The sequence below is a fragment of the Crinia signifera genome, chromosome 7 (assembly GCF_055691185.1).
Source record: "Crinia signifera chromosome 7, ASM5569118v1, whole genome shotgun sequence".
NCBI lineage: Eukaryota > Metazoa > Chordata > Amphibia > Anura > Myobatrachidae > Crinia > Crinia signifera.
In genome coordinates, this window is record NC_139223.1 from 87,555,166 (window position 1) to 87,699,344 (window position 144,179).

Genomic DNA, 144,179 nt, shown 5'->3' on the forward strand with positions numbered 1-144,179 from the left:
CGTCCCCTCGCACCAAGGGCTGTAATGTGGTTCATTACCATGTAGCAAAAGGCAACATATACTACGCATTTCGACAAGCAGATAAATCTGCTCCATTTGTGCATTTATTATTTTTATTGTTTATTCATATGCAGTAAGTCGGTTATTAATTTCAGGATAACTGGTATATAACATGTATGCTACATATAAATAAGGTCATGTGGGTTTTAATTTGACATGGTGAGGGTACCATCAAAGCCAAAAATACTTTATATAAGTATGGTCCACAACCTCAATACTCCTGTTTTACCAATAGGTCGTGTTTGCTAAATTTCTGTCTATGGATTAGCCTCACCTGTGCATGATCACAGAAAGCCCCCGAACATGATCGGTTGGTGATACCTGTGGATTGGAGAAGCAACGCTCTATATAAACCTTTGGTACTAATTCCTAATTGTGTTTGATTATGTTCTTATTTTGATACCAAATCAAAAGAAATCACTAAGCAGTAATTATCAAAAAACAATTTAATATATGTTGTGTAATACTAAACAAATTTAAAATGCATAGTTTTAATCATAGCCACTGTTTTGTGGCATTACCGTTCTAAGAGACTTTTGGTATTATTGCGGCTATTATTATAAAGTAAAAGCCTTCCCAATGACACACATTGAGGAAAATCATGTTACAGAGCACCACCTAGAGGTTTTACAAGATACAACACTACAACAGAGTCCCATGTTTAAATAGGTATGTGAATGTGGGTATGGGTCATAGGGTCGACAAGAACAAGGTCTATAGTCATAAGGTCGACCACTGAATTTCAACATGCATCAATGTCGACATGACTGAAGGTCAAAAAGTAGGAGTCCCTCTAAAAAAATGAAATCAACTCCTATGCATTTTGGGGCAGTACAGGTGGTGTAATGGTTAGCATTACTGCCTCACAGTGCTGAGGTCATGTGTTTGATTACCACCATGGCTCTAACTGTGCGGAGTTTGTATATTCTCCCTGTGCTTGCGTAGGTTTCCTCCGGGTACTCCGGTTTCCTCCCACAATCCAAAAATATACTGGTAGGCTAATTGGCTCCCAACAAAAAATTAACCCTAGAATGTCGGTGTGTGCTTGTACATGTGTTAGGGAATATAGATTGTAAGCTCCACTGGAGCAGGGACTGATGTGAATGTTCAACTATACTCTGTACAGCACTGCGGAATATGTGTGCGCTATATAAGAAACTGTTAATAATAAACATGGGGTTAGGTCGACCGGGACATTAGGTCGAAACAAGCATCATGTTGACATGCACAAGGTCGACAGTCAAAAGGTCAACATGGGTTTTTCCCACTTTTTTGTCCTGAATGCCAACAGGCAACATGGACACTAAAATAGTTCACCACTGCACTCACCATAATTCGGGTCACAGTGACTCGCTACGCACCGCAAAATATTTTCTTCTCCCACCATGCCCTAGTGGATGGTAGGATTTTGTCGGCGCAAACAAAAAAAACCTGTATCAACCTTTTGAGTGTAGACCTTGTACATGTGGACCTAATTCTTGTGTTGACCTAATGACTGTCGACCTTTTTGTCGAGCTAGTGACCGTATTCCGTGAATGTAGCATCTTCCAACAAAAGAATTATAAGCAGTAAAACAACATCACTTTACCTTTCCATAAATAAAAAGTATATCTAAAAGTACATCTGAGTAGTATAACAAGAGTATCAGAAATGTTATACTTCCAAGCCACTGATAAGGGGTCAATCCAGTTAGGTGTGAGTTGGGTCCCGTGAGCTATATATAATGAACGTGCAAAGCAAAGTATATTTGCAATTCGATTAAAAAACTTATGCTACCCATACACTTATACGATAGGATTCAAGGAGACACCGAATCCGATCGCAGCCTATGGTACAAAACTTGCCCCCTGTCAGCACCCGATGTCGCATGCCATCTTGAGATGACACATCGGGTGCTGGAAGAGGGCAGCGGAGTAGCATAGCACTAGAAGTAGCACTAGCGGGCATTGGGGGGGGGGGGTCAGTGGTGGTGGCAGAATTGTTTAAAATTCTGGGCAGCCCTCTGATTGGCTGAGAGCTCGAATGATCGAATGATTGCATGCACTCTCTCACAAGTGTATGGTCAGCATTAAGGCTTAAATGTCAGGACACAGTGCATGATATCTGGTACACTCCTCCTAATATATATTCACGCAACGGGAGGGGTTTAAACAGAATAATTTAGTAAATAAAAAAATTGTCCAGTTCCCACTGATTTTCTCTAAAACTTGATGTACTAACGGGAGAGGATTTTTTGTACATTGCATATGAAAGGTAAAAGTGTATATTCCATCTTTTTACAAACTTGTATAAAAACACTAAACTATTGCTATACAGACCTTCTAGATTAAACATGTTGGAAAGACATTAACTTGACAAAAAACACCTTGCCTACTATCATTTCTGAACTGTTAATAAAAAGTGTAAAAAACATCCATTGGACACCTACTATAGGGTCCTTGCTTTCTCATTAGTTGCTTTTTGGGGTCCAGAATGGTTTCCTCACCTTTTCATACACCTCCCAGATCTTGCCTTTCCCACGTGCGGACAATCAAGCAGTGAATAGTAGCACCATTAAACAGACTCTCTTTCGCAAACTCAATACTAACTGGATTCACCCATAAGACTGAAAAGACAGGTTCACCAACTTTTCCATAAAAGCTGCTGGATGATAAAAAAAAAAAAAAAATGCGGAAATCTCAGGCGTTCTGGATAAAATACTGCTAGTAACAGCTAGTAAACCATGCAAAGGTTTACCACTTGGAAAGAGGTTTGGAGGGAATCAGGAAACATTATACAGTATGTGTCTCTCTGGGGGTTGTGGTGCATGTGATTTACAGTTTGCAAACACATTAGAAGAAGGAATAACATGGAATAATGCAGATAATCCTATCTGAATAGAAAACTGGGCACATTATAAACCGCATAGTAGTATTAATAGAATACCATCTAACTCACAATTACAGATGGCCATGGGTTCTAGTACATGATCCATGTCTACTTATTTCAATTCATTCAAACATATCTGGGTGGTAAGCATTAAAAGGTTTTCAATTTTCAGTATTTGCTGAAGACTCCAAAGGGTGAATTTACCAAGTAAGCTGCTGCTGCTGCTTCTTTGTATGTTAATGGTGGAAACTGAAAAACTTAATACTATTTAAAGCAAACAATAGCGCATTTAACTTTGAATAGCTTTGCTGCTTGAGATTTCCAGCTTGTATGGGCCAAAAAATTAGTGCTTTACAAAAGTGTCCCATGTGACTTATGACAAATTTGTAATGCGGATTTCATCTGCAATTTAATTCCAAACTTACATTGATTTTAAAAGGATAATTGTCAGGATCCAGTGCATAATCTCTGGTACACTTCTCCTAATCATCATAAAATTGGAGGAGTTTAAGCAGAATAATTTTGCAAATAAAGACATGGGCCCAAAAGAAGCAGATTTGGAAACCACCTCTTTACTCCCTTAGTAATGTTAGGTGTGATAGTCTTGTTTCAGTAGGTGTATTATATGTAGGTAGCATTCACATTTCTCTGTGCCTGTAATCACTTTCATGTCGCAGGACATACATAGGTACAGTGATATGCTTTGCAACAGTTTCCCATGTGAAAACACTATAATAAAACAAATATATTGAACTACAATTGAACAGATCAATGGGACAGTTCTATCCCTTTCAGACCAAAACCTTGGGTCTGATCCGGGATTTGGAAAATGGTTTCAAGAAGGGGCAAACCCAGAATAAACCCCATTAACACTGTGGCTTCAACCTGGTTTAGCGCCATTCTCTACCCTGCACATAGGTGCATTGTTAACTTTGAGATGGCAATCTCCGGTGAGCGGACTCTCCACAGGCTTTAAACTGGACTGGGGCTGGATGACCTGGGCTACCTCTTCACACTGCCCCAGTGTTTAAGCTCTGCTCAGTAGGACACAGGATTTTATTTTAGTTTTGTACTGGGACCCTTTCACACCGAGCTGCTCTCCCGGTTAACCAGACAATAACCCACGTTGAATCGGCAATGTGAAAGGGGTATTACTGAAAATTTTAATATTATGGGCAGCAGATTTAAAGGCACATAAATGTAAAAAAAAAAAAAAAAAAAAAACAACCGAATTGTAACATTCATTACTAAGGGTCAGATGTATCAAACTTCAAAAAGTGATACGATGGAGAGTGATAAACAGCCAGTCAATCATGTTACAGGCTGGGTTTGAAAAATGACAGGTAGGATCTGATTGGCTGGTTGTTTATCACTCTCCACTTTATCACTTTTTGAAGCTTGATACATCTGGCCCTAAGTGTAAACCACCTGTGACTTCAGAATTTAAGATATTTGAAATATATGCAATCTATAAAGCTGAATGCAAGCTTTAGTCTTTGGTAATCAGTTCCATGAAGTATTCTTCTATTACTTCCACTTGGTGTACATAGAAGATAAAATCTCTCCCATAATAACAAAGGTTCCCACAATTCTTAATATAAATCTAGAAACATTTACATAGAAGATCTAGAATAATCTTTTTTTTTTTTTTTTGTTAAATACAAGTTTTAATACCAGGCTTGTTTTATAAAGCCAGACTGAGGCACAGGCCAAAGCTGGCATGTTACAGACAAATAATTGAATAGTAAACTTTACCCTGAGAGCAATTTCTCAAAAAGCCACTTGTATTATTTTATATTCAGTTTTCCTTTCTGTAAAAAACATCACACACAACATACATATACATGTAAGTAAAGCATGATCAGTGGCAGGATCCATAAAATGAAGGGACTTGCACTGCTGGGGGAATTTCTAATCCCAGTTATTAAGCCTCCTTTCAGTGTGCAATGCTATGCAGCAGCTAGAGGTCTCTCACTAGATTAAGGTTCTGTATGTAAGGGTCCAATAATCAAACATCCAGCAATGGAAGTAGTTATTTTAAACTAATTAAAGGGCTTTATAAAAAATTATTTTTCGAAAAATAGGTTTCTTTCCCCAATTACCACATAAGTAAAATGAAATTATGCATATTAAAAAGTAATGCTAGCGACATGTATATATGCCTCTACAAGGCACAAAACATTCCAATGTACAATGCAACCATCACTAAATAGCTTGTATTGCGTGGCACCCACCATGAGAACCTGTGTGAAAGTGGACGCAGTCCTGTGCCGCCATAGTACACCACTGTGCAACTAGATCACATCCATTTCTTAAACCATGGACGTACATCGTTGATAGACCTTGGAAGTTGGAAATCAATTCCATACACTGAAGCTGCTGAGCAAACAGCAGCAAAAGGAGTGTGTTGCAGTATCCTGGATTTACAGAAAATTAACGGATTTATGTCGTTAGATGGAGGCAGAATGATCGCTAGATACAATTTCAATTAAAATATCAAATATTAAATATTTGACTTCAGCATCCACTTAAATAAATGTGCAGACTATCTAGCGGTTAAGAAAAGGTATTCCGATTTTGTTTGGTCACACGGAAAAGCAGCTGATAGATAATACAGCTTGAATCAATATAAAACAAGCTGCCTGGCATTCATTAGGTGGACACAAGATGGTCCTTTGCTCACATTCAGCTACAATAAGATGCATGTATTATCAATGTATTGGCACATAGAAAATCCAGAAAAGTGCTAGTGTCAGAACTGAAATGCCTGCCCGACTAAATTAGCATCTTTCCCATGCACTTTACAAACACTGCATTTTGTTTGTCTCATTCGGATTTACCCAATATTGCACCTTTTAACAAATAAGCATAGGCAACCGAGGTCGTAACCATCTGATTATCTTCACTGCATCTAAAGAGGCAGCTATATAACAGTATTCGGATGATTCAAATACTAATTTAGTAGCCTTACGAATGCGAGGAAAAGGTTAACCCATGAAATTAGTTATTAATTATTAAGATATTGAGGGGAGGGCGTCACAGTTTGAAAAGATTAGAATAATTTAGTAGGAATTACTACTAATATGCCTCAAAGTCCAACAAGCCAGTACTAACAATTAGCAAAAAATAGGTGTTAGACTGGGCAATTCTGCACAAAACCGCCTGCAATCTTGTACACTCCAGAACCCCTTTAACCTGTACATTGCATTTCCAGTACCACTTTAACCTTGTATATACTGCACCCTCCAAGTGATTGCACAAGCAACTTCCTGAAGAACTCTGGATCCTGCACACTTATCTAGGTGCCACATAATCTAAGACTGTATTAGGATGTGTCTTGCCAAAGCTGCATGATTTTATAGCTTATTTAGAAAACAGGTAGCACTTTGAATTAGATCATCTTCACGTTGTGTCTGGTAATGCATTCCCTATGTGTCCATCAGAGAAGGCCCATGATCACTGAATGTTCACTTCCAGTGCATCAAAATCTATGAGAAGAAAAGAATTGACAAGTCAGCACCACAAACACAAGAAATGTAGTGTTCTGTAGATTTTATGCATATATAATATAAATCACAGACTATATAAAAGACAGAGCTACAGTTCAAGGAACTCAAAAGGGTACTTGAAACATCAATAGAATTTAAAAGAACAACAAGTTATAAATGTTAATATTGTATTTTAAAAGTCCTTTGCTAAAATGTGATGGAAGCTGGATCCATAGTTGTGGGAAATATAGCAAATTTAAGAAACTTTGCCATAAAATAAAGCATCACAGAAGAAGAAAGAAGGTGGTGGTCCTATAGAAAGTATGGTTTAAGTACCCACTAGAGCATGAGATACATATAACAAATCCAAATCAGCTTGAATCGGTGTCCACACAGCAAAGAGTTGTGGCCATAGGCCGCTGAGGGAGGGTTAATCAATTAGAACGGGATTGGTTCTAAAGCCCGGCGTTCAAAATCCTGACGTTGGAATCCCGACCGCCAAAATCCCAACAGGGGGGGGGGGGGGGGGGGGGGGGGGGGGGCATGTATTGTTTTATCTGGAGTCAGGTATTTTGATTATTTTATGAATATATTTATTTACAGTTTCTTATATAGTGCAGAATATATGCACCTACACACTGTTTCAGAAGATCCAAATTTCAGAATTAGATTTAAAAAAAAAAGGTATTATCGCATTTTTCAATGCTTAACAGACAAATGGATATATAAATTATTATTCTTGTCTGTCCAGTCTTTTTTAGGGAACAGCCTTATCTACTGGTGTTACACACAATATTGTAAGAGACTATTGCTTTAAGGGTGGACTTTAGAAACAGGCATCACAACGGATTATAAAACTAATCTGCACAAAAATGTTTAGGTATCTGAATATCCAAAATGTACATAGATAGGAAATGTGGGTACTCTTTACCTAGAACGGCGCCGCCGATCAAAATCGTGGTCATCGCGGGTAAAAATCGCGGTGATCGCGGGTAAAATTGGATGGTCGCGATGCCCGCGATTACCGCGATTTTCCCATAGGAAACAATGTTAAAAAGCCTGATTGACCGCGATTTGACACTTAAATGCCTCAATGGACCCGATTTTGGCATATAAATCAATGTAAAATGGGCCACACAGCCCAAATAGGGCCAATGAACCGTTAAATGTCCCCCCAAATTTTTAACGCCACCCCACGATCCACGCCAACCCGAAGCGTGGCGAGCGCAGCGAGCCCGCGAGGGGCGGCGGTACGCGTCCTCCGACCTTTTCATGCCCTACTATCCACGTCGGCGTGGTGTGAGAATATAATAGTGTGGCGAGCGCAGCGAGCCACCGAGCCCGAAGCGTGGCGAGCGCAGCGAGCCCCGCGAGGGGACGCGGATACCTTCACAGGTAGACGCGTCCCCTCGCGGGCTTCACAGGTGTCCGGGTCGCCACGGACACCTGTGAAGCCCGCGAGGGGACGCGTCTACCTGTGAAGGTATCCGCGTCCCCTCGCGGGGCTCGCTGCGCTCGCCACGCTTCGGGCTCGGTGGCTCGCTGCGCTCGCCACACTATTATATTCTCACACCACGCCGACGTGGATAGTAGGGCATGAAAAGGTCGGAGGACGCGTACCGCCGCCGCTCGCCACGCTTCGGGTTGGCGTGGATCGTGGGGTGGCGTTAAAAATTTGGGGGGACATTTAAGGGTTAATGGGCTCTGTGGCCCATTTAACATTGATTCCTATGGCCAAATCGGGTTGATTGAGCCATTTAACACTAAAATCGGGTCCATCGCGACTTTTAACATTGTTCCCTATGGGAAATCGTGAGCATCGCGTCGCGGGCATCGCGGGTGCGTTTATGTGCGGCCGCGACCGACACGATTTTTATGTTTTACATTGATTTCAATGGCAAATCGCGGGCATCGCGTCGGTCGCGTCGCGGCCATACATTAATGTACCCGCGATGCCCGCGACGGGCGCCGCACTAAGTAAAGAGTACCGAAATGTGTTAGGGTTACCTAAACTTTCGTCCTTACTAGCACAGTTTTTCACGCTCATTCTCCAGTCCCTTCAAGGTGGGCAGATGTAGATGTGATCACCTCAGCTTGCAATGCACTACCTTCATCCAGACGTGCTCTTTTAGCATCTGGCTCTTTGTGTGTTTCTCGATCAAAGACATTGGATACAGACACCGGAAGGGAGGTGCTGGCCTGAGCTGCAAGCAGCTGCAATGGGTTGGTGAGAGCTGCCAAAAATGATTAAGAAATAAATCACAGACTATAATCACCAGTCAACACAGACTGCACATGCTTATCAATTGATGCTCGATTCCCAATCTTTGAAAATTAAATTAACATAAAATAACAGGCTCAAAAAATTAAATAAAAAAATGATGTAATGGGAAACATAATATTTGGCTATATCGGTGTAATTCTGAACGCCATGGGGATAGACTGAACACCAGCAACCTCTGGGCCTCAAAACTGGCAAATAATCCTCAGGTTAGCTACAGTAACTCTAGGAGATGCACAGTACAAACATTGAAGAGACTGAATTCCCCTTAGAAGTCTATCACAAAGCAGCACTTTATGTGAAATCTGACCATATGCAGATCATTTATCACTCTGCCTAAATATAATAGCTGCTGCCTGATCATCACTATACCCAACTAGACAGCCTCGTTAGGAAAGTGCAATAAGCCAAGTCTTTCTATGAAGAGACCGAATGAACTATGTAATTAATATATTAACACACATCCATGAAAGGTGCTTATTCTAATCTAATTGTATTATAACCGTTGTCATCAACTGGTCAAATGCAATGCTATAAATCACTTTTATGTGAAGTTTCCCGGTTCCATGTTAACTAAAGTCTTTTTCTCTAATCTCTTTCTCCTTTATCCCCCATCGCTATCCTTCTCATCCCTCTTATCTGTCCCCTCACTACCCCGTATCCCTAATCTCTGTCTCACCTTTCACCATCTCCTTTCTTGACTCTATTACACCACCCCCTAAACTCCCTCTATCTCAGCTCTGACCTTGCTTCCCTGTCTCATCTCGGTCCCCTTCACAACCCTCCTAATCCCTGTCCCAAGTCCCATCCTAAGGTATGGAGCGGAGAGTTTGTAGGCTTGATCATGTTAGGACAGGAATGTGCCTTCTTATCCACACCTGTCACCTACTGGTGGAGCCCCATCACCCTGTAGGAGGATATGGGAATGGTGGCAGAACAGTCCTGTTCAAACAGGGGGGAGAGAAGTGGGTCTCTAAATCTGCAAGCCAGTGAGAGCTGAAGGGAAGGAGGAGTGGGTCCTCCCTGCAGATGGGCCCACACTTTTTCTAAAACAAGAAACACTTTGGGAGTATAAAACTAATGCATGTGGGCTACAAACCATAGACATTTCCGGTGAGATTGGCAGTGGTCATGACTTCTTTCCCACTGGGAGTTACTGATGGAGGGTGCGGCGTGAGGCTCATTGTAGCTGCTGGCTGTAAAAGTGTAACTTTTTGTCCATGAAGAGTTTGTGGAACTGCATTTGCTACAGTCTGAATAACTCTGCTGGCAGTGGAAAGTGTAGGAATTGTAGCAAATGTGATAGTATTTACTTCATCTTTGATGCCTGCAAAATGAGAAGGGACACTTTAAAGCTTCTTTTCTTTGGTTTTGCCATACACATAACTATGGGTAAGTATTTCTTACCAAGTTAACATGAGAACTGCTAGCGAAGTAGACTATTTAAACCCTGTTTTAAATTCATTTTTACCAACAGAATCTTAATGTGGTTATACACAGGGCTTAAAGTGGTCATGCAGAGGTGGGGGAACTCATTTCTCTATGCCACCTATTTACCCCCCACCCCCCTTCCCTCCCCCCATGAGACAGGGCCAGTGGTAGGGTTTTTGGCATCCTTCTGCAAACTAGAATGCTTTTCTGTGAAAATTACTGTGCAAGGCCAATGTGGAGGTAAAAATGTTTCACCTTATCATTAGAGGTGGTGTAACTCAGTTCCACCCCGTTCCCCCTCACTTTAACCCCTGGTTATACAGCAGGCTCATGTGATACAGGTGATGTAACCAAATCTGTAAGGCATAATGATAGCCGCTTCCCGAAACAGAACTGGGTACTTGTTTCCTAGCACGGCGCCAGCGAAAAAAATTGTGTCCATCGGGACCCCCTAAAATCGCATAGATCGCATGCAACCAAATCGCATGCGATGAACGCGATTTTTACATTGAAATCAATGTAAAAGTGTCCCTGAGACCCGATTTTACATTGGCCCCAATGTTAAATGGCCCCCAGACCCCAATTTTTATTGTTTTCCAACCCTAATGGGTTAAATGGCCCCCCAGACCCCAATTTTTATTGTTTTCCAACCCTAATGGGTTAAATACCCCCCCCCCCCCATTGTTAATGGGCAGAAGCGAGCCCCGCTAGGGGACGCACATTACTTCAAAGGTATTACGCGTCCCCTCGTGGGGCTCGCTGCGCTCGCCACACTATATAACATCAACTTCACGCCGATGTGGATAGTGGGGGTATGAAAAGGTCGGAGGACGCGTACCACCGCCTCTCGCGGGCTCGTTGTGCTCACCACGCTTCAGGTTGATGTTGATCGTGGGGTGGGGGGGCATTTCTCATGCAAAATACCCATAAGGGTGGGTATACAATGAAAAATCGGGTCCATTGGCCCATTTAACATTGTTCCCTATGGAAAATCGCGTCCATCGCATCGCATGCCTTAACTTAAGGCATGCGATGGATGCAATTTTTTAATTGTCGGTGAAAAGGCTAAAAATAGCCCTGAAATTGCGTCGGTCGCGTCCATCGCATACCTTAACTTAAGGTATGCGATCACCTACGACGGGCGCCGTGCTAGGAAACAAGTACCCAGAACTGTAAACATACCATGTGTTCTCCCTGAAGCAGCCATTTCTCCACCACCACAGCTGGCTTAGGCCCCTCACACCAGACTGGGCTCCGGTATTAGTACCTCCCGGGCTTATATTGTACTGTACAGTTGGAGCCACAGTGTCGTTTGCCGAGAATGAGACACATGAGCGTCTCATACGTAAGCGCATCGCATTCTCGGCGTATAAAGCAGCTCCATCTGTACTGTACATCAATCCAGTGGTGGCGGTGTGTTTTGCATGCATTCTGTATGCGTGCCTCAACGCACCTCACTACGTCTGAGCAGACTACAAATGTAGCGCACCAACCTCTTGACTAGGCGAGCGGACGCAATGTATGAGTGTGGCTCCATCTGTATGAGCCATTTACTACATCTTCTACAGATTATATAGTCCATTTCGATAGTTCATATCGCATCGTGTGTATACCCCTTTACAAGCACACATCAATATTTTTGAACCGGAGACATTGTATAATAAATAAGACAATTGCTCACTTCTGGCAGAAGACACACAATCCAATACTGTTCCACGCAGTTCCTCTCTGGTAGTGGGAGGTCTCTGGCTGGTAAATATGTATCCATTCGCAGAGCTGGTGGGGGTTGTCACTACCTGTACCATAGTGACAGTGGGTGCTTGCTGCACTACATGGATAGCATGACTTGTGGGCTGTGAAGTCATGATGGAAGCAGGCATATATGCCAAAGGCTTTGCCATAAAATTAGTTTGGTGTGCAGGCTTTGCCATGATAACCGGCTGTGCACTGACCGGAGAACCTGTGATAAAAATAAATAAACACATGGATCATACATATTTGCAATTCTCTATATGTCAGACAAGAAAAGATGTGCAAATGTATGTACACATTTTTTAAATCATATCATTGTGGTGAGGGCCTATTACCTAGCACCACTGCATTTTGTAGCATTGAACCGAAGGTTTAGTAACCTACATACACCCAAAACCTCTACCACTAATTTTCGAACATGATGAATCTCACCAAATCAGATGCAGTGACTCATGTTCACCCTCTGGGCAGTATTCAATGTGTAGAATCGCGCTGTGCAGCGAATCCTGTTTAGGATTCGCTGCACAGTCGCCGTGTTCCGGAGGGCTGGAGCCTTCGCTGCCAGCCCTCGCTTACACAGTATTCAATGCCGCAGGGGCTTGCTGCCCCTGACGGCGAATGTTAACCCCTGCGGCGGACGCTGCAGGGAGGGAGATGGAAGTCTCCCTGCCTGCCCCAGAACGTATGTGGGGGGTACACGGTGACACACGGCAAAAATCACATAGAAAGCAATTCGCCATCTTCTCATTGAATACACTCACGGCGAATCACATAGAAAAACCACAGCGAATTGTGGAGAGTATCAGACGGTGAATTGCCCGTCATTCACTGTTCGCAGTACACGTTGAATAGGGTGATTCACTTTCTGACACAAAAAATGACCTTCCAAAGTGAAAATAGCAAAAATTCGCTATGAAATATGGCGAATTGGCCTCATTGAATACTACCCTCTGAGTTTGGTTCCGATCTTCCAGTCCAAAACTTAGAAGCAAAAGGTAACTGATTATATGTATAGCAATGTATAAATAAATGTTAAACCACTCTCAGTTATTCATTACATCTGATCAGGTTTACAGGTCTAATAGTCTGATCTAGAACTTTGCTAAAACTGTAAATTTTCATTTTAAATCAGGCATGTCCAAACTGTAGCCCTCCAGCTGTTGTAAAACTACACATCCCAGCATGCCTTGCCATAGTTTTAGCATTCACTAATAGAAAAACTGTAGCAAGGCATGATGGGGCTTGTAGTTTCACAACAGCTGGAGGGCCATAGTTTGGACGTGCCTGTTCTAAATGGAACGGAAGGTCCATACACACGATTTTGTCCAGCATATATGGATAGTGATGATGGGGAAATTCACTCAGTGCATACGCATTGAGCGATTTTTGCCCTTTTTAGCAATTTTCCCAGGGGTGGACGTCTTTCCATAGCAGGACTCTATGGAAAGCCGTCCACCCCGTCGCTCATCTGATGGTAATACCAGGAGAGTGGTGGCAGCCAGCGATGATGCGGGAGCGCACATCAGCGCTCACCAGTGCCCTGTACACAGGGTGGCTTTTCAGTGGCCCAGTGTGTACGAGCCTAAAGTTTTGCTTCTGCTATGCTGTAAAAAAATTTTTTTAAATAAATTGGTTTCAAACGGTGTCCTCTTATACATGTTCTTCACTTACATGATGCTAATTTTTGTGAAAACACCCTGTCTAACTCTGTAGGTACCGGAATGGCAGTGTGGGTGGAAGGACAGTTTCAGTGAGGACTCTTACAACAATAGTAGATTAACAGGAAGGGGAGAAAGTTATTTCCCAGCTGATACCTGCAGCACAAACCCTTATTGGAATGAGCAGGCTTATCAGTATGGAATGGGTAAAGATACTACGTTCTAGGTGAAAAACAGTTCATAGGGATTAGCAATATTCATAGAAGTATAATTATATATATTATTTGTTATAGAAATATCAACCTGGTGCACTCTGGGAGTATCTGTACTCTGGCACAGAGGCCATCTTAAAACCAAAATCATGTGGAATGGGAGATCCCTCTCGCGACATGCTTTCAGGAGTCTGCAAGCCACTGGAGTTTGAGGTCATCAAATCTGGATATGTTGGAGAAGCAGGCGCACTCCTGTAAGAAGTAGATTGTACATTAAATATATGAAGATAATCCTGACACAGCATCGGGAAAATATTTTACATTCAATTCAAAATCCACAGTGGCCCAAACCGTATACATGGGATTGCATATTTACTACACTTCAGGAATATGACAGCAGCTTGTAGAGCAGGTAATAAACAATTATCAAAAGCAAAGCGAAGAAGTCGCAGTCTATTAAACATATCCAAATTTTTTTTTTTCAAGACAAGTTTCAAGATTAAACAAAGCTTTAAAAAAGTCACAAACTGAATAAAATTATTTCAGAAAATAAATGATCAATAATTATATACTGTGACTATCACCTGGAGGAAAGTGGACCAAAAGGAGTACGAAAGGAGGAGACACCTCTCTGTCTGCGCTTTCGAAATGCCTGTTCTACTAGTTTGGCTTCGGATGTAGGATCTATTCTCCAGAACGACCCTTTTCCGGGCTCCTCTTGGGAACGTGGAACTTTTATAAAGTAGCGGTTCAGTGAAAGGTTGTGACGTATAGAGTTCTGAAAACAAAAGAACCACCAAGGTGTATAATCAAGCGACAGCTACACAAATTGTATGGTCACCTGGTCAGTGAAGGTGGACAAATGAACATGTACATGCAATGATACACTGCTGGAAACCTAAACACAATAGGTCCGATACAGATAAGGGTTCTTATGCATCCACTAATTAGACTGCATGTCTCATGGGCACACGTGGTACATATCTATGTATCTTTCCACAAAGTAATCAGCTATATACACACACAATGCCACATGACCACCACGAATGTTCTAAAAGCTATAAAATCATTACAAACGTAAATTGTTTACAATATATTATTTCCATAAGCCTTAGTTTCTACACTAACAGAAAGACCATATTATGGCCCAAAGTTACTATGGGCGAGATGCAATAGGGCAGTGGTTCCCAAACTTTCTTGAATCACGATGCCCTAGAGCATCAAAATATTTTCAAGGCACCCCTAGGCCAAATGCTGCTTATCGAGAAATTCAGAAAAAAAATATTAAATTAAGTGCATTGTGTTTATAGGTCACAGTTATCTGGTGAGGGACAGGATTTGCTTCGGTTTGTCCACACATATTATGGTTGGAAGCCACAAGCAATGGTTTTGCCTGGTACATTGACCATAACAAATATGAATTGATCTTGGTCCCCCAACCCAAGGCACCCCTGCAAGTGTCCTGAGGCACCCCAGGGTGCCTAGGCACACAGTTTGGGAACCACTGCAATAGGGTGTGATTTTTAGACAGGTTTTAAAAGCGCGCTACAATCACATGCAAAAACAAAAAATTGCACATTTTAAATAAAACATCGCAAATGTAATAGTGCTATTTTTTAGACAAAGTCAGAATTCGCATGTGATTTAGGGCCTTATTTTGGTTCATTCTTTCTGACAAAATCCTTCTTAGATGGGCAAAACCATGTGCACTGCAGGTGGGGCAGATGTAACATGTGCAGAGAGAATTAGATTTGGGTGGGGTTTTACTTCAAAGTGAGATCTATATTGCAGTGTAAAAATAAAGCAGTCAGTATTTTCCCTGCACAGAAACAAAATTACTCACCCAAATCTAATTCTCTCTGCACATGTTACATCTGCCCCCCCTGCAGTGCACATGGTTTTGTCCATCTAAGAAGGATTTTGTCAGAAAGAATGAACCAAAATAAGGCCCATAGTGCGGTTTTTAGTAGGGGAAAAGTGCAATTTTCAGTAGAGAAAATGCATGGAGCCCCCTCCTGAGCATTACCAGACCCGGGCTCATTGAGCCAGACCTGGTTCCATGGAAATGCTTTCAGCCAATCCGTGCTTCTATAGATTTCCCACTGTAATTAATGTGGAGGAAGCCACCTAACCCCACAGTCAGTGCGAGGGGAGACAGCTCACCCCCACGGGATGCAGTTTAAATCCTGGCGGTCGGGATCCCGGCGTTCAGAATCCCGACCGCCGAAATCCCGACACTTTCTCCCTCCGTGGGTGTCCACGACACCCCTGGTGGGAGAATAAATTAGCGTGGCGAGCCCGCAAGGGGGGGGCGATCCACGTCCCCCCCTTGTCGGGATTTTGAACGCCGGGATCCCGACCGCAGGGATTTCATACTGAATCCCACCCCCACAGTCAGTGCTGGTTAGGTGCTATACTATTTTAGGTGTGTGTGTTTTTATTTGAACATTCTGTTTACAGGTGAACTAGTACAGTTACACTAAATGGGAGTGCGTATCGAGATCGAATGAACATCAAATGAGGCTGAAACCCGTTCGATTTTGACTGGGGCGGTACACCTGTCAAACGGCAACGCAGGTGTCCTAAGGCGAGCTCAGGTAGGACAGAAACCTCACGTGGAGCAGAAGGGCAAAAAAAAAAAAAAAATCGAACACAAAAATCTCACCATGTACGCTTTGCGACACAACTATATTTCCTGAAAATAGTATTATTTGCTTATTTCTTCTCGAAAGGCATATAACACAAAGTAACCAAACTAGTGGCCAAAATGCTTTTCATTGTAATGGAAATAAAAGTAAAACCCCAGGTTTCTATGACTTGTCCCATCTTACCTGCCAACCTTTATCAGCAGATCTGTAGTAGGGATAATGCTTAGTGATGTGAGCATAGATGCCACTCAATGTGAGCTGTCGATCTTTTGCATAGGAGATTGCTTGAACAATGAGTTGCGCATATGAATACGGAGGTTTTGATTCATCCTAAAGAAAGAAAGATTATAAATTACAAAAATTTTAAATGTTAATATATTCTGTAAAATATTTATCCATTTTAGCCTATGCTAACAGGTACAATGTTCTATTCCCATTCATTAAGCATTTATTAGCACAATCCCATTAACTGTATTGCCACAAAATGATGCCAGATGCAGTCCCCTTGGTCCTGCACACTCCTTTCTAGTAGTACAATGCTGACAGTATAACATACAGTAGTTTAAGCAATGCAAACTTTCCCAAGACATTGTACATTCTCTATACAGGATATCCCAGTTTTCTCCTTAAGCTGTGTACACACAGTGCGATTTGGTCGCTGAGCGATTTTGGCTTAAAATCTCTCAGCAAAATATTGCTCAGTGTACCGTTTTCATCAGCGACCAGCGATTTTGGCTGAAAATTGCAAGCTATTCTGTCTCATTCTGTCTACCTCATTTTGACTAATATCGCTGGTCGCTGGTGCACAGTGCATTGTGCACCAGCAAGCAGCAATTTTTTGCCATAATCGGAGGAGCATGCTCCTGCGACCATGAATGGCTGGCCGTGGGAGCGCGCGCCCGACAACTTATCTCCCACAGCACATGAAATCACTGGCAATATGGTCGCTCAGCGACCATATTGCCAGCGATATCTGCTGAAATCGCCCCCGTGTCTACACAGCTTTACTCATATTTCTGGTCCCTTGAACAAAAACAAAAAAAAAAAAAAAAACAGCTATACTGTAATTAAAATGTATTTCATGAACAAAAATTAAAGTTAGTACAGTTTTACACAATAGCTTATAGATCACATGTCTTCAACCTGTGGCCCTCCAGATGTTGTGGAACTACATGTCCCAGCATGCCCTGACAGTTTTGGCATGCTCTTATAGGAAAAAATGTGGCAATGCATGTTGGAACATGTAGTTTCACAACATCTGGAGGGCCACAGGTTGAAGACCCATGTTATAGATCAAATAAATGATAGATGATTAAACAGAATCTCTCTCTCGGATATAGTACATGCAACATAGCAATGTTTTATTTGTTGTACGCTAATAGGTAATGTACCAGACAAATATGCACCGTAAATACTGCTAGTTATTGCATGATAATGTACTAGATTAAAAACAGCAATGCAATGTAAAAAATACACCATAGCCCTGTATATTGTATAATTCCAGTGCACAGATGGGGATCAGTTTCTCTTGAGGAGGTGGACCCCACCCCAAGTAGTGAAGCCCTGTACCCCTGTGGACCAGTCCAACGCTGAGCACACAAATTATAGAAAATAGATTCTTTAATATCATGATGCTAAACAGATTATATCACAGTTTGGGATCATGTGCATGCTGTTAAATCAGAATTATTGGGAAGTTTTATTTGAATTTGTTTATTGTGTGGTCAATTTATGCACACATTGGGTAAAAGCCTTAAGAGATTATATAAAGGCTGTCTTTTTTTTTTGTTTTAGCAAGTCATTCCACTTGCTATAGAAAACTGATCAATATGCTGCAGACCAACTTAATATGAACTCTGTTTACTTTAACTGCTCTTTGATGTTGATCTACTATTGTAAAGTGCAACGGAATCTGCTGCGCTATATAAGGAACTGTAAATAAATAAATAAATAAAATTATACTACACTAGTCACCAGCCTGTTTAAATTCCTGTGCTGCTGGGATCCAGGGCTCTGTCACGCTGAGGTGGCGTGGGTGTGTCAGTGTCCAAACTGAGCTCACTCAGGCGCCATCTAGTGGCCATTGGTGCACCATAGAGGTGGTGAAGAGCAGCATTAAGCTTTTATTATATAGGATGTTTTCTATACATTTGTTGTTGGGTGACATTGATAACACATACATTTAGGGGTATTCAATGCTCTTTAAGGTGATCCTTATGTCCTCTGATGGTGAGGATTTCTCCCCAATATTGAATACGGCAAGTGGGTTTGATGGCGAGGATGGCTTTTCCTCACCCCAAAAAAAAACAAAAACATCCTCGCCATAGAAAACCCCGTCGCCGTGGCATTGAATATCTCCCATAGATTTATCCAACATAGGAAGTGTACCTGTATATTGTATACATTTCCTGAGCATACCACCCAACTGTTAAATACAAGTATTGCTGAAGTGATAAATGGTTTCAGGTTTTAGCTACATGAACATTTATACAATGTGGGTCGGGAGTGGCACAGGTATAGACATGAAATAAGTAATAATAATAACGTACGTTTAACGGATATGACCAACGTACATGAACATAGCAGATATGACAGGTTTGTCCCAGTCTTTTAGATACAATTCACATCGCAATTTTATTTTCTAGTCGATATAAAATGTAATTGTCATTAAGGAAAGTATTTAAATTACAAATAGGTTCTTAAAATAAACTGAACATGACAATGTGATGTTCCAAGGTATACCAATATAGTATAGTTACATTGACACTGGGGTGTGTTCAATGCTTTTTGCCAGCTGTGACAGCGAGCAGTGCTGACTGCTCGCTGCAAGCATCGGGCATTTTTAAACACATGTATATCTGTCTCTCTGAAGCTGTATACTAAATGCTACAATGTAGTGGCTGCAGCTATTTTCCATGCCAAGTTCTGTTGTGTTGCATACACAGACTTTCACACAATGGGGTATATTTTTGCGAGTTGTGATGGCGAGCAGTGCTGACTGCTCGCTGTCACAGCTCGCAGGGTCAGTATTCAACTGACCCCCTGCACACGCTGTTTCCCCCTTGCTAGGTTTTTGGAGCAAGGGTGAAAAGGCATGTGCGGCCTCTAAAACAGCGAGGCTCATGGCTAAATGCAGCGGCACGTTGAATAGGGTGAACGAACAGTGTGGGGGTTAAACAGCAAGGATTGTTTTCACCGATCCCTGCCATTTATCCCCCTTGCCGGCCACATTGAATACACCCCATTATATGAGTGTCGCAGATCAAATTAATCAACACAGAATCCTTGAGTGTTCTAGTTGCACAGGACCTGGGGGCTCACTTGCACCAGGCATTTCTTGCGGTGTGGTTTACTGAGCTAGATGTATGTGGACACAACTGTATTTGTCGATTGTCGATTGGCAATTCCACTTTGGGTAGGAAACCGGAGCAGTCAAATAGGTTCCCAATACAGGTGCATGGAAAGCCTGAAATCCAGCACAACTTAGTGTGACAGTCTGTGTTATTGAAGGCATGCCTATGTGAGACTTCCACAATGTACATATCAGCCACACTCTCCAACTTCAGTTACAGTATTCTCACATTTCTGTACATGGCTCAGTACGTGGTGATACTTAAAGTAGCATCAGTGAAGTGCACTGTTACACTGCACTGCTGACACTGAGATAGTAATGGCTCTGGAGGAACATTACAGAGATTTCATATGAGGAAGTGGAATGCTATTACAGATAGTACAGTGTGGACATTTAATACTACTGTATGTATGAGTAAGGAAGCTTACAAGGACTTAGAATAAGGTTATATGTATGGGAGCATTTGATCCCACATGCTGGAAAACAAATAAATTTGTTATATTTGTTAAATAAAAAAAGAATTTAACCAATTTGTTTAAATGACTATTGTTCGATTTCCAGAGTTTGGGAGCAAATGTTCGATTCTCATATGCCCCATACATGACTAGATTTTTGTTCTCTCCAGATGGATTGGACAGATAAATGTTGGTATGTACCCAGCCTTGAGAGCAATGTCTGGGAACCACTGGTTTAGGTGAAGGCTATATTGTCTTAGGAACATTTTGCTTTTCAAATCCGATAGCAGTTAATATCCAACCCTATATTCTACAACCACCAAGAATGGAAATGTGTGAACAGATATTTTACAAAAACAGGTTCCCAGTTAAAGTATATATTGCGCTGCTAGCATACATGGACCACTGGGGCTTGCTGCATTTGTACAACAGAGTCTAAAATCTATTCAAATAGGTCTAAGATACCAGCAGTTATGGGTATTCCTCACAGCTTACTTTGCTGAGCTTCATTTGTGTACATGTGTGTACATGTGCTGCTATACCAATTCCTATGTGTCTGTAGTAAACGGTGAACAGCTTTTTAACCAAGAAAAATACCATACATTGGTCATCAAAAAGCATTTCAATCACACTGGATGTCTCTCCCATCACATAACACAATAAGAGTATGAGAACAAATCTGTATCACTGAAACCAATTGGGTGATGAGATTACAATCCACCCATTAATGGCTCATTTATATCACTGAAATAAATGAAGATTGAAGATCCCTAAAGTTAGGATAAACAAAGACAGTAAATATTTCTATTACTTTATTTTGAACATCTATTGTGGAGAAATCCATTTGAACTCTATTAAGAGTTAAAACATCTTTGAATCCTTAATGATTCATACTAAAAGTATCAAACCCCTGATGAAATCTCATAAAGAGACGAAACGCGTCGGGTAAGTGGTATGATCCCCAATCCCAAGGAAATACCTCTATTTCAAGTGAACCTGTTTTTATATGTATTTATGTTTTATAATAAATGTTTTATATCTAAGAAGTAGTCTTGGTTGATTGTAATTGAGATATATATATATATATATATATATATATATGTACACACACACACACACACACACACACCACATCAACTCTGGCACTCTTAGCTTACAGGTTTAGCAGCGGCTGGTGCCCTCACACAGCGTGTCTTGCATATGCAGAAACACACTGTACATATATTCTGGATAGCAGCACTCAGCAATAAATCAGGCAAGGAAACAGCAGCAGGACACCAACATTTCAAAAGTATTTCACATTTTTTTCCTTGTTGCCTTGACGAAAAAGGTGAAATACATTTGAAACGTTGGTGTCTTGCTGCTGTTTCCTTGCCTGATTTATTGCTGAGTGCCGCTATTATATATATATATATATATATATATATATAGAAAGTGGTTTCTCTAAGGTAGAGACACAGGCACTCGCCACTTTATCCAAAAATAACTCAGATTTTTGGTAAAAATAAAATAAAGTTTATTACTCAGATGAGCCAGCAAGACAAAGTGGTAAAACACATCACCAAACTCCGACGTTTCGGTCCGTCAGTAATGGACCTTTATCAAGGAGCCTAATAGAGCACAAAAAACAATGTAAACAGCAAACAAAAGCTTCCACATGTTTAAGTCCTCATAAGTGATGTAGCATAATACAGAAATGCATAGATGAACTTACGTGATTAGGTGAGGTATAGGGTACAGCAAAGCCATCAAGGGGCTGCATGCAAACCAGCATGGAGCAGCGTTGGTAAACACTATGAAGTGCTGGTTTGGTTTAAATAGCCCCGGAACGGAAATGGGCTGCGCTGGGTCCCGCTAGAGGCTACGGTGACGTCACTTCCTGTGTGACGTTACCAGGAAGAGAGTTAATGCTGGTGAAGCGCAAGCAGCCGGAAGGCGGAAGTAGCGCTTCCGCTAGTTGGAACGCATCGCAAGGTATGCGTTCCACCTTGTGGTGAAGGATGGGCTAAAGTCTGCGATGCCAGTAGCGCATCGCAGGAGAAGCTAAATAATGCTGAATTCTAAATCCAGCACCCGGCGCTGTGGTCAGGGTAGATGGTCTAGCGGATGTGACGTAGCTGCCCTGTTGGAACGCATTACCCGGAAGTATGCGTTCCAGGGCAAAATGACAAGGAGATGAAGCGGAGTAAATATGCCTAATGGGAACGCAACATAATGTGGTGTGCGTTCCGGGGCATGGCGCCTATGGGCGCATGTGGGGTTACCAACAGTGTTGGTCTAAAATAAAGACGTAGATGCCATATTGAAATGCAACTTACTAAGTGTGCATTTCAAGGCATAGCGCAGATGAGCGTGTCAATGGGTATGCAGGGTCAATTGTAGAGGTCAGTGCCTCATAAGGTGTTCAAATGAAGCATATTCCGTTCTCTTTGGGGAAAAAAACAAATAAACCAAAAACCATTTATGAAGAATAAGGTGACTATTAAAAACATAAGTAGTGTGTTGAGTCATGGGAGAATCATTCTAACACCACTGTGCAATTTTAACATTAACACACCGGTGGATAAGTTGTGCCGACTAAGGATAAGGGAGGGTGACATTAAGTTATAGGTGAACCCCAAGATGGGGTATATGAACACCCTCTGATGAAGAGGACACGGAGCAGAGCAAGAGAGAACATACAGAGAACCAAAAAGAAGAAGCAGAGTAAGAACCTAAATATGTGACAATATAAATGATACATTTATTTCAGGAAGATGTTAAGGGGGTTATTTTCATTGAGGCCCCTAGGGGCCAATGTCCCAAGTTCAAATATCCATCGGCTCTCCTTCTTTCTTAATAAAAGTCCACGATCACTGAAGGGTTAAAATTTAGAACCCATTTAGCATATAAGAATTTGCACGTAGTCTGTTCTCATCTTGTTTTCCTTAGCTACATTCCAAGGTTGCTGATATTAAGTTTGTGTGTCTTCTCTGTTTCTACTGAGCTTCTACTCCCAACCCCCCCTCTTGGAATTGCTATGCAGCGTGCACCTGCACAAACTCTTGTATAATCGAAAACCCCCCTTGTTACTCATTTTCTTTGTGTATGATATTTTGTATGCCCCCCCCCTGTTGAATCTGCTCTACAACAGACCAACAGACCAATCAGAATGTAACACATACATATTGTATACTCCCATGTATTATGCTTTTAACTAGCTGCCTTTGTGATATTAAACAGAATGTTTCTTGACTCGCCACCGTGTGTTTGGTGTGTAGGGTTAATTTACATTCTCACTGGTACCTAAGGGGCCACCAGGTCGAGGGGCTACACATTTATCCTTACAATTTGGGGGCCAGTCCGGGGTCCAGACGATCGTCCCCTGATCGGTAAGATAGAGAATTACTTGTCTGTCTTTTTCCGCTAAGGGATTGCGACCATCTACTGGATCTGAACTCACTCCGTGTTCCGGGAACACGTGACAAGGTAATATTTAAGTCCGGGACTTAATATTACGTAATTGTATGTAAGGAAATTTATGACGCCATAAATGTATCAGGGATACAAGGAGGACCAGGGGTCCACGTCATAAAAAAGGACCTGGGGTCCACGTAAAGGTAATTCAAGTCCGGGACTTGAGATTACGAAACAGGTATCCGGGATACCGCAATTGAACCAGGGGTTCACAGAGAAAGCCTCCTCGATCTGATCGCCTAAATATATGTATGTACATGTTTGTCTGTAAATGTTGCAACTGTGTATTTGTTTTAAACACTCAGTGGACGGATGGTAAGTGTACGTACGCTGAAGTGTTCTGTCTGCCTTACTGTATGTTTTGTATTAAGAATACTCAGTGAACGGGTGGTAAGTGTACGGCCACTGAGTGTTATTGCTGTTTAAAGTGATTCTAAGTAGATTTGCAAAGTGATTTGGCTACTGAATGTCATTTTGTTTAAAGTAATTTTAAGTACAATTGCGACTTGACTTGTGACAGATATTATTGTGACCATATTGACTGACATACTGTTATATTATGGGATTATATTAGAGTAAAGAAACAGAATATTCCCCGCTTTTACCAGGAGAGACATGTAAAGAATATGTTGCCCGTGTCTCCCCCACAAATTACTATTTTATTAACTCTTGAGTAGACAATTTAGCGGGATAGATAGGATAATTAAAAATTGTCCCAAAACAATAATAACACCAATAGGATGTATAATATATTTAAAGAAAGCATGCAAAGGACGCAGCTTTACCCAAGGAGATATGAGACTCATTGTTAATGATATAATTGACCATTACAATAAATGAGACTGGAAAAAGTTCCACTTATCAGTGTACCCTCAGTCACACAAACAGCTGTAGGTTACCCACTTAACACACAAGAAGGCATAGATGCTATGTGGGATCAACTTGCTGCACATATGAATGAAGTGTTTAAAGCACGCTCATCTCTCCCCATAGCTGTAAGTTGTAAACAGAGACAGGCTACAAATTTCTGGAACAGATTCAGGAAGTGCTGGACCGAGGAAGCAGGTCTGCCGCTTCTGCATAATGATAATTTACTTGTTTCTACTTTCATTAATAATCTGCTGCCGATATATATATATATCCTCGCTGTGAAGCAGAGTGTTTCAACTTGAACCTCTGATACAGTGAAGGATTTTAAAAAAAAACATTTGTATAAAAAGGAAGCAGCAGATTGTTTTGAAGTTAAAAGAAACACTGTCACACCACCACATACCCCGTTCACACGCTTCCAAAATCAAAACAATCCTAGGAGACAGAATAAATCATTCCGTTCTCCTAGAGACAGGCTACCTCAGAGGGCTCCTGCGGGACCCCCACCCAACAGGCAGACAAGCTGCTATAACTGTGAAAGGGATAGCCATTGGGCTAGAGACTGTCCGTTCCCTTCAAACAAACCCCGACAGGTCAGTAACCCCATGCAGCCCAGCCAACCCAGACCTAGAGACAACCCCAGATTTCAGATTGACTGGCAGGGACTGACCTTAAAGGGCCATGACATAGGAAAACATGAATTTACTGTAATATTTGACTGCCTAATGAATTTGCTAGGCAGAGATCTTCTCTCTGTGCTGGAAATCACAATCAGTCCACCAGAAGCAGGAAAGGGAATCGATGTTTCATCACCACACTTGCTCATGACTGACAGTTCTGACCCAAACACAGAATTAGACACTGTAAATCCTCAGATATGGTCAACAGGACCTCAGAGCAATAAACCAATTAATTGTTCCCATTGCACCCACTGTACCTGATATAAACTCACTCATCTCAGCCATCCCTGTAGATGCCGCCTACTTCTCAGTAACCGATTGGAAAAATATATTTTTTAGCATATCTGTGGACACCCAGACACAACTGTTATTTGCATTTTCTTTTGAGGCCAGCAGTTAACATGATGCAGACTGCCACAGGAGTATATTGACTCCCCTGTTGTGTACAGCATCGTGCTCCAAGCCATATTAACCCCCTGGCACCCCCCCTATGGTTCAGTCCTGCTACAGTATGCAGATGATCTGCTTATCTGTAGTTCAACAAAGGAGGCATGCCGAGAGGATGGTATATCACTGTTAAACTGGCTCTGTGAATGTGGGCACAAAGTGTCAAAAAGCAAAAATGCAATGGTGCAAAAAGAATGTTGATTATTTAGGTTTTGTCTTGACAAAAAGGGAAAGGAAAGTCAGCCCACAACGCATACAGTCTGTACTGGGTCTGGTCCGCCCAAACACTATTATTGCAGACAGTGGATTCCTGACTGTTCCTACTATGATAACATTTTGAGACAAGCCACACTCAATGACAAACCTAAACAGATACAATGGTCACAAGAAATGTTAAATGCATATGAAAGCCTTAAAAATGTATGTTGATGAAAAGTCCGGCATTGACCCTCCCAAACTATGTACAACCATTTCATTTATATGCAAGGGACAAAATGTAAAACCATGGCGGGTGTGTTGACACAAGAATATGGAGGTAAGCTGCGCCCCGTGGCATTCTTTTCCAAAGTGATGCCGGTGTCGGTCCAAGGTATGCCTGCCTGTCTTTGGGCACTGGCGGCCTGTGCAATGGTAGCTGAGATGGCAACCACACTCACCCTAGGCTCACCCACTGTTCTCCATACCACACATAATGTTGTAGCATTACTTAAAGGGCTACACACACAACATGTCAGCCCAGCGTCTTAGTGGAGATGAGGTTCTGTTGCTAGGAAGCCCCTCACTCACCATTAAATATGCAAACGCATCCTCAGGCCCCGCACCCATTCTAAATGCACTTTTAGGACTAAAGGGCTCCCAGGATGACATTCCTGACGATCATGACTGTTCTGCATCAATAGAGTCAGAGACCTCCCCTAGACTTGACATTTCCCCTGTACCAATACCAGGTTCTGACCATGTATTTGTGGATGGTTCTTGTAGTAGACCCAATGACTCGACATATCAGGCAGGCTACGCAGTGGTACGCCTCCCAAATGACATTTTAGAAGCGATACCCATTCCATATCAATCAGCACAAGCTGCAGAACTCATAGCGCTCACAAGAGCTTGCCAAATGTAGAAAGATAAACCTGATCACTGAACTACAAAGCTCAGCATCACAAAAAGACTTGGATGACTGGTTATTTCCAATATTGCAGAAAAATCCTATAACAGGATTGATCTGCAAAGAGGGGAGACCATGCATACCACAATCAAGCGCCCCATTGTTCATTGCTCACTACCATGGGGTAGGACATTATAGCAAAAACACCACAGCTATGCTTTTAAACAAAGATTTTTACATCACAGATGCAAAAACAGTTGCACGCATACTAACACAAGAAATCATCCCTAGATGGGGATGCCCGCTCCAAATAGATAGCAACAAAGGCACTGCCTTTACAGCAAAAAAAAAATCACACAAGCTTTAGTGAAAGCACTTCAAATAGAGAGGAAATTTCACATTCCCTATCATTCTCAAAGTTCAGGGATAGTGGAGAAAATGAATAGGACTTTAAAAGGACAAACTTAGGAAAGCAACAGGAGGAATATTTAATAAATGGAAACAAACCCTCCCCATAGTCCTAGCAGAAATTAGAATGACCCCCCCAACAGACTCTGGGTTATTCACCCTTTGAAATTTTAATAGGAAGACCTTTCCCCCTCATCACCAGACTTAGTGAAATTGAACATGGTGTTATTTGTAAAAATCTTTTTAATCCACAGGAATCAACACATCCTTTCCAGATCGGAGACAAGGTCGTTGTGAAGGTTCTCCCCAGGAATAAAGGTCCAGGAGATTTCACCCATGGTCCAGAAACAGAGATCGTAGCAGTAACGAGGACGGCTGTCCTTACAGAAGAGAGTCCAGTGTGGATACACGCATCCAGAGTAAAGAGAATCCCGAGTAACGTCCCGGATAGAGAACAGATCAAGGCGAGGTACTAATGGGGGCAGACAGCCCTAACCTCCTACATGATGGAGAAGACGACTCACCAGCAGATGAGGTCATTCTAGAATTCTGGACGATGGTGGATAACGTATATTATTCTATTGATTCTTGTTTGCCAGATACCTTTGCACAAAAACTGAAGTGGACATGACTGAAAAGGCAGGCGTATACATTTTCTGGTACAATTTTTTCAGCACCGAGGTAGCCGCCTACCAGATAGACTTTTGCACCATTAACCCCTGTGTCTCCAAACGATGGACATAGGGATGTAATAAAAATGGTCACCCAAATGGTATAGAACAGGCCCTTGTTCAATTAGCAATCTATATATTGATTATTCTTACTATTATCTGTATTGTCGTTTTTTGTATTATACTATGTTGTAGAAAACTCGCTACCAAAGGTATTATGTATGAATCCATTGCCCCTGCACACGCAAATTCCCCTGAAGGTTACAAACAATATCTCGCTAAGCACAGAAATAAGGAATTTGGTAAGAAGAATCATATCATCTAAATTCATGATTCTAAGAGGGGATTGAAGGGTTAAAATTTAGAACCCATTTAGCATATAAGAATTTGCACGTAGTCTGTTCTCATCTTGTTTTCCTTAGCTACATTCCAAGGTTGCTGATATTAAGTTTGTGTGTCTTCTCTGTTTCTACTGAGCTTCTACTCCCAACCCCCCCTCTTGGAATTGCTATGCAGCGTGCACCTGCACAAACTCTTGTATAATCGAAAACCCCCCTTGTTACTCATTTTCTTTGTGTATGATATTTTGTATGCCCCCCCCTGTTGAATCTGCTCTACAACAGACCAACAGACCAATCAGAATGTAACACATACATATTGTATACTCCCATGTATTATGCTTTTAACTAGCTGCCTTTGTGATATTAAACAGAATGTTTCTTGACTCGCCACCGTGTGTTTGGTGTGTAGGGTTAATTTACATTCTCACTGGTACCTAAGGGGCCACCAGGTCGAGGGGCTACACATTTATCCTTACAATCACCTCCCCGCGGAGGAGGAGGGACCCAGTCAATCAGTCGACATCGTAGGCTGGCAACCTGATGTCCTGCAGAGAGAAAATGTCTCGGGATAGGTAAGTCTGTTTTGCCAGTTTCCAACGCTGAACGGATCGAGTTCCTGTGGTTGGCCATACGCTCCCTGAACTTCCGGGTGGTCATACCAATGTATGCCAATCCACAGGGGCATGTGAGTAAATGGATAACGTGGTCTAAAAGACAATGTAGCCGAAATTGAATTTTTATAGCTTTACCCGATAGGGGATGTGGGAAGGATGGACCGGTCAACATTGCATTGCAGGTGGTACAGCCGGTGCATTTATAGCACCCAGGACGTTGAGAGAAGAGCCAGGATGAGTTTTGTTTGGGTTCAGGTTGAATCATAGGTCGCATAAGGAGCTGTTTGAGGTTCGGGCCTTTGCGGTATGCCATCATAGGACTTGCGTGGCGTTGTAGCTTAAGGTGAGGATCAGAAGATATCATCGGCCAGTTTCTTTGGATGCTCCTATTGATGGTAGGGGATGCATGATTGAAAGTGTTCACAAAAGTCATGCGGGGATCTTTTTTGGATTGTTTGTCATGATATCTTCTGATCCTCACCTTAAGCTACAACGCCACGCAAGTCCTATGATGGCATACCGCAAAGGCCCGAACCTCAAACAGCTCCTTATGCGACCTATGATTCAACCTGAACCCAAACAAAACTCATCCTGGCTCTTCTCTCAACGTCCTGGGTGCTATAAATGCACCGGCTGTACCACCTGCAATGCAATGTTGACCGGTCCATCCTTCCCACATCCCCTATCGGGTAAAGCTATAAAAATTCGATTTCGGCTACATTGTCTTTTAGACCACGTTATCTATTTACTCACATGCCCCTGTGGATTGGCATACATTGGTATGACCACCCGGAAGTTCAGGGAGCGTATGGCCAACCACAGGAACTCGATCCGTTCAGCGTTGGAAACTGGCAAAACAGACTTACCTATCCCGAGACATTTTCTCTCTGCAGGACATCAGGTTGCCAGCCTACGATGTCGACTGATTGACTGGGTCCCTCCTCCGCGGGGAGGTGATCGTGGACTTTTATTAAGAAAGAAGGAGAGCTGATGGATATTTGAACTTGGGACATTGGCCCCTAGGGGCCTCAATGAAAATAACCCCCTTAACATCTTCCTGAAATAAATGTATCATTTATATTGTCACATATTTAGGTTCTTACTCTGCTTCTTCTTTTTGGTTCTCTGTATGTTCTCTCTTGCTCTGCTCCGTGTCCTCTTCATCAGAGGGTGTTCATATACCCCATCTTGGGGTTCACCTATAACGTAATGTCACCCTCCCTTATCCTTAGTCGGCACAACTTATCCACCGGTGTGTTAATGTTAAAATTGCACAGTGGTGTTAGAATGATTCTCCCATGACTCAACACACTACTTATGTTTTTAATAGTCACCTTATTCTTCATAAATGGTTTTTGGTTTATTTGTTTTTTTTCCCCAAAGAGAACGGAATATGCTTCATTTGAACACCTTATGAGGCACTGACCTCTACAATTGACCCTGCATACCCATTGACACGCTCATCTGCGCTATGCCTTGAAATGCACACTTAGTAAGTTGCATTTCAATATGGCATCTACGTCTTTATTTTAGACCAACACTGTTGGTAACCCCACATGCGCCCATAGGCGCCATGCCCTGGAACGCACACCACATTATGTTGCGTTCCCATTAGGCATATTTACTCCGCTTCATCTCCTTGTCATTTTGCCCTGGAACGCATACTTCCGGGTAATGCGTTCCAACAGGGCAGCTACGTCACATCCGCTAGACCATCTACCCTGACCACAGCGCCGGGTGCTGGATTTAGAATTCAGCATTATTTAGCTTCTCCTGCGATGCGCTACTGGCATCGCAGACTTTAGCCCATCCTTCACCACAAGGTGGAACGCATACCTTGCGATGCGTTCCAACTAGCGGAAGCGCTACTTCCGCCTTCCGGCTGCTTGCGCTTCACCAGCATTAACTCTCTTCCTGGTAACGTCACACAGGAAGTGACGTCACCGTAGCCTCTAGCGGGACCCAGCGCAGCCCATTTCCGTTCCGGGGCTATTTAAACCAAACCAGCACTTCATAGTGTTTACCAACGCTGCTCCATGCTGGTTTGCATGCAGCCCCTTGATGGCTTTGCTGTACCCTATACCTCACCTAATCACGTAAGTTCATCTATGCATTTCTGTATTATGCTACATCACTTATGAGGACTTAAACATGTGGGAGCTTTTGTTTGCTGTTTACATTGTTTTTTGTGCTCTATTAGGCTCCTTGATAAAGGTCCATTACTGACGGACCGAAACGTCGGAGTTTGGTGATGTGTTTTACCACTTTGTCTTGCTGGCTCATCTGAGTAATAAACTTTATTTTATTTTTACCAAAAATCTGAGTTATTTTTGGATAAAGTGGCGAGTGCCTGTGTCTCTACCTTAGAGAAACCACTTTCTATTAATCGGAGTTCGGAGTAATCTCTGCACCCCATCACAGGACACCCCACTGCTGACATATCTCTTCCACAGTGAGAGTGCGGTCTTCAACCTGACAATATATATATATATATATATATATATATATATATATATATCAATATATATATATCAATATATATATATATATCAATATATATATATCAATATATATATATCAATATATATATATATATATATATATATATCAATATATATATATATATATATATATATATATATATGGATTTAAGAAGCACATACATATTCTGTAGCCTTTTACAAAGAAAATTCAGCTATTCACATCAGTCCCTGCATTCCCAACCACCTGCACACACACTATGCAGTCAGTGATCCCAAATATGCACTATAATGTGTATTTTACCCTATTATGGACCCGGGTTTCAGGAGCAGGTCCCCGGGGATGCAATCTGCTGCTGCTTGTCCTGAGTAGCTGTCAGGCAGCAGGTCCCGGGGACCAGGAAAGAGATGAGCAGTGGCAAGAGGTACAGCGGCCTGCACCACGATCAGTGATGGCCAGGGAGCAGAAGAGCAGTAGCGGCGACAGGTACCGGGGACAAGAGGAGCAGCATCGAATGCCAGAAGCAGCAAGTGTCAGGGACCAGGAGAGCAAGGAGCAGTGGCTAGAGCCAGGACCAGCAGTGGCCAGGGAGCAGAGCAGCATCAACGGCCGTGGCAGGTGCCAGGGAACGGGAGAGCCTGGAGGCCACCTCACTCCCTTTCAGCTCCCCCATCACCTCACCCCCTCTCAGCTTGCCCCACATCACGTCACCCCACCTCCTCTAAGGTCACCCCCCATCACCACACCACCTCTCAGATCACCTGCCATCACCTCACCCCTAGTTCTATGGTTGCTATGGGCAACATCCCATCTTAAATAGAACTCCGATATTAGTAAATAAACCCCTCACCTAGTATCAGGTCAACAGGGAATATTTGATGTGACTGAAACCACAGTGTACATTTATTTCCACACCAGCATATGAGAGGTCTCTTCTATACACAACTATTTATAATCTTACACTAAATTGTACTTTTTTGTACACCACCTTGAACCAGTGACCAAGCTCAGCAATTCCCTGGGAATGCAGCATGTATCACATCACAGGATGATACATGGTTTAAAAATAAGTGTGAAGACAACACTAAGGGGGATATTTTGGTTTACTCTTTCTGACAAATTCCTTCTTAGATGGACAAAACCATGTGCACTGCAGGTGGGGCAGATGTAACTTGTGCAGATTAGGTTTGGGTGGGGTTTTACTTCAAAGTGAGATCTATATTGCAGTGTAAAAATAAAGCAGTCTGTATTTTCCCTGCACAGAAACAACCCAAATCTAATTCTCTCTGCACATTTTACATCTGCCCCCCTGCAGTGCACATGGTTTTGTCCATCTAAGAAGGAATGTCAGAAAGAGTGAACTAAATGTAAATATTCTTAGAATAGAACATTGCTACTAAACGACAATGTAGTTTATAATGATATAATAAACTGTAATATTTGTTTTCTTACTTTATTACTATTGCTGCTTAACCACATCAGTAGTGGGGAAACTGATGGAAACACTCTTAAAACAAAGAGTTGTAGAATATCTCAAAACCAGCAATTTACAGGATCCGAAACCGCATGGGTTTACTGGGGGAAAATCATGTCAAACAAATCTTATTGACTTATTTGACTGGGTGACTTAAGGTGCCCACACACTAGAACGATAATCGGTCGAAAATCGGCCGATGCTCGCTCCCGTGGATCTTTTGCTAAATCTTCTGATCTTACGTGCTGCTCTTGACCATTCCTCTAATCTACCTAGATCATCAATCATTTGTTTTACTACTCCTGGTGTGTCTACTCTGTTGCATACCTTTTGTGTCTTTTGCAAAAAGGCACATTTTACCCTCAATTCCATTTGCAATATCACCAATAAAGATATTAAAAAGCACTGGTCTAAATAGAGATCCCTGGGGTACTCCACTTGTAACCTTTCCCTTCTTTGACTGTACTCCGTTTACTACAACTCTGTTTTCTGTCCTGCAACCAAGATCTTATCCATTCAACTATCTTAAGGTGCCCACACACTAGAACGATTTTTGGGCCGATTTTCGATAAATCGGATATATCGGCTTACCGATAATCGGTCGAAAATCGGCCGATGCTCGCTCCCGTGGATCTTTTGCTAAATCTTCTGATCTTACGTGCTGCACAAAAGATCAGAAGATTTAACAAAAGATCCATAGGAACGCACATCCATATGCGCACATCTTACGATCACAGATCTTTCTAGTGTGTGGGCACCTTAAGGCTTTTCACACTGTCCCACATCGCAGACTGTCAAATAACCTTGAAAGCTTGGGATTGGATTCTAAAGGTGCCCACACACTAGAAAGATCTGCGATCATAAGATGTGCGCATAAATTAGCCTTCAAATCTTTTGTCCGATCTGGACAAAAGATTTCACGCAAGCGCACATCTTTACCAAAGATTTTTCTTAAGATCCCGTGTGCGTTCCTATGGATCTTTTGTTAAATCTTCTGATCTTTTGTGCAGCACGTAAGATCAGAAGATTTAGCAAAAGATCCACGGGAGCGAGCATCGGCCGATTTTCGACCGATTATCGGTAAATATCGGCCGATATATCCGATTTATCGAAAATCGGCCCAAAAATCGTTCTAGTGTGTGGGCACCTTAAGATAGTTGAATGGATAAGATCTTGGTTGCAGGACAGAAAACAGAGTTGTAGTAAACGGAGTACAGTCAAAGAAGGGAAAGGTTACAAGTGGAGTACCCCAGGGATCTGTATTTAGACCAGTGCTTTTTAATATCTTTATTGGTGATATTGCAAATGGAATTGAGGGTAAAATGTGCCTTTTTGCAAAAGACACAAAAGGTATGCAACAGAGTAGACACACCAGGAGTAGTAAAACAAATGATTGATGATCTAGGTAGATTAGAGGAATGGTCAAGAGCATGGCAACTACAGTTTAATGTCAAAAATTGAAAAATCATGCACTTGGGTTTCAAAAATCCAAAGACTGCACATAGTATAAATGGCACTATAATGGAAACTACTGAGGAAGAGAGGGATCTAGGTGTCACTCTTTCAGGGGACTTAAAGGCAGGTAGGCAATGTAACAAAGCAATGAAGAAGGCAAGTCAGCTGCTTGGTTGCATAGGGAGAGGCATCAGCAGTAGAAAGAAAGAAGTAATAATGCCACTGTTTAGGACATTGGTACGACCGCATCTAGAGTACTGTGTTCAGTTCTGGAGGACATATCTCCAGATGGATATAAATACAATGAAGGGCAATTACAATGGTGCATGGCCTACATCACAAAACTTACCTGGAAAGACTTAAAGATCTTAAAAGGGAAAGGGGGGATATTTTAGAAACTTTCAAATATATCAAGGGTTTTAACAAGGTACAGGTGGGAGACATTCGTCACAGGAAGAGGAGCAGCAGAACACGAGGACATGCACTGAAACTAGAGTGAGGAAGATTCAGGGGAAATGTGAGGAAGAATTACTTCACAGAAAGAGTAGTAGATAAGTGGAATAGCCTACCTTTAAAGGTGGTAGAGGAAAATACAGTGGAGCAATTTAAACATGCTTGGGATAGGCATATTGATATACTTACAAAAAAGTAAGGATCAAATATGGTTTGAAGTAACATGTTTAAAAAAGGAGCAGACTAGATGGGCCAAGTGGTTCTTATCTGCCATCAAATTCTATATTTCTATGTTTAATTAGTGGCTGTGTATAGCTCCCTTGCTTTAGATATCTATTGTGAATGTGTTTAACCAATTCTACTGCAGTCTAAGCTGCGGCGCAGATCTGTGTATTCACTCATCTGAATATCATTTGTACTTAAGTATTAGCCTGCTTTTCTGTATTTGCACTACTCTGATGGTTAATGTCCACACACCTACTGTCTACATACAGTATTGCTACGCTGAGATATACCTACAACTACCACCAATTCCAGTGCTCTGAACCTTATTTTAAAGTTGGACCCGCTAATAATGATTTTCATTAGTAATTCTGTGACCCTGCCATTTTGCTGCATTCTAAAGAACTACTACTCCAGCAATACCTAGCAATCTACTGTCAATTTAATCAGCCATTACTGCTTGAGGTTGAAGACATGATGGCATCCTAAGTACAGTACCAGTGTGTAAGTAATACACTAAAGCAGGCATGTCCAAACTGTGGCCCTCCAGCTGTTGTGAAACTACACATCCCAGCATGCCATGCCATAGTTTTAGCATTCCCTAATAGCAAAACTGTGGCAAGGCATGATGGGACTTGTAGTTTCAAAACAGCTGGAGGGTCATAGTTTGGACACTGCACTAAAGGAACAACGGGAGGCTGTTGTAGCAAGTAGATCCTAACTGGTGCTCTAGGGGTCTGATGTAACTTGTTAAATTATTCAACATACCTAAACAATTTATTTATAGAAATCCCTAACTATAATTCTACTCTATTAATTTCAGGATGCAGTCATTTGGTCTACAGCATGATGGTCGACATGGGTCTAGGTCGACATGGGTCTAGGTCGACATAGGAAAAGATCGACATGGCGTTTTTCACTGTTTTTTGAGCCGACATGTGCCGACAGGTGGTATTTAATGCCCTACCATCCATGTGGGAGAATAAAATAGTGTGCCGATCGCAGCGAGGCACCGTGCCCGACGCATTGTGAGTGCAGCGAACAATGCGAGGGGATGCGATGCACTTGAAACTGTGTCCATGTTGACTGTGTTGACATTCAGGTAAAACAACAGTGAAAAACCACGTCGACCTTTTGACTGTCGAACTAATGACCTGTCAAACTAATGACCTTTCGACCTAGAACCATGTAGACCTTTTCCCATGTCGACCTAGTGACTGTCAACCAAATGATCCCAACCCATTAATTTCATATACATGTTAGTTATTGCACACCTTGGGACTGTCTCCTCCAGACGTTTCTGTTTGTTGCTCTGTTGCCGCCTTTGCTGCACACTCAGCTGCTAGCTTGAGTTCCGATGCAATATTATGGATGAAATGTAAACCTGATGATCCAGCCCCTCGAGGACTAGCAGGACAGGAGTTAGGAACACTAGAAATGAAAAGGTTACATTTAGTACATAAGAAACTAGGCAAAGATAAGAAACACAATTAATCTTATCAAAAACTTCATACATTTCAACTTAAAGCTTGACCTGGCCACAATGCTTCTTAAGCCTTCAATAATCCTTTGTTACAAGCAGGTACTGTAGCAGTCACATAGCATATAAGTGTAAATGTAACCAAAACTAAATGTTTACATTACCCTTTCTACGATTTGTACACTGCATCTGATTGCAGCAAAAAAAAAAAAAAAAAAAATCGGATCAAAAAGTGACCACATCCCCATGAAATGTATCAGCAACTTTAGGCCAGAGAAATGCACACACTCAAAGCATTTATGGGAATAGTAGCCTCACGCTCTTCCCGCTCATTCAGCTTTCTTAAAGGCAATGGAAATGGTGTCCATTAAAAAAACGCACAAGGACCAGATGCTGCAATGCCATGCATTAGGCATAGTATTCTCTAATACTGTTTCTTTTTTAACCGAATGGATTAACAATTTCCACATTAAGGCTGTGATTAGATCCAGTAAAATAAAGGTCCTGGCTATAACGAGATGAGAAATAATTTTTTTTACGTGTGAGTTAAAGTGATTTCATTTTGTAAAAGTCTCCTAGATTGAGGATGGAGAAATAGAAGTTACCTTATATTAAAGATCTATCTAATAACATTCACAAGTATAAAAAAGGAAAAAACTACAAGATGAGATATTAAACAATGTACTTACATTTAGTACACAAGTGAACACAGCATTTTTGGATAAACCCATATGACTGCTGTGTTTTTTCAACGCAATAATTAAATTGAATTGAACAATTATTCCTATAAACTGCTGACGCTGGCATTTGTCAATAATGTTATATCCAAATCGGGGGGGGGGGGGGGGGGGTCAAAACAGGAAAATGGTGTTCCCTTGCCTATACTCAACATATCTTCCTTGGGACATTACCTATATTTCTTAACTTGCATATGATCAAAGTACATATCTCCTATGTTAAAGTTTTGCTTTATGCACTTTTAAAGATGTTCCACTGATGCAGTCTCATAAGAGACTCAAGGGGGTATTCAATGATGTCCAGCTTTTTCTGCTAGCTGAAAAATCATGACATACAGATATAGCCATTCTCCCCCTTTTTGCCAGCACGCCAGATTTCAGTATAGTCGATAACTGACACATTTTCGACTAAAGCACATGGATCAGCGAGTTATTCGCCAATACAAAACCTGCACTTGCATTGAATAGGTCGACTGTAAATTAGACCACACCTAGGCCTATCACTTGGGCAGCTATTTCACCATCACGAGTAATATCTGGAGAGCACAGGTGCTGCTATTCAGCCCAACCATGAACACATCAGTTTCCCTGCTGCTGCTCTTAAACCTGGACCGGATCCTCCACATTATCTTCATGTGGAGGTAAGCTGTCCCTGCATCTATAATCAACCTCATTACACGGATAATGTCAAAATCTAACCAAAGCCCCGTGTCCAAGACTGCTTGTAAGACAAGTGAAAGTTGAGACAACAGAAAGTTACTAAAATGACGACCAAAAGTAGTACACCAAGCACTCAAGGATCTCTAAATGCAATGATAATGGCCCAACGTAACTGGATTCCTAGCTCATAACATAATGCAGTGGTAGCCAACTCCAGTCCTCGAGCTACCAACAGTTCACATTTTCCAGCTCACCCTGCAGATACACAGGTGCACTCATTACTCACTCACATTTTAAAAGATCCACAGGTGGAGCTAATTACTTCACTTGTGATTCTGTGAGGAGACCTGCAAAATATTAACTCTTGGTAGCTCTAAAGGACTGGAGTTGGCTACCCCAGGCATAATGGGAATGACAAGGTCTGGAATACCCCTGTGCTTTAAAATGGTGGTCTCAATAGGAACCCCGTCAAATAAAGCGGTTGTACATCCGGGTGTAAGAAGGGACCTTGGATGAAGTAGCAGTGACCACGGTTCATCTGCTAGCAGCAGTGTCAGGTCAGAGAACCAACTGTGTCTTGTACCATTTGAAACCACTAGAGGTACCGTGACTGATTCTCTTTTTATGCATTTTAACACCCTCTTGAGCAAAGGAAGATATGCCACCCCATAGGGGCAAGGAATAATAAGGGTGTCCACCGCTACAACTCTTGCGTCTCTTGTGCACGACACATACAAGGGTAGCTGATAAATCATTCATTGATGCCATTAAATCTACCTAAGGATACTCCCACCTGTACCATGGCCGGAGACACATCTGGGTGTATCGCTTATTCTCGTGGATAATGGCCATGCCGATTTAGAAAGTCTGCCTCCTAATTGATCACCCCAGAAATAAACACTGCCAAGAGAGTAACGTCTTGCCAGCCTAAAAACAAGACAGGTGGTGTCTACTTCAGTTCTGCGCTAGGCCGCCACATAAATTACAAAGAAGGGTATCCAAAAACTCCTTCCACAGAACAAAACAGCTAAACAACAACAGTTTTGCAACTCCAGATGGTGCCAGTGAGTTGAAAATATTATTACAATGGTGGGTTAATACAATAAGGGGAAATGCAAAAAAACATGGAAACTTCCTATTGCACGGTGATCAATATCCCACAAGCGGAGTATCCCTGTCTGGTGGTGCAGTATATGCAAAAGAGAAAGGCTTAAAATGGTGAAGCCAGTTTTTTAATATACATACATAGACATGAACAAGAAATAAACAAATGATCAAACAATGATGAATCCAGCGATAAAAAGTCCAGCAATCAAGCAACACATAGGTGCAATTACCAAAAGAAGTATCAGAACTGGGTGTTAATCAGTTCATGAGCATGGTATGATAGTCACCAGTCTGGTCCCGGGTAGCAGTCCTGGGTGTACAATACCAATGGTAAGATCCTGGTGTCTCCCTGAGCTGGTCCAAAAAGCTGCCACTTCACTCCTGCCAACGCGTTTCGACCCTGCATTCAATGGGTCTTTTTCAAGGCTGCCATCTGTGGTTAGGATAATCCACTCCAGAATCTCCTGTCCACCAACAAATTCTAGGGTTTAAGCCATCAAAGAAGTGTGAGTCGGGTCCGAGAGGATAGGTGTACCAAGATGCGGATGTATAGAGGAGAACCTGAGCAACTAGAAGATCCAGCTGGAATGGTCTGAAGTGGAAACAGCCCAGTTGTAACATCAAAAAAGATGCCACATCTTACCAAACTCCTGGACCAGTCGGCAAATGTGGACTACCTTGTCGTTTGGGAGAAAGACGTCTCATACATGTATACAGAACCAGCCCTAGAAACTGAAGGTTCTGTGTTGGAATAAGAGTGGATTTTGCAAGTCCCAGACTCCTCCCCTATGTAGAAATGTCAATATTGCAAATGCCCGTGAAATTTGTTCGTGCTCCACTGTGCCGATTAGTCTAATTTACATATCTATACTAAGCCTATGTCCTTATGAATGGATGGTTTGGACGTGAGTTAGCCGGCTATAGTGCACACCATGGTATGAAAATAATACCAAAATGTATCACATAGAAAGGATTCAGACTGCACACCAAGACATATAAGAATGGTTGGAAAACTTTATTATACAATTATGACTTGAGCAGGCATAAATACAACTACTATGTACTGTGTAGTGTGATGTGTCGGCTATGCACCCAAGAGCACAAAGTATTTCACTACATCTCTTTATTAATTTGTTTTAGCTATTTTCAAATGTTAAACTAGAGAAAAGTATATTTATAGATACGCACATAAGCAATGTTTACTGTGTGTTTTTTTGTCTTTTCTTCAAATGTTAAACTCAAAAAACTTATTGCATTAAAAAAAACATTAAAAAAAAAAGAGTGCATTTTGCAAAGTTTATTAGCCAACCTTGCTGGATAAGTTGGGTACGTCAGAAATGCATTACCTGTCAGGAGTGGACTTAAAGGCACCGTGATAAGTAGATCATCCAAATGAGAGACAATGGTGACCCCTTGAGCTCTGAGAAGAGCAACCCCCGATAGCACCTTGGTAAAAATTCAGGGAGCCAAAGATAATCCAAATGATAGGGTCCAAACCCGGACATGCTCCCGACGCATTGCAAAGTGCAGGTATGTCTAGTGAGGTTCCCAAATGGGAATGTGGAGGTATGCATCCTTAATGTCCAAAGACACATGTATTCCTCTGATTACAGGGCTCCTATAACCAAATGAATGGATGCAATCTTGAAGTGGTATTTCATTTGTCGATTTAGAGATTTAAGGTTTGAAATCTGAACAGTGATGTTTTGGAACAATGGAAATATTTGAATAAAACCCCTGCCCTCTCTGTTTTACTGGAACTGGGACCACCACCTGAGACCTGGTTGTTTATCAAGAGAGATCTGCAAACCAGTCATGAAAAATCGACAGGGAGGCTGTTTTGCAAATTCGGTCATGTACCCAGGTGACTAATGGATGGATCTGTGATGGAGAGGTCTCAGTTTTGATGGTCCAGCAGGCAGGCATCTACCTGTGGACCTCCCGGGTGGGAGAAATCTGACGGATGTCTTGAGCTGCATCACTTAAAAAGGGAAGCAGAGGTGGGGTGTGGCCACGGCAGCGCGGGAGTGAGGTGAGGAGGCAGGAGAGCTCCCTGGAAAAGCAAATATCCTGGTGTTATGGCTGCCCGCTGATAAAACTCCTAACCCCGGCATGCTAAAGAGAACTTGACCCGGTTACCTGCTGCTGAGAGGAGAGGAGTGGAGTGCGGAGTTGTACCCTTTGTGTTCCTGCGCTTACCTGTATCGCAGCTGGGCTGGACCCCCCTCCGACGTGAGGGCTGTGGAGAGAGCGGGAGGCGAGTGGAGCATTGAAACGAGCCGGCCGTAGTAGACTCCACTGGGAGACGTGAGGCAAGGCACGCAGCACACAGACAGTAGCGGTGACAGGCGCACGGAGGTGACGCGGCTGTGACGAGGCAGGATACGCGAGAAGCTGCAGTCGGGCAGCGGCGGCTGGGTGAGGTCTGGAGGACAGTAGCGTGTGTCTGCACACACGAGTGGTCGGAGGCGCTTGGAGCAAGGCGGCAGAAGTGAGGAGGGTGAGCCCCAAGTGTGGAAGTATCAACGCAGCAAACAAAACCTTAAACGCTGCCACATACCTGGAGCTCAAGAGGGAGCAACACAGCAGTTTGGGAGGCTAAGTTGGAGGAGGAGGCAAGAGAAGGGCAGCAACTGGAAGGAAGGTAAAACCTCATAAACTGAACTAATGTTGTAGGCTGTATTGACTGTCCAGTTATGGTAAGGTAGGCAATAAAATCAATGTGCCTTACCTAATAAGAGTTTAATTGAATCCTCACTACCCTGCAAGCAGTCTTTGATCTATAATTGTGGTGAAGTCGACACGGTTATGGTGTAGACACAGCCATAAAATTGCCTTTCCACCTAATAGTACTCAATCTCTGCTGAATTAGTCACCGGGTTAAAAATCAATTACTGAGACGGCGACATTGGTGGAGCCCCCAGCTATAGCAAGTTAAAATCAGTATTTGCCTGCATAATAGCCCTCCTCCCGCATGATAAATTTGGCCACTGCGAAAATTGCCAGATCCTGAAAAGTGCTGACATTTCCTTAATCTGCCGCCATTCTGAAAAGTATCTAACTATGGTGAAAGTAGATACTGTGGTATAAGCCAATTTCTGGACTATTCTATAAGAGAGCTTCTTACTTACAATAAGCTAACCCAGACCACAGGGTCGACACCATCATAAACTGCCTCCCTCCCTTAAAGTCACTTAACCACTGCTGAAATCGACATTACGTCAAAAAGCTTAATCTTGGGACTGTGTATTGGAGGACATTGAAGACGGCGTACTACAGGCTCAGTGTACCCTGTATAAGTTAGCAGTTGGTTGTATCCAGGATAACTGCGGTGTGAGTGGAAAAATCCACTGGGAACAATATAAAACCCTAGCTCCCTCTCTTTTATCTGAAGGGGCAGATCCCGAGGTGTATCAGAGGGTGGTTTCCGCACCACCGTTTATCCAGTGGCTCAGATCCCGCTCTCTTCCCAATTCCAGTTATTTACCCTATCCGCCGTCAGCACTGCCTGTTCCTCCCGCATTGCTCTAGGGATTCAGCCTTGTTAACCCCTGCCAACAAGAACGTCCCTGTAGCCCCGCTCCATACAAACGTCCTGAGAAGGTGTCTCATAAATGGGGAAGACAGGTACTAGCACCGCGGCCGTGCGGCTCGAAAAATATGCGAGAACACAAGTAACCACAAAGCCGCAGACGCCATCGGCCACCCCAACATCGACCCCCGTGAAGGGAAATAAATCTCAAGACGAGACAGAAAGCCCAGAGGTCACAATGCAACAATTGATGGATGCAATAAAAGGCAGCGAACAAAGGCTTATTGAAATAATCACCGATATTCAGGCAGATGTCGCGAATGTGCGGCAGGACATTAAAAGTGTTAAAGAGCAAATAAAAGAGGCCGAGACAAGAGTCTCAAATCTGGAAGATAGCTCGGAACATCTCATTAAAAAAGTAGGAGCCATTGAGTTACAACTTCAGCGATATGAAGAGCAAAGTCGCTGATATTGAAGGGCGGAATCGTAGGAATAACGTAAGAGTGATCGGCTTACCAGAGCGTGTAGAGGGGCACAACCCTATCAAATTCCTGGAAGACTGGATAATAGGAGAATTTGGCAGTGAATCCTTTTCAAAATTCTTTTCGATTGAAAGGGCCCATAGGGTTCCCGCTAGACCCTTACCCCCAGGAGCTCCTCCGCGAACAATTATAATGAAGTTGCTACACTTCGCAGATAGAGATGCGGTGCTCCGATTGGCTAGAGAAAAGGGGCCGTTGGAATATAACGGATCAAGACTATCTTTCTTCCCTGACTTCGCCACGGAGATTCAAAAAGAAAGGGCCAAATATATCGAAGTAAAGAGAAGACTAAGGGACAAAGGCCTGAAATATTCCATGTTATACCCTGCCAAACTGAGAGTGGAGGCAGAGGGCGAAACCGTCTTCTTCCCTTCGCCGAATGAAGCAGCCAAATGGATTGATAAATGGGTCCCAGGGGCACGTCAGCTTGCAAACACATAATTACTGAAAGTCATAAATAATCCAGGGAGCTCACCGTACGATGGTGGCTAGAAGTTAAAACCCCACCAGACGAGGTGGTAGTGGATGGGTTGGGAAATAGATACGCCAAGGGGGGGATGGTGTATAGGGAGGGGGTGGGGGGAAGGGGGGGTTTGTGTTATGTTGTATGTTAATGTGTACATTTTTTATATCATTTATATGTGTTGTGGCGGCAGAACTGGCAAATGGCGAAAGCCCGCTAAAATTCAGCAAATAGGAAAACAGCGATTAAATAAAAGCTTGAAATGCCTTTCCAACCCGGGGTGACTAAACTGCTCTCTTGGAACGTCAGGGGGGTAAATGATAAAGTTAAAAGGTCCCTGGTCATTAATCAATTGCGGCAGTATAATGTAGATATTATCTGCCTGTTAGAGACCCATTTGGTAGGAGGGAAAGTGATGGCACTGAAAAAACCCTGGGTTGGCAACGCATATCATTCAATTTTTACCTCTTCATCAAGGGGAGTCTCTTTGTTAGTAAAGCGCACTTTAACATTTATCTGCAATAGGATAAAAATTGATAATGCAGGGCGATATGTTTTTATTGACTGTCAAGTTAACAACAAACAGCTAGTGATTCTTGCAATTTATATTCCTCCCCCTTTTTCTTTTGATGTGCTTGTAAAAGCAGGGTCCCCTCTGTCGCCTGTCATCTGTATGGGCGATTTTAACAACATAATGGACCCAATAGTTGACAGGTGGCGGAGTAACCCACAGGGTGTGATTAGGGGAAATAGGGGCTTTGATCAATTCGTGAGGGACCTTGGATGGGTGGATATATGGAGAGAAAAAAACCCAAACAGGGTACAATACTCCTGTTTCTCCTCCTCCCACAGGGCATTCTCACGTATTGACCTAATCCTGGTTTCCCAGAGTTTAATTCCCCAGGTTGTTGGGATTGAATATAAACCTAGAGGGATCTCTGACCATTCCCCGGTAGTAATTGAGCTAGTAAACGGGCAGGACTCAGGACAAGGCTTCTGGAAATTTAAGGCGGGTTGGCTAAAGGGGATGGCCGATGCCGAGACCCTTAAAGACCAGTGGGAGGAATTCTGGAAGCTGAATAGGGGGTCTGCAGCACCTGAAGTAGTTTGGGATACCCTCAAAGCCCATATACGAGGTACTCTTAAAAAAAAAAATCGCCGAGGTAAAGAGGGGGAGTAGAGCCCTGATTGGGGATAGGGAAAAAGAATGTGAACTCCAAGAAGCCCGATATATTAGGGAGGGTACCCCTGAAAAATATGCGGTATGGCAAGAAGCACTGGCTACTTGGCTAGATACCCTGAAAGAAGAAAACATTAAAATTATGTCTTACCGGGTTCAAAACAACTATGTTGGGGCAGATAGAGCAGGGAAATATATGGCCTACCTGGCACAAGCCGAGAAGCCACCAAACTGTATTAGTCATATTAAGGATGATAAAGGTAATCTATTAAATACGAAACAAGAAATGGGTGAAGCCTTTAGAGAATACTTCTGTCAGATTTACTCCTCTAGATTAGGCCATACCCAATTTGAAATTTTGGAGTATATGAGTAAGGTGGACCTACCGTCACTGGGTACTGAAGACACACTGAGCCTTGAATCTCCCGTAAGTTTAGAGGAAGTGAGCCAGGCAATAAAACAGCTACCTCGAGGTAAAGCCTCCGGCTTAGATGGAATACCTGCCGAAATTTACAAAAAGTATAGCGATACTCTGGCTCCCCTGTTCCATGAGACATTAAGTGAATGTTTTGAGGCTGACACACTTCCATCTTCGATGTCAGCTGCAAACATAATTGTTCTCCTGAAGCAGGGGAAAGATCCCGCAGATAGAGATTCATATAGACCCATATCTCTGTTGACTGTAGAATATAAAATACTAGCTAAAATCCTAGTGACCAGACTGAATAAACATATTAATAAAATCATACACCCGGACCAGTCCGGATTTATGCCGGGCAAATCGACGGCCCAAAACTTACGTAAATTGTTTAGTCATTTGCAGTTATCAGAGCGGCGGGCGGGAGATGAGGCAATAATCTCACTTGACGCAATCAAGGCATTTGATGCCATTGAATGGCCGTATCTCTGGACGGTACTAAAAAGGTTCGGACTGGGTCCAAATTATATTAAATGGGTTAAATTGTTATACAAAAATCCGACAGCAAGAATAACAGTAAATGGATGGACATCTCCATCTTTCGCACTTGCTAGGGGCACAAGACAGGGGTGTCCCTTATCCCCCTTGCTATTTGCTATGGCAATCGAGCCCCTGGCTTGTGCCCTTAGACAACACCCGGTCATTAGAGGATTTGAAATCAGAGGCAACAGGGATATCGTGTCGCTCTATGCGGACGACTTGCTAATCTGGCCAACTATTCCCAAGATCTCCCTTTGGTTTTGAACCTCATTGAGGCCTTTGGGGACTACTCTGGGCTTAGAATAAATTGGAGCAAATCCTATATACTACCGATTCAGGGAAGAGATGACCCCCCGCCCCCCTTTGCCCATCCGTTAAAATTGACTACGACCTTCAAGTATCTAGGAGTCTGGGTGTCCTGTGACCCCGAGGATTTTATTCATCAAAACATTCAGCCTTTAATTGTTCTGATGGGGGAAAAATTCAACTCTTGGCGAAAGCTCCCGTTAACAATGACAGGACGGGTTAATCTCATAAAGATGGTTATATTACCGAAATTTTTATATGTTATGCACCAGGCCCCCATAATACTTCCAAAAACACTCTTTCGGAAAATTAATAGTATGATTTCCACATTTATTTGGAATAATAAACGTCCGAAAGTTCGGCTGAGCGTTTTGATGAGTGAAAAAAGGGATGGTGGACTAGGATTGCCCGATTTTAGGAAGTATTATGTGGCCACTCAGCTAGCACAGTTAAAAGGCTGGTTTGGAGGTCAACACGACAGCGATTTAGTGCTAGCTATGGTCAATATAACGAGCCCTATGTCAAAATCATCTAATAAACTTCTGCAATGCCACATAACCCCGACTGATCCACCGTTGGTGACCCAAGCCCTAACTATTTGGAAGGAAGCCAATAAGCTGATTGGGTGTAAATCGCTGGACCCAGAGTACCCCTTGGATGAGATAAAGGGATTAAAAAGCCTGCAAATCAGGACAGTGTGGTCTCCATACTCAGTGACGGCGATCAGTCAGCTATATGGGCAGGCAGGTTTCAAAACGTTCCAGCAATTATCGGCAGAATATAATATCCCGCGGACACATTTCTTCCGCTATTTGCAGTTAAGATCAGCTATACTAACATATATATCCGACCCCCAACCAATCTTTAAAGAATCCCCATTAAAAATAATGTTAAAAATCTCAGCAACCCCAAAGATAGTGTCCAAGTTATATAAAAAAATTAGCTCAGAGGTCAGTAACGACCTAAGCCCCCTTCAAATCAGATGGGAGGAAGATATCGGCCAAATAAGCGACGATGAATGGATCCTAGCAAAGACATCTCCCTCCAGGGCCACTAACTCGCTGCGTAATCAGCAAGTTCAGTTATTTGTCCTTCATAGGTCATACCTTTCAATGACTCGTATGTTAAAAATTGATAAAAATAGGTCGGACATTTGTCCTAAATGTAAAAATGAACCCGGTACTTTTATTCATCTGCTCTGGAGTTGTCGAGTGATGGCTGAATATTGGGAGGGAATTATTCTGATAATATCCGACTCGGGGATTGAAAGGGAAACCCTTACTCCTAAATGTTGTCTATTGGGGATAGAGGATAAAGGGCGTCTAAAACCTGAAGAGAGACAGTATGTAATAAACATGTGCTCACTTGCAAAAGTCATATTGGCCAGAGTGTGGCTATCTAGTAAGGGCCCAGAAATCGAGAGTTGGAAGGCACTTGTAAATTATACAATTAAATGTGAGAAAGCAGTGCACTTAAACCGTAACACAATAGAGAAATATGAAAAAATATGGCACCATTGGATCACCTCCGTATATTGGAGAAATCACGTGCATAGGCATAATAATTAAAAAGATAGACATAGAAAAATATATATATATATATATATATATATATATATATATATATATATATATATATATATATATAAAAAAACAAAAAAAAAATGCACCTGAAGCAAAATAAGTAAACACTACTATATAGGAAAACACAGAATATTTTTTGCGTTCTTTTGACCAAACACTGAGGAGAATAAGCTACCTCAAACACTATGGCACTTTTTTCCCTATAGGTCGCTAATAAAATGGAAAAAAAAAGAGAATCATCCACCTTTAACAATACTGTACCCTTGTATCTAGATAGCTAATGAAATAAGCTCTCTACACCTCGTTTTTTCCCATTCTCCCCCGTCCTTCACTATGGTAGATGAAAAAGATAGACGAAACGATGGGCATAATAAAGCATTATCCTTTAACTGGATGGTAGATTTAACTGAGCAAAATGGATAAGTTAGTATCGGGCTAGTAGTCAGAGGAGGGTGCCGCCACAAATTAAAGCAGCCTTGCGCCTCTGCCACAACAAAAAGAACTCGGTTAATGTAGCAAAGTTGGCAGAACAATATGGTGATAGTTATAATAGAACTGTTTAGGAGATATTGTAACTGTACACAGTATGTATGTTTGTCATAGTTTGTCTATTTTTTCATTGTATGTATGTATGTTCTTTTTCTAATGCAAAATCAAAAAATAAAAAAAATAAAAAAATAAAAAGGGGACTTCCGGCGCGCGGCGTATCCAAGATGGCCGCATCTTAGTGGAGCTCCGCTCATCAGGGAGCAATCCGGCCCCATCCGAGCCTCCACGCTGCACTGCGGGGCACCTACCATCTGCCCAGAGGCTACTGGAACTCGGGGAACCGATTGATCCAGACCCTGAGGCGCGGAGGGGCCTGGAAGACTCCCACCCAGCGCCGGAGTCCTGCCTGCGATCAGGCCGCCTCGTGACAGGGAGACCGGCCTGCCGAGACCTAACCACCCACCCGCCCGGCCCGACATCCAGTGAGGGAGAAGCATCTAGCCGGCGGCGGGCAAGAATCGGAGAGTCACGATTGACGCCCACGGACCGCGCCGTGCAGACGGGTGACGCGGCCCTCGGAAGAGATCACCGGGGAGCCCGCACATACAAGCCGGAGACTCGGGGACGCAACAAGTGACCGGACTGGCAGACCAGGGGCTGTGCTGGCACACCCCCTGACAGGTAACATCCCTGCCTCTGCCCCACCATTGCCGGAGCGACACTTGACTCCCGCAACGCCCCACTAAATAAATAAAAAAAAAACGCTGTCCAAGCAAGGCCTGCAAGGACCCCCCCGGCACCCCATCCTAAATAGATTTACCCTGCATTGCCACGGTGGGGGGAAGGACTATACCCCTGACCCCCTCTGGTAACCCCTCCAACAAAGGAGTGTCGGATACACCAATTTCCCTGGGTTTGGATACAGCACCACACCTGCAGCCCACACTTGGGCCCTCATACCGCTATCTGACCCCCTCCTCTTGCTCCTACATGGGTGAGCAGTGAACTCTGCACTGGACACGGGCAACCCTCAATACCCCCTGTGCTTTATCCCTCCGAGACTTACTTCCAGTATTGGGTAATCAACAGGAGGCGGAGAGTGTTATTTATGAGCTATACTTTATCTGTTGCACCAAACCCTGTCCCTCAGCTCGGATCAGCTCCTTGCTCCCCACCATACCCAATATCTACCCTAGGAAATCTCATCAAGGACCCCCCCTACTTGGAACTTGGTTGCAGCGACGTACCCCTGAAGAGGATACGCTATCAGTGGCCCCACTCTTGGTTATTGGAAAGATCTACAGAAACTATTAGCTTTAAAGGTTCTTGTTATATCCTGAAGTCTATATTTTGCAGACTCCTGTGGTTAATCATATATAAGTGTGGTGCACGCTGTCAGCATAGGACACATTAAGCTGATACCTGGTATTTCACAGCCTGGGCCACGCTTGTTGGAGAGATAGGCGACATTGTTCTGCACTGTTTTGTATGGTTTCTAAGAAATTCCTAGGTTACATGCTTGGTATATAAGGTACACACCGCCATCTTGTGGCATATGATGGTACTATTCTAAACTCAATAATTTGCTTCATATATCCTGTAGAAAAGGTTGTAATATTGATAATTGTTATACCTAACAGATTGAAGTACCTTATCATAATTCTTTTACATAGGATGTGATATGTAAGAAATACCTAATTCTAGGCAGGAGAAAGCGCTCATGGACCCTATTCTGAATATGTGAGATATACACTCTGCACTTAAATTCCTGTTCACCTCTTCTACTTGCACGGGCAAACCATACATACCTATTCTAGCAACTCAAAAATCTAGCTATTGTTACTTTAGAATTGTCTACACTCGTCATAGATAGTAAGGAGCGAAATTCGGAGCATTAAGATTATTATAGTGATAACTGACACAGATTGTTACACTCAGTCCTGAATCTTGCACGACCTCTTACGCCTTTTACCCCTTCTCTAATAGATTTGGTTAATGGACAGATTTCTGTCCCCATCATATCCACGCTCAACCATATCGCTTGGCGAGGAGACAATGGGACGTAACAAAACCACAAAACAGACGCCTTTGACGCCCCGCTTGTCACAATCCTCCTCAACCACGACCCCCCCCCAGACAGGGATACTCTCTCAGATAGTCAGTCAGGCTCCTCCTCCACAGCTCAGGAAATCTTAGCGGTCCTGATGCCACACATTGACAAAAAAATGGAGGAATTCAAGGCCTCTTTTCAGTCAACGATTAGAGAGGTTGCCTCTAATACATCCCGTATAGCGGACCTCGAGCAGAGGGTAAGCGACGCAGAGGATACTGTCAACAATATACAATCCTCCTCTGATAATACTTCCATGATGATCCAAGAACTCCAGGACAAAGTTGAGGACCTGGAAAATAGAAACCGGAGGAATAACCTCCGGTTTATAGGCATACCTGAAAATATCAAACCTAATATGCTATCTGACTATCTATCCTCCAAGCTACTGCTGGCCTTAGATTTGCTGGATTCTGTAGACTTGCCCTATATTGAGAGAGTACACAGAATAGGTCAAGAAAAAACAGACCCTAACTCACGCCCCAGACCAGTAATAGCACGTTACCTTGATTTTAGAACAAAAGAGGCGATATTAAGGGCATACAAAAAAATGGAGCAACTCACAATAGATGGCGTAAGCATACTAATCTTTCAAGACTTTTCCGTGGCAGTAGCTCAGAAACGGAAAGCATTCTCCACTGTGTGCAAATTTTTGGTAGACTCCCATAGGAGATTTGCCTTACTGTATCCAGCTAAGTTGCGGGTGACGGATAATGGACGCACCCTGTTGTTCGATGATCCTGAAGCTGCGAAAGCACACTTCATGCCATCTGGTGGTTCCTCGAACACACTAGCGAATACCTAGATAAATGGTCCTTCTAACTTTCTTTGTTATACTGTAATAGAATATTCTTTCTCTAGGCTGGAATATTACAAATGTTAAAAATGTTAAACTTCATTTTACTTTTCAACATTATGTCACTGTTACTTTATACCTATCTGGTCAGCTCTGACGACCTGGTCAGGGCTCACCAACATGTTTTGGTTGGAAAAAATTGGAAAATGTTGTCAAAGCTTTCTCTAACTCATGTTTGTTATAACTGTATTACCGTTGCTGTTCAGAATTCATGGTCGTTTCTACAGATGATCATACGATGGCCCCTCACTCGCTGGGATGAGGGCCCATTGAATACACTTTGTCCCTTGTATGTGTGCATCGCCAGGGTTGAAATAGGATGACTACACAGGCCCAAATGACTCTACCGTATTCACCCCCACCCCATTCTATTAATGTATTGTCTTGGAATGTTTGCGGCTTGAACTCCCCGATTAAAAGAAGAAGAATTTTAACCCACATAAAAAGTTATAGTCCTGACATAATTTTATTACAGGAAACTCACTGGAAAGCCGGTGAGGACTCAACGCTCAGAGCAACATGGATCGCGGAATGTATTTCCGCCCCATATGTTACCAAATCTAGAGGGGTGGCTATCTTGTTCTCGAAAAAACTGATATATTCTATTACTAACTCTATACTTGACCCTGAGGGCAGATTCCTACTCCTGGACGTACAGATAGGCGACTCAACATTAACAATCCTAAATGTGTACGCTCCAAACACACAGACCTCAAGCTTTCTTTCACATATTTCTCAATTATTAGCAGAACGGGCAAATAATCCTTTGATTATTGGAGGAGACTTTAATACCGTAAAAGACCCAGCTCTCGACAAACTACCCCCCCCCCACGAGCCAGTACCTCCAATACGTGGACAGCCTTTAGTACTTTTCTCACACAGACGCACACAACGGACGTATGGAGACTGTTTCACCCTAGTGACAAAACATACACCTTTCACTCAGGAGTTTACCACTCATTTTCACGTATTGATTATATTCTGGTAGCAGATACACTGGTATCTTCGGTCACATCGGCCAATATAGGAGATATACTGATATCAGACAATGCCCCAATAACTATATCCTTTAACGCCCCTGCTACAAACCCGTTACATAGGACATGGAGATTCCCCTCCTACCTCTTCCACTCAGAGAATTTTCACCAATACCTGAAACACCACTGGCTGGATTATGTTGACAATAATATTGGCCATTGGGACTCACCAGTTTTGTTTTGGGAAACTGCAAAAGCAGTAATGAGGGGACATATTATAGCATATGTGGCAAAAAGGAACAAATCTTCCAGACTGCAATATAACTCCCTCCATTCCAACATGACTTCTTGCCTCAACCTCTTTATCTCTGACCCTTCAGATGCCAATCATACTGCTTACAAGCAGGCAAAGCACCTCCTTGAAGATTTTTTGCTATCGCAAGCCCAAAAGCATCTCGATTTTACCAAAAACAGATACTATAGGTGGGGCAACCGCACTGGACGCCTCTTGGCTAATCTGACTAAGCCTTTTTATCGAAGGAGCCATGTCACATCCATACAACAATCAGCTAATTCCCCACTGTTAACTAAGACAGAAGATATTATGGAAGCGTTCCATTCTTTCTACACTAACCTATACAAAAGCACCCCCCCAGATTACCCACGAATAGACCAATTGCTCAAAGATTCCAATCTACCGACTCTCTCTCAAACACAATTAGAAATGCTGGATACAGATATCACAGCGGAGGAAATTACCCAAGCTATCTCATCTCTTAATTCGAACAAATCCCCGGGGCCTGATGGCTTTTCTGGGGAATTCTATAAAATGTTACAGTCAGAGATCACCCCCACACTACTGGAGCTCTTTCGGAGCATACATCAGACCCACCCTCCATACCCCACGTTTAATGCTGCCTTCACAACTTTAATCCCCAAACCTGGACGGGACCCAACAAAAATAGATTCATATCACCCCATTACCCTCCTCAACGTGGACTGTAAACTCTTGTCAAAAATAATGGCGAATAGAATACAGTCTTTTTTCTCAGAAATTATATTGCATGCTCAAACGGGATTTGTGGCTGGACGACAGTCAGTAAAGGGTATTCGAACGGCCATAGCCTCAGTAATCGCCTCTAATCTTAACCCTACTGCCCCACACATGCTCCTAAGTTTAGATGCCCACAAAGCATTTGACACAGTCTCCTGGCCTTTCCTGTTCTCGACCTTATCGGCTTACTCTTTTGGTCCCCGATTTATAGATTTGATCAAATTCCTCTACAATACTCCAGATACCTCTCTATTACTTAATGGCTCTAAGAGTGCTCCCATACAAATGCATCGAGGGACTCGCCAAGGCTGCCCACTTTCCCCAATATTATTTAATTTGTCGTTGGATCCCATTCTCAGACTAATTGAGTCCTGGCCTACGCTCAGGGGAATACGGGTGGGCGCCGGGGAGGTCAGATCAACTGCTTTTGCAGACGATGTTTTAATTTACATATCAAACCCCAAGACCTCCCTGCGCCCATTGTTGGACCTCCTTGGTGCTGCTGGGGGCCTATCTGGATTTCAAATTAACTGGGACAAATCAGAAATTCTCTACTTAAAACAAGGCTACACTCGACCTAAATGGGCATCCCAGTTGCCTATGAGATGGGCTAAGGGCAAATTGACTTACTTGGGCATACTCCTACCTAAAAACATACAAAACCTATACTCCTACAACTTGACTAGAACCATCAAGAATCTCACTAGAGACCTAAACAAGATGAAGCATTTACAACTATCTTACCTAGGCAGAGCTAACCTACTGCGTATGGTTTATTTTCCCAAAATATTATACCAGCTCCAGGTCTTGCCCTTCCTATTAACTAATACTGACACCCTTAATATCACAAAACTATTCCGCAATTTCATTTGGAATGGAGGGAGAGCTAGGATTGGGATGGTCAAGCTGATGCAACCGAAATGGAACGGAGGTATCAATTTCCCAAATATTAAGATATACAATCAAGCAGCAGTCTTCAGATATTTGAAAGACTGGTTACTTACGAATTCCACATACGCAAATACCACCCTAGAACAAAACTTCTTACCCCATATCTCCCTGACGGCCTTTCTACATTTAGAGGACAAAGATATACCCCCAGACGTATATACTAACCCTCTCTTAATGTCAACTAGGAAATTGTGGCTAGTCCTACGACATTCCTATCAGCTAAACCCAAACCATTCAATACACCTTCCTTTCCTGCGTAATCCCCACTTCCAAAATGGGAGTGCTTCAAATGTATTCTCGACTTGGAAGGATGCGGGGTTGTATAGGGTAGGACAGCTAATAAACAAAGAAACTCAAAAGCCACTCACCTTCCTTGAAGCTTCTAGAGACTATCCAGTCATAACCACACTCAACCTGAACTTTATTCAGGCCCAATCATACATCGACAAAATATGTAAACTCATTCCTGACAACAACTGGGATAATGATTTAGACAATGTCCTCCTGGCCCCCCCCTTACCTAAGAAGGCAATCTCCACTTACTATAAATTTCTTCATACACCATTTGACTACTCCACACACCGTACAGGACTACATCAGTGGCTGGACCACTTTCCCTCCCTCAGCACGGACACTTTAATAAAAACCTTACAAAATTCGATAACCACCTTCCCGATGGCCAGATTTACAGAAATGTACTTAAATATTTTTCATAGGTCGTATATTTCCCCCTCACGGGGATACCAAATGAAAATACTAAATACCCCAGAATGCTCAAAATGTGGAAACCCACGAGCAGATCTTTACCACTGTTTCTGGGGTTGCCCAGTGATACTGGGGTTCTGGACTGATGTCCGGGACTTCGCCACTGGGCACCTTGTGAATTATGCACCACTTACCCCGGAATGGGCAATTTTTGGTATCCTCCCAGAGGAGTGTAGAATACCCAGACCGGTCAGAAAATTACTGCTGGCGGTCTCATCGGCTGCTCGTAAAACAATCCTTCAGGTGTGGATTCAGCCCTCCCCTCCAACCTTGGCGATGTTTAAAGATAAGCTGTTCTTTATATTCCACATGGACTGGTTGGAGGCTTCTCTCCAAAAAGAGACGCGCACTCAACGCTTCTTTAATACCTGGATCAGTTATATGGAATCATTACCGTCATCAACCAGACAAACTATCTACCAATGCTTTAAAAATACGCGATGGTACGAGGAACAATTGCTGCTTAGAGACCCTCCGTTAACTCTAGAATAATATGCTTCTCCTATCCCAGTCTGGTTATCATATGACAGCAATGTATTAAGATGATACCTAATGTGATTTATGATCTTCATAGAATTGAATTACCATGTACTGTTCGAATGTACAATTGTATTAACAGCAATGTTTTGATTTCATATGATGCTTTGACACAATAAAAAGTTGTTAAAAAATAAATAAAAAGGGAAGCAGATTATTTTATATGTTCAGCCATTGGGAGTCAGAGACCGGCTCTCAGGTTTCTTGTATCCTTATTGGCCACCAACTGCTCCGCCCATTTACCAAAAGCCTTGTTAACCCAAGCCATAACAAGAGTAGGATGCAGCTGCTCTCGGGCCACAGTATAGACTTGATAATCGATTCAAGCATACGGTCGCAGGATCTTTGAGCGACGAAGCCCCTGGTACAGGCTGAGTATTTTTTTATTTTTTTTTACAATTGAGACACAAATGCATCAACTGGCAGAGTCTCCCACCTGGCTGTCATAGATGACTGAAAAGGACAGTGTGAGACAAACCAAAGAGGAACCTTAAAATTACTATTTGGATGCTTCCACGGTTTGTTTGGTTGTTTCCAAAATAAGTTAAACTCCTGTGACTCCTGAAGTTTTTCTTACTGCAAATTCAGAACCTGATGAACCATCAGATTCAGGACATTTTACCCCTAATGTACCAGTTTCCGTTTTTAGAAGGGGTTCATCCGCAAGCCCAATAGCACCCCCCTGCACTGGCCAGCACCTATTCCGCCAAGGCCAACAGAAAAAGTGGAACAGGCACAGACACAGTGCACCAAGCTACTGGGAATCCAACAAGCTGACAGCCCCTGACTCAGGGCGAGCGGGCAATCATGCGCCCACCATCCCCAAATCAGGAGCACATGATGTGGGGATGGTGAAGAAAGAGGGAGAGAGGAAGATCATGAGAATAAGGAAAGGAGAGACACACGAACACACAGAAGTGTATTTACTTACAGTTCATCTGTCCAAATTGTGGGTATGACAGCCCCAAAGTCAGGGCAGATACTTAAAAAAAAAAAAAAACCAAGGCCTGACCGACAGTCAAGAGCGCTTGACACCCAAACCCCTACTCTTTACATAAGTGCGGATGGGAACTATTAAAATAAAAACATCGAATTATACTCACCGATAATTCCTTTTCTTCCTAGAGATCCCATGGCAGCCATACTTAGGGATATTTCCCCTGTCCTCAGCTTAGACAGGGTGATTTTTTACCACATAGGCTCCGCCCACCTCAGGTACATAAGTCTACTCCTCCCCTTCCTCCATGTCTTTTGAATGTCTCCTAACTCTTGGAAACAAATCATCCAGTACATAGGGAAGGATCTTTTTTGTGGCTGCCATGGGATCTCTAGGAAGAAAAGGAATTATCGGTGAGTATAATTCGATGTTTTCTTCTACAATCCCCATGGCAGCCATACTTAGGGACATACCAAAGCAAAAAAGGGAGGGAGACCATATTAATGCAATATTATTTATTTAAGGCACTTTTCAGCACATTTTCCCCAAAGTGGGCGGAAGGAATATGTAAGGCATAATGCCTAGTAAAAGTATGCACAGGTGACCAGGTCGCAGCTTGACAGATGTCGGAGAGGGAAGCTTGAGCCTTCCTAGCCCATGAGACAGCCATAGCTCTTGTCGAGTGTGCTCTTATAATCTGTGGAACAGTTTTTCCTTGTTCGTAAGCAAAGATAAGACTTCGGATCCACCTTGCTAAGGTTTGTTTAGAAGGTACAAACCCCTTGTTTATTCCTTCTGTAATGATAAACAAATGTTTTGTTTTCCTAATTTCTTCAACTCTTAGCAGATAAAGAGAAATTGCTCATACTAAATCTAGAGAGTGTAATTCCTCTTCCTCAGGATTAGTAGGATCATCATAGAATGTTGGTAATATAATTTCCTGATTCAGATGAAATTTGGATACAACTTTAGGAAGGAAATCTGGGTGTGTTCTTAACACCACTTTGTTCGGAAACATACTCAGGTAGGGTTCCTCTGCCCATAAGGCTTGGATTTCACTAATCCTTCTGGCTGATGTTATCGCTACTAGGAATACGACTTTCCAGGATAAATATTTAAGCTCTGCTTGTGACAAGGGTTCAAAGGGAGCTTGCATTAGAGCATTTAGTACAATGTTAAGATCCCAAGGTACTACCATAGATTTTCTGGGAGGCCGCATTTTCTTTATGGCCTTACAGAATCTGATCACTATCTCTTCTTTTGCCAACTTGCGATCTAGCAACACGCTCAAGGGTGATATCTGACATTTTAATGTGGATACTGCTAGGCCCATCTGGAATCCTTCATAGAGAAACTGAAGAATCCGAGCTGTAGAAGTCTGTGAAATAAGAGTAGAGTCATTCTTCCATAGCAGGAATCTACGTCACACTCTATAATATGCCAGGGAAGAAACTTCTTTCCTAGCCTTCAGTAGAACAATCAGCAACTTGATCAGACATCCCATTCTGCTTCAGGAATTGCCTCTCAGCTTCCAAGCCCTGAGACAGAATATCCCTGGATTGGGATGATGTAAAGGTCCCTGGTTCAAGAGATCTGGTGATATTGGGAGAATCATAGATTCCTGTATCGCTAGTTTGAGTATTGCAGGAAACCAAGGTCTTCTCGGCCAAAATGGTAATATTGTTATTACCGATACTCCGTCTTCCTGCACCTTCTTCAATACTCGACCTATCATCTGGACAGGTGGGAATACATAGCCTAGTTGACAATCCCATTTGACTGAGAATGCATCTGTTGCCGTCGCTGTTGGAAAATAGAACCTTGAATAGAATCTCTCTACCTTGTGATTCATGTGAGAGGCCATGAGGTCTATGTCTGGCTTCCCAAACCTCTTCACAACCTTCTGGAAGACTGATGTCTTCAGCGCCCATTCTCCGGGTAGAACCTCCTTTCTGCTTAGATAGTCTGCTACTATGTTCTCCTTCCCTGGTACATACAGTGCTGAAAGAGATATTCTTCCCAAGGTACTATCTTCTGCATAATGTTCATCAAGTCTCTGCTTCTCGTACCCCCTTGATGATTGAGGTGTGCTACCACCGATATATTGTCCGAGAAGACATTGAGATACTTGCCTTCTATCAGAGTTTTGAAATGGCAAATAGCTCGCCATACTGCTAGGGCTTCTCTCACGTTTGATGTAAGTTCTGACTCTTCTTGGGACCATCTTCCTTGAATGTTGTGTTCTGCAATATGCGCTCCCCAACCTACAAGACTTGCATCTGTTGTAAGATTGATGAACCGAGGTAGATGAAGATCTGTTGACTTGAGTTCTAGACCTTGTGACCACCACTTTAGAGAGTCTTTTACCTCTTTCCCCAGGAGAATTCTTTCTTGATTGTTCTTTGACAGCCTTACAGAAGGCAGAAGTTTCCACTGAAGAGGACGCATGTTACATTGTGCCCAAGGCACTATCCCTATCGCCGAGGTCATCATTCCTAACAGTTGGAGACCTAGGCCCAGATTGATAAATTTCTTGTGCTGAAGTTTGTATCTTTACACACCTTTCCTTGGACAGTGAAATTTGAAATTGAACGGTATCTATTAATACTCCCACGAACTGTATCTTCTGTGATGGCTGCAGTTGGCTCTTCTTGATGTTTATAACCCAGCCGTGTTTCTCCAAATAGTGTATGACAATTGATAGATTTTGTCTCACTTGGTTGGCTGAGCTTCCTGCAATCAAAAGGTCATCCAGATAGGGCCATATCTGTATACCTTTTAGTCTCAGTTGTGCCACTAGAACAATCAGCATCTTTGTGAACACTCTGGGTGACGAGGTGAGGCCAAAAGGGAGACATCTGAACTGAAAATGGTGACCCAATAGGTAAAATCTGAGAAACCTTTGGTCTGAATGACATATGGGTACATGGTAGTAAGCATCCGAGACTAAGAAATCGTTCTTCTTGATCCCTGCCAATATGGATGTTAGGGTTTCCATCTTGAATCTTGTCTTCTTCAGATACATATTTAGTTTTCTTAGATCTAGGATAGATCTGAAATCGCCTGAATGCTTTTTTACTAGAAAGAGATTTGAGTAAAACCCTTTCTTCCAATGTGCCTTTGGTACAATTTCTATCGCTCTTGATTGTATTAATTGATCCAATATCTTCGTTAACGCCACTCTCTCCTTCCTGTTTTCTGGAGGACGAGACTTCATAAACTTGTTTGCTGGTTGATAACGTTGGAATTCTAGATGATAACCTTGTTTCACAACTGTGATTACCCACTTGTCTTGGATAGATTTTTCCCATATGCTTGCGAAGTCTAGGAGTCTCGCCCCTACCTGAACCGTTTCGCGATAGTCATGGTCTTGGATTTCCTCTGTTTGCACCACGAAAGGAACTACGTGACAAAGCACCTCCTCTTCTGTTATACTGACGCCCCGGTCGGTAACTTCTGGCCTCTCTGAATTGTTGCCTGGATGAAGTAGGGATAGGAAATTTATTCTTCTTATCTTGGGGCAGTCAAACAGATTTTCCTCCAGTTATTCTTTGGATCATAGCATCCAATTTTGCCCCGAATAAAAAGTTTCCCTCAAAAGGTAGTGATGCTAGTCGATTCTTTGAATTTGCATCCGCACTCCAATTCTTCAACCAGAGAGCTCTTCTCGCCACTACTCCTGCCCCTACAGCTTTAGCAAAAAAAAGATACTATGTCTAAAGAAGCTTCACATATACATTGTATAGTCTTTTGCATAATCTCAAGATTTTTTAATAAGTACTGTCTTGATATTTTATCCTCTATATCCTTGTGCATCTCAGTACTCCATAACCTGAGGGCTCTAGCTGATGAAGCCACTGCTATGCCTGCTTTCATAGAAATGGATGATGCCATATGTGTTTTCTTCAATGAATTCTCAATTCTTTTCTCCATAGTATCTTTAAAGGAAGCGCCATCCTCTAATGGAATAGTGGTCTTAGAGGTAACTTCCGCCACCGCAGCATCTACCTTAGGAACTTCGCACCAGCTTAACAATTGCTCATCTTTAAAACATCTTTTCTATTCTGGGTATCTTACCCAATCTTCTATCCACTGACAACCATTCTTTAGAAATCAGCTCCTTCATAATACGATGAAATGGAAAGAATCTGCCAGACTTAACACGATCCTCAAACAGAATATCCTGACTATCAACAGGCTTGTCAGGTTCTTTATAGTCAATAGCTTTATGTATATATTTCAACACGCTTTGAACTAATTCCAAATTATAAGAGCTTTCCTCTTTAATTTCCCCAGATTCTTCACCTGAAGAAACATAAACATCATCTTGTTTGTCCTCAGACCTATTATCATAGTCTAGACTTGTTTGAGACCTCGATCTCTTAGTAGATTGTAATTGAGTAAGCTCCTCCTTAGTCACAAAGGATTTTTTCATCCATTCCATCAGCCGAGATAACATTTATGACTGATTGTCTTGTGTTAGAGATTTTGCACATTCTCTAAATTTGTTGCCCTTATAGGAGCCAGGTAACACTTTATCACAGGTGACACAATTGATTGTAGTATGCTTCTTCTTAGAAGTACATTTCTTGCTTGGAGAAGGCACACTGCAATATATATATATTTGCATATTGGCATCAAATATTTAATTAAGGAGCACTTCACTTGTGAAACCTCGCATGTTGTCTACCAAATTATTTGCCCATGTGGTCTTGCCTACATTGGCAAGACCATTTGTAAATTTAAGGAGAGAATGACGGCCCACAGGTCTGCCATTAGGGCAGCCATCTCTAATGGTACTAGTGAACAGCCTGTGGCGTGTCATTTTCTGGAAGCTAGGCATAATTTACATTCTATATGCTACAGAATCATTGATTGGATAGCCCCTTCCCTGAGAGGGGGGGACAGAGGGGCAGCATTGCTCCGACGTGAGGCGATCTGGATTCAGCGGCTGAAAGTAATTGCACCTTTGGGCTTGAATGAAAATATTACTCTGTCGTGCTTTCACTAATCTCTTATTCTCCCATGATGCTGATAGTCTAATTATTTGTTCTTTACCAGCACCAATATAATAATACTAATAAGTTATATTAGTTCCTTTATAATATCTTTGTATAGAATTTTTTGGAACAACTGCATACCATTGACCTGCCGACGTAATTGGTACTCTGCATAACTGTTATATCTACTATTCATTTTTTTGGTCTTTATTTACTATGAGGTGATTCACTCTGTTTTTATACTTCTAGATGCCGCGTCCATGGTTCCCATGGTTACCCGCCGGCGATGTGATGAGCCGGAGACGCGTCAGACGCAGCCAGCGTCCTTCACCATGGTAATTTGTCAGATGAGGATGATGTGCGACGGCGGCGCTGCCGGTGACGTCACACGCAACACAACGGGACCGTGCGCCTGGGGGCTGGCGTCCACTCGGGGCGTGTGGGTTCTTTGAGATATAAGGTCAGCATGTTTTATTTATTTGTTATCCTGATGAAAATTGTGAAATACAATTGAAACGTTGAAACGCACCTGTGTGTCCAAGTATCTTCTTTATGGAAGTTGTCCTGAGTGCCGCATGATACACGTACATACATACATATATATATATATATTTTTTTTTTATTATTTATTTATATTACTAACTAGAAATCAAATTTTCTAATTTTGCTCAGAAAAAAACAATCTAAAGGCTCACCTCGCTAGAGCAGTATCAGGCTTATGGGGGGAAGGATCCATTGATGCGCAGTAACAGCAGACAACTCCACCAGTACACACTGAGACCACAAACAACTGAATGAACACGCATGGTTTTGCCTGATTTTTATCTACGGCTGCTTCTCTGCCCCGGAAGTACTCCACAGGTCATCTAGACCTGTTAATTTGCCCCTCATTGAGCCGCCCTCTGGGCGCAATATCCGGGACCTCACTTCCGGTACATGCGCTCCGGCATGTCTCCCTGTGAAACCCAGTCAGCAGGAGACGCGCCGGTAGCTTTATAGAGCTGGACGCTGGAACGGGGATGTGACTCGCCACCCTGCAAACCCAGACCTTACCCTGACAGACGGGGAGAGACATCGCCGCTGACAGGTGACTTCCTTATGCGCCGCTTCCATGGAGCATCTCCATAAGTGCAGGGTAAAGCTGAAACAGGTCACCCTGCATCTTCTTCTTCCCCCCTGCTTAGGTGAGCCATAAAATAACACCCTGCCCTGTCTAAACTAATAGGAGACAGGAAAAAAGACATGGAGGAAGGGGAGGAGTAGACTTATGTACCTGAGGTGGGCGGAGCCTATGTGGAAAAAAATCACCCTGTCTAAGCTGAGGAAAGGGGAAATATCCCTAAGTATGGCTGCCATGGGGATCGTAGAAGAAATAATTAGATTTACTGGAAAGATGGAGCCAGGTCCAGCATGACCAGCTCCTTAATTGGGGGCTTGTAGTAAAGGAGGAGGAGCCTTACACTTCTAAATTTAGCAATTTAACAATATCCTTATCGTGCAGATTGTTAGAAATTAGCTTATAATGTGTACCCATCTTAAACGTAATTTTGCACAGTGTACATGAATTATGTTTTCTTTTCTGAAGAAAAAATGTCTTCAATGTCCAATAAAATAGTAACCCAACCACTGTTGCTCAGCACTTATTTTATCATAAATAGGTAAGTGGAAATTCTGCATAAAGTAATTAGACACTAGGGACACCAATCCGTTATCCAAAATTCTTCTGGTCCTGAGCATTTTGGATAAGTCTAAAATTCAGACATGAATATTTGCTCTATGACATAGGTGGTTTTCCTGTGTGAAAGGGTCAACCCGGACCTTAAACTCCGGGTCTCTGACCCAGGTCATTTGCAGTGTCGGAGACCCGGAGTTTAAGATCCAAACTGACCCTTTCACACAGAAAAAGGACATGGATTTCATGAAATTTCCGTGTGGAACAGCTTCACCCCTGCATTTCATGTGAAAGGGGTATTATCAATACATATCAAAGTAGTGTTCACTTTTTTGGGGGCAGGGTGCCGACCGAGCAGGGATCCCCCTCACCATATACCAGCCTTATAGGGTAGCCAGCATCCGCACTCCCTCTCTATTCCAGAAGGTTCTCCTGTCATGCCAGCACCCTTTGCCCTTTAATATGCCCACCAGCCTCCCCACCCACTTACCTATTTAAGCAGCATCTCCCCTCATGCCAGACTTATATGCTCATTTTATGACAAACAGCCTCCTTACACACTCCCTCATTCCAGCAGCATATCGCCTCATGCAAGCATCCTGTGTCCCTTATATGCCAGCCAGCACCCCCACCCTCTCTATTCCAGAAGGTTCTCCCATCCTGCCAGCATCCTATGCCCTTTAATATGCCAGCCAGTCTCTTCACCCACTACCCCACTCCATCAGCATCTCCCCTCATACTAGCCTTATATGCCAGCCAGTCTCCTCACCCTACCCTATTCCAGCTACATTTATCCTCGTGCCAGCTGTCAATGCCCTCTAATCTATTCAAGTGGGTTTTGGATGACACTGCTTGCGCACTATTTGAACTCTCCCACCCTGCTGCCCTCTGCTGACCAAAATTTAAGAGCAACACTGACTCTTATGTAATGCAGCAAAAAAGGATCCTTTTTTTAATGCCCTCTAATCTGCCAATTAGCCTCCCCACCCACGGCCCTCTCAATTCCAGCAGCATCTCCCCTCATACCAGCCTTCTATGCCCCTTATACGCCAGCCAGCCTCATCACATACTCCCAGGATCATGCCAGCCTCTGAGTTACCCACTCCTCTCAGCAGCAGGCTCCTCTGGCTCTGGCCTGCGAGTCATCTCCCCTCTCTCCAGGCTCCTGTCCCTGCACTTCTGGCTTGGCTCCTCACCACCATCTCTTCTCTGGCTCCACGGACAATATGATGTCTGGGTCCGGTCTCTCAGCTGCAGCGTTGGGCTCCCTGGGTGTCTCCCTCTCCGAGGGTCACAGAGTTTCAGCGCAATGGTGCAGCTGGAGGAGCGGACATGCCACTGAACTCAGCGGCTTGTCAGCATGGAAGGGGGCAGCAGAAGGGCTGGGGAGCATTTTGAAATTTAAAAAAAACGGGCAGGGCGCGGCTCCTTGCAAAATAATCTTAGCTGGAACACTATCAAAATATACAACATTTAAACAGTTTTAAATGTATTATATGCTGTCATACAGTAGCAAGAACAGAAGGAAACAGTGAATAGGTATAACTTACATTGAGTAACACAATTCACAATGCAGCATACATGTAGCATAATCCTTACCTTATGGTTCCAGTTGGTGAAGGTAAGGGACTGATAAAGCTTCGCATATCTGGTTCAGGGATGTGGATCTTCAATGGTGAAATGTGACGATACATAGGAGAGGGTGGCAAGGAAGGTTTCACTTCCTTTTCGTGATAAAGTGAACAAAACTTTATTTTTATGACTGTGCTGGGGAACCTGAGCGTGCACCTGTAAGAAACAAAACAAGGCACGTTTAATAAAAGAATATTGGGCCTGATTCAGAGTTACAGGTTACATTTGCCCCACCTGCTGTGCAACATGGTTTTGCCCATTTGACAAAGATTTAGCATTTGCGATCAACTCTTAATCAGACACATTGGAACAAGATTCATTCTAGAACACATACTATGACACAATTTGAATACTAAACGATGTACACAAACATTTAGCATATATAAAACAAGTGCCCTGTTCCTTCAATATAATTATATTTTCATCAGCAAAGTGATATGTAATGTATAGAAATGATTACAATTGGTACATCTATTGTGGCACATACATACAGCAATGCTTTTAACAATCATCAGGATTATAAATTCAAGAACACCAGGGTGGGGTTGAATGTAATTAGTCCTAAAATAATTTTGGGCACAAAAATGGGAATACTTTTTTTTTTAAATCTTCTCATCAAATTAATCCCATTTTTTTCAGCAATAACATTTTCCTTTTTCTCGCGAACACACATAAGGGGAGAAACTATTTCTTTGGACTTCTATTTTCCCTGTCTAAATAGGATGCCCAAACAACAGTCAGTATGAAATTATTTTTGTTTGCCCATGCAACCCAAAGCAGATAGGGTTTAGACATGTAATATGTCTAATCCCACCAAAAGTTCTGCTTTGGGCGTCCAAACTCCTGTAAGTGCTGGCCTAAAGCATATTTCTTCTCACAACTCATGAGGCTGCGAAATGAAGTGGAACCCCTGCAGCTAACAGGCATCTAAACGGGATCAGTATTAAATCCCGGCGGTCGAAATACCGACACCAGAATCCCGACCACCGCAATGCTGACAAGGGGGGGCATGGATCCCCCCCCCCCCCTTGCGGGCTCGCTAAGCTCGGCACACTATTTTATTATCCCTCTATGGGTGTCGTGGACACCCATAGATGGACAAAGTGCCGGCATTGCGGTGGTCGGGATTCCGACCGTCGGAATTCTGACTGACGGGATTTTGACAGTCGGAATTCTGACCACCGGGATTTTGACCGCAACCCATCTAAACAGAGCAACAACTAAATTGCTCCATGTTGCACCCCCTAGAGACCACAGTGGGGAAAAAGAATTGAATCGCCCCCATAGCATCCACAAAAGAAGTAAAATCCACAGGGGACACTGCAGTTATCTACCTTGGGGATAGTGATGTGGTCTGGAGGAGTCGGCACTTTAAGAAATTTGAGTGTGGCAGGATCCTACCCATACATCCCCTTTCTTCGAAAAAACTAATGTCCAAGAGGAAAGGAGACCATGGTACCTCCACAAAAGGAGGAGCAAGAGAAAATAGAAAGTAAAAACCACAACCAAAGAAAACACCTCACGCATCATGCATACAGCCTACAGCTTTGGCAAATAAAAGAGAAGCGCTGCAAGGGCATGCAGTGTCCCCTGTGGATTTGGAGTAACGGAATTAACAGTGAGTACCAAATTCCTCTTTTCCCCTACATACAGCAGGGGGCACTGTAGCAATCTACCTTGGGGACATCCCAAAGCTACCCCCATGGGCGGGAGAGCGCTAAATGTCCTGTAACACTGCCTGACCAAATCTGGATGCAGACCTAGTGAAAGTGTAAAATTTGTAGAATTTAACAAAAGCATTAACTCCTGACCAGGTAGCTGCCTGGCACACCTGGGATAGAGAGACACCTCTAGCAGCTGCCCAAAAAGCCTCCACCGAACGAGTGGAATAGGCACAACCGCTGGAATGCTCTGCGAAGACTGATAAGCCTCCCGAATAGTTAAACAAATCCAGCACGCTATGGTCGCCTTAGATGCTTGCCACTCTTTTTTGACAGCATCATACAGAACAAATAATGAATCAGACTTACCGATGGAAGAGGTACGATTGACATATAAGCGTAACCCATGAATGAATGAAATCCAAAGAGGACAAGTCCCTGGACAGAATGGGAACCACTATAGGCTGATTTATATGAAAAGCCGATACAACTTTAGGAAGGTAGTCCGCTCAAGTAACGTAATTCAGCTCTGTCTGCATGAAAAATTAAGAAAGGAGAACGGCAGGACAGAGCACTAAGATCAGAAATTCGATGCGCTGATGCCAGTGCCAATAACATAACGGTTTTCCATCGTAGATTTGCAGACTCTATAGGTTCAAAAGGTATCTGACTGAAAAAAAGCTAAAACCAAAAACAGGTCCCATGGCACCGTGGGAGCAATAAAAGGAGGCTGCAAATGAAGAACTCCATTCAAGAATGTTTGAACATCTGGAACGAGCGAGGTAGTAGAGGGAACGGAGGGAAAATGTACACAAGACTGTACTGCTACGAAAAAGGCATCTACCGCCAGTGCCGCCGGGTCCTGAGAATGAGCCATAAGAGGGGAAGCTTGCTGTTTCGCAGACGCCATGAGATCTACCTGTGGAATGCCCCACCTGAGAGTCAGTTGGTGGAAAATCTCTGGACTCAGAGCCCACTCTCCTGGGGTGCTAGAAGCTGCGCTCCCACTTAGGAATCTCCCAAGTGGTCCAGGAGCGTCAAAAGGTTTTGGCTCTTGATGATGAGCGGTAGAGGTTGCAGAGGCGGCTGCGACTGCCCTTCATCCATGCCGGTCCGAAAGGCAGAAAAGGAACCTCTGGATTTCCCTCTGAGCCCCAAAAAGGACAGCCCCACATAAGGTATTTTAGGGACCAGTGCTGAAGAAGGCAGAAAAGTTGATTTACCTCCTGTAGCCTGGGAAATCAACTTATCTAGTTTAGGCCCATACAATATGTACCCTGTAAAAGAAAGGGCCTTGACAGCTTTTTTGATCTCAGCCTCCGCCTGCCACTAATGCAGTCACAAGGAGTGTCTGGCTTAAACTGCTGAGGCTGAAATTCGAGCCCAGAGAGAAGCTGTATCTGTGGCAGCCTCCACCAAATATCCTGCAGCGTCCTGAATGTACTGTCAGCCCTTGGTCTGTTCTCAGATATCCTGGAGGCCAGCTCACCAGCCCATTTTTCAACCGCTTTACTGACCCAAGCACCAGCTAAAGCCAGAGTAACAATAAACCTGAGGTGGAATAGATTGATTTAAGCGTGGCCTCCAACCTGCGATCTGGAGCCTCTTTAAGAGTGACCGCGGTCAGGATGGGAACAACCCAGACACAGATGTCTCAGCAGGAGGAGGAATCTCCCACCTAGCCCTTAATGCCTGTGGAAAAGGGTACAACAGCTTTAACCTCCTAGATATCGGAAACTTCTTATCCGGTGTATGCCAAGCCTCTAGTAAAATATTATTTAACGCAGGAAAAGATACTGGCTGTATAGGAGTTTCCCCCCCCAAAAAAGAAACCAGCGCCGGAGGTTCCGGATCAGCCATATTGAGGGTTTATTTGACCTTCTTAAAAATACCGTCAATACCCTGAGATTCCTCCGCCAATGGCTCTTCTTGTGGTTCAGCGTCATCATCTAACAAAAAATACGGTTAGGTTAATTGGCTTCCAACAAAATGTGCCCAAGAGTGAATGTGTGTGTGTTTACATGTGGTAATATAGATTGTAAGCTCCACTGGGGCAGGGACAGATGTAAATGTTCAAATATTCTCTGTAAAGCGCTGCAGAATACATGTGCGCTTTAAAAGAAACTGTTAATTAATAAATAATACATGAAAGTTATGTCTGTGATTTACTGAGCTTATTTTTTAGATTCTGATTTTGGTCAGATTCAACCATCAATATCAGTAATTTTAATGCAGTAGCCACATTGCAATAATATGGCAAAATAAACTTATCAGAACCACTACAACAAATATCCTGCCAATAATAAACTAGTTTCTAAAAGATCCTATATTATCTGTGAAACATATACATGTGTATTTCCTAGCAATTCAGCTTTTAAATACCGGTACTTGTGTCCTAGCATGGTGCTCATCGTATGCCATCGCATAACACTAATTAAGGTATGCTATGGCATGCGATGAGACCCGATTTCCGGGTCCCAAGAGCCGAACTGTACAATTGTAATATCGCATCGCATCGCATGCCATTATAATTTTTAATTGTACAGGCACCCTGATGGGTGATTACTATGTTAAATGCACCCCCATTCTTAACGCCACCCCCACTATCAACGCCAACCCGAAGCGTGGCGAGCGCAGTGAGTCCGCGAGGGGCGGCGGTACGCGTCCTCCAACCTTTTCATACCCCCACTATCCACGTCGGCAAGTGGTGAGCGCAGCGAGCCACCGAGCCTCGCAAGGGGACACGGAATACATGTGAAGTAATCCGCGTCCCCTCATGGGGCTCGCCATGCTTCGGGCTGTGCTCGCCACACTATATAGAATCAACTCCATGCCGACGTGGTTAGTGGGGGTATGAAAAGGTCGGAGGACGCGTATTGCCGCGCTTCAGGTTGGCGTTCATAGTGGGGGTGGCGTTAACAATGGGGGTGCATATAACATAGTAATCACCCATCAGGGTGCCTGTACAATTAAAAAAAAATCGTGTCTGATCGCATCGCATGCAATCGAGTCGCATGCGATGCGATCAAAACAATGGCATAAGATTAAAATCGTGGGCGCCGTGCTAGGAAACAAGTACCTAAATACCATATCATTTGACATTCTCTTTCTGGCATGGGCACACCAAGTTCAAATTACAGTACATTCCAGGGCAGCATTATTCCTTAAAGTAGTGCCTCTTATTCATGTTACGCTACATTGTATTGCACCTTGTTGGCATTACACCACACAACACCAGGGCTGCCACTTGGAATTGTGAAGCGCGGGACTGACAATATTGGCAGTCAGAATACTGACATGTTCAAAATGCTGACATTCATTATGTTGCCATGGTCAAATGTTTGTCAGTACTTTGAGTGCATTCCCTCCAGGACCTATGAGGAAAGTTGCAAGGCGCTGCCAGTGAACAGACGGAGGCAGGTCTCAGCCATTTTCCAGTACTACAGCTGTCTGCACTCAGCTAGCATCACCAATCCACTGCTGCCGGCTTCTGGCTGAGCTGCCCGATCTGATCTTAGAGCTAAAAGTTTTGATCATGGTAGCCAGCCCAAAGCATGTCCTCTGCTGGCCCCAAGCAGGCTGCAATGTCCCTATGCATTTGCCTAGCTTTCCTATGCCTAGGTACCGTTCTGCTGGTGACTACTGTTCTTCTCTAGCCCCAGACTGGCGGCGCAAAGACTACTGAGCTTAGAACTGGTGTATATAGTGCAGCATCATTATACCATGGCCGCTACAGATATACAACATATCTCTCTCTCTATATATATATATATATATATATATATATATATATATATATATATAAATAAGATATCCCTGCTCCTCACCCCTATGGGGCACCAGTGGCACACACCTGCCCACCATGACAGAGATTCCGCTCCCAGCAACAGGAGTTCCAGAAACCCGGCAGCGGTGATAGTACCACCCGCACCGCTATAATCTGGCCCTGGTGGCCATCATTTCAATGGACTTAAGTTTTAACTAACGGTAAATAAATGATCAAATAACAAGGCTTATCAACAATCTGATCAATTTCAAGTGTAATGTTTAGGAAAACCAGCATGTACTTGAAAGACTTATAATAATTTTCTGTCAAAACATTTTTTATAGTCCTACAATAACTTCCAGTTCACTTACAGTACTTGGGCACATATTCAATTACCTTAATTGGGGGTAACTGCCTCTCTGTGGGCTATTTTACTAGCCCCAATAAACCGGCGTATGCTGCGGATTAAGAGGGATTTTTTGTTTTATCTTCTTCCAGCAAGCAAAGCAAAATCCCCCAAAACAGCCCTGTTTTGATATGGAAATTAGGCTTTGTTTTGTTAAAAACACAGGTTTTACTAATAGTGTGTACACACGGTGCGATATGGCTTCCGATGTTGCCGATATAGTGAACATCGGAAGACATATCGCATGGTGATTGTATGCTTTTTTAGGGCTTGCAAGCCCGATGCGCACTCCCGTGTGAGTGAAAGTCGTCGGTCAAATAGAGAGGGCAGCCAAGACTATATAGTGCAGATCTGCATTATATAGTCAAAATTGTGCCACTGCATGCATGCCGGGCTATGCGAGTCCCGATACAATCTGATCGTATCGGGACTTGCATAGCACGGCATATCTACCGTGTGTACACACCATAAAAATGTTTTTGGTCAAAAATATTTAGCTTTTGCTGGCAGTCCAAACGAGATAGAACAAAATAAATAAAAAGGTGAAGCAAAGAAAAAAATGTATATATCAATAAATAAATATAACCTGGATATCATCCATAAGGCAAAGAGAGAAGTAGCGCTTACCAATGAGGAATTATCAATGTAAAAAACATTACACATATAAAAAAATTACATAAACATAATAGACAATAAGAATAAAAATATATATAATATAAAAACTCTCATTGGCCCTCTCTATGTGCCACTGTGCAGGAAATATTGATAGGATCCGTCCTATTTGTGCCGTTTTAGTAAAAGTCCCAATTGGACCGATGCAGTTCTTTTGAACAGAGATACAATTAAGCTTTCCACTGGATTCAAATGAGCGTGATAGAAGATGGGTATAATTACCACTGGCTGTCCCTTAGGAGTCTTGTATCCATGTAGGATTGCTGAACAAGCTGTGATCTCCGTGAAGGGGGTGGGTGGAATCTTCTCCGCTTAGGAATCACAATTACTTGTGGAGAGCAAAGTGGATGGTCTTGGTATGCAACTTTCTCCAAAAGTGGGGAGATGAGAGACGGCTGGTTGGATCCAAAACGGACACGGTGTGGCGATGACAGTGAGGGGCCTTGAGAGCAAGCAGCTTCCAACGCGTTTCACTGCCTCTAGGGGCAGCTTTTTCAAGCAGCTTTTTCAAGGATATGGATATCCTTGAAAAAGCTGCCCCTAGAGGCAGTGAAACGCGTTGGAAGCTGCTTGCTCTCAAGGCCCCTCACTGTCATCGCCACACCGTGTCCATTTTGGATCCAACCAGCCGTCTCTCATCTCCCCACTTTTGGAGAAAGTTGCATACCAAGACCATCCACTTTTCTCTCCACAAGTAATTGTGATTCCTAAGCGGAGAAGATTCCACCCACCCCCTTCACGGAGATCACAGCTTGTTCAGCAATCCTACATGGATACAAGACTCCTAAGGGACAGCCAGTGGTAATTATACCCATCTTCTATCACGCTCATTTGAATCCAGTGGAAAGCTTAATTGTATCTCTGTTCAAAAGAACTGCATCGGTCCAATTGGGACTTTTACTAAAACGGCACAAATAGGACGGATCCTATCAATATTTCCTGCACAGTGGCACATAGAGAGGGCCAATGAGAGTTTTTATATTATATATATTTTTATTCTTATTGTCTATTATGTTTATGTAATTTTTTTATATGTGTAATAAATGTTTTTTACATTGATAATTCCTCATTGGTAAGCGCTACTTCTCTCTGTTCCTTTGATTCACATATTTTAGGGACCAACTCAGTCCCTCTAAGTAGCAGCTTCACTTGACTCACATCCCATTAACAGCGCCCTCTGACCGCCCTAGGGCAGTCTCTTTCTTGTATCATCCATAAGGCCCCCATACACTAGAGCGACTACTCCCCTCTGAGAAGTCACCTGTGATCCCTCCTTGAGCCGCTAGGAACCTTCCACATAAGATATATCCCATGCGATCCCATCCAAGTCTGACTGGCTCGAATGCGATCCAACAAATCAGTCCAGTGTGATGCTGTCAATCACAAGTAATTTGGACGATTTTCATGTTATTGGTCGCTACAATCACATGTGAATCATCACCAAGTGTAGGGGCACCTTTATACTTACTTGTTTGATTGTCTAATTTAAAGACTTGCCATGTGGTTTATTGCATATAATATAAGACAATATAAACAATCATTCTTGCACAGCATGGGCTAGGTATATTAGACAAAAATTCACCATGTTGACATACATATTAAAAATGTCAGCATGGTGTAAATGTCAACTGATATGTTGTTCAACAAGCCAACACTGATTTATTGGCAAAATGGTCACAATGTCAACAAGCCATTTTTTATGTAGCCCTGTCGTCCACATTTTCACTATTACCCCTTTTCCACTAGCCTAAATATCCTGAATTTTTGCACAGGAGCGTGCAAAACCCAGGATTTTAGGCAGGTGGAAACTCTCCCTGTAGAAATATCCCAGGGCGTGAGACCCAGCATTTCTAACCAGGTAGCGATGAGGGTTGAACACGTGTTCAACCTGGGTCACTGTGTAGTGTAAACGGTTAACCAGGGTCGATTCGACCTGGGTCCCGTTAACTACAGTGTAAAAGCCAGCGCTGGGAGATGCTTTCATCTCCCAGCGCCTCCCCAACCCCAACTCCCGATGACGTCACCGGCCCAGCATTATGCCGGGTGGGGATTCTAGTGCGAATGGGTTAGCAAGCCGGGTCGCACCCAGGTGGTAGCCGGGTACAAAATCCCGGGTGTGACCCGGCTTGCAGTTGGAAAAGGGGTATTAGTCTGCATTTCATGTATAAGTAAATGTTGATATTTTTGAGACGTTAACATTTTAACCAAGCGCGATAACATCCATTATTATGGTGTCAGCATCATGATTGGTGACATGTGATAAGTGGGGATATCCACAGAGTAGCAGTACTGGCAGGAAAAGCCTGTGAGTGCATGTCCAGCAGCAGCAGTGTGAGTGCAGCTAAGCCATACACAGCAGGCAGTGTGAGTGCATGTCCAGCAGCAGCAGTGTGAGTGCATATCCAGCAGCAGCAGTGTGAGTGCATATCCAGCAGCAGCAGTGTGAGTGCATATCCAGCAGCAGCAGTGTGAGTGCAGCCAGGCCATACACAGCAAGCAGTGTGAGTGCATGTCCAGCAGCAGTATGAGTGCAGCCAGGCCATACACAGCAGGCAGTATGAGTGCATGTCCAGCAGCAGTATGAGTGCAGCCAGGCTATACACAGCAGGCAGTGTGAGTGCATGTCCAGCACCAGTATGAGTGCAGCCAGGCTATACACAGCAGGCAGTGTGAGCGCATGTCCAGCAGCAGCAGTGTCAGTGCGGCCAGCCCATACACAGCAGGCAGTGTGAGCGCATGTCCAGCAGCAGCAGGCAGTGTGAGCGCATGTCCAGCAGCAGGCAGTGTGAGCGAATGTCCAGCAGCAGGCAGTGTGAGCACGGCCAGGCCATACACAGCACCCAGTGTGAGCGCATGTCCAGCAGCAGCAGTGAGTGCTGCCAGGACATACACAGCAGGCAGTGTGAGTGCATGTCCAGCAGCAGCAGTAAGTACGGCCATACGCAGCAGTGTGCAGGCAGCACGTTCTCAGTCACTCTCTCCATGTTGTTGACATAATCTGTTAGATGGCAGAGGGAGGGCCAGGCCGGCGCCATGCACCAAAACTAATGCCAACAGCAAGTGCAGCACCCTGACAGCTACCGACACTTATTACCCCGGGCAGTAACATCAGCAATACCACACACGTTATTACCAGCTTCGCTGTAGGAGATAGAAGGGAATAACACGTGTACTCAGCGGGGACTGCTCCCCCGAGCGCCCAAACCCTTCACCCCCTTCCCGGCCACCCCAGACCCAAATGCCTCCCTTCCAGGAAACCCCCTTAGGCCTCCGAGTCCCATCCAACTCACTGCCTGGAAAGCTGCAATGGGGGAGCCCCCCGCCGCTGGAAGGCCCCGTCCACAAACACACCGTTCTTGCCCAGGCAGCGCAGGTAGAAGTGCGGCTCCACGAAGTTGAGCTGGAGGTGCCGGCGGGATATGAAGCTGGAGCGCCCCATGTTTACATCCACTGATCCCTGGCTGGAGTCGCGACCAATAATGACTGACGAGGTCCGCATGAGAAATTCAAAGTCTCGTCCCTCCAAGCGGGCCAGAGCAGGGAGCTCCCGTACCGGAGAGCCAAGGTCAGGGAAGGTCCGGGCCGCCTGCAGCGGGCTGCACGGCGCAGAGCGGAGCGCCAGCAAGGCCATTACCCCCGAGTCTTCTCCGGGCTCCATGGCGGCTACGGCGCGTTGCCAGCTAGGATTGTTTTGGTTGTTGAAAGTGAGTGAGTGCAGGCGGGTAGGCGGGCGGAGCAGAGCGAGATGGACGGGTCACAGGAGGAGGGGGTGTGGGCCAGGACAAAGCTCAGGTACAGGACTGGCTGCTACTGCTGGCCACATACTGTAGCATTAGACCAACTTGCTGTGTACCCTATGCCCTTACATTGTTGCTAGTTATAAGTGTAATGTAAACTAAAACTCAAAAGCCCCATACACACTAGGCGATATTGTGAACAATATCTTATAGAATGTACTCAATATCATTAACGATGATTGATGTCTTCTGAATATGCAGGTCAATTGGACTATATAGCCAAACTACCCGCATGTTCAGCGGGCCCCAGTGGCGCAAACGACTCGCATGTTCAGCGGGCCCCGATGACATCACTAAACGATATTGGCTGCCAATATCTTCAGTGTGTACGCACAATGGCCCTTATTCTGGTTCACTTGCAAAGGCAAATTACTTCTCAAATGGAAAAAAAACATGTGCACTGCAGGGGGTCAGATGTAACATGCATAGAGATTTAGCTTTGCGTGAGTTATTTTGTTTCTGTGCAGGGAAAATACTGACTGCTTCAATTGTACACTGCAATATAGATCTCACTTTAAAGTAAAACCCAACCCAATTCTATTTCTCTCTGTACATGTTCCATCTACCCCACCTGCAGTGCACATGGTTTTGTGCATTTGAGAAGGAATTTGCCTTTGCGAGTGAACCAGAATAATGACCAATATCAGATGGTTAACTCTATTGGCTGTTGAGAGTGTCAGCTAGTGTGTATGGGGCTTAACTTATATGTTACAGACTGCGTTTATTATTAGTATTATTATTAACATTCTATTTTCTTATGGAGCCCATACACGCTCCGTTTTCTCCGGCTCCGTTTTGTACTATGCGATGCATGCTCCCGCGCATCACATAGTACGGGACAAAAAGCATGTGCTGCACATACTTTTTGTACTAGGTAAACATTGTATCGGATCACAGTGCATGCACACTGCATGCACAAGGGATGCGATCCGATACGATGTGTGCTGTTTCAGCACAGAACGGATCCGTTAAACGGACCGTGTATGGGGGCTTCAGAATAATTTATTTCTTTGTTTAACCCAAGTGTTTTCTTCAACTTGCTCACGCCTTTTACACCAGACTTATGCTGCTTTCACACCGCAAAATCTGCTTAGACCCGGTATTTAAAACAGGTCCATGCAGGTTAATGTCCCTTTCACACCGCACATATTACCTGGTATTATACCGGGTATAAGCAGGTTTGCGGTGTCAAAGCACAGGGCCACTGACCGGCAATGATGCTGTTTACCTGATGTAGGTTGCCCCGGTCACTACTGCCAGGGTCCTAAATACCGCTTCAGACCCGTTCACACTGCCAAAAAAATGGGTCTGAAACGGGTAGGAAACTGCTTTTTACCCGTTTAAGAAATACCGGTATTTCTTTAATGGGTAAAGCACACTGGAGCTTTCACACTGCAGCTCTAAATGTTTTAAAGGGCAAAATAAATGGCAATATACCGTTTAAGATCTGCAGTGTGAAAGGGGTATTATACTGGGTTATTACCTGGTTTTGAACGAAAGGACAGGGCTGCTATCACCAGGGACCATGAGCACTTCACTCTGGAGCCCGGAAAGTTAAATGGCAAGGTGACAGCCACAGAGGGACAGAGTCACAGCGGTAATATAGATTTAGTGCCGGCCATGAGTCAATCAGAACATGCGGACCACCGTCCAATCAGAAGCTGTCACTCCACTCAACTGCTGGCCCAACCTTAATCCACAATGCTGGTACCTGGGACCCCACTCCATGGAAAGCTGTGGTGGCTGCAGGGCAATGTTATGTGACAGTGTTTTACTGCCAAACACTAACATAATTTGGTATGCAGATACAGCCACAAACATAGGGGGTTATTCTTGTTCATTCGGCCGTTGCGTGTCTGCGCATGTGCATTTCTGCGCACATTCTGCTCGCCGGTTGCACGCACCCTACAAGGCGAGCTGGGTGCGGAGAAAGGCGGGGGCACCGGGCAGCTCCATTACCATATGGGAACGGGCAGAGTTCCATGGGCGTTCCCATGGAACGCTGGGCGTTCTCATGGTAATGAGGTGGGTGCGGGGGGCTGGCAGCTGACATCATCGGATGCCAGCCCATATCCATCCCAGCATACACGCATATGAAAGTGACTTGAAAGTCACTTTTATATGCTAGTACCTTACACATCTTTCGATGGTGGGCGACCATCGAAAGATGTGGGAGGTTACCCGCGGCATATGAATGGATGTTAATGCTAAACATCCATTTACAGTCTGTGCAGGCGAATCTGCGCTGCAAGGGGGGGAGCTGGCCAGACATTCGACGGGTGGGGTTCGGTGGACTCGCAAGGCTGCAAATTTGCAACCTTGCAATCAACCAGAATAACCCCCATAATGTAGGCATAGAATTTGAATCAGCAAGTTCTGCTTGTGCATCCTATTGCATCCCATTGTGAATAATACCCCTTTCAGACCGTACTCTCGACCCGAGTTAATGCCAGATCCTTACATCACCAACCCAGGTCGAGGTGTGGTGTGAAAGCGACACTGGCAAAATTCCAGGGTCGAGCAGCCTGGCATTTCAAGCCTGGTCATGGATCTGACCCAGGTTCCAGTGCAGTGTGGACAGGTTACCTGAATCGAGCGGCCCGGGTCCCATTCAGTGCTGTCAGCTCCAAGTGCTTCAACTGCCCCGCCCCCATCAGATGTCAGTGACCGAGCAATAAGCCAGGTCGGACATGAAGCTTACAGACTGCAAATGGCTGGGTTGCTCCTGGGACAGACCGGTGTCGTAATCCTGGGTGCGACCCAGCATTTGCTGTCTGAAAGGGCTATAAGATGCATTTACAGGGAAAATTAAAAAAAATTACATATGTGGTATAGTACATGACCTTTTTTTAAGAGAGCAAAGTATATATATTTTTTTAAGCTTAGAAATAATTTAGTCTACTGGAGGGAGTGGCTTGGTGAGACAGGGCGAGCAGCACGACCTGTAGAGCTCTCACCAGACACGGTCAAAAGTTTGGCTTTTCCCCCCAACAACAGTACTGAGAATCATCTTGTCTGGGGCCGCTGGCTGGGTTGGAGGCTGGACGTGTAGCTGGCGAACTTTTCTCAGACTGGCTTGGAGATAGGAGAGAGCGGCGTCTGGCTGCCGGGGCGCTGACTGCTTCTGGAGCATAGGACGAAGGCGCACGCTGAACAAACAGGCGGATGGAAGCAGGGAGAACGGCCGGGCAGACGAGTGACAGGACGGCTGGCACCAGGGAAGGAGGGGGACAGAGGACCGAGTGGCGAGCTCCATATGCCCGACGGCAATCACACTAGCCTTCATCGAGACGAGCTGAACCAGAACCCGGCCGATACTGAACCCCAGAGGCTTGAGGTACATGCTGAGTCAGCGGGCAGACGAAGAAAAGGAGAATGGCTGAATTGCTGAGAAAGGAAAGAGAAGGACAAGGGACGGAGGAGTGTTGAGATCCTTATGCCGGACGCCAATTGTATTATTTGGCCATTATAAATTTGAACATTGTTCTGAGAGAGGGCTGGTCCCGGACCTCACATTATAAGACTGGGGAGCTCCAGATCTGGACTCTGAAAAAGGAGAGAGGGGCTGTGGGACTCACGGTCCTCTGGGTGTAAGGAGTGGCCAAGGGCAATAAATTAACACAATACTCCTGGACAGAGTAGCCCCCTTGATACCTATATATTGAAGGGTGGCTTAAAGGGAATATTGGCCCCAGAACTAACATCCATATACAGAGCAGCCAGAGATTTTCATCTACGGAATAACTGAAATAACAGAACGTTAGTTTATATTATAACATAAAACGCACTGGACATTCAGTGAACTGAAGGAGTAAACCGGTCCTGTGATAGAATTGTTATAACAAAAAGTTGAAGATTGGTTGAAACTGGTTACCGAATTGATAGGTTGATGATATATTACTAGCCACTGATATATACACATTATTGGTTAAGAGACTATGTTTCTATATACTTTATTGTTGGCAGGGTAAAAACCTCAAGGGAGAAAAAGATAAAGAAAAAAAAATAAATAAACCTCAAAAACACTACCACAACCAATATAATTTGGGTCCAACATTCTCTCAAAAATGGACAAATATGTTGGGAAATCTTCAAAGAATTCTCAGTCTATTAAAACGGGCAGAGGACAAGGACGAGATAACTCAATACTAGAAACACCTGCCTCACCAATATCAGCCCACAACACTCTTCTACCAACAAACCATCACCAGAAAATTTGCAACCTTATTCAACGACCAAAACATACTATCCTCTTTACTGGATCAAAAGCTGGCACCAATAAAGGAAACACTAGACTCAGTACTCACTCAGATAAATAAACAATAACAACGTATTTCTATGGCGAGACAACGTATTTCAGAACTAGAAGATGATTTAGCTACAACTCGCACTACTTTAGAAGAAAATGTGAAACTTCTAACTAACATCCAAGATAAATTAGAAGATTTAGAGAAACGAAACAGAAGAAATAATGTGAGCGTGATTGAGTTTGAAAAAACTCAGGAGCCCGAGGTGTGCTCCCCACCACCAGTGCTGTGCCTAAACACGTGCAAAGGAGGCCGTGTGATCGAATGGGTCCATCTCCTAGGAGACAGGGCCCCGTTTTTCCCCTAACCCCTCTCAACCATAAGGCCGAAGAGGGGAAAATAGGGAACGGTGGGTCCTCTTCGCTGAAGCTTAGAGAGACCCTCATTCCTCAACCCCCGAAAGGGTTAGGACGGTGGGTCCTCCGCACCCCATGGTTTGGAGGGACCCGCAGTGGACTTCCCTCCGCCTTGCGGCTCGGGGTCGTCCTCGGGGGGACCGAAGCTCTCCCCAAAAGGCGAGAGCTTCGGCACATTGGGGAAATGGAAGGCCCAGAAGGGTCGACCACACTACCCAAAAAAACGTGACAAACTACAAAAAAACAAGGAACGTGAAAAGTGACAAACGTGAGAGGGGGAAGAGAAATAAATAATAAAGGACCCTAGCCAGAAGGCCAGGGTGGGGGTGTGAAAAATTGTCCTACCCCATCCAAAAGGACGAGGTAAGGACGTGAAGCGCATACCTAGAGGGAAAGTGCGCAGTGCTAGTGCTTACTAGTGCATGGTGATTTTGGGATCACCCGTGCATGTTCGGCACCCCCGAGTTTCCCCGGGGGCACAGTGCAGCCTCGGACTCCAAGCAGCCAGCCAGTCAGCGTCCGACCAAGTGTTTCTCCGTCTCAACAGCAGGCACTTTCCAGCCCCTGGCATGGGAATGGGTACTCCACTGGGCTTTTCGAAAGACTCCCTTAGGGGCTGCACCCCCCTCGGAAGAGCAATCTACTCAACAAGAAAATTCTAGCCCAATTGTCTTGCTGGTTGAAAACTATTGCATGATGGTCCCAGCAAAAAGAAAGCTATTGGCTGACAGTACATAAACCAATCAGAATTGCTTATTTTGAATGACAAGTGCATCAGCCAATCAGATGGTCTCATTTCTAAATTAATTTGCATAAGGGCTTTATTTGGTTTTCATAACTTAATGAGGTCCTTCCTTACCCTTGTCTAATTGAAAACTCACAGAATCAGCCAGAGATGGTTGATAACAAGAAAATTCTTGACCAATTGTCTTGCTGGTTGAAGACTATTGCATGATGGTCCCAGCAAAAGTTGTAAAATAGAAAGCTGTTAACTGGCATTACATAAACCAATCAGAATTGCTTATTTTGAATGAAAATTGCATCAACCATTCAGATGGTCTCATTTCTAAACTAATTTGCATAAGAGCTTTATTTGGTCTCCATAACTTACTAAGTCCTTCCTCACCATAGTCTAATTAAAAACCTACAGAATCAGTAACAGGTAGTTGATAACAAGAACATTTTTGACCAATTGTCTTGCTGGTTGAAGATTATTATATGATCGCTTCTCGGCCTTTTGGCTAAGATCAAGTGTAGTATCTGTTCTTATCAGTTCATTCTGAGAGGCAGCTCTACTCCTTGTTTCTTGGACCGACAACGGTCCTTCTCAGGGCTACCGCTGCCAGGCCGAGAAGAGCGAATTGAGCGAAGACGTCGAGACTGCGAGGAGGAGAGGACATCGCTGAAGAGGGAGAAGCCGGAGAAGACTGAGGGTCAGACTTGCTCTGCTCTGCCCTCAGAAGCAACCGCCTGCCCCTCTGCCTCTCGACGCCGAGGAAGAAGCTCCGCCCCCGACTGCGAGGAGAAGAGGATTTCGCCTGAAGAGGAGATCAACGCACCCTAGCCACCTGGGAGAGGCAGACTTGTTTGCTCTGCCCTCTCGAAGCCTTGCAGCACTCCCGAGCTGCCTAGGAGGGTCAGACTTTTCTGCTCTGCCCTCTGAAGCCTCCACCGCTCTGGAGACGCCGCCGAGGGTCAGACTTTCTGCTCTGCCCTCCGAAGCTCTGCAACGCTCCCCAGCCTCCGTGGAGGGTTAGACTTGCTTTGCTCTGCCCTCTGAAGCCGTGCATCGCTCTCTAGCCTCCTTGGAGGGTTAGACTTGTGTTGCTCTGCCCTCTGAAGCGTCCCCTTCATCTCCTCCTCTCGTCGCCGGAGAAGACCCTTTGCCTCGACTTCAGCTGCCCCGAGAAGCCGGAAGGATGGCCACCGCCTCCACTTCGGCCCCCCTCGCTGGGAGGAAGCCCGGGAAGAAGGGTAAGTCACCGGCCGAATGTCCGACCAGATTGGCCGGCCCGAGCTCCACTGCCCCTTCTGTGACACCACCAACGGTGCCCGTCCAGGACCACTCCAAAGGCGTCCCAGCCCTGGAGCCCTGGATGAGGCAGACCGTGGGGATGAAGCTAAAGGAGGTAGATGGCCAGGTGCCGGACATGACGGTTGAGTACTTCGGCAAGAAGATGGTCCTGGAGCAAGGATTCTCTGCACCTGAAATGCTCAGCGTCCAGAGCTTCTTCAGAGGCATCTTCTACGCCACCTTTGCCTCCATCGCAATCTGCAAGAGGTATTGGGAAGCGGTGAAAGCGGCGAAGCCTGAGTCCCCTCTCTCTCGCTTTGTGGGCAACTGCCCTATACAAAGAGAGGAGAGGCGGGTGACGGTTTCAATGCGAAGCCCACACACAAACATCAAGGACATCGTCACTTTTCTCAGCAGATCCTGCACCGTCATAAAGGACCCCACAAGGATCCTTTACGAGAATGGACTCTGGACTGGAAAGTGGTCGGTGATTGTCAGGCTGCACAAGGACACTTCGTGCCCAGATGGAGTCAAGCACCTCAGACCGTGCTTCTCCCTGGGGGGAACTGCAGGACTTATCCACTACGTGGACCAGCCACGCACTTGTCGTAAGTGTGATGGAAAGGACCACTTTGGGAAGGAATGCAAGGTCCTGGCTTGCAAGATTTGTCGACTGGCCGGCCATGAGACAAAGGACTGCCCCACGAAGAAGACCTGCAACCTGTGCGGCTCAGTGGATCATGTCTACAAGGACTGTCCAAGTAGAGCAAGATCCTACGCCGCAGCAGCATCGGGTGTGATCGTCCCTCCCAAGGTGCCACCCAAACCGGTGCAGAGGAAGAAGGTTCCGCAAAAGCAAGGTGGTAAGAAACCTTCCCCCACCATTCCTAACCCTCCTCCCCTCCCTCCCTCTGTGACAGCTACTCCCATCCCGGCTGCTCGCACCACCCCCCCTCCCTCACCCTCCCGACCTGTGATCCAACCCACCCTTCTTCCCACCACCCCCTCTCGCCCCCCCCCCTGTCCCTCTCCTCTCCGAGGAAGAGTTTCCACCACTTGCCCATGCAGGAAATGTACAGCCGAGAAGGAAGAGGAAGGAGTTAGACAGCCCAGCTGCTGACCCAGAATCTTCCAAGAAAGCGGCAGTCGAATCGGTCGAGCCAGACCAGGACTCCCTCACCCTCGAGGAGGAGATGGAGGCATATGCAGAGGTCTTCGAGGAGAGTGGGGTGCCTAAGCTTGACAGCCTCAACAACATCGACCAACTGCTCAACAACATCGAGACACCCCAGCAGGGAGATCCTGTGGCCGACCCAGAGGAAGCACCTCCCGATGGGAGTGGTAAAGTATACGTATCGCCACAGTAACCTTTTTCTCTTAACAAATGGTAGCTTTTAACCTTTTTACCATTAATGTGAGGAGTATTAAGGATAAGTGCAGACGTCAATCTATCTTTGCTTTTCTTGACATTCAGAAATGTGATGTGTATATGTTGCAGGAATGCTCTCTCCCTTTCTCCAGGTCCTACAGGCACTTGGCCCGGCAGTGGTCCCATGGTCCGTCCTACTGGTCCGGTGGAGGTGAGTGCAGGTCTGCAGGGGTAGCCATTCTTATTAGGGGTAGCCTCTTCACGTTGGATTCTGTTCAGGAGCTTGTCTGCGGCAGATTAATCGTCGTAGACGGCTCCTGGGCAGGCGAGCCCATCAGGCTTATCTGCGTGTATGCTTCACCTTTTAAGAATGAGCGTTTGGAATTATTCCAGACTCTGCGGACCCAGCTCGCCACCACCAGGGCTGTAGTGATGGCCGGGGACTTCAACTGCCCGATTGAAGGGGATGGTCGAAGCACCTGCAACTCTGCGAAGCTGGACATCACGTCCGATCTGCTCAGGGAAATGGTGGCCGAAGCATCACTGCGGGACGCTGTGGGCTCCATGGGGGCTGGCTCCGTGAATTTCACGTGGAGCCGCCCCGATGGCTCCGTGCGTTCCCGCATTGACTTTGTGTTCACATCCCGGGCAGTGCAGCAGGTTAGGCATTCTATGGTTCCCTGCTTCTTCTCTGACCACAGGGCCATTCACTTCCAAGGAATTCTGGGCCATGGTTTTCCATCTGGCCCAGGCTCCTGGAAGTTGAACTGTGCCCTACTGGAAGGGGAGGAAGTACTGGCTGAACTTAAGGATGCCTACATCACATGGAAGAATGACAAATGTTATTTTGACTGTATGTCTGATTGGTGGGAATATGCCAAATCTAACATCCGCAGTTTCTTTCAGGCTAAAGGGCGTATCCAGGCATGCGACCGTAAGAGGAACCTCAGAAAACTGCAGCGTGAGCTCCAGTCCATGGTGGACCTCCAGCAGTGCGGCTGGGACGTGAAGGACGACCTAGACGAGACCAAAAAGAGCCTGAAAAGGCACTTTGAGGAGGAGTCCAGACGTATCGTCTTCCGTTCCAAGGTGAAGAATCTGGAGAAGGGTGAGAAGTGCACTTCTTTCTTTTTCAGGAAACTCCACTCTGGCCATACGCCCCTGACAGAGCTGCGTGATGAGAATGGCATCCCCAGACAGGGGAAGGAGGGCGTGATGAAGGTCGTCCGCGACTACTACAGCGACCTCTACTCCCCTAAGACTACAGACACCGATGAGGCGGATAAGTTCCTGTCAGGTATCACTAACACTATTGATCCTGCAGGTAAATCAGCCATGGACGCTCCCCTGGCGTTGGAGGAGGTGCTCTCTGCCGCTAAATCCTTTAGGCAGGGCAGGACTCCGGGCAGTGATGGTCTCCCAGCAGAGCTCTATGTTGCGCTGTGGGATCTCATTGGCCCGTACCTGCTCGAGCTGTACGAGGAGATGGTGGTGGAGGGCAAAATGCCTCCTTCGCTGAGGGAAGGAATGATCACGATCTTGTACAAGCGTAAGGGGGAGAGATGTGACCTGAAAAATTGGCGTCCCATCTCTCTTCTGAACGTGGACTACAAAATCCTCGCCAAGGTACTGGCCAACCGGCTGAAGGCTGTCATTGGGCAGATCGTTCACCCAGACCAAACCTGCGCCATTCCCGGCCGCAGAATCGCAGACAGCCTTGCCCTCCTCAGAGACACGGTCCATTACGTGAAAGACCGTAATGTGTGCACAGCCCTGATCAGTCTTGATCAGGAAAAGGCCTTTGACCGTGTCTCCCATGAGCTGATGGGCAAGGTACTGCGTAAATTTGGTCTTGGTGAGCTATTCTGTTCATATGTTAACCTGATGTACCTTGACATTTACAGCTCGGTGTTGGTGAACGGCTGGAAGACTGACCCCTTCTCTGTTATGTCTGGGGTCAGACAAGGCTGCCCTCTTTCACCTCTTTTTGTTTGTGTTATAGAGCTCTTCGCTGTATCCATCAGGCAAAATCAAGAGATCAGAGGGATCACCGCACCGGGTCCAGACCACCCAGAGGCCAAGTGTTCGCTGTACATGGATGACGTCACGGTGTTCTGCGCAGACCAGAGATCGGTGACGGCACTCGTCCAGACCTGCGAAAACTTCGGCCGTGCTTCAGGAGCAAGGGTCAACCTTGGGAAGTCAGAGGCTATGCTCTTCGGAAAGTGGCACCTGTCGTCCTCCACTCCATTCCCATTCACGGTAAAACCAGACCTCATCAAGATCCTTGGTGTCTGGTTCGGGGGAGATGGAGCGGCCTTGAAGTGCTGGGATGAAAGACTTGCGACAATGCGTCAGAAACTGGGATTGTGGAGTCTCAGAGACCTTACCATCGAAGGGAAAACACTTGTGCTGCGGAATGAGATTCTTCCTGTTCTTCAGTACACCGCCCAGGCCTGGCCACCTCTGGCGGCGATCTGCAAGGCCATCACACGGGCTGTTTTCCACTTCATCTGGGGCTCCAAAATGGACAGAGTCAAGCGGATTGTTATGTACAAAGATCCCCTCAAAGGTGGCAAAGGCATTCCAGACATTCCAACTATGCTGAGAGCCTTCTTTGCATGTAACTGTATCCGCAGAACTTTGATTGACAATTGTGCCGGCTCTGCGGGGAACTCCATGTCCCGCTTCTTCCTCCTACCTATGTGGAGGACCCTTAAATGGGACAAGTGGGACAGCTCCATCCCTTACAACTGGACTACTCCATGGTTCTACCTGGATGTGTCCAAGTTTGTGAGGGAGCACCAACTGGAGGGATTGAAACCCGACTTGTGGAAACCTAAAAATGTCCACAAGCTCATCAGAGCCAAAGACGTCATGGAACCGATTTCAGGGCTCCCTTCAGCAACTGCCAAGTTTGTCTGGGAGTATGTGGCCTCCAAAAGGCTCACAAATAGACATAAAGACATGTCATGGATGGCCATTCAGGGCGGCTTGCCTCACCGGTCATTCATGCACTCCCGAAACTTGTGTAGGTATAGACATTGTCCCTGGTGCCTTGTGCATGAAGAAACCTCCATGCACATCTTCTGGGACTGCACCTACGCACAGTTGTTGTTGGATGCCCTAGAGACTGAATTCAAGGACTCCGTGCCCAGGAACTGTCTTTCATACCTTTCGGTATTGTATGGACTATTCCCGGGTACCCACACATATGGGGCGACCCAGGAAGCCTGGCGCCTTATAAACTGTGTTAAGGACGCTTTGTGGTTTGCCAGAAATCGTCTCATATTGCGGAGGGAGAGAATGTCCGTTCAGGACTGCCGCAGGCTGGTTCACAGCTTGCTCAGAGACTATTCCATTCGGGATAGCCCTGAGGAGGAAGAGGACTAAACCCCTTTTCTTCTGGTCCTTTCCCCTTGTTTGGACTGTTTTATAAGACTTTGGGACCGTGGCCCCTTCCCCCTCACTTCACAATGTCTGTTGTTTTGTTGATGTACTTCTATTTATTGCCCTCCCCTTATATGTGTCTGTCTGGTCAATAAAGCTTCGGGCATGTGATTCCTCCTCCCTCACCCCCTACCCTCCACACCCATAGTCTTGTATACTGTAGTGTAAATGTTACCGTTAGAATGCATAGTGCATAGTATAGTCTATAGTGTGAGTTTATCTTGTGCTGTATTTTATAATATGTACTATACTGTTTGCATGTGTACTGTGTTTTGGCTGTGCTGCGACACGGTATATGTGTGATATTTGTTATCGTCTGTTTTTTGCATTCTTTATGTACAATAAAGACCTGCTTTTTCAATCAAAAAATATGATGGTCCCAGCAAAAGTTGTAAAATAGAGAGCTGTTGGTTGACAGTACATAAACCAATCACAATTGCTTATTTTGAATGACAAGTGCATCAGCCAATCAGATGGTCTCATTTCTAAATTAATTTGCATAAGGGCTTTATTTGGTCTCCATAACTTACTAGGTTCTTCCTCACTATAGTCTAATTGAATACCCACAGAATCAGTAACAGATGGTTGATAACAAGAACATTCTTGACTAATTGTGTGGCTGGTTGCATACTATTATATGATGGTCCCAGCAAAAGTTGTAAAATAGAAAGCTGTTGGCTGACAGTACATAAACCAATCAGAATTGCTTATTTTGAATGACAAGTGCATCAGCCAATCAGATGGTCTCATTTCTAAATTAATTTGCATATGGGCTTTATTTGGTCTTCATAACTTACTGAGGTCCTTCCTTTCCCTAGTCTAATTGAAAACCCACAGAATCAGCCACAGATGGTTGATAACAAGAACATTCTAGACCAATTGCCTTGTTGGTTGAAAATTATTGCATGATGGTCCCAGCAAAAAGAAAGCTGTTGGCTGACAGTACATAAACCAATCAGAATTTCTTATTTTGAATGACATGTGCATCAGCCAATCAGATGGTCTCATTTCTAAATTAATTTGCATAAGGGCTTTATTTGGTCTTTATAACTTAATGAGGTTCTTCCTTACCCTTGTCTAATTGAAAACTCACAGAATCAGCCAGAGATGGTTGATAACAAGAAAATTCTTGACCAATTGTCTTGCTTGTTGAAGACTATTGCATGATGGTCCCAGCAAAAGTTGTAAAATAGAAAGCTGTTAACTGACAGTACATAAACCAATCAGAATTGCTTATTTTGAATGAAAATTGCATTAACCATTCAGATGGTCTCATTTCTAAACTAATTTGCATAAGAGCTTTATTTGGTCTCCATAACTTACTAGGTCCTTCCTCACCATAGTCTAAATGAAAACCCACAGAATCAGTAACAGGTAGTTGATAACAACAACATTTTTGACCAATTGTCTTGCTGGTTGAAGAATATGATGATCCCAGTAAAAGTTGTAAAATAGAAAGCTGTTGGTTGACAGTACATAAACCAAACAGAATTGCTTATTTTGAATGACAAGTGCATCAGCCAATCAGAACGTCTCATTTCTAAATTAATTTGCATAAGGCTTTATTCGGTCTTCATAACTTACTGAGGTCCTTCCTTACAATGTTCTAATTGAAAACCCACAGAATTAGCCACAGATGGTTGATAACAATAAAATTCTAGACCAATTGTCTTGCTGGTTGAAGACTATTGCATGATGGTCCCAGCAAAAAGAAAGCTGTTGGCTGACAGTACATTAACCAATCAAAATTGCTTATTTTAAATGACAATTGCATCAGCCAATCAGATGGTCTCATTTCTAAATTAATTTGCATAAGGGCTTTATTTGGTCTTCATAACTAACTGAGGTCCTTCCTTACCCTTGTCTAATTGAAAACTCACAAAATCAGCCAGAGATGGTTGATAACAAGAAAATTCTTGACCAATTGTCTTGCTGGTTGAAGACTATTGCATGATGGTCCCAGCAAAAGTTGTAAAATAGAAAACTGTTAACTGACAGTACATAAACCAATCAGAATTGATAATTTTGAATGACAAGTGCATCAGCCAATCAGATGGTCTCATTTCTAAATTAATTTGCATAAGGGCTTTATTTGGTCTCCATAACTTACTAGGTTCTTCCTCACCATAGTCTAATTGAAAACCCACAGCATCAGTAACAGATGGTTGATAACAAGAACTTTCTTGACCAATTGTCCTGTTGGTTGCAGACTATTACATGATGGTCCCAGCAAAAGTTGTAAAATAGAAAGCTGTTGGCTGACAGTACATAAACCAATCAGAATTGTTTATTTTGAATAACATGGGCATCAGCCAATCAGATGGTCTCATTTCTAAATTAATTTGCATAAGGGCTTTATTTAGTCTTCATAACTTACTGAGGTCCTTCCTTACAATAGTCTATATGAAAAGCCACAGATGGTTGATAACAAGAAAATTCTAGACCAATTGTCTTCCTGGTTGAAAACTATTGTATGATGGTCCCAGCAAAAAGAAAGCTGTTGGCTGACAGTACATAAACCAATCAGAATTGCTTATTTTGAATGACAATTGCATCAGCCAATCAGATGGTCTCATTTCTAAATTAATTTGCATAAGGGCTTTATTTGGTCTTCATAACTTACTGAGGTCCTTCCTTACCCTAGTCTAATTGAAAACCCACAGAATCAGCCACAGATGGTTGATAACAAGAAAATTCTAGACCAATTGTCTTGCTGGTTGAAAACTATTGCATGATGGTCCCAGCAAAAAGAAAGCTGTTGGCTGACAGTACATAAACCAATCAGAATTGCTTATTTTGAATGACAAGTGCATCAGCCAATCAGATGGTCTCATTTCTAAATTAATTTGCATAAGGGCTTTATTTGGTCTTCATAACTTAATGAGGTCCTTCCTTACCCTTGTCTAATTGAAAACTCACAGAATCAGCCACAGATGGTTGATAGCAAGAAAATTCTTGACCAATTGTCTTGCTGGTTGAAGACTATTGCATGATGGTCCCAGCAAAAGTTGTAAAATAGAAAGCTGTTAACTGACAGTACCTAAACCAATCAGAATTGCTTATTTTGAATGAAAATTGCATCAACCATTCAGATGGTCTCATTTCTAAACTAATTTGCATAAGAGCTTTATTTGGTCTCCATAACTTACTAGGTCCTTCCTCACCATAGTCTAAATGAAAACCCACAGAATCAGTAACAGGTAGTTGATAACAAGAACATTTTTGACCAATTGTCTTGCTGGTTGAAGATTATTATATGATGGTCCCAGCAAAAGTTGTAAAATAGAAAGCTGTGTGTTGATAGTACATAAACCAATCAGAACTGCTTATTTTGAATGACAAGTGCATCAGGCGGCAAAGGCATTCCAGACATTCCAACTATGCTGAGAGCCTTCTTTGCATGTAACTGTATCCGCAGAACTTTGATTGACAATTGTGCCGGCTCTGCGGGGAACTCCATGTCCCGCTTCTTCCTCCTACCTATGTGGAGGACCCTTAAATGGGACAAGTGGGACAGCTCCATCCCTTACAACTGGACTACTCCATGGTTCTACCTGGATGTGTCCAAGTTTGTGAGAAGGCACCAACTGGAGGGATTGAAACCCGACTTGTGGAAACCTAAAAATGTCCACAAGCTCATCAGAGCCAAAGACGTCATGGAACCGATTTCAGGGCTCCCTTCAGCAACTGCCAAGTTTGTCTGGGAGTATGTGGCCTCCAAAAGGCTCACAAATAGACACAAAGACATGTCATGGATGGCCATTCAGGGGGGCTTGCCTCACCGGTCATTCACGCACTCCCGAAACTTGTGTAGGTATAGACATTGTCCCTGGTGCTTTGTGCATGAAGAAACCTCCATGCACATCTTCTGGGACTGCACCTACGCACAGTTGTTGTTGGATGCCCTAGAGACTGAATTCAAGGACTCCGTGCCCAGGAACTGTCTTTCATACCTTTCGGTATTGTATGGACTATTCCCGGGTACCCACACATAAGGGGCGACCCAGGAAGCCTGGCGCCTTATAAACTGTGTTAAGGACGCTTTGTGGTCTGCCAGAAATCGTCTCATATTGCGGAGGGAGAGAATGTCCATTCAGGACTGCCGCAGGCTGGTTCACAGCCTGCTCAGAGACTATTCCATTCGGGATAGCCCTGAGGAAGAAGAGGACTAAACCCCTTTTCTTCTGGTCCTTTCCCCTTGTTTGGACTGTTTTATAAGACTTTGGGACCGTGGCCCCTTCCCCCTCACTTCACAATGTCTGTTGTTTTGTTGATGTATTTCTATTTATTGCCCTCCCCTTATATGTGTCTGTCTGGTCAATAAAGCTTTGGGCATGTGATTCCTCCTCCCTCACCCCCTACCCTCCACACCCATAGTCTTGTATACTGTTGTGTAAATGTTACCATTAGAATGCATAGTGCATAGTATAGTCTATAGTGTGAGTTTATCTTGTACTGTATTTTATAATATGTACTATACTGTTTGCATGTGTACTGTGTTTTGGCTGTGCTGCGACACGGTATATGTGTGATATTTCTTATCGTCTGTTTTCTTGTGCATTCTTTATGTACAATAAAGACCTGCTTTTTCAATCAAAAATGATGGTCCCAGCAAAAAGAAAGCTGTTGGCTGACAGTACATAAACCAATCAGAATTGCTTATTTTGAATGACAAGTGCATCAGCCAATCAGATGGTCTCATTTCTAAATTAATTTGCATATGGGCTTTATTTGGTCTTCATAACTTACTGAGGTCCTTCCTTACAATAGTCTAATTGAAAATCCACAGATGGTTGATAACAAGAAAATTCTAGCCCAATTGTCTTCCTGGTTGAAAAATATTGCATGATTGTCCCAGCAAAAAGAAAGCTGTTGGCTGACAGTACATAAACCAATCAGAATTGCTTATTTTGAATGACAAGTGCATCAGCCAATCAGATGGTCTCATTTCTAAATTAATTTGCATAAGGGCTTTAATTGGTCTTCATAACTTACTGAGGTCCTTCCTTACCCTTGTCTAATTGAAAACTCACAGAATCAGCCAGAGATGGTTGATAACAAGAACATTCTTGACCAATTGTCTTGCTGGTTGAAGACTATTGCATGATGGTCCCAGCAAAAGTTGTAAAATAGAAAGCTGTTAACTGACAGTACATAAACCAATCAGAATTGCTTATTTTGAATGACAATTGCATCAACCAATCAGATGGTCTTATTTCTAAACTAATTTGCATAAGAGCTTTATTTGGTCTCCATAACTTACTAGGTCCTTCCTCACCATAGTCTAAATGAAAACCCACAGAATAAGTAACAGGTAGTTGATAACAAGAACAATTTTGACCAATTGTCTTGCTGGTTGCAGATTATTATATGATGGTCCCAGCAAAAGTTGTAAAATAGAAAGCTGTTGGTTGACAGTACATAAACCAATCAGAATTGCTTATTTTGAATGACAAGTGCATCAGCCAATCAGATGGTCTCATTTCTAAATTAATTTCCATAAGGGCTTTATTTGGTCTTCATAACTTACTGAGGTCCTTCCTTACCCTAGTCTAATTGAAAACCCACAGAATCAGCCACAGATGGTTGATAACAAGAAAATTCTAGACCTATTGTCTTGCTGGTTGAAAATTATTGCATGATGGTCCCAGTAAAAAGAAAGCTGTTGGCTGACAGTACATAAACCAATCACAATTGCTTATTTTGAATGACAAGTGCATCAGCCAATCAGATGGTCTCATTTCTAAAATAATTTCCATAAGGGCTTTATTTGGTCTTCATAACTTACTGAGGTCCTTCCTTACCCTATTCTAATTGAAAACCCACAGAATCAGCCACAGATGGTTGATAACAAGAAAATTCTAGACCAATTGTCTTGCTGGTTGAAAACTATTGCATGATGGTCCCAGCAAAAATAAAGCTTTTGGCTGACAGTACATAAACCAATCAGAATTGCTTATTTTGAATGACATGTGCATCAGCAAATCAGATGGTCTCATTTCTAAATTAATTTGCATAAGGGCTTTATTTGGTCTTCATAACTTAATGAGGTTCTTCCTTACCCTTGTCTAATTGAAAACTCACAGAATCAGCCAGAGATGGTTGATAACAAGAACATTCTTGACCAATTGTCTTGCTTGTTGAAGACTATTGCATGATGGTCCCAGCAAAAGTTGTAAAATAGAAAGCTGTTAACTGACAGTACATAAACCAATCAGAATTGCTTATTTTGAATGAAAATTGCATCAACCATTCAGATGGTCTCATTTCTAAACTAATTTGCATAAGAGCTTTATTTGGTCTCCATAACTTACTAGGTCCTTCCTCACCATAGTCTAAATGAAAACCCACAGAATCAGTAACAGGTAGTTGATAACAAGAACATTTTTGACCAATTGTCTTGCTGGTTGAAGACTATTGCATGATGGTCCCAGCAAAAGTTGTGAAATAGAAAGCTGTTAACTGACAGTACATAAACCATTCAGAATTGCTTATTTTGTATGAAAATTGCATCAACCAATCAGATGGTCTCATTTCTAAACTAATTTGCATAAGAGCTTTATTTTGTTTCCTTAACTTACTAGGTTCTTCCTCACCATAGTCTAATTGAAAACTCACAGAATCAGTAACAAATGGTTGATAACAAGAACATTCTTGACCAATTGTGTGTCTGGTTGCAGACTATTACATGATGGTCCCAGCAAAAGTTGTAAAATAGAAAGCTGTTGGCTGACAGTACATAAACCAATCAGAATTGCTTATTTTGAATGACAAGTGCATCAGCCAATCAGATGGTCTCATTTCTAAATTAATTTGCATATGGGCTTTATTTGGTCTTCATAACTTACTGAGGTCCTTCCTTACAATAGTCTAATTGAAAATCCACAGATGGTTGGTAACAAGAAAATTCTAGCCCAATTGTCTTCCTGGTTGAAAAATATTGCATGATTGTCCCAGCAAAAAGAAAGCTGTTGGCTGACAGTACATAAACCAATCAGAATTGCTTATTTTGAATGACAAGTGCTTTAGCCAATCAGATGGTCTCATTTCTAAATTAATTTGCATAAGGGCTTTAATTGGTCTTCATAACTTACTGAGGTCCTTCTTTACCCTTGTCTAAATGAAAACCCACAGAATCAGTAACAGGTAGTTGATAACAAGAACATTTTTGACCAATTGTCTTGCTGGTTGAAGATTATTATATGATGGTCCCAGCAAAAGTTGTAAAATAGAAAGCTGTTGGTTGACAGTACATAAACCAATCAGAATTGCTTATTTTGAATGACAAGTGCATCAACCAATCAGATGGTCTCATTTCTAAATTAATTTGCATAAGGGCTTTATTTGGTCTTCATAAGTTACTGAGGTCCTTCCTTACCCTAGTCTAATTGAAAACCCACAGAATCAGCCACAGATGGTTGATAACAAGAAAAATCTAGACCAATTGTCTTGCTGGTTGAAAATTATTGCATGATGGTCCCAGCAGAAAGAAAGCTGTTGGCTGACAGTACATAAACCAATCACAATTGCTTATTTTGAATGACAAGTGCATCAGCCAATCAGATGGTCTCATTTCTAAATTAATTTGCATAAGGGCTTTATTTGGTCTTCATAACTTACTGAGGTCCTTCCTTACCCTAGTCTAATTGAAAACCCACAGAATCAGCCACAGATGGTTTATAACAAGAAAATTCTAGAACAATTGTCTTGCTGGTTGAAAACTATTGCATGATGGTCCCAGCAAAAGTTGTAAAATAGAAAGCTGTTAACTGACATTACATAAACCAATCAGAATTGCTTATATTGAATGAAAATTGCATCAACCATTCAGATGGTCTCATTTCTAAACTAATTTGCATAAGAGCTTTATTTGGTCTCCATAACTTACTAGGTCCTTCCTCACCATAGTCTAATTAAAAACCTACAGGATCAGTAACAGGTAGTTGATAACAAGAACATTTTTGACCAATTGTCTTGCTGGTTGAAGATTAATATATGATGGTCCCAGCAAAAGTTGTAAAATAGAAAGCTGTTGGTTGACAGTACATAAACCAATCAGAATTGCTTATTTTGAATGACAAGTGCATCAGCCAATCAGATGGTCTCATTTCTAAATTAATTTGCATAAGGGCTTTATTTGGTCTTCATAACTTACTGAGGTCCTTCCTTACCCTAGTCTAATTGAAAACCCACAGAATCAGCCACAGATGGTTAATAACAAGAAAATTCGAGACCAATTGTCTTCCTGGTTGAAAACTATTGCATGATGGTCCCAGCAAAAAGAAAGCTGTTGGCTGACAGTACATAAACCAATCAGAATTGCTTATTTTGAATGACAAGTGCATCAGCCAATCAGATGGTCTCATTTCTAAATTAATTTGCATAAGGGCTTTAATTGGTCTTCATAACTTACTGAGGTCCTTCCTTATCCTTGTCTAATTGAAAACTCACAGAATCAGCCAGAGATGGTTGATAACAAGAAAATTCTTGACCAATTGTCTTGCTGGTTGAAGACTATTGCATGATGGTCCCAGCAAAAGTTGTAAAATAGAAAGCTGTTAACTGACAGTACATAAACCAATCAGAATTTCTTATTTTGAACGACAATTGCATCAACCAATCAGATGGTCTTATTTCTAAAATAATTTGCATAAGTGCTTTATTTGGTCTCCATAACTTACTAGGTCCTTCCTCACCATAGTCTAAATGAAAACCTACAGAATCAGTAACAGGCAGTTGATAACAAGAACATTTTTGACTAATTGTCTTGCTGGTTGAAGATTATTATATGATGGTCCCAGCAAAAGTTGTAAAATAGAAAGCTGTTGGTTGACATTACATAAACCAATCAGAAAGAATTGCTTATTTTGAATGACAAGTGCATCAGCCAATCATATGGTCTCATTTCTAAATTAATTTGCATAAGGGCTTTATTTGGTCTTCATAACTTACTGAGGTCCTTCCTTACCCTAGTCTAATTGAAAACCCACAGAACCAGCCACAGATGGTTGATAACAAGAAAATTCTAGACCAATTGTCTTGCTGGTTGAAAATTATTGCATGATGGTCCCAGCAAAAAGAAAGCTGTTGGCTGACAGTACATAAACCAATCACAATTGCTTATTTTGAATGACAAGTTCATCAGCCAATCAGATGGTCTCATTTCTAAATTAATTTGCATAAGGGCTTTATTTGGTCTTCATAACTTACTGAGGTCCTTCCTTACCCTAGTCTAATTGAAAACCCACAGATGGTTTATAACAAGAAAATTCTAGACCAATTGTCTGGGCTTCGCAGCCTTTTGGCCCAGGCTGAGGTCTGGGCCTGAGGTTGTGAGGTTGGGAAACTTTTCTGTGGGATCTACTACGCTGAGGAGGTATCAACACCGCAGGAATTTTGAAGCATCATGGCTGGAACACCTGGACTGAAGAATTCAATCCGTTTTTTCGTGCAAGAAAGAAGGAGGAAAGACTGTGGACTTTATCATCTCGTGAGGGAAGTTTTGGTGGAGCTGGCAGGAGTGGAGATAAGTACTATTTTTTGTATCCAAGATTTTCCTAACCAGGGAATGTATGATGTCAGTTTTTTCGATGGTAAAGACAGTTACAAAGTTTATGAAATGCTAAAAGAATAATATCTGGACCCTAAAATGGAGGGGATAGAAATGTTTCCTCTATTTACTGCACAAGAAGTCCCAATCACAGTACATGCTTACAATCCATTTATGAACTATGATTTGTTACTTGCTTTCCTTGCAAGGTATTGCAGTTCTGTGAGAGGAGGGGAATTTTTGAAAAACAGTATGGGTATCTTTAATGCCAAAAGAAAATTTTGGTGTAAACTAAGGAGGGATGATAGATGTCCAGGTGGGGTAATGCATCCCCCTGCAAATTTCACAATAGGAGGCAACAGGTGCTTCCTATATTACCCCACCCAACCCAGATTCTGCAGAAAAATGTTTTGAATATGGCCACACAAGGGAAGAGTGTGAGAAAGGGAGAACCTGTAGAAACTGCAGAAAAGAGGGGCATGAAGCAAACCGGTGCCCAGAGGAACGCAAATGCGACCTCTGCGGGGAACCTGGACATTCTTTCAAAACATGCTCAGAATTCACCAAAGCTCGAAAAGAGCAAGGTGCTCGAAGATTAGCTGAGCAAGCTGAAAGAGAAGCCAGAGAGGCAGCATGCCAAATGGCTAAGGATACTCGCACAACGGAGGCTAAAAAGACATATATAGCCCCGGTGATTGTTGTGCAAAATGGAATACAGATGGAGGTGGAGGCACAGGCTACACCAGATCCACAACAGCCAGTTAAGGCAATGCAAACTGCTGATACTGCAACTGACCACATTGAGGAGCAGTTGAAAGTCTTTGCAGCTAAGGCTAGTCAACTCATTACAGAGAATATTGAGAGTGATGAAAGCTCAGCTGAAAGTCAAAATTTAGATTCAGAGGATATTCAAAGTGCTGATACCTTATTGTCTGATGAGGAGTCTATAAAACTGAGGAAAGCAACTCCTGATGGAAGGGCTGGTAAAAAAAGCCAGAATTGAAAGGGTTAAATACAGTCCCCCAGCAATTGAACCAGATAGTATGGATACTACCTTAAGTTCCGAAGACAATGCCAGTTCCCCATCTTCCACTGAATCTTCCAATATTTTTGGGGCGTCCAAACAGTCAATCGCACATTTGACTGGGAAGGAGAACTATGATGAAATTGGATGATGCTGATTTAAGTTGTGTTTTTGTAACCAAATACCTTGAAATTATTTACGGGACTTCTAAATCTACCTATGCCTAATATTACAAGCAACATTAGCGTAAAAGTTGCAACATTAAATGTCAGGCTGATAACAAGCAGACCCAGGCGTGCTGCGGTTTTTGAAATATTAAAAAACTTAAAAGCTGATATCATTTGTGTACAGGAATGTGGGATTTCAGAGCCCATTAAAAAAGAAGAATGGGACAAAGGGGATAGTTTTTGGTCTGGGTCTTGTTTAAATAAAAATGATGAGGTGGGAATTGTAATAAATAATAGGGATATTATAGGGGAGGATTTTTTTGTGGTGGAAGAAGGGAGGTGTATTGTTGGGACTTTTAGTCTTAGAGGGTGGAGGTTTAGGATCATGTGTATATATGCTCCTGCTTGTAAATTAGAAAGAAAGAAATTGTTTGATAAGATAAGGTTATTCCTTCCTGGAAGAACACCCCTTATGTTAATGGGGGGTTTCAATTGTATAATTGAGAAAAGTGGGAGAGGATATGGAAGTACTTGGAGTGTTGATATAACCGGGAATATATTAAATCAGATTATTACGGATTTTTCCTTTATAGATGCAGCTGCGGTGTGTATGGGGAAGCCACCTCCACCAACGTATATTGCTGATAGAGGAGGCATAACTTCCAGAATTGACTATATTTTCATATCCAAAGGTATATCATGTATGAATGGAGAGCAGGTAAGAATGCCTTTTTCAGATCACAAATGCATTATATGTGACGTCCAAGGGAATGTAAATAATGTATATGGTAGAGGTATATGGAAATTAAATGTTCGTTTGCTAGAAGACTGTAAAGTAAGGGATGATTTGGTTAAGATGTATACAATATGGAAGAGGAGAAAAAATGACTTTGAGAATATATTAGTATGGTGGGAGTGGCTGAAAGTTAGGATGAAGTGTTTTTTCAGAAAATGGGGAATCAAAAAAGTAAGGAAGGAAAGAATGAGGTATGAGGCATTATGTGTAAGAATGAGGTATCTTTACAAAATGAGAGATCTAGGATTTGACATGAGTGAAGAGATAGTGAAAGAAAGGTGTGTGTTAAACAATTATTTGGAAAATAGGGGGAAAAAAATCATTTTTAGAGCGAAAGTTGAGCATCAAGAGAAAAATGAGAAATGTACAAGGTTTTTTTTCAGGAAAATATGTAAAAGGAAAAATTATATGGATGTATTAAGGAATGGAGAAGGAATGGATGTTAGTGGTGGTAAATTAACGGAAGAAGTAGTTAAGTTTTACAAAGAATTGTATGGAAGGAAAAGTATTGAAAGTGATATGGGAGATGAAGTTTTAAGTGTATTACAGAATGAAGTGAGTCAGGAAGATAAAAGTGTTTTGATGGAAGATATTGGTGTGGAAGAAGTAAAAATGGTGGTTATGAATGCAAGAAAAAACAAAACTCCTGGGCAAGATGGATTGCCAGTAGAGTTATATTGTATGTGTTGGGATATGTTGGGAAGTGATTTAGTGGAAGTATGCCAGTTTATGTGGATGAATGGTATAATTGGCAAGTCTATGGGTAAGGGTGTTGTAGTTTTAATATATACAAAGAATGATAGAAGAGATCTGGGCAACTGGAGGCCTATAACTTTGTTAAATTCAGATTACAAAATATATTCAAAAATTTTGGCGAATCGAATGAGAAGTGTAATAGGAAAAATTGTGAATAAAGACCAAGTATGCGCTGTACCGGAACGTAAAATTAGTGATAATTTGATTTTATTAAGGGATATACTGAGAGATTGTAAAGATAGGAAACAAGGTTGTGTGGTTTTGAGTCTTGATTTTGAAAAAGCCTTTGATAAAGTTGCACATGAGTTTATGTTCAGAGTTTTGTTAAAAATGGGGTTTCCCGCTGGGTTTGTAGAAAGAGTAAGAAGTTTGTATGTTTTGGCATCGAGTCGTATATTGGTGAATGGGAATGTGAGTGAGGAGATCATGGTTAAATCAGGTGTAAGGCAGGGGTGTCCTGTGTCCCCTGTGTTGTTTATTTGTGTGATGGAGCCACTGTTACAAATGATTAGGTGTGATAAGGTTGTGAGATGAGTACTTATACCGGGGAGTGGTGGTAAGAGTGCTAAAGTAATGGGGTACATGGATGATGTGGTAGTATTGTGTCAAAACCAAGCAGCCTTAAACAGGACAAGATTATTAGTGGGTTTTTTTTGTAATGCATCAGGCTTTAAAATTAATTGGGATAAAAGTAATTATAGAGTGTTTGGTGAAATTAATGTGGAAGTGAATGAGATTACAAGAGTGGCAGGGGGGATAAAGGTGTTGATTTTAATTTTCGATGATAACTTAAAAGGTAATGATAGTTGGAATGAATGTAATAGGAAGATTATGAAGAAATTGGATTTCTGGAAATTAAGAAATTTATCAATGACAGGGAAAGTACTAGTTGTGAAGAGTGTGATTCTTCCCATAATATTGTATGTTGCATGTGTGTTTCCCCCCCAAATGGTGTTTTTAGAAAAATTGTAAGGAAATGTTTTGTTTTTCTGTGGGGTAGTAAAATGGAGTGGTTGAGACGTGAGAATGTGGTTAAATCTAGGATTAAAGGAGGGGGAAATTTTCCAAATTTTGATAGATTTATAGAAGTGAATTATGTGGCAATTGTGGCGAGATTGTTAAAGGGGAGTTCAAAAACCTCATGTATGACAAAATACCTGGGTGGATGGATGTTGTGTGGGATTGGATGGATGAAGAGGTCTTTGAGTGTGCCAATGGTCTTCAGTTGCCCAGAATGGTATGTGTTTATGGAGCGATTTATTAGGAAGAATGATTTGTTAAGTATGAGTATGGAAGGACTTCCGGTTCCGGCAGCGTGGAGTGAGCAGCAACTCCACAACGCTCCGTTAACCGAATCATCTCCTCAAGCCCGCAAGCTGAATACCCCACGCAGAAACCGGTCCAGATCCCCCAGGACAACACTTGTCACTATGGACAAGAACAAACCTGCTCCGGAGCGCCCTAAATCTCCGCAGCACGCGGCGCACCACACGTCGCAGAACCCCCAGCCGCAGAGACAGGAGAAAAGGCGCGGGGACCACGCTACCGCAGCGAATCCTGATAACACTAAGGGCACTCCACTTGCAAAAAAGCCCACCGGAGAGCAGATTATGGAGCACCCGATACCGACGCCACAAACAGGTATCTCCGCAATTCCCTATGCTGAACTCATAGAAGCTGTCCAAGCAGCTGTAGCCCCCCTGCTGCAGAAAGCAGTGTCAGATATCACTGACCAGCTTAAATCGCTCACTACACGCACAACAGTAGCAGAGCAGAGGATCAGTGATAATGCAGACAGCTTACACTTGATGCAAAACGAAATAAGAGCCCTCCAAACAGAAAATAAACGTCTAAATGACTCCGTTGAAAATATTGAAAATAGGGCAAGGCGCTGCAACTTGAGAATTACAGGCTTACCTGAGTCTCTTAAAGGGACACAACTGGAGTTTTTTGTAAGAAATACGCTCCCTAAGCTCTTAAATGTAGAATCAGCATGTGCAGATTTAGTCATTGAACGAGTACACAGGATGGGCCCCCAAAAGTCCCACCCAGACTCAAAACCAAGGGTGGTCATCTTTAAGGTCCTTAACTACCTCCATAAGCAAGTATTATGGATGGCATCCCGGAAGAATAACCCTCTTGTCTGGGAAACGCACTCCCTACGACTTTATCAAGACTTTTCATTAGACCTATCTAAGAAAAGAAAAGCCTTCGCTCCAACGTGCTCAGAGCTGGTGAAAAGAAGCATCAAATTCCACATGATGTATCCAGCACGACTTAGAGTCTTCACGTCTTCAGGACACAGAGATTACCTAGACCCAAAGGAAGCCTTAAAATCTCTCCCTGACATAATAAAGGATCAGGAACCAGATGATATTACCGACGGACTAAACCTTACCTGACTTTACATTAAGGAATCTTACAATTAGATTAATATCACAAGTCCAGGCAATATTAGCTCAAAGCTAATAAAGGGGTTTAATTACAGATACCTCTCTTTGGCATAACACCAGAGAGACTAAATGAGGAGTAATTTGGATGACGGAAGCCAGCCGTCACAAGATACATCTTAATTCGAGTGGACGCTGAAAATTATCTAAGCAGTCCCTTAACGGAAGTCATATTACAAATGTTAATTATGCTGCATTTTTTTCTTCTCTTTTTTCTTTATATTTTAGTGAGTAGAATATTTGTTGTCCATTTCGTCGCATGTTGTCTTTCTTCCCTTCTGTGTTACCCCCCTTACCTGTCCTCGAAAGAACCAAGGTCAGTAACATATTTATTATATCTGTGACATGTCAGTGGTGATAGGCTCACTAAATATTAGAGGAATCCACACACCTGCTAAGAGGAGAAAACTTTTTACTTATTTAAATAAGCAGAACATAGACCTGATCTGCCTTCAGGAGACGCATCTCTCGCCAACAGAACATAAAAAACTTGCTATGATGAAATGGGAGCTAATAGGCTCAGCATATCGCAACTCTAAATCTTGTGGTGTAGCAATTCTTGCTAAAAAACAACTACAAGTTAAAATTAAATCGACAGATGCGGATCCTCAAGGCAGATATGTCATAATAAATTTGGAAGTCATGAATAAGAACATAACCGTTTGTAGTATATATGCTCCCACGCAATATAAGAAAACATTTTTCAAACAAATAATAGCTAAATTATATAAATATGATCCCAGTACTTTATTCATCTGTGGAGATTTAAACCTCATGTCTAATGTTTTGTTAGATCGCTCTCCTCCTCCAAAAAACACGATCACTCTCCCTAAAATTGGAGTACCTTACCTCATAGATTGTTTTAACCTAGTGGACTCCTGGAGAGCACTTAACCCGACTGAGAAGGACTTCACATGTTTGTCCCTGACACATGCTACATGGTCTAGGATAGATTATATATTGATCCCAGAACCCTCTCTTCCCAACCTAAAAAAAGTAGATATTTTACCCCCCACTCTATCTGATCATGGTTTGATCACAATTCACCTGATAATACAAGACACAGAAAAGCCAACTTTAAACTGGAGATTCCCATCTCATCTTGCCCAGTCTAGAGACCTGACAGATGCTCTCAACACCACCTGGAATAATTATATCTCTGAAAACAGCTCATATGCTGAAGAAAACCCTATTATTTTTTGGCAGACAGCCAAAGCAGTCATAAGAGGAGTAGTTATCTCTCATGTTTCTAGACTCCGGAAAAAACAGAAACTAAATTATAAGGAACTCCAGACGACTCTGACAAATGACTTTCATAAATTTAAGATCTCTCCTTCACCTGAGACTAAAATTCAATACAATACATCAAAAAAAAGGTTTGAAGACTACTTGCAACTACAAGGAGATAAATATCTCTTTAATATTAACTCAAAGTTCTATAAATATGGGAACCGGGTAGGAAAACTTCTAACCAACTTATTACAGGGATCTAGAACTCAAAATATCATTCAACCCCAATTAAAGCCAGATGGCACACTTACTACTTCTAATGCCCAAATAGCTAAAATTTTCAGAGATTATTATAAGAATCTTTATACCCCTCCGGGGATGGTCCCGGATGAGCGAATGGATGCATCTACTCCCTTCTCTGAACCTGACCCAAATATAAGAAATGCTTATTGGAACACCCTCCAGACCCCACAAATTCCCTCTCACCTGCTTGACTCTCTTATAGCTCCGGTGACTAAAGAAGAAGTCACATGGGCGATAGGAAGACTGAAATTAGCAAAAGCCCCAGGCCCAGATGGCTACACAAATGAATTCTATAAGACAATGTCACAACAATTAGTAGAACCCCTAACAAATTGTTTTAATGATATAATTAGCAAAAACACACTCCCTGATCATTTTTCTGACGCTATAATCAAAGTAATCCCAAAACCAGGCAGACCCCTAAACTTAACAGCTTCATATAGACCAATTTCGTTGCTCAACGTTGACTATAAGCTCTTTACGAAAATTATAGCAGAAAGAATGAAACCTATACTCCCCTTGATTGTACATGAAAATCAAACAGGATTCATAACAGGCCGACATTCAGCAGTTAATGTTAGAAGGGTCCTGGCAGCCATCCAACAAATTTCAAGTGAAACAAGCGCCTCCTCGGCGTCTGGCCTGGTGCTAACGCTGGACGCCGAGAAGGCGTTTGATATGGTCCTTTGGCCTCATCTCTTTGAAACTTTAAAAAAATTTGGCTTCCCTCCCCGCTTCATAAGCATAATTAAAACTTTATATAACTCCCCGTCCTCAATAATTGCCTGTAATGGAATATTTTCTGAACCCTTCACTTTGGCCAGAGGCACGAGGCAGGGGTGTCCTCTCTCACCCCTCCTCTTTGCCCTGGCCATTGAACCTCTAGCGATAGCGGTAAGAACCTCTCCAATGATACAGGGCATTCAAATTGGTACTGAGGAACTAAAAATAGCACTCTTTGCTGACGACACACTAATATTTCTCTCTAACCCTACTAATTCTTTACCCGCCCTATTGCATCTCATTCGTTCGTTCGGTACCATCTCCGGATATAGGGTCAATTTAAATAAATCAGAAATCCTCCCAATTGGCCAAACCAGTATAAATTTAATTAATAGTTTAAATACCCCCTTTGTTGTAAATACATCCCACTTTAAATATCTAGGAGTTCAGGTCCCAGCTAATCTCACTAAACTATACTCCCTCAATTTTACACCAGTTATCGCCCAAATCACTACCAAATTGGAAACATGGAAGGACCTGCCTCTTTCCTTGTTGGGAAGATTGGCGGTGATTCAAGCGATAATTTTTCCAAAAATTTTTTATAGCATGCAAATGCTACCCATAGCCTTAACTAACTCGGATATTACTAAACTAGACTCAATTTTTTCCAAATTCATATGGCAAAATAAAAGGCCGAGAATCGCCAAACGGAAGATTAAAACTTTAAAATCGCAAGGAGGATTAGGTTACCCAGATCTAGCAGCATACTCAGATTCAGTGTTTTTTAGATATATCCTTGATTGGTTAATGATCTCTTCTAATTATACAGATTATAATCTGGATTGCGCCATATTCTACCCCTACTCCCCAAGTGCTCTGTTACACTTAAACATGAATAAAGTCCCTCAGAAATATAGATCACATATCTTACTCCATGATACACATGTGGCTTGGACAAACATTAATAAGAAGACCAAAAGAAACTCTCATATTACCCAATATATCCCGTTGTGGGGTAATCCCCTCTTTATCCCTTCAATGCAAAATAAAGGATACAAGATATGGAGAGAGAAGGGGCTAGACGTCTCTTCCAAAATGTTCGACCCTGGAGGAAATCTCTATACTTTCCAACAATTAGCTCTAAAATATGACTTACCAAAGACTCATTTGTTTATGTACATGCAGGTTAGGCACTTTTTGTTTTCTCTAGAAATCCCACTATTAATTAATACCAAAATAGAAAAAATCTCACAAATAACAAATATTGATACATTATTAAGCTATGCCTCAGGGAAACCATATAAAGTTAAATATCTATATACCTTATTAATGACGATAGATGTCCTTAAAGACCCTCAATGGGCAACACTATGTTCCAAATGGAACTCAGATGTACCTATGATACAAAACGTCTCTACTATGTTAGATTCATATGATTCATCGATCTCTGCACTAAAATCTGTATATCTTCAAGAAGTCTACATAAGGACTTTACATCGAGCTTATATAACCCCCCATAGACGAAAATATATGGTCCAAGAGGAAAAAGGAGATTGTATAAAATGTGGAACACAGGTTGCAGATTTTCAACATTGCATGTGGGACTGCTACAAAACTGAAAAGGTTTTGGAACAAGACTGTTCAATATATAAACACAATATTCCAGTCCTCTTTTACATTGGACATAGCAGCATGTATGGGACTAAACTACCAAACCTGGAAACAAAATGGCCTAAATAAGCAAACGCTCTCACTTTTGATTATGATTATAACTACGGCAAGAAAATGCGTCCTTATACATTGGACGAAGAAAACTGCACCGACTGTTGCCGCGCTTAAACAAAAATTATTACAGATTCTTTTTTTTGAAAGGAGATATGCGAGACTTGATCTAATAAGAGGTGCAAAAACCTTCTACCAGAAATGGTCTCCCTTTATAAACACCTTGGATACACCTGAAAGAAACCAGATTGCAATAGCCTTTGAAAATGTAACCTCCTGTGATACACCTATAAATGTATAGATGTCTATATGTAATAATGTAGGTCTGAATAAGAAATGAAGTCAAATATTTGTGTATTAATGGAACCCACTCATTTTTAATATGTATGCCGCAGACAGGATATTTGATATGGTTCTTGGACAAGTAAGGAAACACCCCCCCCCCCCCCCCTTCCCATCCTCTTATTTTCCTTGTCTCCCCAGGTCTATTGTCTATATGTTACATGTTTAGAAGCTAGATATAGTAAGATAACAATCTCAGAATGTTATAGGATAAAAACAGAATAATAGAAGATTATATAACTATATATTACTCCACTTAATATAGAATTAAGTCGATTGAAATGTTTAGGGTTATATTGGAAAATAGTTAGTGGAGAAAAAAGTATAAACATATTGTTATTCAGCTAAATCTTTCTTAAATAGGAATGATATTGTGTGATTTACTGTTGTATCGAAGATATACTTATATTGTATCTGAATGTCTATCTTTACCATATACCTTTCACTTTTATGTTTGAATGAAAGAAAAACGTAATAAAAAAGATTATAAAAAAAAAAAAAAGTATGAGTATGGAAGATTTTATGGGGAGGAAGAAAATAATAAAGATTTTGAAAGACAGAGAAACTGTATGCAATATTGAATATTTGAGATTGAAAGAAGCAGAAGTGGTGTGGAATAAAATGGAAATGAATGGGATGTCAAATAAACAAAAAGATGTGGTCTGGAAAGTTATGCATTGTGTCTTGCCTGTAAGAATGGTACTTAAAAAGAGAGATTTGACAAGAATAGAAATATGCCCGAGAGAAGAATGTTGAATAAATGAGACAGTATTGCATGTAATGTGGGGATGTGGTTTTGCTAAAAAAGTATGGAAGGGTATGAGTGGATTATGTAGAGAATTGTGTGGTGTAAATGGGATTTCATGGAGGTTGGCAATGTTTGGTTTGGGAGTAAATGGGAAAATAAAAGAAAGAGTGATGTGGCTATTAATGTGTTGTGTAATGGAAGTATTGTGGGATAATAGGAATATGTATGTGTATAAGAAAGAAGATAAAAGTGTGAATGATTGTATTAGGATGGTGTTGGGGAAATTGTATACATGTTATTTGTTTGATAAAGAAGGTGGAGGTGGTATGGATGCAGAGGGAGTGTGGAAAGTAAAGAAATGGATGCATGTTGTAAAATTTGTATAGTTTAGGGGAGAGGGGATATGGTATTGTGGTGCTTTTTATTGGTTCTTTGTAAGTTTTTTTCATTTCAAAAAAGCAAAATAAAACCAGTTGATGAAGGAGAAAAGTTTATCGATCAGAAAGTCACATGAGAGATAGTCTAAAGGGTAGACTATTTAAGCGATTGCTTTTAAACCTGATGGTTTTATAAAAAGAAAAAAAAAATTGTCTTGCTGGTTGAAAACTATTGCATGATGGTCCCAGCAAAAAGAAAGCTGTTGGCTGACAGTACAAAAACCAATCACAATTGCTTATTTTGAATGACAAGTGCATCAGCCAATCAGATGGTCTCATTTCTAAATTAATTTGCATAAGGGCTTTATTTGGTCTTCATAACTTACTGAGGTCCTTCCTTACAATAGTCTAAATGAAAATCCTCAGATGGTTGATAGCAAGAAAATTCTAGCCCAATTGTCTTCCTGGTTGAATAATATTGCATGATTGTCCCAGCAAAAAGAAAGCTGTTGGCTGACAGTACATAAACCAATCAGAATTGCTTATTTTGAATGACAAGTGCATCAGCCAATCAGATGGTCTCATTTCTAAATTAATTTGCATAAGGGCTTTAATTGGTCTTCATAACTTACTGAGGTCCTTCCTTACCCTTGTCTAATTGAAAACTCACAGAATCAGCCACAGATGGTTGATAACAAGAAAATTCTTGACCAATTGTCTTGCTGGTTGAAGACTATTGCATGATGGTCCCAGCAAAAGTTGTAAAATAGAAAGCTGTTAACTGACAGTACATAATCCAATCAGAATTGCTTATTTTGAACGACAATTGCATCAACCAATCAGATGGTCTTATTTCTAAACTAATTTGCATAATAGCTTTATTTGGTCTCCATAACTTACTAGGTCCTTCCTCACCATAGTCTAAATGAAAACCCACAGAATCAGTAACACGTAGTTGATAACAAGAACATTTTTGACCAATTGTCTTGCTGGTTGAAGATTATTATATGATGGTCCCAGTAAAAGTTGTAAAATAGAAAGCTGTTGGTTGACAGTACATAAACCAATCAGAATTGCTTATTTTGAATGACAAGTGCATCAGCCAATCAGATGGTCTCATTTCTAAATTAATTTGCATAAGGGATTTATTTGGTCTTCATAACTTACTGAGGTCCTTCCTTACCCTAGTCTAATTGAAAACCCACAGAATCAGCCACAGATGGTTTATAACAAGAAAATTCTAGACCAATTGTCTTGCTGGTTGAAAACTATTGCATGATGGTCCCAGCAAAAAGAAAGCTGTTGGCTGACAGTACATAAACCAATCAGAATTGCTTATTTTGAATGACAAGTGCATCAGCCAATCAGATGGTCTCATTTCTAAATTAATTTGCATAAGGGCTTTAATTGGTCTTCATAACTTACTGAGGTCCTTCCTTACCCTTGTCTAATTGAAAACTCACAGAATCAGCCACAGATGGTTGATAACAAGAAAATTCTAGACCAATTGTCTTGCTGGTTGAAAACTATTGCATGATGGTCCCAGCAAAAGTTGTAAAATAGAAAGCTGTTAACTGACAGTACATAAACCAATCAGAATTGCTTATTTTGAACGACAATTGCATCAACCAATCAGATGGTCTTATTGCTAAACTAATTTGCATAAGAGCTTTATTTGGTCTCCATAACTTACTAGGTCCTTCCTCACCATAGTCTAAATGAAAACCCACAGAATCAGTAACACGTAGTTGATAACAAGAACATTTTTGACCAATTGTCTTGCTGGTTGAAGATTATTCAAGGACTCCGTGCCCAGGAACTGTCTTTCATACCTTTCGGTATTGTATGGACTATTCCCAGGCACCCACACATATGGGGCGACCCAGGAAGCCTGGCGCCTTATAAACTGTGTTAAGGACGCTTTGTGGTTTGCCAGAAATCGTCTCATATTGCGGAGGGAGAGAATGTCCGTTCAGGAATGCCGCAGGCTGGTTCACAGCCTGCTCAGAGACTATTCCATTCGGGATAGCCCTGAGGAAGAAGAGGACTAAACCCCTTTTCTTCTGGTCCTTTCCCCCTGTTTGGACTGTTTTATAAGACTTTGGGACCGTGGCCCCTTCCCCCTCACTTCACAATGTCTGTTGTTTTGTTGATGTATTTCTATTTTTCGCCCTCCCCTTATATGTGTCTGTCTGATCAATAAAGCTTCGGGCATGTGATTCCTCCTCCCTCACCCCCTACCCTCCACACCCATAGTCTTGTATACTGTTGTGTAAATGTTACCGTTAGAATGCATAGTGCATAGTATAGTCTATAGTGTGAGTTTATCTTGTACTGTCTTTTATAATATGTACTATACTGTTTGCATGTGTACTGTGTTTTGGCTGTGCTGCGACACGGTATATGTGTGATATTTGTTATCGTCTGTTTTTTGCATTCTTTATGTACAATAAAGACCTGCTTTTTCAATCAAAAAAATATGATGGTCCCAGCAAAAGTTGTAAAATAGAAAGCTGTTGGTTGACAGTACATAAACCAATCAGAATTGCTTATTTTGAATGACAAGTGCATCAGCCAATCAGATGGTCTCATTTCTAAATTAATTTGCATAAGGGCTTTATTTGGTCTTCATAACTTACTGAGGTCCTTCCTTACCCTAGTCTAATTGAAAACCCACGGAATCAGCCACAGATGGTTGATAACAAGAAAATTCTAGACCAATTGTCTTGCTGGTTGAAAATTATTGCATGATGGTCCCAGCAAAAAGAAAGCTGTTGGCTGACAGTACATAAACCAATCACAATTGCTTATTTTGAATGACATGTGCATCAGCCAATCAGATGGTCTCATTTCTAAATTAATTTGCATAAGGTCTTTATTTGGTCTTCATAACTTACTGAGGTCCTTCCTTACCCTAGTCTAATTGAAAACCCACAGAATCAGCCACAGATGGTTAATAACAAGAAAATTCTAGACCAATTGTCTTGTTGGTTGAAAACCATTGCATGATGGTCCCAGCAAAAAGAAAGCTGTTGGCTGACAGTACATAAACCAATCAGAATTGCTTATTTTGAATGACAAGTGCATCAGCCAATCAGATGGTCTCATTTCTAAATTAATTTGCATAAGGGCTTTAATTGGTCTTCATAACTTACTGAGGTCCTTCCTTACCCTTGTCTAATTGAAAACTCACAGAATCAGCCACAGATGGTTGATAACAAGAAAATTCTAGACCAATTGTCTTGCTGGTTGAAAACTATTGCATGATGGTCCCAGCAAAAGTTGTAAAATAGAAAGCTGTTAACTGACAGTACATAAACCAATCAGAATTGCTTATTTTGAACGACAATTGCATCAACCAATCAGATGGTCTTATTGCTAAACTAATTTGCATAAGAGCTTTATTTGGTCTCCATAACTTACTAGGTCCTTCCTCACCATAGTCTAAATGAAAACCCACAGAATCAGTAACACGTAGTTGATAACAAGAACATTTTTGACCAATTGTCTTGCTGGTTGAAGATTATTATATGATGGTCCCAGCAAAAGTTGTAAAATAGAAAGCTGTTGGTTGACAGTACATAAACCAATCAGAATTGCTTATTTTGAATGACAAGTGCATCAGCCAATCAGATGGTCGCATTTCTAAATTAATTTGCATAAGGGCTTTATTTGGTCTTCATAACTTACTGAGGTCCTTCCTTACCCTAGTTTAATTGAAAACCCACAGAATCAGCCACAGATGGTTGATAACAAGAAAATTCTAGACCAATTGTCTTGCTGGTTGAAAATTATTGCATGATGGTCCCAGCAAAAAGAAAGCTGTTGGCTGACAGTACAGAAACCAATCACAATTGCTTATTTTGAATGACAAGTGCATCAGCCAATCAGATGGTCTCATTTCTAAATTAATTTGCATAAGGGCTTTATTTGGTCTTCATAACTTACTGAGGTCCTTCCTTACCCTAGTCTAATTGAAAACCCACAGAATCAGCCACAGATGGTTGATAACAAGAAAATTCTAGACCAATTGTCTTGCTGGTTGAAAACTATTGCATGATGGTCTCAGCAAAAAGAAAGCTGTTGGCTGACAGTACATTAACCAATCAAAATTGCTTATTTTGAATGACAATTGCATCAGCCAATCAGATGGTCTCATTTCTAAATTAATTTGCATAAGGGCTTTATTTGGTCTTCATAACGTACTGAGGTCCTTCCTTACCCTTGTCTAATTGAAAACCCACAGAATCAGCCAGAGATGGTTGATAACAAGAAAATTCTAGAACAATTGTCTTGCTGGTTGAAAACTATTGCATGATGGTCCCAGCAAAAAGAAAGCTGTTGGCTGACAGTACATAAACCAATCAGAATTGCTTAGTTTGAATGACAAGTGCATCAGCCAATCAGATGGTCTCATTTCTAAATTAATTTGCATAAGGACTTTATTTGGTCTTCATAACTTAATGAGGTCCTTCCTTACCCTTGTCTAATTGAAAACTCACAGAATCAGCCAGAGATGGTTGATAACAAGAAAATTCTTGACCAATTGTCTTGCTGGTTGAAGACTATTGCATGATGGTCCCAGCAAAAGTTGTAAAATAGAAAGCTGTTAACTGACAGTACATAAACCAATCAGAATTGTTTATTTTGAATGACAAGTGCATCAGCCAATCAGATGGTCTCATTTCTAAATTAATTTGCATAAGGGCTTTAATTGGTCTTCATAACTTACTGAGGTCCTTCCTTACCCTTGTCTAATTGAAAACTCACAGAATCAGCCAGAGATGGTTGATAACAAGAAAATTCTTGACCAATTGTCTTGCTGGTTGAAGACTATTGCATGATGGTCCCAGCAAAAGGTGTAAAATAGAAAGCTGTTAACTGACAGTACATAAACCAATCAGAATTGCTTATTTTGAACGACAATTGCATCAACCAATCAGAAGAACTTATTTCTAAACTAATTTGCATAATAGCTTTATTTGGTCTCCATAGCTTACTAGGTCCTTCCTCACCATAGTCTAAATGAAAACCCACAGAATCAGTAACAGGTAGTTGATAACAAGAACATTTTTGACCAATTGTCTTGCTGGTTGAAGATTATTATATGATGGTCCCAGCAAAAGATGTAAAATAGAAAGCTGTTGGTTGACAGTACATAAACCAATCAGAATTGCTTATTTTGAATGACAAGTGCATCAACCAATCAGATGGTCTCATTTCTAAATTAATTTGCATAAGGACTTTATTTGGTCTTCATAACTTAATGAGGTCCTACCTTACCCTTGTCTAATTGAAAACTCACAGAATCAGCCAGAGATGGTTGATAACAAGAAAATTCTTGACCAATTGTCTTGCTGGTTGAAGACTATTGCATGATGGTCCCAGCAAAAGTTGTAAAATAGAAAGGTGTTAACTGACAGTACATAAACCAATCAGAATTGTTTATTTTGAATGACAAGTGCATCAGCCAATCAGATGGTCTCATTTCTAAATTAATTTGCATAAGGGCTTTATTTGGTCTTCATAACTTACTGAGGTCCTTCCTTACAATAGTCTAAATGAAAATCCTCGGATGGTTGATAGCAAGAAAATTCTAGCCCAATTGTCTTCCTGGTTGAAAAATATTGCATGATTGTCCCAGCAAAAAGAAAGCTGTTGGCTGACAGTACATAAACCAATCAGAATTGCTTATTTTGAATGACAAGTGCATCAGCCAATCAGATGGTCTCATTTCTAAATTAATTTGCATAAGGGCTTTAATTGGTCTTCATAACTTACTGAGGTCCTTCCTTACCCTTGTCTAATTGAAAACTCACAGAATCAGCCAGAGATGGTTGATAACAAGAAAATTCTTGACCAATTGTCTTGCTGGTTGAAGACTATTGCATGATGGTCCCAGCAAAAGTTGTAAAATAGAAAGCTGTTAACTGACAGTACATAAACCAACCAGAATTGCTTATTTTGAACGACAATTGCATCAACCAATCAGATGGTCTTATTTCTAAACTAATTTGCATAATAGCTTTATTTGGTCTCCATAACTTACTAGGTCCTTCCTCACCATAGTATAAATGAAAACCCACAGAATCAGTAACAGGTAGTTGATAACAAGAACATTTTTGATCAATTGTCTTGCTGGTTGAAGATTATTATATGATGGTCCCAGCAAAAGTTGTAAAATAGAAAGCTGTTGGTTGACAGTACATAAACCAATCAGAATTGCTTATTTTGAATGACAAGTGCATCAGCCAATCAGATGGTCTCATTTCTAAATTAATTTGCATAAGGACTTTATTTGGTCTTCATAACTTAATGAGGTCCTTCCTTACCCTTGTCTAATTGAAAACTCACAGAATCAGCCCGAGATGGTTGATAACAAGAAAATTCTTGACCAATTGTCTTGCTGGTTGAAGACTATTGCATGATGGTCCCAGCAAAAGTTGTAAAATAGAAAGCTGTTAACTGACAGTACATAAACCAATCAGAATTGTTTATTTTGAATGACAAGTGCATCAGCCAATCAGATGGTCTCATTTCTAAATTAATTTGCATAAGGGCTTTATTTGGTCTTCATAACTTACTGAGGTCCTTCCTTACAATAGTCTAAATGAAAATCCTCAGATGGTTGATAGCAAGAAAATTCTAGCCCAATTGTCTTCCTGGTTGAAAAATATTGCATGATTGTCCCAGCAAAAAGAAAGCTGTTGGCTGACAGTACATAAACCAATCAGAATTGCTTATTTTGATTGACAAGTGCATCAGCCAATCAGATGGTCTCATTTCTAAATTAATTTGCATAAGGGCTTTAATTGGTCTTCATAACTTACTGAGGTCCTTCCTTACCCTTGTCTAATTGAAAACTCACAGAATCAGCCAGAGATGGTTGATAACAAGAAAATTCTTGACCAATTGTCTTGCTGGTTGAAGACTATTGCATGATGGTCCCAGCAAAAGTTGTAAAATAGAAAGCTGTTAACTGACAGTACATAAACCAATCAGAATTGCTTATTTTGAACGACAATTGCATCAACCAATCAGATGGTCTTATTTCTAAACTAATTTGCATAATAGCTTTATTTGGTCTCCATAACTTACTAGGTCCTTCCTCACCATAGTCTTAATGAAAACCCACAGAATCAGTAACAGGTAGTTGATAACAAGAACATTTTTGACCAAGTGTCTTGCTGGTTGAAGATTATTATATGATGGTCCCAGCAAAAGTTGTAAAATAGAAAGCTGTTGGTTGACAGTACATAAACCAATCAGAATTGCTTATTTTGAATGACAAGTGCATCAGCCAATCAGATGGTCTCATTTCTAAATTAATTTGCATAAGGGCTTTATTTGGTCTTCATAACTTACTGAGGTCCTTCCTTACCCTAGTCTAATTGAAAACCCACAGAATCAGCCACAGATGGTTGATAACAAGAAAATTCTAGACCAATTGTGTTGCTGGTTGAAAACTATTGCATGATGGTCCCAGCAAAAAGAAAGCTGTTGGCTGACAGTACATAAACCAATCAGAATTGCTTATTTTGAATGACAAGTGCATCAGCCAATCAGATGGTCTCATTTCTGAACTAATTTGCATAAGAGCTTTATTTGGTCTTCATAACTTACTGAGGTCCTTCCTTACCCTAGTCTAATTGAAAACCCACAGAATCAGCCACAGATGGTTGATAACAAGAAAATTCTAGACCAATTGTCTTGCTGGTTGAAAACTATTGCATGATGGTCTCAGCAAAAAGAAAGCTGTTGGCTGACAGTACATTAACCAATCAAAATTGCTTATTTTGAATGACAATTGCATCAGCCAATCAGATGGTCTCATTTCTAAATTAATTTGCATAAGGGCTTTATTTGGTCTTCATAACGTACTGAGGTCCTTCCTTACCCTAGTCTAATTGAAAACCCACAGAATAAGCCAGAGATGGTTGATAACAAGAAAATTCTAGAACAATTGTCTTGCTGGTTGAAAACTATTGCATGATGGTCCCAGCAAAAAGAAAGCTGTTGGCTGACAGTACATAAACCAATCAGAATTGCTTATTTTGAATGACAAGTGCATCAGCCAATCAGATGGTCTCATTTCTAAATTAATTTGCATAAGGACTTTATTTGGTCTTCATAACTTAATGAGGTCCTTCCTTACCCTTGTCTAATTGAAAACTCACAGAATCAGCCAGAGATGGTTAATAACAAGAAAATTCTTGACCAATTGTCTTGCTGGTTGAAGACTATTGCATGATGGTCCCAGCAAAAGTTGTAAAATAGAAAGCTGTTAAATGACAGTACATAAACCAATCAGAATTGCTTATTTTGAATGACAAGTGCATCAGCCAATCAGATGGTCTCATTTCTGAACTAATTTGCATAAGAGCTTTATTTGGTCTCCATAACTTACTAGGTTCTTCCTCACCATAGTCTAATTGAAAACTCACAGAATCAGTAACAGATGGTTGATAACAAGAACATTCTTGACCAATTGTGTGGCTGGTTGCAGACTATTACATGATGGTCCCAGCAAAAGTTGTAAAATAGAAAGCCGTTGGTTGACAGTACATAAACCAATCAGAATTGCTTATTTTGAATGACAAGTGCATCAGCCAATCAGATGGTCTCATTTCTAAATTAATTTGCATAAGGGCTTTATTTGGTCTTCATAACTTACTGAGGTCCTTCCTTACCATTGTCTAATTGAAAACCCACAGAATCAGCCAGAGATCGTTAATAACAAGAAAATTCTTGACCAATTGTCTTGCTGGTTGAAGACTATTGCATGATGGTCCCAGCAAAAGTTGTAAAATAGAAAGCTGTTAACTGACAGTACATAAACCAATCAGAATTGCTTATTTTGAATGACAATTGCATCAACCAATCAGATGGTCTCATTTCTAAACTAATTTGCATAAGAGCTTTATTTGGTCTCCATAACTTACTAGGTTCTTCCTCACCATAGTCTAATTGAAAACTCACGGAATCAGTAACAAATGGTTGATAACAAGAACATTTTTGACCAATTGTGTGGCTGGTTGCAGACTATTACATGATGGTCCCAGCAAAAGTTGTAAAATAGAAAGCTGTTGGCTGACAGTACAGAAACCAATCACAATTGCTTATTTTGAATGACAAGTGCATCAGCCAATCAGATGGTCTCATTTCTAAATTAATTTGCATAAGGGCTTTATTTGGTCTTCATAACTTACTGAGGTCCTTCCTTACCCTAGTCTAATTGAAAACCCACAGAATCAGCCACAGATGGTTGATAACAAGAAAATTCTAGACCAATTGTCTTGCTGGTTGAAAACTATTGCATGATGGTCTCAGCAAAAAGAAAGCTGTTGGCTGACAGTACATTAACCAATCAAAATTGCTTATTTTGAATGACAATTGCATCAGCCAATCAGATGGTCTCATTTCTAAATTAATTTGCATAAGGACTTTATTTCGTCTTCATGGTATTCTGGGCTTCTGGACCCAAAGGGGCGGGGCCTATCGAATTTAAACCCCCAATGCTATTTCAATGAGTTTAGGGGCTTTTAGGCAAAAGTATCTCAACCCTCAGCCATGTCGAGTTCTATACTATGAATGGTATTCTGGGCTTCTGGACCCAAAGGGGTGGGGCCTAACGAATTTAAACCCCCAATGCTATTTCAATGGGTTTAGGGGCTTCTAGGAAAAAGGGGCGTGGCCAAAAGTATCTCAACCCTCAGCCATGTCGAGGTCTATACTATGAATGGTATTCTGGGCTTCTGGACCCAAAGGGGCGGGGCCTATCAAATTTAAACCCCCAATGCTATTTCAATGGATTTAGGCGCTTCTAGGAAAAAGGGGCGTGGCCAAAAGTATCTCAACCCTCAGCCATGTCGAGGTCTATACTATGAATGGTATTCTGGGCTTCTGGACCCAAAGGGGCGGGGCCTAACGAATTTAAACCACCAATGCTATTTCAATGGGTTTAGGGGCTTCTAGGCAAAAGGGGCGTGGCCAAAAGTATGTCAACCCTCAGCCATGTCGAGGTCTATATTATGAATGGTATTCTGGGCTTCTGGACCCAAAGGGGCGGGGCCTATCGAATTTAAACCCCCAATGCTATTTCAATGGGTTTAGGGGCTTCTAGGCAAAAGGGGCGTGGCCAAAAATATGTCAACCCTCAGCCATGTGGAGGTCTATATTATGAATGGTATTCTAGGCTTCTGGACCCAAAGGGGCGGGGCCTATCGAATTTAAACCCCCAATGCTATTTCAATGGGTTTAGGGGCTTTTAGGCAAAAGGGGCGTGGCCAAAAGTATCTCAACCCTCAGCCATGTCGAGTTTTATACTATGAATGGTATTCTGGGCTTCTGGACCCAAAGGGGCGGGGCCTAACGAATTTAAACCCCCAATGCTATTTCAATGGGTTTAGGGGCTTCTAGGAAAAAGGGGCATGGCAAAAAGTATGTCAACCCTCAGCCATGTCGAGGTCTATACTATGAATGGTATTCTGGGCTTCTGGACCCAAAGGGGCGGGGCCTAACGAATTTAAACCACCAATGCTATTTCAATGGGTTTAGGGCCTTCTAGGCAAAAGGGGCGTGGCCAAAAGTATGTCAACCCTCAGCCATGTCGAGGTCTATATTATGAATGGTATTCTGGGCTTCTGGACCCAAAGGGGCGGGGCCTATCGAATTTAAACCCCCAATGCTATTTCAATGGGTTTAGGGGCTTCTAGGCAAAAGGGGCGTGGCCAAAAATATGTCAACCCTCAGCCATGTGGAGGTCTATATTATGAATGGTATTCTAGGCTTCTGGACCCAAAGGGGCGGGGCCTATCGAATTTAAACCCCCAATGCTATTTCAATGGGTTTAGGGGCTTTTAGGCAAAAGGGGCGTGGCCAAAAGTATCTCAACCCTCAGCCATGTCGAGTTCTATACTATGAATGGTATTCTGGGCTTCTGGACCAAAAAGGGGCGGGGCCTAACGAATTTAAACCCCCAATGCTATTTCAATGGGTTTAGGGGCTTCTAGGAAAAAGGGGCGTGGCCAAAAGTATCTCAACCCTCAGCCATGTCAAGTTCTATACTATGAATGGTATTCTGGGCTTCTGGACCCAAAGGGGCGGGGCCTAACGAATTTAAACCCCCAATGCTATTTCAATGGGTTTAGGGGCTTCTAGGAAAAAGGGGCGTGGCAAAAAGTATGTCAACCCTCAGCCATGTCGAGGTCTATACTATGAATGGTATTCTAGACTTCTGGACCCAAAGGGGCGGGGCCTATCGAATTTAAACCCCCAATGCTATTTCAATGGGTTTAGGGGCTTCTAGGCAAAAGGGGCGTGGCCAAAAGTATGTCAACCCTCAGCCATGTCGAGGTCTATATTATGAATGGTATTCTGGGCTTCTGGACCCAAAGGGGCGGGGCCTATCGAATTTAAACCCCCAATGCTATTTCAATGGGTTTAGGGGCTTCTAGGCAAAAGGGGCGTGGCCAAAAATATGTCAACCCTCAGCCATGTGGAGGTCTATATTATGAATGGTATTCTAGGCTTCTGGACCCAAAGGGGCGGGGCCTATCGAATTTAAACCCCCAATGCTATTTCAATGGGTTTAGGGGCTTTTAGGCAAAAGGGGCGTGGCCAAAAGTATCTCAACCCTCAGCCATGTCGAGTTCTATACTATGAATGGTATTCTGGGCTTCTGGACCAAAAAGGGGCGGGGCCTAACGAATTTAAACCCCCAATGCTATTTCAATGGGTTTAGGGGCTTCTAGGAAAAAGGGGCGTGGCCAAAAGTATCTCAACCCTCAGCCATGTCAAGTTCTATACTATGAATGGTATTCTGGGCTTCTGGACCCAAAGGGGCGGGGCCTAACGAATTTAAACCCCCAATGCTATTTCAATGGGTTTAGGGGCTTCTAGGAAAAAGGGGCGTGGCAAAAAGTATGTCAACCCTCAGCCATGTCGAGGTCTATACTATGAATGGTATTCTAGACTTCTGGACTTAAAGGGGCGGGGCCTATCGAATTTAAACCCCCAATGCTATTTCAATGGGTTTAGGGGCTTCTAGGAAAAAGGGGCGTGGCCAAAAGTATGTCAACCCTCAGCCATGTCGAGGTCTATACTATGAATGGTATTCTGGGCTTCTGGACCCAAAGGGGCGGGGCCTAACGAATTTAAACCACCAATGCTATTTCAATGGGTTTAGGGGCTTCTAGGAAAAAAGGGGCGTGGCCAAAAGTATGTCAACCCTCAGCCATGTCGAGGTCTATATTATGAATGGTATTCTGGTCTTCTGGACCCAAAGGGGCGGGGCCTATCGAATTTAAACCCCCAATACTATTTTAATGGGTTTAGGGGCTTCTAGGAAAAAGGGGCGAGGCCAAAAGTATGTCAACCCTCAGCCATGTCGAGGTCTATATTATGAATGGTATTCTGGGCTTCTGGACCCAAAGGGGCGGGGCCTATCGAATTTAAACCCCCAATGCTATTTCAATGGGTTTAGGGACTTTTAGGCAAAAGGGGCGTGGCCAAAAGTATCTCAACCCTCAGCCATGTCGAGGTCTATACTATGAATGGTATTCTTGGCTTCTGGACCCAAAGGGGCGGGGCCTAACGAATTTAAACCCCCAATGCTATATCAATGGGTTTAGGGGCTTTTAGGCAAAAGGGGCGTGGCCAAAAGTATCTCAACCCTCAGCCATGTCGAGTTCTATACTATGAATGGTATTCTGGGCTTCTGGACCAAAAAGGGGCGGGGCCTAACGAATTTAAACCCCCAATGCTATTTCAATGGGTTTAGGGGCTTCTAGGAAAAAGGGGCGTGGCCAAAAGTATCTCAACCCTCAGCCATGTCAAGTTCTATACTATGAATGGTATTCTGGGCTTCTGGACCCAAAGGGGCGGGGCCTAACGAATTTAAACCCCCAATGCTATTTCAATGGGTTTAGGGGCTTCTAGGAAAAAGGGGCGTGGCAAAAAGTATGTCAACCCTCAGCCATGTCGAGGTCTATACTATGAATGGTATTCTAGACTTCTGGACCCAAAGGGGCGGGGCCTATCGAATTTAAACCCCCAATGCTATTTCAATGGGTTTAGGGGCTTCTAGGCAAAAGGGGCGTGGCCAAAAGTATGTCAACCCTCAGCCATGTCGAGGTCTATATTATGAATGGTATTCTGGGCTTCTGGACCCAAAGGGGCGGGGCCTATCGAATTTAAACCCCCAATGCTATTTCAATGGGTTTAGGGGCTTCTAGGCAAAAGGGGCGTGGCCAAAAATATGTCAACCCTCAGCCATGTGGAGGTCTATATTATGAATGGTATTCTAGGCTTCTGGACCCAAAGGGGCGGGGCCTATCGAATTTAAACCCCCAATGCTATTTCAATGGGTTTAGGGGCTTTTAGGCAAAAGGGGCGTGGCCAAAAGTATCTCAACCCTCAGCCATGTCGAGTTCTATACTATGAATGGTATTCTGGGCTTCTGGACCAAAAAGGGGCGGGGCCTAACGAATTTAAACCCCCAATGCTATTTCAATGGGTTTAGGGGCTTCTAGGAAAAAGGGGCGTGGCCAAAAGTATCTCAACCCTCAGCCATGTCAAGTTCTATACTATGAATGGTATTCTGGGCTTCTGGACCCAAAGGGGCGGGGCCTAACGAATTTAAACCCCCAATGCTATTTCAATGGGTTTAGGGGCTTCTAGGAAAAAGGGGCGTGGCAAAAAGTATGTCAACCCTCAGCCATGTCGAGGTCTATACTATGAATGGTATTCTAGACTTCTGGACTTAAAGGGGCGGGGCCTATCGAATTTAAACCCCCAATGCTATTTCAATGGGTTTAGGGGCTTCTAGGAAAAAGGGGCGTGGCCAAAAGTATGTCAACCCTCAGCCATGTCGAGGTCTATACTATGAATGGTATTCTGGGCTTCTGGACCCAAAGGGGCGGGGCCTAACGAATTTAAACCACCAATGCTATTTCAATGGGTTTAGGGGCTTCTAGGAAAAAAGGGGCGTGGCCAAAAGTATGTCAACCCTCAGCCATGTCGAGGTCTATATTATGAATGGTATTCTGGTCTTCTGGACCCAAAGGGGCGGGGCCTATCGAATTTAAACCCCCAATACTATTTTAATGGGTTTAGGGGCTTCTAGGAAAAAGGGGCGAGGCCAAAAGTATGTCAACCCTCAGCCATGTCGAGGTCTATATTATGAATGGTATTCTGGGCTTCTGGACCCAAAGGGGCGGGGCCTATCGAATTTAAACCCCCAATGCTATTTCAATGGGTTTAGGGACTTTTAGGCAAAAGGGGCGTGGCCAAAAGTATCTCAACCCTCAGCCATGTCGAGGTCTATACTATGAATGGTATTCTTGGCTTCTGGACCCAAAGGGGCGGGGCCTAACGAATTTAAACCCCCAATGCTATATCAATGGGTTTAGGGGCTTCTAGGAAAAAGGGGCGTGGCCAAAAGTATCTCAACCCTCAGCCATGTCGAGTTCTATACTATGAATGGTATTCTGGGCTTCTGGACACAAAGGGGCGGGGCCTAACGAATTTAAACCCCCAATGCTATTTCAATGGGTTTAGGGGCTTCTAGGAAAAAGAGGCGTGGCCAAAAGTATCTCAACCCTCAGCCATGTCCAGGTCTATACTATGAATGGTATTCTGGGCTTCTGGACCCAATGGGGCGGGGCCTAACGAATTTAAAACCCAAATGCTATTTTAATGGGTTTAGGGGCTTCTAGGAAAAAGGGGCGTGGCCAAAAGTATGTCAACCCTCAGCCATGTCGAGGTCTATACTATGAATGGTATTCTGGGCTTCTGGACCCAAAGGGGCGGGGCCTAACGAATTTAAACCCCCAATGCTATTTCAATGGGTTTAGGGGCTTCTAGGAAAAAGGGGCGTGGCCAAAAGTATGTCAACCCTCAGCCATGTCGAGGTCTATACTATGAATGGTATTCTGGGCTTCTGGACCCAAAGGGGCGGGGCCTAACGAATTTAAACCACCAATGCTATTTCAATGGGTTTAGGGGCTTCTAGGAAAAAGGGGCGTGGCCAAAAGTATGTCAACCCTCAGCCATATCGAGGTCTATACTATGAATGGTATTCTGGGCTTCTGGACCCAAAGGGGCGGGGCCTAACGAATTTAAACCCCCAATGCTATTTCAATGGGTTTAGGGGCTTCTAGGAAAAAAGGGGCGTGGCCAAAAGTATGTCAACCCTCAGCCATGTCGAGGTCTATATTATGAATGGTATTCTGGTCTTCTGGACCCAAAGGGGCGGGGCCTATCGAATTTAAACCCCCAATACTATTTTAATGGGTTTAGGGCTTCTAGGAAAAAGGGGCGAGGCCAAAAGTATGTCAACCCTCAGCCATGTCGAGGTCTATATTATGAATGGTATTCTGGGCTTCTGGACCCAAAGGGGCGGGGCCTATCGAATTTAAACCCCCAATGCTATTTCAATGGGTTTAGGGGCTTTTAGGCAAAAGGGGCGTGGCCAAAAGTATCTCAACCCTCAGCCATGTCGAGGTCTATACTATGAATGGTATTCTTGGCTTCTGGACCCAAAGGGGCGGGGCCTAACGAATTTAAACCCCCAATGCTATATCAATGGGTTTAGGGGCTTCTAGGAAAAAGGGGCGTGGCCAAAAGTATCTCAACCCTCAGCCATGTCGAGTTCTATACTATGAATGGTATTCTGGGCTTCTGGACCCAAAGGGGCGGGGCCTAACGAATTTAAACCCCCAATGCTATTTCAATGGGTTTAGGGGCTTCTAGGAAAAAGAGGCGTGGCCAAAAGTATCTCAACCCTCAGCCATGTCCAGGTCTATACTATGAATGGTATTCTGGGCTTCTGGACCCAATGGGGCGGGGCCTAACGAATTTAAAACCCAAATGCTATTTCAATGGGTTTAGGGGCTTCTAGGAAAAAGGGGCGTGGCCAAAAGTATGTCAACCCTCAGCCATGTCGAGGTCTATACTATGAATGGTATTCTGGACTTCTGGACCCAAAGGGGCGGGGCCTATCGAATTTAAACCCCCAATGCTATTTCAATGGGTTTAGGGGCTTCTAGGAAAAAGGGGCGTGGCCAAAAGTATGTCAACCCTCAGCCATATCGAGGTCTATACTATGAATGGTATTCTGGGCTTCTGGACCCAAAGGGGCGGGGCCTAACGAATTTAAACCACCAATGCTATTTCAATGGGTTTAGGGGCTTCTAGGAAAAAAGGGGCGTGGCCAAAAGTATGTCAACCCTCAGCCATGTCGAGGTCTATATTATGAATGGTATTCTGGTCTTCTGGACCCAAAGGGGCGGGGCCTATCGAATTTAAACCCCCAATACTATTTTAATGGGTTTAGGGGCTTCTAGGAAAAAGGGGCGAGGCCAAAAGTATGTCAACCCTCAGCCATGTCGAGGTCTATATTATGAATGGTATTCTGGGCTTCTGGACCCAAAGGGGCGGGGCCTATCGAATTTAAACCCCCAATGCTATTTCAATGGGTTTAGGGACTTTTAGGCAAAAGGGGCGTGGCCAAAAGTATCTCAACCCTCAGCCATGTCGAGGTCTATACTATGAATGGTATTCTTGGCTTCTGGACCCAAAGGGGCGGGGCCTACCGAATTTAAACCCCCAATGCTATATCAATGGGTTTAGGGGCTTCTAGGAAAAAGGGGCGTGGCCAAAAGTATCTCAACCCTCAGCCATGTCGAGTTCTATACTATGAATGGTATTCTGGGCTTCTGGACCCAAAGGGGCGGGGCCTAACGAATTTAAACCCCCAATGCTATTTCAATGGGTTTAGGGGCTTCTAGGAAAAAGAGGCGTGGCCAAAAGTATCTCAACCCTCAGCCATGTCCAGGTCTATACTATGAATGGTATTCTGGGCTTCTGGACCCAATGGGGCGGGGCCTAACGAATTTAAAACCCAAATGCTATTTCAATGGGTTTAGGGGCTTCTAGGAAAAAGGGGCGTGGCCAAAAGTATGTCAACCCTCAGCCATGTCGAGGTCTATACTATGAATGGTATTCTGGGCTTCTGGACCCAAAGGGGCGGGGCCTAACGAATTTAAACCCCCAATGCTATTTCAATGGGTTTAGGGGCTTCTAGGAAAAAGGGGCGTGGCCAAAAGTATGTCAACCCTCAGCCATGTCGAGGTCTATACTATGAATGGTATTCTGGGCTTCTGGACCCAAAGGGGCGGGGCCTAACGAATTTAAACCACCAATGCTATTTCAATGGGTTTAGGGGCTTCTAGGAAAAAGGGGCGTGGCCAAAAGTATGTCAACCCTCAGCCATATCGAGGTCTATACTATGAATGGTATTCTGGGCTTCTGGACCCAAAGGGGCGGGGCCTAACGAATTTAAACCCCCAATGCTATTTCAATGGGTTTAGGGGCTTCTAGGAAAAAAGGGGCGTGGCCAAAAGTATGTCAACCCTCAGCCATGTCGAGGTCTATATTATGAATGGTATTCTGGTCTTCTGGACCCAAAGGGGCGGGGCCTATCGAATTTAAACCCCCAATACTATTTTAATGGGTTTAGGGGCTTCTAGGAAAAAGGGGCGAGGCCAAAAGTATGTCAACCCTCAGCCATGTCGAGGTCTATATTATGAATGGTATTCTGGGCTTCTGGACCCAAAGGGGCGGGGCCTATCGAATTTAAACCCCCAATGCTATTTCAATGGGTTTAGGGGCTTTTAGGCAAAAGGGGCGTGGCCAAAAGTATCTCAACCCTCAGCCATGTCGAGGTCTATACTATGAATGGTATTCTTGGCTTCTGGACCCAAAGGGGCGGGGCCTAACGAATTTAAACCCCCAATGCTATATCAATGGGTTTAGGGGCTTCTAGGAAAAAGGGGCGTGGCCAAAAGTATCTCAACCCTCAGCCATGTCGAGTTCTATACTATGAATGGTATTCTGGGCTTCTGGACCCAAAGGGGCGGGGCCTAACGAATTTAAACCCCCAATGCTATTTCAATGGGTTTAGGGGCTTCTAGGAAAAAGAGGCGTGGCCAAAAGTATCTCAACCCTCAGCCATGTCCAGGTCTATACTATGAATGGTATTCTGGGCTTCTGGACCCAATGGGGCGGGGCCTAACGAATTTAAAACCCAAATGCTATTTCAATGGGTTTAGGGGCTTCTAGGAAAAAGGGGCGTGGCCAAAAGTATGTCAACCCTCAGCCATGTCGAGGTCTATACTATGAATGGTATTCTGGACTTCTGGACCCAAAGGGGCGGGGCCTATCGAATTTAAACCCCCAATGCTATTTCAATGGGTTTAGGGGCTTCTAGGAAAAAGGGGCGTGGCCAAAAGTATGTCAACCCTCAGCCATGTCGAGGTCTATACTATGAATGGTATTCTGGGCTTCTGGACCCAAAGGGGCGGGGCCTAACGAATTTAAACCACCAATGCTATTTCAATGGGTTTAGGGGCTTCTAGGAAAAAGGGGCGTGGCCAAAAGTATGTCAACCCTCAGCCATATCGAGGTCTATACTATGAATGGTATTCTGGGCTTCTGGACCCAAAGGGGCGGGGCCTAACGAATTTAAACCACCAATGCTATTTCAATGGGTTTAGGGGCTTCTAGGAAAAAAGGGGCGTGGCCAAAAGTATGTCAACCCTCAGCCATGTCGAGGTCTATATTATGAATGGTATTCTGGTCTTCTGGACCCAAAGGGGCGGGGCCTATCGAATTTAAACCCCCAATACTATTTTAATGGGTTTAGGGGCTTCTAGGAAAAAGGGGCGAGGCCAAAAGTATGTCAACCCTCAGCCATGTCGAGGTCTATATTATGAATGGTATTCTGGGCTTCTGGACCCAAAGGGGCGGGGCCTATCGAATTTAAACCCCCAATGCTATTTCAATGGGTTTAGGGGCTTTTAGGCAAAAGGGGCGTGGCCAAAAGTATCTCAACCCTCAGCCATGTCGAGGTCTATACTATGAATGGTATTCTTGGCTTCTGGACCCAAAGGGGCGGGGCCTAACGAATTTAAACCCCCAATGCTATATCAATGGGTTTAGGGGCTTCTAGGAAAAAGGGGCGTGGCCAAAAGTATCTCAACCCTCAGCCATGTCGAGTTCTATACTATGAATGGTATTCTGGGCTTCTGGACCCAAAGGGGCGGGGCCTAACGAATTTAAACCCCCAATGCTATTTCAATGGGTTTAGGGGCTTCTAGGAAAAAGAGGCGTGGCCAAAAGTATCTCAACCCTCAGCCATGTCCAGGTCTATACTATGAATGGTATTCTGGGCTTCTGGACCCAATGGGGCGGGGCCTAACGAATTTAAAACCCAAATGCTATTCCAATGGGTTTAGGGGCTTCTAGGAAAAAGGGGCATGGCCAAAAGTATGTCAACCCTCAGCCATGTCGAGGTCTATACTATGAATGGTATTCTGGGCTTCTGGACCCAAAGGGGCGGGGCCTAACGAATTTAAACCCCCAATGCTATTTCAATGGGTTTAGGGGCTTCTAGGAAAAAGGGGCGTGGCCAAAAGTATGTCAACCCTCAGCCATGTCGAGGTCTATACTATGAATGGTATTCTGGGCTTCTGGACCCAAAGGGGCGGGGCCTAACGAATTTAAACCACCAATGCTATTTCAATGGGTTTAGGGGCTTCTAGGAAAAAGGGGCGTGGCCAAAAGTATGTCAACCCTCAGCCATATCGAGGTCTATACTATGAATGGTATTCTGGGCTTCTGGACCCAAAGGGGCGGGGCCTAACGAATTTAAACCCCCAATGCTATTTCAATGGGTTTAGGGGCTTCTAGGAAAAAAGGGGCGTGGCCAAAAGTATGTCAACCCTCAGCCATGTCGAGGTCTATATTATGAATGGTATTCTGGTCTTCTGGACCCAAAGGGGCGGGGCCTATCGAATTTAAACCCCCAATACTATTTTAATGGGTTTAGGGGCTTTTAGGCAAAAGGGGCGAGGCCAAAAGTATCTCAACCCTCAGCCATGTCGAGGTCTATACTATGAATGGTATTCTTGGCTTCTGGACCCAAAGGGGCGGGGCCTAACGAATTTAAACCCCCAATGCTATATCAATGGGTTTAGGGGCTTCTAGGAAAAAGGGGCGAGGCCAAAAGTATGTCAACCCTCAGCCATGTCGAGGTCTATACTATGAATGGTATTCTGGGCTTCTGGACCCAAAGGGGCGGGGCCTAACGAATTTAAACCACCAATGCTATTTCAATGGGTTTAGGGGCTTCTAGGCAAAAGGGGCGTGGCCAAAAGTATGTCAACCCTCAGCCATGTCGAGGTCTATATTATGAATGGTATTCTGGGCTTCTGGACCCAAAGGGGCGGGGCCTATCGAATTTAAACCCCCAATGCTATTTCAATGGGTTTAGGGGCTTCTAGGCAAAAGGGGCGTGGCCAAAAATATGTCAACCCTCAGCCATGTGGAGGTCTATATTATGAATGGTATTCTAGGCTTCTGGACCCAAAGGGGCGGGGCCTATCGAATTTAAACCCCCAATGCTATTTCAATGGGTTTAGGGGCTTTTAGGCAAAAGGGGCGTGGCCAAAAGTATCTCAACCCTCAGCCATGTCGAGTTTTATACTATGAATGGTATTCTGGGCTTCTGGACCCAAAGGGGCGGGGCCTAACGAATTTAAACCCCCAATGCTATTTCAATGGGTTTAGGGGCTTCTAGGAAAAAGGGGCATGGCAAAAAGTATGTCAACCCTCAGCCATGTCGAGGTCTATACTATGAATGGTATTCTGGGCTTCTGGACCCAAAGGGGCGGGGCCTAACGAATTTAAACCACCAATGCTATTTCAATGGGTTTAGGGTCTTCTAGGCAAAAGGGGCGTGGCCAAAAATATGTCAACCCTCAGCCATGTCGAGGTCTATATTATGAATGGTATTCTGGTCTTCTGGACCCAAAGGGGCGGGACCTATCGAATTTAAACCCCCAATGCTATTTCAATGGGTTTAGGGGCTTTTAGGCAAAAGGGGCGTGGCCAAAAGTATCTCAACCCTCAGCCATGTCGAGTTCTATACTATGAACGGTATTCTGGCTTCTGGACCCAAAGGGGCGGGGCCTAACGAATTTAAACCCCCAATGCTATTTCAATGGGTTTAGGGGCTTCTAGGAAAAAGAGGCGTGGCCAAAAGTATCTCAACCCTCAGCCATGTCCAGGTCTATACTATGAATGGTATTCTGGGCTTCTGGACCCAATGGGGCGGGGCCTAACGAATTTAAAACCCAAATGCTATTTCAATGGGTTTAGGGGCTTCTAGGAAAAAGGGGCGTGGCCAAAAGTATGTCAACCCTCAGCCATGTCGAGGTCTATACTATGAATGGTATTCTGGGCTTCTGGACCCAAAGGGGCGGGGCCTAACGAATTTAAACCCCCAATGCTATTTCAATGGGTTTAGGGGCTTCTATGAAAAAGGGGCGTGGCCAAAAGTATGTCAACCCTCAGCCATGTCGAGGTCTATACTATGAATGGTATTCTGGGCTTCTGGACCCAAAGGGGCGGGGCCTAACGAATTTAAACCACCAATGCTATTTCAATGGGTTTAGGGGCTTCTAGGAAAAAGGGGCGTGGCCAAAAGTATGTCAACCCTCAGCCATATCGAGGTCTATACTATGAATGGTATTCTGGGCTTCTGGACCCAAAGGGGCGGGGCCTAACGAATTTAAACCCCCAATGCTATTTCAATGGGTTTAGGGGCTTCTAGGAAAAAAGGGGCGTGGCCAAAAGTATGTCAACCCTCAGCCATGTCGAGGTCTATATTATGAATGGTATTCTGGTCTTCTGGACCCAAAGGGGCGGGGCCTATCGAATTTAAACCCCCAATACTATTTTAATGGGTTTAGGGGCTTCTAGGAAAAAGGGGCGAGGCCAAAAGTATGTCAACCCTCAGCCATGTCGAGGTCTATATTATGAATGGTATTCTGGGCTTCTGGACCCAAAGGGGCGGGGCCTATCGAATTTAAACCCCCAATGCTATTTCAATGGGTTTAGGGGCTTTTAGGCAAAAGGGGCGTGGCCAAAAGTATCTCAACCCTCAGCCATGTCGAGGTCTATACTATGAATGGTATTCTTGGCTTCTGGACCCAAAGGGGCGGGGCCTAACGAATTTAAACCCCCAATGCTATATCAATGGGTTTAGGGGCTTCTAGGAAAAAGGGGCGTGGCCAAAAGTATCTCAACCCTCAGCCATGTCGAGTTCTATACTATGAATGGTATTCTGGGCTTCTGGACCCAAAGGGGCGGGGCCTAACGAATTTAAACCCCCAATGCTATTTCAATGGGTTTAGGGGCTTCTAGGAAAAAGAGGCGTGGCCAAAAGTATCTCAACCCTCAGCCATGTCCAGGTCTATACTATGAATGGTATTCTGGGCTTCTGGACCCAATGGGGCGGGGCCTAACGAATTTAAAACCCAAATGCTATTTCAATGGGTTTAGGGGCTTCTAGGAAAAAGGGGCGTGGCCAAAAGTATGTCAACCCTCAGCCATGTCGAGGTCTATACTATGAATGGTATTCTGGACTTCTGGACCCAAAGGGGCGGGGCCTATCGAATTTAAACCCCCAATGCTATTTCAATGGGTTTAGGGGCTTCTAGGAAAAAGGGGCGTGGCCAAAAGTATGTCAACCCTCAGCCATGTCGAGGTCTATATTATGAATGGTATTCTGGTCTTCTGGACCCAAAGGGGCGGGGCCTATCGAATTTAAACCCCCAATACTATTTTAATGGGTTTAGGGGCTTCTAGGAAAAAGGGGCGAGGCCAAAAGTATGTCAACCCTCAGCCATGTCGAGGTCTATATTATGAATGGTATTCTGGGCTTCTGGACCCAAAGGGGCGGGGCCTATCGAATTTAAACCCCCAATGCTATTTCAATGGGTTTAGGGGCTTTTAGGCAAAAGGGGCGTGGCCAAAAGTATCTCAACCCTCAGCCATGTCGAGGTCTATACTATGAATGGTATTCTTGGCTTCTGGACCCAAAGGGGCGGGGCCTAACGAATTTAAACCCCCAATGCTATATCAATGGGTTTAGGGGCTTCTAGGAAAAAGGGGCGTGGCCAAAAGTATCTCAACCCTCAGCCATGTCGAGTTCTATACTATGAATGGTATTCTGGGCTTCTGGACCCAAAGGGGCGGGGCCTAACGAATTTAAACCCCCAATGCTATTTCAATGGGTTTAGGGGCTTCTAGGAAAAAGAGGCGTGGCCAAAAGTATCTCAACCCTCAGCCATGTCCAGGTCTATACTATGAATGGTATTCTGGGCTTCTGGACCCAATGGGGCGGGGCCTAACGAATTTAAAACCCAAATGCTATTTCAATGGGTTTAGGGGCTTCTAGGAAAAAGGGGCGTGGCCAAAAGTATGTCAACCCTCAGCCATGTCGAGGTCTATACTATGAATGGTATTCTGGACTTCTGGACCCAAAGGGGCGGGGCCTATCGAATTTAAACCCCCAATGCTATTTCAATGGGTTTAGGGGCTTCTAGGAAAAAGGGGCGTGGCCAAAAGTATGTCAACCCTCAGCCATGTCGAGGTCTATACTATGAATGGTATTCTGGGCTTCTGGACCCAAAGGGGCGGGGCCTAACGAATTTAAACCACCAATGCTATTTCAATGGGTTTAGGGGCTTCTAGGAAAAAGGGGCGTGGCCAAAAGTATGTCAACCCTCAGCCATATCGAGGTCTATACTATGAATGGTATTCTGGGCTTCTGGACCCAAAGGGGCGGGGCCTAACGAATTTAAACCACCAATGCTATTTCAATGGGTTTAGGGGCTTCTAGGAAAAAAGGGGCGTGGCCAAAAGTATGCCAACCCTCAGCCATGTCGAGGTCTATATTATGAATGGTATTCTGGTCTTCTGGACCCAAAGGGGCGGGGCCTATCGAATTTAAACCCCCAATACTATTTTAATGGGTTTAGGGGCTTCTAGGAAAAAGGGGCGAGGCCAAAAGTATGTCAACCCTCAGCCATGTCGAGGTCTATATTATGAATGGTATTCTGGGCTTCTGGACCCAAAGGGGCGGGGCCTATCGAATTTAAACCCCCAATGCTATTTCAATGGGTTTAGGGGCTTTTAGGCAAAAGGGGCGTGGCCAAAAGTATCTCAACCCTCAGCCATGTCGAGGTCTATACTATGAATGGTATTCTTGGCTTCTGGACCCAAAGGGGCGGGGCCTAACGAATTTAAACCCCCAATGCTATATCAATGGGTTTAGGGGCTTCTAGGAAAAAGGGGCGTGGCCAAAAGTATCTCAACCCTCAGCCATGTCGAGTTCTATACTATGAATGGTATTCTGGGCTTCTGGACCCAAAGGGGCGGGCCTAACGAATTTAAACCCCCAATGCTATTTCAATGGGTTTAGGGGCTTCTAGGAAAAAGAGGCGTGGCCAAAAGTATCTCAACCCTCAGCCATGTCCAGGTCTATACTATGAATGGTATTCTGGGCTTCTGGACCCAATGGGGCGGGGCCTAACGAATTTAAAACCCAAATGCTATTTCAATGGGTTTAGGGGCTTCTAGGAAAAAGGGGCATGGCCAAAAGTATGTCAACCCTCAGCCATGTCGAGGTCTATACTATGAATGGTATTCTGGGCTTCTGGACCCAAAGGGGCGGGGCCTAACGAATTTAAACCCCCAATGCTATTTCAATGGGTTTAGGGGCTTCTAGGAAAAAGGGGCGTGGCCAAAAGTATGTCAACCCTCAGCCATGTCGAGGTCTATACTATGAATGGTATTCTGGGCTTCTGGACCCAAAGGGGCGGGGCCTAACGAATTTAAACCACCAATGCTATTTCAATGGGTTTAGGGGCTTCTAGGAAAAAGGGGCGTGGCCAAAAGTATGTCAACCCTCAGCCATATCGAGGTCTATACTATGAATGGTATTCTGGGCTTCTGGACCCAAAGGGGCGGGGCCTAACGAATTTAAACCCCCAATGCTATTTCAATGGGTTTAGGGGCTTCTAGGAAAAAAGGGGCGTGGCCAAAAGTATGTCAACCCTCAGCCATGTCGAGGTCTATATTATGAATGGTATTCTGGTCTTCTGGACCCAAAGGGGCGGGGCCTATCGAATTTAAACCCCCAATACTATTTTAATGGGTTTAGGGGCTTTTAGGCAAAAGGGGCGTGGCCAAAAGTATCTCAACCCTCAGCCATGTCGAGGTCTATACTATGAATGGTATTCTTGGCTTCTGGACCCAAAGGGGCGGGGCCTAACGAATTTAAACCCCCAATGCTATATCAATGGGTTTAGGGGCTTCTAGGAAAAAGGGGCGAGGCCAAAAGTATGTCAACCCTCAGCCATGTCGAGGTCTATACTATGAATGGTATTCTGGGCTTCTGGACCCAAAGGGGCGGGGCCTAACGAATTTAAACCACCAATGCTATTTCAATGGGTTTAGGGGCTTCTAGGCAAAAGGGGCGTGGCCAAAAGTATGTCAACCCTCAGCCATGTCGAGGTCTATATTATGAATGGTATTCTGGGCTTCTGGACCCAAAGGGGCGGGGCCTATCGAATTTAAACCCCCAATGCTATTTCAATGGGTTTAGGGGCTTCTAGGCAAAAGGGGCGTGGCCAAAAATATGTCAACCCTCAGCCATGTGGAGGTCTATATTATGAATGGTATTCTAGGCTTCTGGACCCAAAGGGGTGGGGCCTATCGAATTTAAACCCCCAATGCTATTTCAATGGGTTTAGGGGCTTTTAGGCAAAAGGGGCGTGGCCAAAAGTATCTCAACCCTCAGCCATGTCGAGTTTTATACTATGAATGGTATTCTGGGCTTCTGGACCCAAAGGGGCGGGGCCTAACGAATTTAAACCCCCAATGCTATTTCAATGGGTTTAGGGGCTTCTAGGAAAAAGGGGCATGGCAAAAAGTATGTCAACCCTCAGCCATGTCGAGGTCTATACTATGAATGGTATTCTGGGCTTCTGGACCCAAAGGGGCGGGGCCTAACGAATTTAAACCACCAATGCTATTTCAATGGGTTTAGGGTCTTCTAGGCAAAAGGGGCGTGGCCAAAAATATGTCAACCCTCAGCCATGTCGAGGTCTATATTATGAATGGTATTCTGGGCTTCTGGACCCAAAGGGGCGGGGCCTATCGAATTTAAACCCCCAATGCTATTTCAATGGGTTTAGGGGCTTCTAGGCAAAAGGGGCGTGGCCAAAAATATGTCAACCCTCAGCCATGTGGAGGTCTATATTATGAATGGTATTCTAGGCTTCTGGACCCAAAGGGGCGGGGCCTATCGAATTTAAACCCCCAATGCTATTTCAATGGGTTTAGGGGCTTTTAGGCAAAAGGGGCGTGGCCAAAAGTATCTCAACCCTCAGCCATGTTGAGTTCTATACTATGAATGGTATTCTGGGCTTCTGGACCAAAAAGGGGCGGGGCCTAACGAATTTAAACCCCCAATGCTATTTCAATGGGTTTAGGGGCTTCTAGGAAAAAGGGGCGTGGCCAAAAGTATCTCAACCCTCAGCCATGTCAAGTTCTATACTATGAATGGTATTCTGGGCTTCTGGACCCAAAGGGGCGGGGCCTAACGAATTTAAACCCCCAATGCTATTTCAATGGGTTTAGGGGCTTCTAGGAAAAAGGGGCGTGGCAAAAAGTATGTCAACCCTCAGCCATGTCGAGGTCTATACTATGAATGGTATTCTGGACTTCTGGACCCAAAGGGGCGGGGCCTATCGAATTTAAACCCCCAATGCTATTTCAATGGGTTTAGGGGCTTCTAGGAAAAAGGGGCGTGGCCAAAAGTATGTCAACCCTCAGCCATGTCGAGGTCTATACTATGAATGGTATTCTGGGCTTCTGGACCCAAAGGGGCGGGGCCTAACGAATTTAAACCACCAATGCTATTTCAATGGGTTTAGGGGCTTCTAGGAAAAAGGGGCGTGGCCAAAAGTATGTCAACCCTCAGCCATATCGAGGTCTATACTATGAATGGTATTCTGGGCTTCTGGACCCAAAGGGGCGGGGCCTAACGAATTTAAACCACCAATGCTATTTCAATGGGTTTAGGGGCTTCTAGGAAAAAAGGGGCGTGGCCAAAAGTATGTCAACCCTCAGCTATGTCGAGGTCTATATTATGAATGGTATTCTGGTCTTCTGGACCCAAAGGGGCGGGGCCTATCGAATTTAAACCCCCAATACTATTTTAATGGGTTTAGGGGCTTCTAGGAAAAAGGGGCGAGGCCAAAAGTATGTCAACCCTCAGCCATGTCGAGGTCTATATTATGAATGGTATTCTGGGCTTCTGGACCCAAAGGGGCGGGGCCTATCGAATTTAAACCCCCAATGCTATTTCAATGGGTTTAGGGACTTTTAGGCAAAAGGGGCGTGGCCAAAAGTATCTCAACCCTCAGCCATGTCCAGGTCTATACTATGAATGGTATTCTTGGCTTCTGGACCCAAAGGGGCGGGGCCTAACGAATTTAAACCCCCAATGCTATATCAATGGGTTTAGGGGCTTCTAGGGAAAAGGGGCGTGGCCAAAAGTATCTCAACCCTCAGCCATGTCGAGTTCTATACTATGAATGGTATTCTGGGCTTCTGGACCCAAAGGGGCGGGGCCTAACGAATTTAAACCCCCAATGCTATTTCAATGGGTTTAGGGGCTTCTAGGAAAAAGAGGCGTGGCCAAAAGTATCTCAACCCTCAGCCATGTCCAGGTCTATACTATGAATGGTATTCTGGGCTTCTGGACCCAATGGGGCGGGGCCTAACGAATTTAAAACCCAAATGCTATTTCAATGGGTTTAGGGGCTTCTAGGAAAAAGGGGCGTTGCCAAAAGTATGTCAACCCTCAGCCATGTCGAGGTCTATACTATGAATGGTATTCTGGGCTTCTGGACCCAAAGGGGCGGGGCCTAACGAATTTAAACCCCCAATGCTATTTCAATGGGTTTAGGGGCTTCTAGGAAAAAGGGGCGTGGCCAAAAGTATGTCAACCCTCAGCCATGTCGAGGTCTATACTATGAATGGTATTCTGGGCTTCTGGACCCAATGGGGCGGGGCCTAACGAATTTAAACCACCAATGCTATTTCAATGGGTTTAGGGGCTTCTAGGAAAAAAGGGGCGTGGCCAAAAGTATGTCAACCCTCAGCCATGTCGAGGTCTATACTATGAATGGTATTCTTGGCTTCTGGACCCAAAGGGGCGGGGCCTAACGAATTTAAACCCCCAATGCTATATCAATGGGTTTAGGGGCTTCTAGGAAAAAGGGGCGTGGCCAAAAGTATCTCAACCCTCAGCCATGTCGAGTTCAATACTATGAATGGTATTCTGGGCTTCTGGACCCAAAGGGGCGGGGCCTAACGAATTTAAACCCCAAATGCTATTTCAATGGGTTTAGGGGCTTCTAGGAAAAAGAGGCGTGGCCAAAAGTATCTCAACCCTCAGCCATGTCCAGGTCTATACTATGAATGGTATTCTGGGCTTCTGGACCCAATGGGGCGGGGCCTAACGAATTTAAAACCCAAATGCTATTTCAATGGGTTTAGGGGCTTCTAGGAAAAAGGGGCGTGGCCAAAAGTATGTCAACCCTCAGCCATGTCGAGGTCTATACTATGAATGGTATTCTGGGCTTCTGGACCCAAAGGGGCGGGGCCTAACGAATTTAAACCCCCAATGCTATTTCAATGAATTTAGGGGCTTTTAGGCAAAAGGGGCGTGGCCAAAAGTATCTCAACCCTCAGCCATGTCGAGGTCTATACTATGAATGGTATTCTGGGCTTCTGGACCCAAAGGGGCGGGGCCTAACGAATTTAAACCCCCAATGCTATTTCAATGGGTTTAGGGGCTTCTAGGAAAAAGGGGCGTGGCCAAAAGTATGTCAACCCTCAGCCATGTCGAGGTCTATACTATGAATGGTATTCTGGGCTTCTGGACCCAAAGGGGCGGGGCCTAACGAATTTAAACCCCCAATGCTATATCAATGGGTTTAGGGGCTTCTAGGAAAAAGGGGCGTGGCCAAAAGTATCTCAACCCTCAGCCATGTCGAGTTCTATACTATGAATGGTATTCTGGGCTTCTGGACCCAAAGGGGCGGGGCCTAACGAATTTAAACCCCAAATGCTATTTCAATGGGTTTAGGGGCTTCTAGGAAAAAGAGGCGTGGCCAAAAGTATCTCAACCCTCAGCCATGTCCAGGTCTATACTATGAATGGTATTCTGGGCTTCTGGACCCAAAGGGGCGGGGCCTAACGAATTTAAACCACCAATGCTATTTCAATGGGTTTAGGGGCTTCTAGGAAAAAGGGGCGTGGCCAAAAGTATGTCAACCCTCAGCCATATCGAGGTCTATACTATGAATGGTATTCTGGGCTTCTGGACCCAAAGGGGCGGGGCCTAACGAATTTAAACCCCCAATGCTATTTCAATGGGTTTAGGGGCTTCTAGGAAAAAAGGGGCGTGGCCAAAAGTATGTCAACCCTCAGCTATGTCGAGGTCTATATTATGAATGGTATTCTGGTCTTCTGGACCCAAAGGGGCGGGGCCTATCGAATTTAAACCCCCAATACTATTTTAATGGGTTTAGGGGCTTCTAGGAAAAAGGGGCGAGGCCAAAAGTATGTCAACCCTCAGCCATGTCGAGGTCTATATTATGAATGGTATTCTGGGCTTCTGGACCCAAAGGGGCGGGGCCTATCGAATTTAAACCCCCAATGCTATTTCAATGGGTTTAGGGACTTTTAGGCAAAAGGGGCGTGGCCAAAAGTATCTCAACCCTCAGCCATGTCCAGGTCTATACTATGAATGGTATTCTTGGCTTCTGGACCCAAAGGGGCGGGGCCTAACGAATTTAAACCCCCAATGCTATATCAATGGGTTTAGGGGCTTCTAGGGAAAAGGGGCGTGGCCAAAAGTATCTCAACCCTCAGCCATGTCGAGTTCTATACTATGAATGGTATTCTGGGCTTCTGGACCCAAAGGGGCGGGGCCTAACGAATTTAAACCCCCAATGCTATTTCAATGGGTTTAGGGGCTTCTAGGAAAAAGAGGCGTGGCCAAAAGTATCTCAACCCTCAGCCATGTCCAGGTCTATACTATGAATGGTATTCTGGGCTTCTGGACCCAATGGGGCGGGGCCTAACGAATTTAAAACCCAAATGCTATTTCAATGGGTTTAGGGGCTTCTAGGAAAAAGGGGCGTGGCCAAAAGTATGTCAACCCTCAGCCATGTCGAGGTCTATACTATGAATGGTATTCTGGGCTTCTGGACCCAATGGGGCGGGGCCTAACGAATTTAAACCCCCAATGCTATTTCAATGGGTTTAGGGGCTTCTAGGAAAAAGGGGCGTGGCCAAAAGTATGTCAACCCTCAGCCATGTCGAGGTCTATACTATGAATGGTATTCTGGGCTTCTGGACCCAAAGGGGCGGGGCCTAACGAATTTAAACCACCAATGCTATTTCAATGGGTTTAGGGGCTTCTAGGAAAAAAGGGGCGTGGCCAAAAGTATGTCAACCCTCAGCCATGTCGAGGTCTATACTATGAATGGTATTCTTGGCTTCTGGACCCAAAGGGGCGGGGCCTAACGAATTTAAACCCCCAATGCTATATCAATGGGTTTAGGGGCTTCTAGGAAAAAGGGGCGTGGCCAAAAGTATCTCAACCCTCAGCCATGTCGAGTTCAATACTATGAATGGTATTCTGGGCTTCTGGACCCAAAGGGGCGGGGCCTAACGAATTTAAACCCCAAATGCTATTTCAATGGGTTTAGGGGCTTCTAGGAAAAAGAGGCGTGGCCAAAAGTATCTCAACCCTCAGCCATGTCCAGGTCTATACTATGAATGGTATTCTGGGCTTCTGGACCCAATGGGGCGGGGCCTAACGAATTTAAAACCCAAATGCTATTTCAATGGGTTTAGGGGCTTCTAGGAAAAAGGGGCGTGGCCAAAAGTATGTCAACCCTCAGCCATGTCGAGGTCTATACTATGAATGGTATTCTGGGCTTCTGGACCCAAAGGGGCGGGGCCTAACGAATTTAAACCCCCAATGCTATTTCAATGGGTTTAGGGGCTTTTAGGCAAAAGGGGCGTGGCCAAAAGTATCTCAACCCTCAGCCATGTCGAGGTCTATACTATGAATGGTATTCTGGGCTTCTGGACCCAAAGGGGCGGGGCCTAACGAATTTAAACCCCCAATGCTATTTCAATGGGTTTAGGGGCTTCTAGGAAAAAGGGGCATGGCAAAAAGTATGTCAACCCTCAGCCATGTCGAGGTCTATACTATGAATGGTATTCTGGGCTTCTGGACCCAAAGGGGCGGGGCCTAACGAATTTAAACCCCCAATGCTATATCAATGGGTTTAGGGGCTTCTAGGAAAAAGGGGCGTGGCCAAAAGTATCTCAACCCTCAGCCATGTCGAGTTCTATACTATGAATGGTATTCTGGGCTTCTGGACCCAAAGGGGCGGGGCCTAACGAATTTAAACCCCAAATGCTATTTCAATGGGTTTAGGGGCTTCTAGGAAAAAGAGGCGTGGCCAAAAGTATCTCAACCCTCAGCCATGTCCAGGTCTATACTATGAATGGTATTCTGGGCTTCTGGACCCAAAGGGGCGGGGCCTAACGAATTTAAACCACCAATGCTATTTCAATGGGTTTAGGGGCTTCTAGGAAAAAGGGGCGTGGCCAAAAGTATGTCAACCCTCAGCCATATCGAGGTCTATACTATGAATGGTATTCTGGGCTTCTGGACCCAAAGGGGCGGGGCCTAACGAATTTAAACCCCCAATGCTATTTCAATGGGTTTAGGGGCTTCTAGGAAAAAAGGGGCGTGGCCAAAAGTATGTCAACCCTCAGCCATGTCGAGGTCTATATTATGAATGGTATTCTGGTCTTCTGGACCCAAAGGGGCGGGGCCTATCGAATTTAAACCCCCAATACTATTTTAATGGGTTTAGGGGCTTTTAGGCAAAAGGGGCGTGGTCAAAAGTATCTCAACCCTCAGCCATGTCGAGGTCTATACTATGAATGGTATTCTTGGCTTCTGGACCCAAAGGGGCGGGGCCTAACGAATTTAAACCCCCAATGCTATATCAATGGGTTTAGGGGCTTCTAGGAAAAAGGGGCGAGGCCAAAAGTATGTCAACCCTCAGCCATGTCGAGGTCTATATTATGAATGGTATTCTGGGCTTCTGGACCCAAAGGGGCGGGGCCTATCGAATTTAAACCCCCAATGCTATTTCAATGGGTTTAGGGGCTTTTAGGCAAAAGGGGCGTGGCCAAAAGTATCTCAACCCTCAGCCATGTCGAGGTCTATACTATGAATGGTATTCTTGGCTTCTGGACCCAAAGGGGCGGGGCCTAACGAATTTAAACCCCCAATGCTATATCAATGGGTTTAGGGGCTTCTAGGAAAAAGGGGCGTGGCCAAAAGTATCTCAACCCTCAGCCATGTCGAGGTCTATACTATGAATGGTATTCTTGGCTTCTGGACCCAAAGGGGCGGGGCCTAACGAATTTAAACCCCTAATGCTATATCAATGGGTTTAGGGGCTTCTAGGAAAAAGGGGCGTGGCCAAAAGTATCTCAACCCTCAGCCATGTCGAGTTCTATACTATGAATGGTATTCTGGGCTTCTGGACCCAAAGGGGCGGGGCCTAACGAATTTAAACCCCAAATGCTATTTCAATGGGTTTAGGGGCTTCTAGGAAAAAGAGGCGTGGCCAAAAGTATCTCAACCCTCAGCCATGTCCAGGTCTATACTATGAATGGTATTCTGGGCTTCTGGACCCAATGGGGCGGGGCCTAACGAATTTAAAACCCAAATGCTATTTCAATGGGTTTAGGGGCTTCTAGGAAAAAGGGGCGTGGCCAAAAGTATGTCAACCCTCAGCCATGTCGAGGTCTATACTATGAATGGTATTCTGGGCTTCTGGACCCAAAGGGGCGGGGCCTAACGAATTTAAACCCCCAATGCTATTTCAATGGGTTTAGGGGCTTTTAGGCAAAAGGGGCGTGGCCAAAAGTATCTCAACCCTCAGCCATGTCGAGGTCTATACTATGAATGGTATTCTGGGCTTCTGGACCCAAAGGGGCGGGGCCTAACGAATTTAAACCCCCAATGCTATTTCAATGGGTTTAGGGGCTTCTAGGAAAAAGGGGCGTGGCCAAAAGTATGTCAACCCTCAGCCATGTCGAGGTCTATACTATGAATGGTATTCTGGGCTTCTGGACCCAAAGGGGCGGGGCCTAACGAATTTAAACCCCCAATGCTATATCAATGGGTTTAGGGGCTTCTAGGAAAAAGGGGCGTGGCCAAAAGTATCTCAACCCTCAGCCATGTCGAGTTCTATACTATGAATGGTATTCTGGGCTTCTGGACCCAAAGGGGCGGGGCCTAACGAATTTAAACCCCCAATGCTATTTCAATGGGTTTAGGGGCTTCTAGGAAAAAGAGGCGTGGCCAAAAGTATCTCAACCCTCAGCCATGTCCAGGTCTATACTATGAATGGTATTCTGGGCTTCTGGACCCAAAGGGGCGGGGCCTATCGAATTTAAACCCCCAATACTATTTTAATGGGTTTAGGGGCTTTTAGGCAAAAGGGGCGTGGCCAAAAGTATCTCAACCCTCAGCCATGTCGAGGTCTATACTATGAATGGTATTCTTGGCTTCTGGACCCAAAGGGGCGGGGCCTAACGAATTTAAACCCCCAATGCTATATCAATGGGTTTAGGGGCTTCTAGGAAAAAGGGGCGAGGCCAAAAGTATGTCAACCCTCAGCCATGTCGAGGTCTATATTATGAATGGTATTCTGGGCTTCTGGACCCAAAGGGGCGGGGCCTATCGAATTTAAACCCCCAATGCTATTTCAATGGGTTTAGGGGCTTTTAGGCAAAAGGGGCGTGGCCAAAAGTATCTCAACCCTCAGCCATGTCGAGGTCTATACTATGAATGGTATTCTGGGCTTCTGGACCCAAAGGGGCGGGGCCTAACGAATTTAAACCCCCAATGCTATTTCAATGGGTTTAGGGGCTTCTAGGAAAAAGGGGCGTGGCCAAAAGTATGTCAACCCTCAGCCATGTCGAGGTCTATACTATGAATGGTATTCTGGGCTTCTGGACCCAAAGGGGCGGGGCCTAACGAATTTAAACCCCCAATGCTATATCAATGGGTTTAGGGGCTTCTAGGAAAAAGGGGCGTGGCCAAAAGTATCTCAACCCTCAGCCATGTCGAGTTCTATACTATGAATGGTATTCTGGGCTTCTGGACCCAAAGGGGCGGGGCCTAACGAATTTAAACCCCCAATGCTATTTCAATGGGTTTAGGGGCTTCTAGGAAAAAGAGGCGTGGCCAAAAGTATCTCAACCCTCAGCCATGTCCAGGTCTATACTATGAATGGTATTCTGGGCTTCTGGACCCAAAGGGGCGGGGCCTAACGAATTTAAACCCCCAATGCTATTTCAATGGGTTTAGGGGCTTCTAGGAAAAAGGGGCGTGGCAAAAAGTATGTCAACCCTCAGCCATGTCGAGGTCTATACTATGAATGGTATTCTGGACTTCTGGACCCAAAGGGGCGGGGCCTATCGAATTTAAACCCCCAATGCTATTTCAATGGGTTTAGGGGCTTCTAGGAAAAAGGGGCGTGGCCAAAAGTATGTCAACCCTCAGCCATGTCGAGGTCTATACTATGAATGGTATTCTGGGCTTCTGGACCCAAAGGGGCGGGGCCTAACGAATTTAAACCCCCAATGCTATTTTAATGGGTTTAGGGGCTTCTAGGAAAAAGGGGCGTGGCCAAAAGTATGTCAACCCTCAGCCATGTCGAGGTCTATACTATGAATGGTATTCTGGGCTTCTGGACCCAAAGGGGCGGGGCCTAACGAATTTAAACCACCAATGCTATTTCAATGGGTTTAGAGGCTTCTAGGAAAAAGGGGCGTGGCCAAAAGTATGTCAACCCTCAGCCATATCGAGGTCTATAGTATGAATGGTATTCTGGGCTTCTGGACCCAAAGGGGCGGGGCCTAACGAATTTAAACCCCCAATGCTATTTCAATGGGTTTAGGGGCTTCTAGGAAAAAAGGGGCGTGGCCAAAAGTATGTCAACCCTCAGCCATGTCGAGGTCTATATTATGAATGGTATTCTGGGCTTCTGGACCCAAAGGGGCGGGGCCTATCGAATTTAAACCCCCAATACTATTTTAATGGGTTTAGGGGCTTCTAGGAAAAAGGGGCGAGGCCAAAAGTATGTCAACCCTCAGCCATGTCGAGGTCTATATTATGAATGGTATTCTGGGCTTCTGGACCCAAAGGGGCGGGGCCTATCGAATTTAAACCCCCAATGCTATTTCAATGGGTTTAGGGGCTTTTAGGCAAAAGGGGCGTGGCCAAAAGTATCTCAACCCTCAGCCATGTCGAGGTCTATACTATGAATGGTATTCTTGGCTTCTGGACCCAAAGGGGCGGGGCCTAATGAATTTAAACCCCCAATGCTATATCAATGGGTTTAGGGGCTTCTAGGAAAAAGGGGCGTGGCCAAAAGTATCTCAACCCTCAGCCATGTCGAGTTCTATACTATGAATGGTATTCTGGGCTTCTGGACCCAAAGGGGCGGGGCCTAACGAATTTAAACCCCCAATGCTATTTCAATGGGTTTAGGGGCTTCTAGGAAAAAGAGGCGTGGCCAAAAGTATCTCAACCCTCAGCCATGTCCAAGTCTATACTATGAATGGTATTCTGGGCTTCTGGACCCAATGGGGCGGGGCCTAACGAATTTAAAACCCAAATGCTATTTCAATGGGTTTAGGGGCTTCTAGGAAAAAGGGGCGTGGCCAAAAGTATGTCAACCCTCAGCCATATCGAGGTCTATACTATGAATGGTATTCTGGGCTTCTGGACCCAAAGGGGCGGGGCCTAACGAATTTAAACCCCCAATGCTATTTCAATGGGTTTAGGGGCTTTTAGGCAAAAGGGGCGTGGCCAAAAGTATGTCAACCCTCAGCCATGTCGAGGTCTATACTATGAATGGTATTCTGGGCTTCTGGACCCAAAGGGGCGGGGCCTAACGAATTTAAACCCCCAATGCTATATCAATGGGTTTAGGGGCTTCTAGGAAAAAGGGGCGTGGCCAAAAGTATCTCAACCCTCAGCCATGTCGAGTTCTATACTATGAATGGTATTCTGGGCTTCTGGACCCAAAGGGGCGGGGCCTAACGAATTTAAACCCCCAATGCTATTTCAATGGGTTTAGGGGCTTCTAGGAAAAAGAGGCGTGGCCAAAAGTATCTCAACCCTCAGCCATGTCCAGGTCTATACTATGAATGGTATTCTGGGCTTCTGGACCCAAAGGGGCGGGGCCTAACGAATTTAAACCCCCAATGCTATTTCAATGGGTTTAGGGGCTTCTAGGAAAAAGGGGCGTGGCAAAAAGTATGTCAACCCTCAGCCATGTCGAGGTCTATACTATGAATGGTATTCTGGACTTCTGGACCCAAAGGGGCGGGGCCTATCGAATTTAAACCCCCAATGCTATTTCAATGGGTTTAGGGGCTTCTAGGAAAAAGGGGCGTGGCAAAAAGTATGTCAACCCTCAGCCATGTCGAGGTCTATACTATGAATGGTATTCTGGGCTTCTGGACCCAAAGGGGCGGGGCCTAACGAATTTAAACCCCCAATGCTATTTCAATGGGTTTAGGGGCTTCTAGGAAAAAGGGGCGTGGCCAAAAGTATGTCAACCCTCAGCCATGTCGAGGTCTATACTATGAATGGTATTCTGGGCTTCTGGACCCAAAGGGGCGGGGCCTAACGAATTTAAACCACCAATGCTATTTCAATGGGTTTAGAGGCTTCTAGGAAAAAGGGGCGTGGCCAAAAGTATGTCAACCCTCAGCCATATCGAGGTCTATACTATGAATGGTATTCTGGGCTTCTGGACCCAAAGGGGCGGGGCCTAACGAATTTAAACCCCCAATGCTATTTCAATGGGTTTAGGGGCTTCTAGGAAAAAAGGGGCGTGGCCAAAAGTATGTCAACCCTCAGCCATGTCGAGGTCTATATTATGAATGGTATTCTGGGCTTCTGGACCCAAAGGGGCGGGGCCTATCGAATTTAAACCCCCAATACTATTTTAATGGGTTTAGGGGCTTCTAGGAAAAAGGGGCGAGGCCAAAAGTATGTCAACCCTCAGCCATGTCGAGGTCTATATTATGAATGGTATTCTGGGCTTCTGGACCCAAAGGGGCGGGGCCTATCGAATTTAAACCCCCAATGCTATTTCAATGGGTTTAGGGGCTTTTAGGCAAAAGGGGCGTGGCCAAAAGTATCTCAACCCTCAGCCATGTCGAGGTCTATACTATGAATGGTATTCTTGGCTTCTGGACCCAAAGGGGCGGGGCCTAACGAATTTAAACCCCCAATGCTATATCAATGGGTTTAGGGGCTTCTAGGAAAAAGGGGCGTGGCCAAAAGTATCTCAACCCTCAGCCATGTCGAGTTCTATACTATGAATGGTATTCTGGGCTTCTGGACCCAAAGGGGCGGGGCCTAACGAATTTAAACCCCCAATGCTATTTCAATGGGTTTAGGGGCTTCTAGGAAAAAGAGGCGTGGCCAAAAGTATCTCAACCCTCAGGCATGTCGAGGTCTATACTATGAATGGTATTCTGGGCTTCTGGACCCAAAGGGGCGGGGCCTAACGAATTTAAACCCCAATGCTATTTCAATGGGTTTAGGGGCTTCTAGGAAAAAGGGGCGTGGCCAAAAGTATGTCAACCCTCAGCCATGTCGAGGTCTATACTATGAATGGTATTCTGGGCGTCTGGACCCAAAGGGGCGGGGCCTAACGAATTTAAACCC

At 43.6% G+C, this 144,179-nt stretch overlaps 3 protein-coding genes and 1 pseudogene across 5 annotated transcripts; 3 read left to right on the forward strand and 1 right to left on the reverse strand.

The window, feature by feature from the left end:
• Positions 1-491: 491 nt before the first annotated feature.
• FOXK1 (forkhead box K1) lies at positions 492-74,721 on the reverse strand. Of its 3 annotated transcripts, none has more exons than XM_083153452.1 (10): positions 74,206-74,721; positions 64,378-64,566; positions 36,157-36,313; positions 16,582-16,728; positions 14,335-14,528; positions 13,842-14,002; positions 11,810-12,088; positions 9,797-10,024; positions 8,525-8,650; positions 492-6,416 (listed from the first exon to the last, which is right to left on the reverse strand). In XM_083153452.1, exons 1-10 carry the CDS (start codon positions 74,571-74,573, stop codon positions 6,385-6,387), a joined length of 1,881 nt encoding a protein of 626 aa, XP_083009578.1. In that variant the 5' UTR covers positions 74,574-74,721; the 3' UTR covers positions 492-6,384. The 3 variants fall into 3 exon arrangements, with proteins under 3 accessions (XP_083009578.1, XP_083009577.1, XP_083009576.1); XM_083153451.1 differs by having other exon boundaries at positions 8,442-8,650; positions 74,206-74,720; XM_083153450.1 differs by having other exon boundaries at positions 8,424-8,650; positions 74,206-74,719.
• Positions 74,722-75,607: 886 nt separating this feature from the next.
• Positions 75,608-82,524, forward strand: LOC146020377 (uncharacterized). Its single transcript, XM_083153454.1, has one exon. It carries the CDS (start codon positions 81,295-81,297, stop codon positions 82,507-82,509), a length of 1,215 nt encoding a protein of 404 aa, XP_083009580.1. The 5' UTR covers positions 75,608-81,294; the 3' UTR covers positions 82,510-82,524.
• Positions 80,597-80,703, forward strand: LOC146025445 (U2 spliceosomal RNA; annotated as a pseudogene).
• A 39-nt stretch (positions 82,525-82,563) lies between the features above and the next one.
• Positions 82,564-86,886, forward strand: LOC146020375 (uncharacterized). The gene is made up of 2 exons (XM_083153449.1): positions 82,564-84,055; positions 84,761-86,886. Exons 1-2 carry the CDS (start codon positions 82,774-82,776, stop codon positions 86,149-86,151), a joined length of 2,673 nt encoding a protein of 890 aa, XP_083009575.1. The 5' UTR covers positions 82,564-82,773; the 3' UTR covers positions 86,152-86,886.
• Positions 86,887-144,179: the final 57,293 nt, after the last annotated feature.

Bases quoted from the DNA above. Each gene is read 5' to 3' on its own strand.
- FOXK1 (XM_083153451.1), bottom strand. From the start codon at position 74,573: ATGGAGCCCGGAGAAGACTCGGGGGTAATGGCCTTGCTGGCGCTCCGC. The intron at 64,567-74,205 runs GTGAGTTGGATG...TGTTTCTTACAG, and splicing joins CCATTGCAGCTTTCCAGGCA to GTGCACGCTCAGGTTCCCCA. The intron at 16,729-36,156 runs GTGTGCAATAAC...TTCTTTCTTTAG, and splicing joins CTGGAGGAGACAGTCCCAAG to GATGAATCAAAACCTCCGTA.
- LOC146020377 (XM_083153454.1), top strand. From the start codon at position 81,295: ATGGCCACCGCCTCCACTTCGGCCCCCCTCGCTGGGAGGAAGCCCGGG.
- LOC146020375 (XM_083153449.1), top strand. From the start codon at position 82,774: ATGGTAGCTTTTAACCTTTTTACCATTAATGTGAGGAGTATTAAGGAT. The intron at 84,056-84,760 runs GTATCACTAACA...TTTGTGTTATAG, and splicing joins GGCGGATAAGTTCCTGTCAG to AGCTCTTCGCTGTATCCATC.